Source organism: Dysidea avara, chromosome 6 (assembly GCF_963678975.1).
Source record: "Dysidea avara chromosome 6, odDysAvar1.4, whole genome shotgun sequence".
Taxonomy (NCBI): domain Eukaryota; kingdom Metazoa; phylum Porifera; class Demospongiae; order Dictyoceratida; family Dysideidae; genus Dysidea; species Dysidea avara.
In genome coordinates, this window is record NC_089277.1 from 17,266,619 (window position 1) to 17,391,556 (window position 124,938).

At 37.9% G+C, this 124,938-nt stretch overlaps 8 protein-coding genes and 3 long non-coding RNA genes across 18 annotated transcripts in view; 3 read left to right on the top strand and 8 right to left on the bottom strand.

The window, feature by feature from the left end:
* Nucleotides 1–5,653: 5,653 nt before the first annotated feature.
* LOC136257253 (interferon-induced very large GTPase 1-like) lies at nucleotides 5,654–10,748 on the bottom strand. The gene has a single exon (XM_066050338.1). It carries the CDS (start codon nucleotides 10,746–10,748, stop codon nucleotides 5,916–5,918), a length of 4,833 nt encoding a protein of 1,610 aa, XP_065906410.1. The 3' UTR covers nucleotides 5,654–5,915.
* A 5-nt stretch (nucleotides 10,749–10,753) lies between these two features.
* LOC136257254 (uncharacterized) lies at nucleotides 10,754–38,170 on the bottom strand. 4 transcript variants are annotated; one of them, XM_066050343.1, is made up of 5 exons: nucleotides 37,406–38,170; nucleotides 27,257–29,033; nucleotides 24,612–24,746; nucleotides 21,991–22,069; nucleotides 10,754–11,586 (listed from the first exon to the last, which is right to left on the bottom strand). In XM_066050343.1, exons 2-5 carry the CDS (start codon nucleotides 29,016–29,018, stop codon nucleotides 10,761–10,763), a joined length of 2,802 nt encoding a protein of 933 aa, XP_065906415.1. In that variant the 5' UTR covers nucleotides 29,019–29,033; nucleotides 37,406–38,170; the 3' UTR covers nucleotides 10,754–10,760. The 4 variants fall into 4 exon arrangements, with proteins under 4 accessions (XP_065906415.1, XP_065906411.1, XP_065906414.1 ...); XM_066050339.1 differs by having other exon boundaries at nucleotides 24,426–24,746; XM_066050342.1 differs by lacking the exon at nucleotides 37,406–38,170 and adding an exon at nucleotides 32,250–33,717 and having other exon boundaries at nucleotides 24,426–24,746.
* A 675-nt stretch (nucleotides 38,171–38,845) lies between these two features.
* LOC136257255 (uncharacterized) lies at nucleotides 38,846–56,586 on the bottom strand. 3 transcript variants are annotated; one of them, XM_066050346.1, is made up of 21 exons: nucleotides 56,083–56,586; nucleotides 49,388–50,143; nucleotides 49,226–49,334; nucleotides 48,946–49,097; nucleotides 48,428–48,548; nucleotides 48,219–48,367; nucleotides 46,498–46,594; nucleotides 46,342–46,449; nucleotides 46,128–46,286; nucleotides 45,895–46,068; nucleotides 45,680–45,848; nucleotides 44,679–44,780; nucleotides 44,543–44,631; nucleotides 44,436–44,492; nucleotides 44,237–44,385; nucleotides 41,751–41,895; nucleotides 40,519–40,653; nucleotides 40,334–40,465; nucleotides 39,633–39,779; nucleotides 39,409–39,581; nucleotides 38,846–39,351 (listed from the first exon to the last, which is right to left on the bottom strand). In XM_066050346.1, exons 1-21 carry the CDS (start codon nucleotides 56,553–56,555, stop codon nucleotides 39,201–39,203), a joined length of 3,747 nt encoding a protein of 1,248 aa, XP_065906418.1. In that variant the 5' UTR covers nucleotides 56,556–56,586; the 3' UTR covers nucleotides 38,846–39,200. The 3 variants fall into 3 exon arrangements, with proteins under 3 accessions (XP_065906418.1, XP_065906416.1, XP_065906417.1); XM_066050344.1 differs by having other exon boundaries at nucleotides 46,498–46,597; XM_066050345.1 differs by having other exon boundaries at nucleotides 44,436–44,488; nucleotides 44,539–44,631; nucleotides 46,498–46,597.
* On the top strand, nucleotides 51,243–54,912 carry LOC136257256 (uncharacterized). The gene is made up of 3 exons (XR_010701873.1): nucleotides 51,243–51,299; nucleotides 54,554–54,675; nucleotides 54,734–54,912. It is a non-coding gene; the product is annotated as an uncharacterized lncRNA (long non-coding RNA).
* A 12,271-nt stretch (nucleotides 56,587–68,857) lies between the features above and the next one.
* LOC136257715 (uncharacterized) lies at nucleotides 68,858–75,276 on the bottom strand. The gene is made up of 2 exons (XM_066051005.1): nucleotides 75,038–75,276; nucleotides 68,858–70,775 (listed from the first exon to the last, which is right to left on the bottom strand). The coding sequence occupies exons 1-2, from the start codon at nucleotides 75,046–75,048 to the stop codon at nucleotides 69,158–69,160; spliced, it is 1,629 nt and encodes a 542-aa protein (XP_065907077.1). The 5' UTR covers nucleotides 75,049–75,276; the 3' UTR covers nucleotides 68,858–69,157.
* LOC136257717 (uncharacterized) lies at nucleotides 75,169–79,367 on the top strand. Its single transcript, XR_010702132.1, has 3 exons — nucleotides 75,169–75,392; nucleotides 77,192–77,389; nucleotides 78,858–79,367. It is a non-coding gene; the product is annotated as an uncharacterized lncRNA (long non-coding RNA).
* Nucleotides 79,368–79,473: 106 nt separating this feature from the next.
* Nucleotides 79,474–84,072, bottom strand: LOC136257716 (uncharacterized). The gene is made up of 5 exons (XR_010702131.1): nucleotides 83,908–84,072; nucleotides 81,895–82,092; nucleotides 80,108–80,213; nucleotides 80,032–80,060; nucleotides 79,474–79,986 (listed from the first exon to the last, which is right to left on the bottom strand). It is a non-coding gene; the product is annotated as an uncharacterized lncRNA (long non-coding RNA).
* Nucleotides 84,073–86,302: 2,230 nt separating this feature from the next.
* LOC136259301 (uncharacterized) lies at nucleotides 86,303–87,459 on the bottom strand. Its single transcript, XM_066052791.1, has 4 exons — nucleotides 87,121–87,459; nucleotides 86,996–87,045; nucleotides 86,655–86,896; nucleotides 86,303–86,610 (listed from the first exon to the last, which is right to left on the bottom strand). Exons 1-4 carry the CDS (start codon nucleotides 87,457–87,459, stop codon nucleotides 86,303–86,305), a joined length of 939 nt encoding a protein of 312 aa, XP_065908863.1.
* A 4,239-nt stretch (nucleotides 87,460–91,698) lies between these two features.
* LOC136258181 (uncharacterized) lies at nucleotides 91,699–104,371 on the bottom strand. The gene is made up of 2 exons (XM_066051505.1): nucleotides 104,241–104,371; nucleotides 91,699–93,543 (listed from the first exon to the last, which is right to left on the bottom strand). Exons 1-2 carry the CDS (start codon nucleotides 104,249–104,251, stop codon nucleotides 91,932–91,934), a joined length of 1,623 nt encoding a protein of 540 aa, XP_065907577.1. The 5' UTR covers nucleotides 104,252–104,371; the 3' UTR covers nucleotides 91,699–91,931.
* A 2,869-nt stretch (nucleotides 104,372–107,240) lies between these two features.
* On the bottom strand, nucleotides 107,241–117,727 carry LOC136257658 (uncharacterized). 2 transcript variants are annotated; one of them, XM_066050915.1, is made up of 2 exons: nucleotides 117,580–117,727; nucleotides 107,241–108,920 (listed from the first exon to the last, which is right to left on the bottom strand). In XM_066050915.1, the coding sequence occupies exons 1-2, from the start codon at nucleotides 117,584–117,586 to the stop codon at nucleotides 107,545–107,547; spliced, it is 1,383 nt and encodes a 460-aa protein (XP_065906987.1). In that variant the 5' UTR covers nucleotides 117,587–117,727; the 3' UTR covers nucleotides 107,241–107,544. The 2 variants fall into 2 exon arrangements, with proteins under 2 accessions (XP_065906987.1, XP_065906986.1); XM_066050914.1 differs by having other exon boundaries at nucleotides 107,243–108,943.
* LOC136257657 (ubiquitin carboxyl-terminal hydrolase 45-like) overlaps nucleotides 117,726–124,938 on the top strand; it is a 19,529-nt gene continuing 12,316 nt past the window's right edge. For both annotated transcript variants that reach the window (XM_066050912.1, XM_066050913.1), the window contains exons 1-9: nucleotides 117,726–117,850; nucleotides 119,087–119,157; nucleotides 119,212–119,274; nucleotides 119,682–119,779; nucleotides 120,891–120,958; nucleotides 121,015–121,088; nucleotides 121,647–121,706; nucleotides 122,655–122,740; nucleotides 124,319–124,403. In XM_066050912.1, coding sequence (XP_065906984.1) covers nucleotides 117,826–117,850; nucleotides 119,087–119,157; nucleotides 119,212–119,274; nucleotides 119,682–119,779; nucleotides 120,891–120,958; nucleotides 121,015–121,088; nucleotides 121,647–121,706; nucleotides 122,655–122,740; nucleotides 124,319–124,403 — 630 coding nt within the window. In that variant the 5' untranslated portion in view covers nucleotides 117,726–117,825. The remainder of the gene's footprint in view (nucleotides 117,851–119,086; nucleotides 119,158–119,211; nucleotides 119,275–119,681; nucleotides 119,780–120,890; nucleotides 120,959–121,014; nucleotides 121,089–121,646; nucleotides 121,707–122,654; nucleotides 122,741–124,318; nucleotides 124,404–124,938) is intronic.

Below are 124,938 nucleotides of genomic sequence, written 5' to 3' on the forward strand. Positions count from 1 at the left end.
GCAGATGATGTCCTACTGTACTCCTACATACATTCCGAATCAGATTGTATAGCCCTACAACAGGATCTTGACAAACTCATTGAATGGGCTCATACTTGGCTGATGGAATTTAACATTAAGAAATGCGAACACTTGAGAATTACCAATAAAAGAAATCCCATTGTTCATAGCTATCATCTGGAGAATTCTATCATCTCTGAGGTTCCTCACACGAAATATCTCGGGGTCACCATTGACCAGAAAATATCATGGAATGAACACATTCAAAGAGTCACTAACAAAGCAAACCAGGTTAATGGATTCTTGTGCCGTAACCTTCACCAATGCCCTGTTTCTGTTAAGAGTAATTGTTATAAGATGATGGTCCGTCCCATTGTTGAATATGCATCCTCTGTCTGGGCCCCCCACACCCACACCAACATAAACCAACTTGAGTCCATCCAAAGGAGAGCAGCTAGGTTTTGCTACAATGATTTTTCTGGATTTAGTAGTGTAACAAGAATGATGTCATCATTAAATTTACCTACCCTCGAAGAAAGAAGAAACAAGTCTAAGATAACTACAATGTATAAGATAATTAATGGCAATCTAAGTATACCCACAAATGATCTAATACCTAATCATCGTCCATCAAGGGAAGGTTATTATAAACAGCTTGACACTATGATTGATTCTTATAAATTTTCCTTTTTCCCTTACTCTGGAACACACTCCCCCCCTTTGTAATTCACTCCCCTACCTTAGATGAGTTTTGTACTAACCTGAACATTCATTATGATCACACCTGTGCACAACAATCTTTTTGATTTCTGCACAGTAACAAATATAATATAATATAATAAAAGAAAAGACAAGGCGCACAGGGCATACACTCGTCGGAACCCCAAAAGGCACATCCCACGGGTGAGCCTGGGGTTTGTTGTTGTAGCGTAAAATGGTGACCGTGCGCTGCTTCGTTTGGGCTCTAGGCTTGCGACTGTGGTCAGTAAGTGAGGCAGTGATTTTGGCGATTTTTAAAAATTTTATATCTGGCCACCTGTAAGTGTTTTGTTGTATTTATTGCTGTTTTATGTATTATATGGACTAGTACTATTCCGTAAAGGTGGTTTTCGCCGCATACAATGTCTGTAGGACTTGTTGTAGAAACTTTTGGTTTTTGGTCACCATTTGCACTTCAGACCCTTCGTACCATCGTTGAACGCACCACAGCCAGAAGTGGTGCATCAACCAAACAGGCTCATAAACATTTGTTACAACAACTTTCAGTTTCTTTATGGACGAACAATGCCCGTATGATTTTACGGTACTGGGCTTTGCAGTGTGAGGACTCTGATTTTCCTTTCCCCAAACCCCCGTTGTAATTAATTGTGTTTGTAGTTTAGTTGTGGAGTAATTTGTATTGTAAATCAGAGAAAAAAATGTCTGTAGGATGATTTTTAAAGGCGGAATTTTGGGCGGCGCGCGAAACATTCAGCACGATCCCTACTTAAACGGTACGACCGTACCGTTTGATACACTGTTGTGATACATCATGCAACATATTTTTGATGTATATAGCCAAACATGTAATGATTGGGGCAATGACACAACTGAGTCTCAGGACACATATGCAGTGAGTAGTTTAGCAGTCACCACCGGCTCTAATTGCTAAAAAAAATGCAATCTTCAGTAGTTACTAACATGACTAAAAAGCAACAAACTCATAGTATATATAAAGCTCCCACTCTGTCTCAAGTGCATTTATACTGTTAGCTAGTATTGTTATAATGCCCAGTCTATAAATCTTTTCCCAGAACCTTGAAATTCAACACCCCACATCATGATCAAAAGTTCCTTCTCAAAGCTATTGATAATTCTGTTGGTGGTATATAAATGCTCTGTTATAGAGTATCTTGAACTTTCAGCAAGAGCCCTTTAGAGTTTATCTCTGGCCTGTAAATCCTTCCCTGAGATATGAATGAAGTTATACATTACTAAAAACTGTTGTACCGTACCAGTGGCGTAGCTACCATTGAGGCAACCGAGGCAGATGCCTCGGTAAAAAATGCTCAACAATTCAGGCTGAGCAGGCCTGAGTTTTGGCACCCCGAATATTCTACTCAAACGTTACTATGCAGCATTACTGTACCACACATAATAGAATCTATGGTTGTAGTACTAAGCAGGCCGGAGCCCATGGTGACACAGTCCTGCACCACTTTTCAGCTACTTAAATTTTGTATGCGGAAAAAGATCGAGATACTCTAATAGAGCAGTCATCGTAATATACTCTAATAGAGCATTCAGTGTAAATTATAGCCACTGTTCTTATTACTGCTTGGTCTAAATCATTTACATTGTTAATTGTCTTTAAATTACTTTTCGAAAGTGTTCCAATGAATCAACTGCATGGCATTGCATTGAGCCCATTGCTCATGTATATCATGAAAATAGCCTCCACATGCCATTTCAAAGCATATATTTTCAAAAATTTCCTAGAGTGAGCATGCCCCCAGACTCCCTAGCTTGACATACTTAGCACATGCAGTTGAGTATTTCATGAAAGAGATATCTCTGACTTAAATATCACATCAGATTAATAAAAGTATAGTGTGCCGGCATGACTATGACCTCCATTGCAGTCCATGGATGGCCTGACCACTCAAAATATCTCCAGAGTAAGTCAGGTTGAGTACAGTTAAACTAGTCTAATAATTGAAGCATGGTTACTGTTGCATTAACTAAGCTGGAGCATGACATGTAGAAAAATGCTCAGAGTCTTCTGAAACAGTTTCTTCCATCCAACCAAAGAATCAACCTGCAAATGCTGTACCACCCATGCTTGAAAGTGTTTGTGAATCAGTTAAGTCACAAGCAGACTCTCTCAATTATGTCAATGTATAAACTTTGCCTTGGTAAAAATTTTTTTCTGGCTACGCCACTGCCATACTGTATATATGTTGTTAATCCTGGGGGTGCTAAGCTAGGGGAATCTAGAGGCTAAAAATTGTGGTAACTAGTTGATACAACTAGTAACACAGTGTGAGAAGTGCACTCAGTGTGAGGAGCATGCTTTACCCTCTCTTTCTTGGCAGCCCTGTGCTCATGTAGCTTGCTAGCTATAGCTAGTGCCCAATTTTGTAAACATTAATATTTGTCATCACCATGCAGCCTACTGAGTGAACAATGTTAATGTGGATTTCATGCATGGGTTGGGGACTTTTTCCTAACTCACCCAGTACTTAGTCACATGCAGCAACTATAACCAAGAGTGTATAATAATAATACTCTATTATTATGTGCTCTTGCTATAACGTATACATAGAAATATTTACATGACTATAGTATGTTCAAGTTGAGCTGAATCCTCAAAAACATATAATAACTCATGGATGCAATTACACACGATCTTGAAATTTGACTCATTTGTACTACTGCTTGACCCGCTAAAAATGTTTCAAAATCTTTTTGTTCAAATGTTTGACATAATATTTACGGCCAATCAAAATTTTCACAATACATTTCCTATGATGAAGCCATATAAGTACATTGTCCATTACAGCCCTTTCCCGAACTTGTAATGGAGCCAAACCATATGTGTCTGTTGTTGACACCTTTGCTGTTACCAATAATCATCTGGTTGGCTGAAATGTTAATTCTGTTGAGAAAAAATCCACTTTTAATTTTTAGCTGTTTTTTCAGGATTCAGCTCAACGTGAACATACTATATACCTATGGCTTAGCACTATTTTTCCTTTAATGGGTAGTTTGATTGTGGGTTTAATGGTTATACAAAAATTCAAATTGTCAAAGGTTTATAATTTAACTTATTTATTTAGCAGTATTTCATTACATGACTTGTAGGTACACAGCATAATGATCATTACAGAGATTTAGAAAAAACAATCATGTTATTCCAATTCCATTTCACTTCTATAAGTCAGCAATATAAATATTATGTACAAACATCTACACATTATAGCTACATCAAGAGTTCATAATATGGTAAGGGTGCACAATTGTAGCCAGAAAGTTTGCAAACACTAACTGCTGCAGCTGGTTACCCATGCATGCATGGCTTTCAACAAGACACATCAAGCTTAAACATCAAAGAGCATGGCTAATTTTAATCTATTTTACCACTTTATGCTATCACTACCAGTGCTGCAAAGGGTTAAAAGAACAATCCGAGTCATGACTCATGGATGTAATTTTTTTGTTTAGACTTTAATGTATGTAAGTCATGAAAAAATATAATATTCATACAAAAATTATATTTAAAACAAATTAATAAAACAAGTTACGGTAAGTAAAACAAAAAGCACAATAAGCTGGTGATAATTATAACCAGTGTGTATATATATACGTGTGTGGGGGTTGGTTGTGCTTGTGATGGTATGACAGGACTGATTCCTAACCTAATGCAGCACTTATAAGTACACAGAAAAATTTGGAATTTTTAACTAGAGTAGGGACCATAGCACATTGATAAAAAGTACTGAAACAAGCTGGAGGAGTAGTGCACGATATTAAATCACAGTAAAACAATAAGAAGTATCACATCCTTACTGTGCATTTCCATTAATATCTTGAGCAAAGTAGGGATATAACACTTCTTATTGTTTTACTGTGATTTAATACCGTGCACTACTCCAGCTTGTTTCAGTACTTTTTATCAATGTGCTATATATGGTCCCTACTCTAGTTGAAAATTCCAAAGTTTTCTGTGTACTTATTGTTTGTTACCTTTTTTGTAAATAATTATTATGACTGGTGAACCCACATATACCACATCTGAAATGGTGCCACACGCCCCAATTATCGTCTGAAAAGTGAAGTATCCATTATGCTTCGTTGTCAGCTATGTTCAACACATTATGCAGCATTTCAAATCAAGAACTGTTTGAAAAGCACCTCTGCAATTCACGCATACCAAAAGAAAGAAATGGTGCTGTGCTCCCCAGTTATATCAATTATTGTCTGAAAAATGAAGTATCCATTATGCTTTTTTGTCAGCTATGTTCAACCAGTTACACAGCAGTATGAATCAAGAACTGTTTGAAAAGCACAAAATAGCCACTATGAAAAATATGGACGATTTCCATTACGAAGGGAAGCCATCATGTGCTTCCTCCAGATCGACACTTTTTGCTGTCAGCAAAGATGAATGGGATACAAAGGAGGACACTGGTAACTAAGTCCATGAAGAATGCATTGTACGTACTGCGGCATGCCAAAAGGCACCTGTCAGGCCGAAGCAACGTTGAACAGTGAAAAAATCAAGCCCATAGCCTTAGTCATTATCGAGTTACACTTGTCTGAAGGCATCAGTCAGTTACTCAGTCAGTAGAAAATTCCGTTAAATGTTTTTTTTTTTGAAATTCCATAGCAACTTGTGAAAGCATTTCAAGTTGATCTGAAAACTTGTTTGGGCTTAGTTTACCTATAACCAATACTGCCTCATCATTGTCAGGGAAAATATATTGAGGCTGGTTTTGGGTGATGTTATCCTGTGTGCCACGCCTACTTCTTTGTCGTCTCTACTATACAGTACTATAGTACTGCATGATAAATATCTCACACTTTTTATTGTACATAGTTGCTGGTATGTGCTGCCCCAGTTATTACCATGAAGGCACTTAGCTCTAAGTGTGCGTCTTATGTGTACCCCCAAAACTGTTAGAATTATATATTAGCAGCAACAAAATAAATGACAATACAGTATCAACAAGGCATGTAGCTATCGAAGTATAAAAGATAAAGTACAATTGTTTACTACACACTAATAAAATCAGGTTGTTAAATACATCTTACAAAATAGGGATGAAATATAAGGTAAAAAAACCTGAAAAAGTTCAGGAAAAAACCTTTAACAACACTAATATTATTGCATTTACATAATGCATTTAAAACATGTATGTGTGTATATATTAATACTAAACTATGTTATAGGCATCTTTAAGACTTTCAGTTGCTTGATGTTTAGTGATGTTTTTCCATATTTCAGGTATTTCAGTAGGTTTCGAGCCACTCCAAGTGATGAGATTGTCGTAAAAGCGTGATGTAAACCACATCCAATATACAGGAGCTGCAGTACCTTTAGCTCCTTCAATATTCCATTCCTTAACAAGAGTCTGGTAGTCTCTATATTTTACCTGCTCACACACTGTATTTTTGTTCTCCTTGATCAGATATGCATCACTTGCTACCAAGCTATTGCATACATCAAGTACAAGCTTGTTGGACTCATACCATGTAACCATACAAACACACTGAACACGATGAAGATTAGCTCTGTGCTGCGTCGGATGATTATCACTTAGATCACATGACTCATAGCACAAAGGACACTGGGCACCACAGGTGTTTTCTACAACGTTCTTCATTATAATACTACCAGCTTCCAAACAAATATACTCGTGGTTCATTTTAACTTGCTCTACTATAGCTTCATACTGTGCATTGAGGTTCATGGTTATACTTCTTTTAAAAGAATTCATACTGTCTAGATCAATATTAACACCCTTAATATCAATAATCAAATCTGCCTTTTTTATCTCAAGTTTTCCATTCAATGCACCACAAAATTCATCAAGCCATAGTGTACTAACACAATTTTTTGATATTTCAATTGCTTCTTTAATTTGCAACATTAAAGTGTCAATTTCTTTGTTTACTAGTGTTGTAAAACATGACGATGTGTCACTCAGTTCATATTGCTCGTCAATAAACCGTGGAATCCACCATTTAAAGAAGACAGAAGTGTTTGATAAATACATTTGATAACAATCAAAATTCTCATTTACTGCTAAGTTAATTAATGCCTGCACTTTAAGCCCAGTCTTAGTGTTGAAATAAGAGTTTTTACCTCTCAAATGATCTACAATTTTTACAGGCAATGCTTGCACAAGTGCATTAACAATTGAGCCAACTAATGAGGTTGCAAGTACATTTGCAGCTGCTAATTCTGCAGCAACTTTGTTACACTTGTTTTCAAAAATCGAATAAAATTTTGACTCCTGTTTTTGTAATGCTAAGATCGGATTAGTGCTGTCTTTGATATTTCTTGTCCACAATTTAAACTGCTTTGCTGCATAGCTGCATACTGTTAGACATATATCAACCTTAAATTCTGGAGTATACTTAAAAGAAATTTTTCGTGTATTGTTATGTTGATCAATCTGTTTAAGTAAATCTCTTATCAAGGATTCAATCAACATGTGATGAAAAACCTTAAAGCCTTTACGCTTATCCTCAATTTTTTGCATCATATCAATTAAGTAGCTTGAAGCTTGACTGCGTGCCATTTCAAATGAATTGACTTTAAACTGCTTAACATGTTTTTCTGCAGTCAGCTCCATACTCTGACTTAAAATATCATTTTCTCTAGCAATCAAAGAACGCTCTTGTATTCTTGCTTTGAATATAGCAGAGCAAAAGCTAAGCTGCTCTGACAGAGTGTGGTAGGTACTATAGTCAATTGACTCATCGTCATGGGAGTCTGCCCATTTTCCTTTTACACTTAAATCATTTAACCATTTTTCCCAGTTTGATTTAAACAGTTCCCTGATCTCATTAGTACTTTCCTGTTTTGGGGAATTAAGCGAAATTGATTCTGAAATTGCTTCACGGATTTGTCTTTCATAAGTTTCGAGGAGTTCCTCTTGCTCTTTGTAATATTCTTTTTGCATCTGAAGTACATTGCAATGCTTTTCAATATTTTGTATGCACTCTTTACACAGTTCACGAATCTTCCTTTGCATATTGAACTGCCATTTTGCAAGTGTATCTGAGAGGTCATGGGTTCTAATAAAATTGCTCATGTCCTTTAGAAGATTTTCTTCCTCTTTTAGTAACTGATCCCTTGAACATTCTATGCAAGTGCATACAATTTTTGGAACATCTTCAGATTTGACACTCTTAATCTTATTTTCATTTCCCAACTGCAGCTCTACTAAAAGCTTTTGCAAACGCCAACTCCACTCACCATACTGTGCATCAAATAAGCTATATGCATTTACTTCTAAAGTATTTCTGAAGTTGAAAACAAAGTCTTCTTTGAGGATAGCATTCCATATGCTGCTTACTCGGCTTGCAATACTGCCAAACCCATGATTCTTGTGTTTTGTTCGTATTAAGTTAATCAATGCTTTCTTTAAATCTTGAGAGCATTGGCTATATCCTAAGTTAATAGGAGCCATTGGGGGATCACCTTTCCACAAATTTGAAAAAAAGAAAATGTCTGCGGTTTCATTGAATTCAATAACATCATTAAACTTAGAATACTGAATTTCACTCTGCTCTAACTCTGCAGCAGCCTTAGTTAATGCATTTAGTCGACTATAAATGGTTTGTCTTCCCAGCTTTGTACTTTCATTTGCAAACTGCTCAGTAACATTATGGTGCACGAAAAAGCAACCAGGATGTTTATCCACATCTTTCATTCTGATTAAAGCATGTATGACTGTTTGCAATATGTCACTAAGATCTACTGGTGCTTCGCCATATACATTGATGATAGTGAAATCAGCAAAACCAACAACGAAGGTTGCTAGTTCATTGTCATGGTGGTCCGATGTATCTGATTGCAATTCAGAAGCACGTAGTCCTTCCGTGTCCACAATAAGTATGAAGTCACATTGTGTTTCATTCCTAAGCTTTTCATCAAGCGCTATCAACTGTGTGAAAACTCCTCTAGTACACCTTCCTGCTCCAACATCAAAGCTAACCCCAAATACTGTGTTGAGAAGAGTTGATTTGCCTGTACTCTGTATGCCAATTATAGAAAGTACAACTATTCTGCTGTCTCTAAAAATTTTGGCTAAATACTTTAATATTGCCTGCAGCCATGTTATAGGAATATGTGATGCATCACCATCCATCAACTCCAATGCATGCCCATCAATTAAAATTTCAGCAGCTATCTGTGGTAAACAACCTATAGCTATCTCTAGTTCTTTTGGAACAATAGTATGCTTTACCTCAAAGACAGCTTCATACAGCTGTCCAAGTTCTCTAAATAAATGCTCTAAACCAAAGAATGCTGAATCTAACTCTTTTAGGTTTTCAATGCATTTACTTTCTTCACTTTTGTTGTTACTTTCAAGTTTGGATAGTTCCGCTGTAGCATCATAATACTGTTTTTGCAATTGTGGTAATTTTCTTTTAAAATAATCTTCTAGATATATTTTTAGCCATTTTAGAAAGAAATTTCTAATTCTTCCATTATAGTTTAACAAGTTTAGCAAAAAGGTCTTAACAAGTGGGGTTAAGTTGTTATGAAGCTGAAAATCTCGAACTTCATTTTTCTTTTCTGTTACAAAACGACTATATTCACTGTCATTCAACTGATGCTGCTTCCTTTTGTAGTGCCTGTGGAATTCTTTGTCATGAGCAGCCCATGTGCACCACATTGTGGGACCTTGCAGTGGTAACATTTTGCTTTTCATTCCATCAACTGATAAATTTGAGAATGTATTCATTACATCGATTGCTAGTTCTCTACCTTTAATGCAATCTTCATCTTTTTCATCTACTTCAAACCCAATCTCATGAGCTATACTGCTGCACTCAGATAGGGATGAAAATGAATGTGCAGTTTGAAGTTTTTTATTTATGCGCAACCTTATTGTATCTTGAATAGCTGCTGAATTCTTCCCTTTTAATGGGAGTTTTGAAAAGAACTTGGTTTGCAAAATAGACTCCAGTTTTTCTTTACTATAACTTTCACAATCAACAATAACGACTACAATCCCTCCAGGAACCGTAGTAAGGCTTTGTAGCATTAATTTGACTTTGTCATTGTTCAGAGTATCTTTGCTTAGGAACACAAAATGCATAAAACATACTTTATTGATGAAATTTAACTGTTTGGGGAAGTCTTGTGCATCACCGCGTAAGTTAGTAAACATTATGGCATCAGAAAAGTAATTGTCACTTTTGTTCGGGTAATAACATGCTAACTCCACTACACCAAAGCATATTAATCTTTCAAAGTTTCCTCCATGGCAGTCACGGTGAAAAAATATTTCTTCCTTGCCTATAACTTCATTTAATATTTCGGATTTTGATTTTATTATATCGCCAAATCTTAAGAAGGATATAATTGGGCAAGCATTTTCAACAATAGAAACATCCCTTGAAAATGGCTTACTGTCATCGTAACTGCTTTTCCAGGATTTCTGAATTGATCGCAAAGCCCATAACAAAAGAGTTATTGAATCTTTTGAATGATCTGGAAGAAGCAATGGAACAGCTATTTGACATGCAAACAACTTCCGGAGTAATTCTTGACGTAGAAAATCATCAGAGCAATGTAACAGTGCTACTATCGCATCTATAGGATACACTCTGTCATGAACATCATGTTCAGTACTGGCATCATCATTGTCATCATCAGCATCTTCATCACTATTATCACCAAACAAACATGACCTACATCTGTGATCACAGGCCAAGATCTTTTGCAAAACGATGCATGGTAAAAGTTGCAGATCACTTGTATTATTTATCTGCCCTAAAGTTTCGTAACAAACCATTACAGCATCTGATAAATGAAGCTTTTTTGGGTACTTCTTAAACAGTCCTAATTTATCTAAGAAATTTAAAAATTTATCTTTGCTAGATGACACACTTATTGTATCATTAGGATCGCAATAAGAACTACTTTTAGCATTGCTATAGTTACTTGAGCGCAAAATCATGTTTACTCCTAGATAGTTGCACACAACACTTTGCCCTTTCCACAAGTTAGCAAAATAATCATACATTAATGCCCAACTTTAATCATGCTTGGAAATATGACAAACTTTCATCACTTTTGTAATTTGTTCATCCAATCCATCAGAAATCTTGTTTCTAAGAAACAACATATGGTGCTTTATTGTCTGCAAGTTAACAATATCAGAGGTATTTGTAATAGAAGCAGGCTCAATCGTTAAATAAAACAAAAAGGCTTGAAGATTGACTATAGTGTTATATTTCACAATTTCAAAAAATGTAGTGATATGCCTTTTTGCATGCTTGAAGAAATCTTTCAAATCACTTGATGATGGAAACAGCTTGAATGATTTCATTTCAGCATCATAGTTTAAAGGCACAAACAGTGTGTACAAGAACAGCATGTGATAAAACTGGTGATTGCACTGTAAGTAACTGCAGTATAGGTGGATATTTTGCTCAGTAAATACAATTAACTTCTTCATGTCACTTGAATCACAATCAGTAAAGGTGTTTTGCATGATAGCAAATAAACGGAAAAATTCAATATCTGCCTGTCCCTTTAATTGTTGATTGTAGAATTCAGCACTGCATGTTTTGGTAATTTCCGCACATTCTACAGGATCAATAACACGTTTTAATAGTGGCAATTTATCTTCTTGCTTTATCACATGTGCAAGACGTTGTTGAATAGTGTCATGAAGTAAAAGGCAATGTATCCATAGTTGAGGTGGAAACCTCTTGTTACGCATGTCTTGTTTAAGTTTTAAAAGAGACCACATCCAGTCATCAACTGTTTTACAGTCATTGTCATTTTGTGCCAAACACAATGTTGATTCATGTTCTTGAAAGACCTTTTGCACTTCACTCTCTCTATATTGTAACACTCTACAATGAAAAAAAAACAACATGTGTATCATATAGCAAGTATGATAGTACTACTAGGGATCATGAGGGTTTGGGTTTTTCTGGCCAAAATGTCTCCCTAAAACAATACCTTTATGGAATCTTGGCAGTATTGGTTAGGTACAACCAAACCCAAACGTGCCTTCAGTAAGACCTGGAACACTGCCAAAATAGGAATTTAAAATTTATATTTAGTGGATTTTTTTTACTGACTGACTTCCTGACTAACTGATTCCTTCAGACATACGTAACTTGATAACAGCTAAGGCTACAGGCTTGATTTTATCACTGCTCGACACCACTTCAGCCCGACAGGTGCCTTCGACATGCCGCAGTACATACAATGTATGCTTCATGGACTTACCTGTGTACGGCAAACATAGTGAAGCCATCATGCGGTGGTACCGCAAATCAACATCTTGTGCATTCAACAAAGATAAATGGGTTACAAAGGAGGACTGAATTTTCCATTGTGACTGATTGACTGCAGAGATAATTCTTCATTCTTCGTTTGTAACACTGCGTAACGGGCTGAACATACGTAGCTGAAAATGAAGTGTAATAGCCATTTTGCTATTTCAGTAATTGACATTTGGGACACATACTCAGACGAATACAAGTTGTTCTGTTCTAATGCATGGGTTCACCAGTCATATTGATGTTACAAAAAAGTAAACAAACGAGTATAAGGAAAAACTAAGAATTTTAAGTTTGATTAGGGATCATCGAAATAAAAAGTAGGGAAACGAAGGAGGGTGCCTTCACCTGAAGATATACCAGTGGACATTTAATCCCTAATTGAGTTGTGGGCATAAACTAAAGTAGGGATTTAATGTCCACTAGTACATCTTCAGGTGTAGGCGACCTCCCTTGTTTCACTACTGTTTATTTGTATGATCCTTAATCAAAGTTAAATTATTAATTATTCCCTATACTTGTGAATATATAAAGTTTCCCCAAGAAAACAATAGGTTTGAAACATATTTTTACACATAAAGAAACCATCACATTGAGTTTTAACCATGTACAAATGCGACACACATGAAGCATGCAGCTATCAACATGTTAACATGGTAACTGGTGTGGCAAAACCCTGGGCAGTGTGCACATGGCAGTTTTGAGCAGTGCGCACCCCCAGTGTGCAATGGACAAAACTATATAGATACAAAATATAGCATGACTGTGTAATAGTCTTAGTGTAGGTTAGATTCTTAGCACGAGGACCTTAGTGAATTTGAAGATCCAAGATTGTGTCTCTAACTGACTTAAATGATGTGAGTATTTTATAGGGCATAATGGGATTCAGTGGAATGGAATATACTATAATGGACTGGAATTGTGGACTGGAATGAAATGGTGTAGTGGAACGGTGAATTAAACAATCTAGTGGTAACCTCTTTATAAGGCTACCTCCTAACAAAAGTACAGTGGAACCTGTGTTACGGTCACCTGGATTAAGCGGTCACCTTTGCATAACGGCTATGGTCACGAGGTCCCAAATATTTTCCCATACAAATGTATGCATTGTGGTCTGTATTAAGCGGTCACCTGTCTAACGTGCATAACGGCCAACCAAGAATTCGCCTATGAATCACTGTATACATAACTTCATCCTTCGTATAATGGTCGCTACCTTTTATGGTGGCTTGTTAAGCCAATAGTCTGACACCACGGCACCGTTTCAATTAAGGTGGCTCGGAACAGTTTTCATAAGGTTTCAACAGTGTTATGCAAGCAATCACATTAGCTATGAGGCTTAAATATAATCATTACTGTGGTTGACCACCAGTTCCTGTCATTTGCAAATGAATATAATTATGTTGCGTAAGCACACATCATCACAGCATTTAACAAGATCGCTGCGCGCTATTATTACAAGCCTCCATACAAAAATGAACTAGTTGCCGGTTTTTCAAGATACGACTGTCGAATTTTGGATGGGCAAGCAGTAGTAAATAAGCTACAATTGTACGGAAGCCGATTTTTAATATTCACTTCGACCTGGCAGTGGCGAATTTAAAAAAAAAAACGTTTCAAATCTTTGTGTGACATGGGTAGAATTAACGCGTAAACTAAAGACCTGGTAGGAAAAGCAGCTCCGCACAATGATAGATAATCAGGCAAATAGTGTCTAACAGCGAATCCAGCCCCATAGCGCCAAGCGCGGAGGAAGAGTTCACTTTGAAGGGCTAAATTTGTAATTTGCGCTACACACATCCCAGAGAGCTCCTGTTTGTTGTAAATGGTAGAGAACAAACTGCTTCATAGATTTCTGTTAGTTCAATGCACTTCGTGAAGATAGCTTGCTTGTTTTAGGTCCTGTAAATTTCATGGTGAAGCCATACGGAAACTGTTCCCAGCCACCTTAATGCGCAATTATCACACTTCCTACCTTTCAATGAATGCTATATAAACTATCAGGCTTCATTGCTTAAACGTATTCAATAGCTATAACCAACATTCATAACAAGCTCACCTTGCCCTTTCTGTACTAAAAACTAGTAAATTTTTTACTGTATTGCAGTTGGTGGGAGCCTCTTAATAATAATTACTCATTTATAATGGTCAAAGCCACTAAAATGCTGCAGACTACCTTATGCAGGTTTTCTCTATAACAGCCACCTGTATATAAAGGCCAGGTATATCTGGTCCCAAGGTGACCACTATAGACAGGTTCCACTGTACTTTTATAAAGATCATTTTAATTTAATGTTAAATTACTGCTATCTTGTTTAGAATGTACGTATCTACCCCCATAGGATGATTTTATTGATCTAATTGCGTGTCACATGTCTATAAAAGTCAGAGTGATAACTGACATATGATATAGTACCATGCAAAAACAGCTTGGCTACACAAAAAGGGCACAATGCAAAAGTAAAAGTAACTGGTGATGAAACGAGCTGATAACTGGTACAGCAAAGAAATGGACATTAATACAACTAACTATATTTTATATTTTATATATTGACTTATGCAGCCTTGTCACATTCCTAATTAATTCCTTTTTAAATTATAACTCACAATCCACACAGAGGAGAGAAAAAATGCAACCAATTTACTAGCCAATTATAGTTTAAAAAAATTAATTAGACAATGGTATGCATAATATACTTTGATCTTTGGAGGATAATGAGGTCTTTAAAATCCACTAAGAGACCTGCTAGCAGGTTCTTAAAATGGTTAGTAACCTGCTAGCAGAAAAGACCTCAAGCATCACAAATCTCACTTTCGATCATTGATTTGCAATGCTCCCTCCAAGCATAATCAGGCTGATAGCCTGCAGTGGGTGACCAGTCACCCAGGCCAACATGTGGTCAACCACTCTATTCATTTTATAGGCGTACCTAAAAGAATTCGATTATGGGAGGTACAATCTAACGTTGTACGTACGTTTGTCGCGATAAACGGAGAAGTCCAAAAATACCACGCAAGATTCTGTTTAGCGCCCATCTGTTTCTAGAGTGTTTCATGGCTGTCTATTAAACTATGGATAGACTTTACCAAGACCTAACTAGGTAAGTTTCCTTGTAGAACGTTATTTTTCGCTACATGTAATGTGGATGTGGTCCATATTAGAAACAGTGCTTGTTCTTCGTGCTACTGTGGTGCCACTGAAGGCACAACCTGTGACAACTCGTTCCCATCGTATAAATCCACACAAGCTGCTTCTTCGACACACATGTTCTTTACACTGCTGTGACACCATAGGCACTGGCTACCGCTAACCCAGCTCGACATTATCGATCACTGCCATTTCCCAGCTGTGCCAGATCCAATTAGTCTAGCTTGCAAAAGGAAGCGGTGCGAGCTTTGATTTTTTTCAACAACAAAAACATGTTCAGTCTTCCGTGATTATTTTAGCATTGCACGACGTTTTCAGTATGACATATAACCCAAGTCCACAATGACTCCACCTATATGCCCATATATAATGCATACAGTTTCTAAGTCAGTTAGAGACCACGCCCTCGGATCTTCATGCTACGTAGGTCTCTAACCTACACTTAGGAATGCAGCAAGACAGCATGAGTCAATGATAAATTGCTTGAATCTTTGCAAAATAGGGCAGCACGCTGGATTTGTGGCAGTCGCTGGAGTCCACAGACCAATTCATGGACTGTATCTTCAAGTGATTGCTGCTCTCAGCTTAATCTCCCTACCCTTGAATCAAGACGTCAGTACATTTCTATTTCTTTCCTCCATAATATTTATCACCAACGTACATCCATCAAGTTTAATTGTCACTGTAAATTTAATTCAATTTCATCTACTAGAAGTCATCACTTGTCAATAAACCCACCACAGTCAACCATCAACTCTCGTCGTTATTCGTTCTTTGTTAACACTGTCTTTCTGTGGAATTCTGTACCATTAACCATCCTCAATGATCCAAATCCAAAATCCTTCCGGCATTCATTATACCATTATGTGTGTGTTAATTGATGTTTTTGTATTGTTGTGCAGTTTTGTAATTATTTGTTTGTTGTATATTTTTGTAGTTGTAGTGTTCTTTTTTGTGGCTGACACCTTGTACAGGCTTTGCCTTTTGTGTATGCCTTCCATTGTGGTAAATTTGATAATAATTATACAACCAAGTACTAAGAATAATACGAAACGCGGTTAAAATTACGTCATAAATAAATAAATAATTAATTAATTAATAATTAATGTTTGAGAAAACTACGAGGCCTAGAGACATGAACTAACCGGGGATAGATTCGCCTGTGAATGAAGGCACAAACGTATAATCGTCACTCCTGTTTGTGCTGATGACTTGACCATACGTGTAATTCTATATAACGCCCAGTACCACACCCTTGCTTAATTACTTACATATTGCGCGAAGAAGATTAGTGATGCCCGCGCAGGAGAGCCAGAAGCCACTTGTATAAACAAGAAGTTTACAAGTAAGTTTTTATGTTTGTAACATCTCAAGTCTCCATGCCAGCTGCCAGTGGATTCATTCACGTAAATAAACAATACAAGAAAACATTAAACTGACATATGCCACGCTTTTTACAATAAGCTTACAGTTACATATAAAATACAAGTAAACAATTTTGTCTTGTGCAGCTGGCATGGCGAACTTTCTTTGTGTTGGTGTCAGGCAATTCAATACGTGCTTAATCTATTGTAACTTAGCACTCACTGTAATTTAGTACTCATTGTAATTCTAGCACTTATTGTAACTTACCACTTATTGTAACTTAGTACTAATCATTATTGTAACTTAAATTATAGGCACTTATGTTATTGTAACTTAAACTAGGCACTTATGTGTACGTACCTTGTACATTAGCGTAAAAACCCTGTTGGGTGTTTGCTAATCAATAAATAAATAAAATTATAAAAAAATAAATCTTTTTTGCCTTCACCTGGCGTAGCTACTAGGCTCCAGTGGCTTGGCTGTCTTCCTTTATCTGGTTCATCTGGCTTGCATACGCCTACAGCATTGTGTAGCTATCTCCTGAAAGTTGTGTATGCATAACTATAGTGTGTCACCCATCACTGTGCCATTGCTACATCACTGATGAACCTTACTTAGCTCTAGTTGATGTTGATATGCATTGCTGTATATCGGCTAATAATTTTTATCTGCATGGTGATGTTGCCTATAATGTATTGCTGCATACAATACTGCAATAATGTATAGCTCTCTCCTGTATGTTTTGTATACATATACTTTGTACACATCACTGTGCCATGTATACCACACCAATGATGTACTGGCACTTAGCCACTGGTGGCCTTTAGTTACGATGCCACTATTGTGTTATATCTGTCACTACTGTGACATATTGAGTTGATTTGGGGATAATGCATTCACCACCTAATAGCCTCACCTGCTTTAGCATTGGTTTATGTACTTGGTTGTATGTGACGCAGTCCTAGTAATAATAATAATAATAATGATAAAGAACCAATGTGCAAAAAAATAAACATTCAATCCCTGGCCACACCAGATATCAGTTCCCTTAGTAGCCAGTTATTTTTACTTTTGTGGATATGCCCTTTTTGTACAGCCAAGACGTTTTTGCAAACGGTCTGATCATACATTAGGTATCTCTCTGGCATGTAACACACAATTAGACCAATAAGACCATCCTATTTCTAACTAGTGCAGTAAATTAAAAATGAAGTAACTTAAAGGTTTCAGCAATAAAATTTGTGAAGCAAGAGATGGTAGCCATGAGGGAAAATCCCTAGCTACTTGGCATTGTAGCAATGTGGGAAAATCCCTACTTTACTTCCACATTGCTACAATGCCAAGTAGCTAAGGTATTTCCCTCTTCCATAATGTATGATTATTTTGTTGCATGCATACCAAAGCAGGGGTTTTCCCACAGAGTTATGCTGTAATACCATCATATATCTCTTGTTTCACTACTTTTTATCGCTTGATCCCACCTTTTAGACCACTTCCAGTACTTGTAGCCGCTTGTACAGTTCCCACCAAATAAGATAGAAAATCTGAGCAGTTTGACAAGTGAAGTAGTATCATGAGTGCTACTTCATTTTAATTATTTTGGTTTTTGTTATATTATTATGTGACTGAATTTTGGAAAACAATCCAAATCACACATTAGAAGTTTAGAGATTAACAGTTTTTAAAGAATTCAAGCCAGTAAAACTTGCCAAGCATAACAAGCAATCTATTCTGTATTAAAGTATCTCAAGTCAGCCTTTAGCCTACCAAGACTGAGGCATGGTCATATTCCTTATTTTCACTGTGCTATATTACAGTGGATCCTCGCTTATCTGAACCTCAGTTATCTGAACACTTTGATTATCCGAAACACCAAATGTGACTGTTCTATTAGAGTATTTGTTATCTAATCCAAAACAGCCAAGCTGTAAAAAAAGTGTGCGGCCCTCAAAAAGGCTATGGTGAAAAAAGATGTGAAATCCAAGGTGGCGGCCAAGAAATGGCTGTGATGGTAGGTTAATGGTAAAAATTTTAATAATGACAATTCAGGTGAATTTTTGTGCCGCTTGGTCTTGGCACAAAATACACCTGAATTGTCATTATTAAAATTTTTACCATTAACCTACCATCACAGCCATTTCTTGGCCGCCACCTTGGATTTCACATCTTTTTTCACCATAGCCTTTTTGAGGGCTGCACACTTTTTTTCACAGCTTGGCTGTTTTGGATTAGATTTCATTTCTTTTTGTATTTATATACCCCAAAGCGGCCTAGGGCCGGCTTTGGGACTTTTTAAACCTATCTTTTTTTCTTTACCACAGGAAGAAGAAAAGATGAAGTAGATGTACTTTAAATATTTTATCAGTAAATGTACAAATTATTTATATAATACATACATTTATTACAGAAATCTCCACAGTGGTTTCTTTTTAACTGAACACTCTACAAGGTGACTTCTTCTAGAATGTTCTCTCTACAGGGTGAATTGTTTGTAGCTGAACAATCTACAAGGTAACTTCTTCTAGCTGATCTCTCTACAGGGTGATTTGTTGGTAGCTGAATTCTGTACAGGTGATTTGTTTGCAGCTGAACTCTTTACAGAATGGTTTCTTTGTAGCTGAACTCTCTAAAAGGTAACTTCTTCTAACTGATCTTCTACAGGGCAATTTGTTTGTGGCTGAATTTTCTACAGGGTGATTTCTTTGCAGCTAAACTCTCTACATGGTGGTTTCTTTGTAGCTGAACTCTCTACAAGGTAATTTCTTCTAGCTGATCTCTCTAGAGGGAGATTTGTTTGTAGCTGAACTATCTACTAGGTAATTTCTTCTAGCTGATCTCTCTACAGGGTGATTTGTTTGTAGCTGAATTCTGTACAGGTGATTTGTTTGCAGCTGAGCTCTTTATAGAATGGTTTCTTTGTAGCTGAACTCTCTACAACGTAACTTTTCTAGCTGATGTCTCTACAAGGTCACTAGTTTGTAGCTGAACGCTCTACATGGTAGTTTCTTTGTAACTGAACTTTCTACATGGTGACTTCTTCTAGCTGATCTTTCTACAGGGTGATTTGTTTGTAGCTGAACTCTCTACAAGGTAACTTCTTCTAGCTGATCTCTCTACATGGAGATTTATTTGTAGCTGAACTCTCTACATGTGATTTACTTGAAGCTGAACTCTCTAAATGATGGTTTCTTTGTAGCTGAACTCTCTACAAGTTAACGTTTTTTAGCTGATCTATCTACAGGGTGATTTGTTTGTAGCTGAACTATCTAAAGGTGATTTGCTTGAAGCTGAACTCTCTAAATGATGGTTTCTTTGTAGCTGAACTCTCTACAAGATAACTTCTTCTAGCTGATCTCTCCACAGGGAGATTTGTTTGTAGCTGAATTCTGTACAGGTGATTTGTTTGCAGCTAAACTCTTTACAGAATGGTTTCTTTGTAGCTGAACTCTCTACAAGGTAACTTCTTCTAGTTGATGTCTCTACAGGGTCACTAGTTTGTAGCTGAATTCTCTACATGGCGGTTTCTTTGTAACTGAACTATTTAAAAGGTGACTTCTTCTAGCTGATCTTTCTACAGGGTGATTTGTTTGAAGCTGAACTCTCTACAAGGAAACTTCTTCTAGCTGATCTCTCTACAGGGAGATTTGTTTGTAGCTGAACTCTCTACAGGTGATTTGTTTGCAGCTGAACTCTCTACATGATGGTTTCTTTGTAGCTGAACTCTCTACAAGGTAACTTCTTCTATTGATCTCTCTACAGGGCGATTTATTTGTAGCTGAACTCTCTACACGGTGGTTTCTTTGTAGCTGAACTCTACAAGGTGATTTCTTCTAGCTGAACTATCTCTTTCCATAGTTGCATGAACTCCCTACAAGGTAACTTCTTCTAGCTGATCTCTCTACAAGGTGAATTGTTTGTAGCTGATCTCTCTACAGGGTGACTTGTTTGTAGCTGATCTCTATACAGGTTACTTGTTTCCAGCTGATCTCTTGAATTCTCTTCAAAGTGACTGCTCTATTAGGATGACTGCTCTATTAGAGTATCTCGATCTCGCACTTGCTACACCAACTTGGATTTCATGTTATAACTCCGTGGCTTTAAGTCTGATTCTTCTACACCATTGATGAGCCTTTCTAAGACGATTACTCCATCTGTACAACGATTTTCAAAGCATTACCCCAAGCGGTTTATCTGGTAGGCGTGGCAAGCAGTCGTTTCTTTATTAGCTAATCTCGATTGCATAATTGTTACACACTGTTGGTTTTTTCGATGTATCTTCCTGGTTTTAAGCTCAATTTCTTTCAAACCACAAAAGGTTTGAGGTTCAATAGTTAACCTACTTACCCACCGATTTTCAGCTTCTTCCCATGCGCGGTTTACCCTGTAGGCGTGACAACATATTGGTGTTATTTTTCGTGAATAATCGCTCATAACTCTTTGCCTGTTTATCGTATTCCAGCCAAAGTTGGTACCGAGATGCGTCTTTATACCTCCCTTCAGTGTACCAAATTTCAAGGCAATCGGATAAGGCGTTCACATTTTATAGCAGTTTTTGTAAGTGTGCGAAAAGAGGAAGAAAAATAAGAGAAAAAAAAACGAAGAAACTAAGCCAATTTTTGAAGTCGCATATCTCGGGAACGCTTGAAGCGATTTCGCTCAAATTTGGAATGTGGAGTCCTGTAGGTGGAGGGAGTGTGCACAGCAAAAATCGTCTTGTTTAATCAAGGCAGCACAGAGCTATGAAGGTGCAAATATTGCGTTTTCTTTCTTCCTGTCAATATACTCACGGGTGTTATGCGCCGGCTTCTTGGGCCGCACGACACACTACCATGTGTCTTGATCAGTATGCATTTTCGTTGAGTAAATGCCTGTTCTATTAGAGTAGTTGAATGAAGTTCTGTATATAAATCAATGGGCTTCAGTTATCCAAACGATTTCAATTATCTGAACACTTTTGGGCCTTTGGCTAACTATAAGAACAAAGCTGTTCAGATAACTGAGGATCCACTGTATTATAAATAAAGTTAAACAAATAAGAGGAGCATGTTCGAGTAAATAGACTGTTAAGAGATGTGGTTTCTGTACTCAATTGTTATTAATCAACCTGGATTGTTACTGGGCGTGGTCTCGAACCTATCATTAAGTTACAGGCAACTAACTATCTGGTGTCCAGTATCTTTTACAGTTAGCGTAAGTACTTCGAATAATTCTGTGGCATCTCAATATGCTGCTCAAGGAAAGTGTTAATACGGAAAATTAACACCTTGATATGGTTTTGTTGCATGAAGAGAAGATGACAACCAGTCTGCATTGAAGGTAAAAGGAAAGACAGGGCACAGAGGGCACGCACCTTTCAGAACCACAAAAGGCACATCCCACTGGTGACACACAATCCTGTATGTATACATACATACATACCTACGTACATACATACATACCAGTCCTACATGACATACCTTTTATCAAACTTGCTTTTAAATGATATTTCTTCCCAGTATAACAAGGGATGGAATGTCATACGTGTTGTGTCAGTTGCTATTAAAAAGCATTAGATAAAAATTTTTGGCAATAAGTCCTGAAAATCAAATATATTGTAAGTATAAAGCAATATAATATACAATGTATACTGCACTATAATTATGTGCTGTTGATCGAGAGTTATTGGTCCAGTGGATTTAAAAAATAAGAAGTAATTCCACTTGTTTACTGCTATCATTTGAACAGTAGACTTGAGCCAATAATGCTTTGAAATAACCAACTATACTTTTGAGCAATGCTTTAAATCGAGCCTATCATGCTTACAATTATGCTTTTTCTAAATATCAGAAGTTGACTATTTGCTAAAAGTGTATATAAATATTTCCTGACTGCTACATTGGAGTGACTGCTCTATTAGAGTATTCCGATCTTACATTATCAGTGTACAGTAGTAATAATCAGCCAAGAACAGCAAATACAAATCTTAATTTTTGATATGAAATGTAGTAACAACATTACGGATTTTTTATATTAAAATATTGAAAAAGTCCTATTATGCTGGCATAATATTTGATGTTTTATGCTCCAAATTATACCAGCATAGTTTGTACTATTAAAGATCTTTAACACAAGTATAAGGAAAAATTAGAATTTTAAGTTTGAGTAGGGAAACAAGGGAGGTCGCCTACACCTGCAGATATACTAGTGAACATCTGATCCCTAATTCAGTCTATACCCATGACTGAATTAGGGATTAAACATGTTCACTAGTATATCTGCAGGTGTAGGCGACCCCCCTTCCCTACTTTTTTTTCTATGATCCCTAATCGAACTTAAAATTCCTAATTTTTTGTTTGTTTACTTTTTTGCAACATTACTATGACTGGTGAACCCACACATACAACATAGAAAGAAAGGATGTTTTGTCTGAATGCGCGCCCCAGTATCAAATATTGTTTTGAAACTACAGCAGTCATTACGCTTCGCTTTCAGCTATGTTCAGCCCATTACACAGCGCTACAAACATAAAGCAGTAGAAGAAGCGCCTCTGCAATCAATCCACTGAGTCACCACAAAAATACGACAATTCGCACACCCCAACTATCAAAAACTGTCAATTACTGTCTCAAAAATGCAGTGGTCATTATGTTTCACTTTCAACTATGTTCAGCCCCGTTACACAGTGTTACAAATGAAGAACAGTATTAGAATCGCCTCTACAATCAATCCAGTCACCACGGAAAATACGAACGATTCCCGTTTACAAATGTACTGCAGGGAAGCCATGCATCACGCTACCATGAATCAACACCTTGGAGTGTCAGCAAAAAGAAATGGGACACAAAGGAGGACAAAAGTAAGTCCATGATGCGTACATTGTACATACTGCGGTGTGCCAAAAGGCACGTCTCAGGATGAAGCGATGCCGAACAGTGAAAAAATCCGGCCATATACCTTAGCCGTTATCGAGTTACGTTTGCCTGGAGGCATCAGGCAGACAGGTAGTTAGTCAGTAGACAATTCCACTGAATAATTTTTTTTTTAAATTTTGTAGCAATTTATTGGGAAAGCACTTTTGGGCTTGGTTATATACATACCCAACCAATACTGCCAAGGTGCCAGGATGGTATTGTGAAGCTGGTTTTTTGGTGATTTTTTTGGCTACAAAAACCCAAATCTCCATGATCCGAAAGGTAGTACTGTATGATAATAATAAAAATTTGAGGAATAGAAAAACCCATGAAATAAGGAGTGCTGGAATAAATTGACAAGGATCACGTTTTACATCAAGTAAAGTCATAAGTCCATTTTGACTCCGCTTACTTTGACACTAAAATGTAATGAGTCAAATTAGGGACTGTGAATTCTATGGGCATAAAACAATGAAAGTAATCATAGCTTTTCTCCTAGGTTAGCAAGAATAGTCAGTTTTCTCAGCATAATTTTGAGCATAATACATAAGTTAGCAAAGCATCAAGGATTATGCCAGAGATAATAGGGTGATTTTCAAGATTTGTACAATGCGCATGCCAAAACATAATGGCAAAACACAAACACACTACACATTATTACTACACTTAGGAGCATACAGTCAGGAGCTCACACTTCATATCAAGAAACGTGTAATTCTATTAATCATTCACACTTGTATAAACTTCCTTTGCAGTGCAATGAGTGCATGAAATGAATTTAAAAAACAAATTACTAAATTACTAAAACCAAAATTACTTGATAATGTCATGTGTACGATAGAAAACAATTAATTAGCTAAAATTAAAAGGCTGTGATTTTCAAAAACCAGTGGGTGGGAAAAATTGTGAAATGGCTGCAATAAAATTAATTGGCATTAACATTATTGCAGCTGGCATGACACTCTACTGTGCATCTCAGCAATTGAAATGCAATTATATACCTTCTTGAAATTCCCAGAACATCAATTCAACATTGGAATGTGCATTTGGACACTTTCTTCCTTTAATGCAGTTTTTTATACCACATCTTTTAACAAAATGCAACCGAGATGTAGGTAGTGGTCGGACCCTCCACAGAGTACAGTTCTCATTGCCATGAGGAGCATAGTACACTGCAGCCACCTTACCACTGTTTGTATGCTCATTTGGTTTACAACACTGTATCCACAGTAATCGATAAGACCAATTGTAATCTTGATAGCAGGATGCACAAACAATTCCAACTTGACTCAAATATTGGCTGTTAACATCACAAATATTATCTGTAACAGTTAAAATAAATATCCATATTATCTGATAGTAACAGTGTATGCATTTTTCTGAATGATGCGATAATGATGAATGATCACTTTGGGCATCTTTATAATTTAAGATGACTTGATACCATTTTTGAAAGGCCTAATTCAGATTAGATAACTTGCTCTATGCTTACAAAAAATCATACAGTACGATAGTAACTGTATAGTAGGAACCACAAAAGAGTAGGCGTGGCCCACGAAATAATATCACCCAAAAACCAGCCTCAATTTTCCCTGATGACAATGAGACAGTGTTGGTTAGGTAAAACTAAGCCCAAACAAGGTTTCAGATCGACCCAAAACGCTTTCAACAAGTTGCTACGGAATTTTTTAAACATATTATTCGATGGAATTTTCTACTGACTGAGTAAGTAACTGACTGATGCCTTCAGACAAGCGTAACTCAATAACGGCTAAGGCTACGGGCTTGATTTTTTCACTGTTCAACGTCGCTTCGGCCTGACAGGTGCCTTTTGGCATACCGCAGTACGTACAATGCATTCTTCATGGACTTACCAGTGTCCTCCTTTGTGTCTCATTCATCTTTGCTGACAGCGAAAGGTGTCAATTTGGCGGTAGCACGTGATGGCTTCCCTTCGTAATGGAAATCGTCCGTATTTTTCATAGTGGCTATTTTGATTGCAGAGGTGCTTTTCAAACAGTTCTTGATTCGCACTGCCGTGTACCGGGTTGAACATAGTCGACAGTGAAGCGTAATGGATACTTCACTTTTCAGACGAAAATTAATATAATTGGGGCGCGCGGCACTATTTCTTTTGGTATGCGTGGATTGTAGAGGTGCTTTTCGAACAGTTAATGCTGTGTAACGGGTTGAACATAGCTGACAATGAAGCATAATGGATACTTCACTTTTCAGACAATAATTGTTATAGCTGGGGCGTGCGGTGCCATTTCAGATGCGGTATGCGTGGGTTCACCAGTCATAATAAAATTATTTACAAAAAAAAGTTAACAAACAAGTATTTCAAAAAATTTGGAATTTTCAACTAGAGTAGGGACCATAGCACATCGATAAAAAGTACTGAAACAAGTTGGAGTAGTCCATGATATTAAATCACAGTAAAACAATAAGAAGTGTTATATCCCTACTGTAAATGCACATACATTTTAATTTATAAAACTATTTGAGTAGGGATCATAGAAATAAAAAGTAAGGAAATAAGGGAGGTTATTTACACCCGCAGCTATACTAGTGGACATTAAATTCCTACTTTATCATACTATACAGAGTATAGCCATAACTGAACTAGGGATTAAATGTCCACTAGTATAGCTGTGGGTGTAGATGACCTCCCTTGTTTCCCTATACTATTAATTTCTGTAACAATGACTGGTGAACCAACACGTATACCACATAAAAAGGAAAATAAATGGCTTGGCCAGACTATATTCAGCTTCCTTCCATCCATTAAACAGCATTGCAAACAAAAAACTCTGCAAGAAGCATCTCTGAAATTAATCCAGTCACTACAGAAATTGCTATTAAATGGACGTCCTGACTATCAATTACTGGAAAGCAAACAGCTCATTTTCTGGTATGTACCCGTTACACACCGTTACACAGCATTACAAACAAACAACAGCATGAGAATCATTCTGCAATCGATTCACTCACTATAGAAATTATGGACGATTCTTGTAACATCCAGTTTGCACTGAAGCCACCGCGTGTTACTGTGAATCAAGGCAGTGGAGAAAAAATGGGACACGACAAAGATAATTCTATGCTGCATGCACTGTAGCTGCTGCGGTTGGTGAAAATATATGTCTCAGGCTGAAGTGATGTTGAACAGTGAAGAAATCAAGCCCATAGCATTGTGCATGGTCAAGTTATTGAAGGCATCAGTTAGTCAGTAGAAAATTCAGAAAATTTTAAGTTCCTTGGAACAGATTTGGGTTTGAAAGCATTTTTGACTTGGCTATGATAGTTGAGAAGTCTTAAAAGCTGTTTAAAAGTTTGTGAATGTCTTTAAAAGTAGCAACATGATAATTATTTTTAGTATGCCCGAAGGTACTGGGTGACAATTTCACAGCTAGGGTTCGCTTTGGTTTTAGGTGAATTTGTAATAATAAATGCTAGTAAAAAGTGCATATTTTCATGAGTTATAAATTGATCTTGGCTTGACAAAGTTTAGTATTTTAATCAAAAGAAATAGGTATGGCTACTCCACAAGGTGAAGGGGGAGGCATTTACCCCAAATGCCCCATCCTGGATCCGCCATTGATATAGAAGGACAAACCTCCATGATCCCTGCAGTACAATAATACTAAGTATATAATATCTATTATATACCGATTATCCAACCCCATGCCCATTCATTTACATACAGAGTCCTCATATAGAATTCACACCTTGGACAAAATAGTTTAATAGAACATAACTGAGTATTCAGACAATGGAAGGTCGGATAATTAAGGGAGCAATATAGCATGCATTATCATGCAATAGTTACCTTTCAGATCTGGAATCAAAAGAGGAGTGCCATCCAGCAGTAATTGTGAATCTTGAATACAACAAGTCAGTTTAATAGAAGTCTTGGTAGGACAAGAAAATTCCTGTATTTCTAAACTGCCACATGATTTACTATATTGAACGACTGCATCAATACGACTCAGAAATTGTGATGGTACTTGCCAATCTATATTGAGGCCACTTTGTGTGATCTCCCATTTAATGCACTGAAACTCTAATATTGACAAGCATAAAAGTCTAGACAGTCCATATTTTAACGTCATGATTACCTCAAAGCTTACAGAATTAATTCCCAAAAACACTGTAGTCATTGTAGCACAGTTTATCGAGCAGTTCAAATTCAATGGAGGAAGATCTTCAGACTCTAAGCAGGCTGGCTCATAATCTTGTATTGTAACCAACAAACGCCTCAATAAATCAGTATAAACACTATTCTCTACATAAATGCTCCATTCATACACGTCATAGATGAAATGCTGTATACTAGAAATATCACACCAATGCAATTTTTGTTCAGCAATGTAGTCTTCTATCATCTTAGTAAGAGACATATCTTCTAAAGGTTTTGATTGGAATAAAAATTTATATGCAGCACTGCTACCATTATTAATAATACTCAACAAGAGAATCACAAAATTATCATGTTCAGGTGATAGTATTTCAACGATAGAAGGTGACTTCTTAGCAAACCGTAAAAGAAGAGGATCTACTATCTCCATTGCTATGTTTATTTGGTTTTTGTTACTCTCTCTACTCACATTTGTGATCAAAAGTTTACCTAAGACAATTTTACTACTGCAAGCATGCTTGAAACTTTTTTGTATCAACGTAAAGTATTCTTCTTGAAATTCCCAGTATAAAATTACAGAACCATCATCTTTACCTAGGAACTTAAATGTGATTTCATCCAAAGCTTTCAACAAGGAATCTTTAACACTGGATTTGAGCTGAGGGCTCCCGCATCGTGCGTTTGTAACTGTAACCTTTACAACACTTTTTCCTGTTTCTGGAGAAGTTACTGTGTTCTTGATAGCAGCTTTCACTTCATAATCATCCACAAGATGTCTTAGAGTGGAAATGATGTTGTGGAATCTTTTTTCCATACCAAGCACATTGGTAATTTTGTGTAATAATGAAACATCATGTGGTAAAATCAATGGTGGCTTACATTCAACTAAGCAGTCAAACAGTTTTAAAAATGTTAGGTTGCTTTTAAGCTGCAAAGTATCTTTCACCTCCCGGCTTAGTAATGAACTACCATTATCCTTACGCTTTGAATGGCAGAGACAAAATACAGTATGTTCTACCGCAATCTGAATGTCATTAGCGTCAACATTATCATTGATGATTGAATCAAAATTTATTAGAACATTATTCAAATCTTCATATTCTGAGTTGATTGTTTTAGCAATAGAACCAGTTTGCATATGGAACACATTTTCAAGAATATACCTATGGCCTGCGCTTCCAGGTTCTTTAATACTCTTTTTCAATATTGTTATGAAATACTCAAGACCTTTATCTCCTTTACTAGGTAAAATGTCTGTAATCAGAAAGCTAACATGGTTTTTGGGATCAATGTTAGATAATCTTAACTGATGTTTTTCATCAGATGTCAGTGCTTCTTGTTCAAGCAAAGGAGGCAGCAATAAACTAATGTTAATATGTTTCCGGAGCAAAGTGATGTATTTTACAAGATCATCTGCTGTCTTAGGAGGTAAATTTTTTTCATCACCTTCCATGTTTTCTGCGTTGCCCTATTAAAAATAATAAAGCAATGTTATCAATGCTACATTGCATTAGCATCAATTTTGTTAATTTTACTGTGTGATTTTATTTTTATTTACGTATGTTCTACAGTAAGTCTGGGATTAACTGAGAAGTGATGTGTTAGTGGTGTGCTGTATAACAAATGTGACCCAATCTGGGAAAACCAGACTTATCGACTATTTTAAAGTATCGAGAAATCGTGGTTTATACCAATTCAAAATTGAAGAGGAAGGCATAGGAATGAATTAGGCTAAGTTATGGGCCATTCAGGTTTCAAAACTGGCTTAAATGCAAGGAAATTTACAGCACAGGTCTTTATTCAACGCCACGGAGCTTTACAGTCACATACAGCCATCCCAAGGCTGACAAGAGTTCCATTAATGCCCACACCACATGTACTGAACACCACTGGGCTTGAGAAAAGCAACTAGCAAAAGCAGACCACTCAAGCATGGCTGATTTTGATAGTGAAATTTGATAGTCTATTCATGTAGCTTTGTGTTTCTGATGAAAAATCAAATCTGCTGACATGGGCGATAAGACCAGTTTTCCCAGACCCAGCAACAAATACACTTTCGTACAATTATTGTGCATTAGTTAAGAAACTGTTCCATGGACAGCATACATTTTAGGTGTATATATTAAAAATGCTGTGGATTAAATTCATTGTTTGCTGATTCTAGTTGTCACCAATCCATTGGAAACAAGTAGGCAACTGCAAAAACAAGATTTAATAGTTGCTACAAGACCTTGTTTGTACTGTAGCACACAACTCTTTGTAATGTGATAATTCTGTCAGGTCTTCAGCAATATTAACCCTTAAAGCCACAAAGAACTTTTGCGGAATGCGTGTTTACACAATATGGGCACACATGGTGACATCGGGTATACTAATAAAGCACGAGGCGAAGCCAAGTACTTTATTAGCATCGAGGCCAAGTGCTTTATTTTTCACATAGCACAAGCAAGGCAATGCTTTAAATGATTAATGGAACTTTCTAGTCATGTAGCTTCACCATACACTAGGACTTGTAATTAGCACATGTTGCACGAACTATTAGCAGCCTGAATGCACACAAACTAGTTTAACAAAGTAACTCACGCATAGTTCACCATATTTTGGCATAGTAGACATTCATCACGTATTTCGTCAGGTTTTAGTCAAAACCCACAATCGATTCTACTGTGACACATGGTGAAGTATTTCCGTGATATCTCCAGGACTTGTCCGTTTACATTAACAAATGTAACAGCAACGTTACCTTCTTTCCACCCATCATCAAAGCATTTAGGTATGTCTATAAAAGCAATCCAGTGATAAAACTCGTATTGGCTAGGGTGATTGAACACTCAGCGTGGCTAGGCTATCAGCCTTCATTGGCTTGGGTGATTAGTCATACTGGTGTGAGTGCCGCAGGCTATTGTATTAGCCTGCACTAAGGCACGTGGGCAACTGTGCTTTATTGCCCACAAAGAGTGCTTTATTGCAGCACTCTTTGCGGTGCAATAAAGCACTTGTGGGCAATAAAGCACTGTTTGCCCTTAATTGTACTTTATGAAATTTAAAGTACACATTTTTTCTTTGATCTCGCCCACGCAAAGTTCTATAAGTATAAGATAGCTTAATTCTTATGGCCTAAAACAACACATTGTTCAAAAGTCTGTTCACTGGGCTATTTGCATGGAGAAGGTTAATGAACACTGTAACTACAGTGGCTTACTTGTTATGAAACAATGAACAACAGAGCCATGTCTCTGTGTTTCAAAATTCTTGCACTGCTTTAATTTCAATTGCGAGTTTACGTGTGTGAGTGATATATGACCTGATAGAAAATTTTATGACAAAATGAATGAAACTTGTTGCAAGTTGATAGGAGCAGCCACTATTGAGTTGGGTATGTAAAGGGTTTGCGTGTTTCCTTGCCAAAAATTTTTTACATGCCTAGTTTTGGCCTCACTGTTTAGCGTTAAGGGGAAACCCTTGGCATCATTTTAATACTTGTTACATCACAAGTAAAATGACGTAAATTGTAGGATGGATGCTTCAAAAGTTACAGCACTTTGTGTAAGGCATGTTGTGTATTTGGGAAAGTTTTCTGGCCTATGCAGGTTTAGGTTAACAACACTTCCTTGCCATTGGAAGAAGCTAAGGCCATACATATACGTAGCATCACTGGGATATAAGCAGTGCTACTGTATGTACATAATTTATTATTCTCTTGTATACCCAATGTGCTGGCTACACACTGTATATGCCTTGTCCTTCTGTTAGGATATCTAACTGCATATATGTGGCCAGATTTTACAAAACCGATCCAAATCGCACATTAGGCAAAATCAAACTAACACCTCCAGTGGATGGCTACACTATTGTACTAGTAGTTTTGACACTCAGTACCACTCAAACTACTCAAGGCTGGTTTCAACAGACGTCTTTTCTGGGTGGTGTATAGAGTTCGAGTGGCGGTTTTAGGCCTTGTGAAGGACCTGGCTTGGCAAGAACCAGTGGTTTACTGGTGGACAACCTGATAATGTTGGCCAGACATTTTTTTGTGGATTTTGCTACGTATCAGCCACTAAGGAGCCAGCACAGCCCTGTAATCTCATCTCTGGACTCCAATGGTGGTCTGCCTCCATTTTGAGGTCTAACCCTTTACAAGTACTGGAAGTGGCCTGAAAGGTAATAGATTGATGCATCTTTTGTGTAAATTTCATATGCGTGCTTGCTATCCTTGGAGAGTTATGCTGGCTTGAATTCTTTAAAACCGTTTATCTCGAAACTTCTAATGTACGATTTGGATCATTTTCCAAAATCCAGTCACATATATTCGTTAGCTATTTGAGAAGTTAATTGTAGCTCATTCCCAATTCACTACTATATATGTAATATATAAACCATGACTAGGTGTATTGTGCTTATATATGTGACCGGATTTGTGAAAAGGGGTCTTCCACACACATCCAATTTGCCAACTTTGATGATTAATAACTTAAGATTGGAAAACATATTGGTCAGTAGTGAGTATACTGACACAGCTTAATGAATGGAGAAGACTTCAGGTGCTACCTGAACACTAAGTTATGGTCTAACAAGTTCAGAGAATTGGATGTGTGGAAGACCCCTTTTCGCAAATCCAGTCACATATACCACTTTAGCATGGGCATTCAAAGGTGCCACTATTATAAATAGGGGTATAACTCACGTGTTCCCTGGGAAATATCACGAGATTTACAGGTTAGGCTCAGTGTAGTTGCTAAACTTTAGCAGTTACTAAACGACAAATGATGAGCAAAATAATCATTTGGGTAATGCGTGGATGTGTATTTCAAGAAGAGGACAACTAGATTTAAATAGGTAAGTAACTTATAGTCCTAACTACTTAACTTAATATAGTAAAATTACATACTGTCCCAATAGCATGAAGTTAGTAGGCTTAATGTAGTACACAATTTAAAAAACAAAAAACTGGATCCCACAATTGAAATTTTCTGGCGATGTGTGTAAAGCATAATGATGTATGAATAATGTTCTAATGGCTATACTAGCCCATGCTACTAAAACCAGTATCAATCATCTGATATTGATGTATAAAAGGAACAGGGTGAGTGCTCTGTAGTTTTTTACCTATCAGGTGAGTGTGCCTAGAGTGATATATATCACATGTAACATTTTCACACCTCAGATCAAAGGCCTACCCGTGACAAGGATTGTCTGTAGTGACGTCATCGTTGCGAATCCCTACTTATACTACATTATCTATGAGCATATGTCAACAAAATCCCTCGCAGCCATGGTATAGCTGTTAAATACACCCTGACTCTTAAGTCAGAGAAATTTACCGTTGATTAACCCTGAAATGAAAGTGCAATACACCAAAGTAGCCACAGTTCATATGACAAATAGAAAGAAAGATCAGGAATTTAAAGATCAAAGAAAAAAAGTATGAAAAGTAGTGAAACAAGGGAATAGCAAAAATGGAGTGAAACAAGCGAGGTCATCTATACCTGCAGATATACTAATAGACATTTAATCCCTATACTTCAGTCTATAACCACGGGGATTAAATGTCCATTAATATATCTGCAGGTATAAACGACCTTCACTTTTTAGCTATTCCCTTGTTTCACTACTTTTTTCTTCAATCCCAGATCCAACTTAAAATTCCCAATTTTTCCTTCTACTTGTTTTTATTACATAATTATGACTACTGCTGAACTGGCACATAGCGCATCAAAAGAAAGAGTTGCACCAAGTATGCCATAAAGTTAATTTTGCATCTGAACGTGTGCCCCAACAATCAATTACTGAAAGTATTATGCTTTGCTATGTTCTACCCGTTACACAAAATTAAAAATGAAAAACAGTACAAGAAACATCTCTGCAGTCAATTCAGTTGCTGGGTGATAAATCTAAGTTAAGCTAACCACAGGAAACCATATAGTGTTACATAGTCACCAAAATTTTCAAATAGCACTTGTCTAGTGCTGCCACAATATATCTTGGCATAACAAGGTGGTGATATAGCCAATCAGTTAAATCAATGTTTTCATGATAATGTAGGGGAGGCTGGACATATGGTATTTGGCATTTATTAAGTTATGTTTTGATGGTTTAGTGGTGGATACATGCCAGCCCCAAGTAAACTGTGAGGTTTTAAGGTTTCCACTTGTGTTAACTGTACATGTATATATAGAGGTAGTAAAATGGACCCCTTCAAGGCTTTAGTCAGTGGCCTCCACATCTAGACACTTAAACCCTATAGCTACCACCCTGTCACTGCATGCGGTCAATTGCTCATCTACTTTAAAACAGAATCAAGATACTCTAATAGAGCAGTCGGCCTTGCTGCCATTCGTTGTCATGTCTATCAGCTAAACTGCTTCTGTAAACTAGTCGAATATTTTCTGGCGAGTGCATATTTCGAAGTCCGAATGGATTTCAAATAAATGGAAATTCGTGTCAAAAATTATGAAGACAGTGCATGAATGTTTGTCAAAAACTGACTTACTGATGGAATAATCCCCATCCCTGTGCACTGGAGAGAAGACTGAGGGAGTCTCAAGTGGAGTAAATTCACTGGTTTGATCACGCGCGATAATAGCTAGCTATTTACCATAGATTCTACGGCATCAATTCCCATTCTGGATCACCTGTTTTCTGGTTATTGGCACAGTAATGATACAGTTTACCCATTATCATCAGCAATACTGAGCTAAAACTCGAGGAAGCAAATCGCCAAAAGTTGGATTATTGCTTTCACTTGTGGGAATTTATTTTCAAAGAACAACTGGATGTGGGAATTTATTTTCGAACAGAAATGCTTTGAAATATCCAAAAATAAAAACCTTTCAAAAATTACCAGCTATACAGTATCATTGCAGCCATTTTGGCCACCACTTTTGATATCACATCTTTTTTTGCATTGGAAGGCCACACTCTTTTTTCACAGCTTGGTTGTTTTGGATTAGATTTTGTCCCTTTGTTCACTAGCAATCGAATTTCAATTTAATGTGTGTTCATAGCTTTTGTTAATTATTCAATTACGTATTTATGATGTAATCTTTACTGCTGGCTATATAATTACTAGCACTTACAAACCAAACAATGCCCCAACAGGTCAACCTAGCAATGCAGACAGCACAGTGTGCATTGGTGGAAATGATACACGTACGTACATGTGCAATTATGGATGGTTTAATAAAGCTCTAGTGGTATTAGTTGATATGTGCCTAACTTAGTCAGCAAGTGAGCTTAGCATGACAAGGTGGTGTCAGAGTTCATTTGATTAATCGTTTCACAACATGTGATGAACCCTGTCGTCCCACTGGCATATGCCAGTTTATGTAGAGTGACATTAGCACAGCAATCTCACTATCATATACATACACACAACATACAGCACATACACACAGTCATGCAGCAATGAAATGCAATGCAATGAATTAAGTGACAATGGAGCCACATGTGATCCAGCTAGACAGTCTCACACCATTTTTCCATTTAATGCATAACATCATAACTATGATCAATAGTTATGGTAGAGATGAAAACAGTTTTGAGAACCTTTGAAAATTTATTGTTCCACAAAACTACACTGAGCAGTTATGGAGTCTTCATTTGGTAGTTGAGCAGATAAAAGTGATGGATAAATAAAACATCATCCGTTGGTGGTATGAATATCGAGTTGCGGAACTGAATTAAACCATATCAGACTGGAGTATATAAAGAGTTGTGTACAAACACAGACGAGTTGAAAATGGCTGATAAGAAAGCATAAGTCAGTTTTCGTACGATGTTTATTTCTACTACATTATATCATTCATACACAAGAGGGGTTATTGTAGAAACAGCAGCGTATGTAGTATAATCTAACTTAGTTAAGAATACATCTATGCACTTTAAAACATGTTTATGCTAATAAACTGTACGTTCTTATTTTTCTCTCACCACGCATTCTATCGGCATCTGGTGCCACTGCCTATGTAAGGGCCTAGTGAAATAGCTACATATACTGTGATCAATTCTGAACAAGTTAATTGGCTAGTACAGAATTTCTGCACTAGATATGGGATCTATAGTGTTGTTTTTTTTAACAAGGCCAGCCTTCTGTAATCTACGCCAGACCCTAAGCAAAGGGGGCATGCAACTGTTGCTGCATTATTGTGCAAATGTTTAATGTTCGATTCATGATAAGCGGGTGGCACTCCAACATATCTGATCTTCATCCTCAGTCAAAGCGAAAGTCAAGCTAGAATTATTTGCAGTTGGTCAAAGCACCCATACCATAATCAATATTTTAGATTAACAATGCGAATGTAAATTTGATGAGTTACCGTAGATTCCCTAAAAATTCGGCAGAAATAAATTAATTCCATTTGTGTCTGGCCGAACAATTAGGAAAAAAATGTACTAACCTGGTGTTATTGTCGAATTTTTAGGGGATCTATCAACTATCCCTAATACAGTCTGCACGCTTCGTGGCTATGTTATTTGCTATCTACTTACTGGTTGCTTTCTGGATTTCTTTCTATAGGGACCAACAGGAACGCCTTGTGGGGGAACTGACGATACTGGCCGCAACACTCACTTCGCTACAGCACTAACTTATATACCGTGATTGTCTACATTATCCAGGAGAGATGATCAATGTCATTACTACATCGCTTTTGTATACAGCTAGTCACTCGACACTAATAATAATAGAAACCACAATCAATACTATTAAACTAACTATCTCGTGAAATCTCGCTAGCTCCCAGTTGCTGCATGAAGTGTTCCATGACTTAACAGAGCATTATATCTGAGGATGTATCATGTTTGTGGGCTCCAGGAGAGATGTTATTCTGTGAACAGAAACGAAGATCATTTCGTGGTAGCCGTGATGTCACACGATGATATCGTTGGGCACGCTTGTTCCGTGAACAAATTCACACTTGGTGCTTCATCCAGCATCGAGGTAGCATATTATGTGAGGTCACTGGGAATCCTCAGTACTAAAGAAACCTTCGTCAACTAGTACTCCAAGTGCCAAAAAATTAGTGCGCTTATAATTAGAAACTTTCCTACGCTTGCCGAAATTTAGGGCACATTGCGTTGAAAGCACGGGGAGTGCCGAATATTTAGAGATGACGAAATTTTAGGGAATCTACGGTAAGTGCAATTTTAGGGAAGTTCAACGCTTATTTTTGAGTTTGACCAGGACCAAGGGGTCCGCAACTCCGAAAAATCCTGTACGAGATTTCAAATCTTTTGTGATTTTTTCAAGATTTCAAGCAATTATGGCAAGATTTCAAGATTTTAGAACATTTTGAAATCTTAGATATCCGGAATAATATCATCACGTGATACGTAGTATATGGAAATACGTGGAGTTCTTTCTAAAGTTCTCTGAAAACTTGTGGGGATGCTGAACATAGCATACGTGACACTGCAAATACGGAAGCATTCAGGAAATATACGGAACTTTACAACAATTTTCAGAGATTTCAGATTTCAAAAGGAGAGATTTCAACACAATTTTAAAGAGAGCTGTACGAGATTTTAAGGGAGTTGCGGACCCCTTGACCAGGACAGAGACTTGTGCAGCTGGAATGCAAATGTCTTGCAATTCACAGTTAAGGTTGAACCCCGGAATCCTTAACAATGCCAACAATTTTTCATGAATATTATTGAAGAATTTTGCTCACGTGAGGCCTTGGAGGTAATGAACATTATTGTGGTGATGGATCCCTCTTAAAACACACATGCATGCATGCCCGCTCGTACATGCACCCTACCGGTACCCTTATTATGGCCTTATAACTGAACGAATACATGAAACCGGCCAGCGGCTGGATATAAGCAAATTACAATTATTACCTTCAGTTCCAAGCTCAAGGTCTTTGTCACAGCCGATTGATCGCGAGGAGCGGCGAGGTCACAGCAGAATCCTGAGCTCTAGTATTGGGTGCTCCATGAGTTGGTACAAAGGGATTACACTCACAGTCCAAACCTAATATGGCCTCACACTGACGCGGTCACGTCAGCATGGCGCACAAACAGAACTATCAAAACAGTCATGCATGTGACCAACTCAGTAGGTATTCTTAATTGCATTCTGCAGTGCATAGCTAGTGATCATGAGCTGGTGCTAATTAAGCCTCTTGCAATTGAACGGTGGACTCGGCAGCTAAAAATGTATAACCATTATGGCATAGCTAATGCAATGACTCCGGTAGCAAAAGAGAAGGAAAGTGTGAAGGGACTAGACTATGCAAGTTACCGTACGTCCAGAACTATTGAACCATTGCTTGATTAAGCTGCACTGAGCTGCCTGATGAATTGCAATATCCTGCTCATACAGGATCTTCAATGTTCGCTCCTCAGAACTGTGGGATCTACGTAACTCAGTAATAAAAATAATTATTATTGAATGTCTGTGTGTTTGCCATGCAGGGCTCCAGCTGCTTTAAAGTTCCTTGGTACCCCTGCATCTATAGGCACCTTATTTATTTCTTGTACATTGTCTTCAACCATATACGTATAAATCAATCATCATCCAGGAATAAACTTTCTGGGAGAAAAAGTAGTCTGGCCATTCTGGGGTATCAGTAACTGGAACTAGTGAGTAACCATTGTGTTTCATTCAAGGTCAGTTGTAGAGTAATCCACTGTTGGTGAATGATATCAGAAGTTCAGTCTTAAATAGCATTACAAAGACATAATTAGAATGTGATTATATAACAAATCGCTGATCAGCAGCAAATGTTATATAGGATGACTTCCCTATATGGACTTGATAGTTAATGGGAATTCGGTAATGGTTGGAACTATAAAATAAAGAATATCATGCCTTTGGGCAATTATTAAGCTCCTGGTCATATACACAGTACAGAGATATTGTTATGGGACAGAGAGATTTTAAAAGATGCCATTGCAAGAAAGTTTTCTATCCAGTCACACATTCAAGCGTTTGAAGTTATTTACTACTGTATAAGTGACTATAACCAATTAGCAATTGTTCCCAAAGAGTTAGCACATATATAATACCTTAAATATAATCTCATTGGATGTTGAAAACCTAACTGGGTACTCGCTTCAATGGCGGATCCAGGATGGGGCATTTGGGGCAAATCCCCCCCCCCCCCCCCCCCTTCAAGAAATTGCATACAAGATCGAGATATTCTAATAGAGCAGTCAATTACTCTAATAAAGCAGTCACAATGTTCATGAGGCAGTATAGCTTACCTATGAAGCTATAAATAGGATTTTATTTTACATAACAGACGTGATATAGTTGGTAAAGATAACTAGCTATTATTGTCTTTTTTTTTTTTTTTTGTCTTCAACTGGTTTTCAGCAAGTTTTTTTTGGTCTTCAACTGTTTTTCAAAAAGGTGCCCCCCTCTTTCCAAACTCTGGATCCGCCCCTGCGCTTCCTTAATGGAATTCAGTTATATGGCATGTCGTCATTAGCTATATATAATATTAAAAATAGGATTATTGTAGCTACCTTTTAGTTGCCACAATTGATCTCACAAATTTCTTAATCCTGGAATTTTTTGTGTCATTGACACACCTTTTTGCATAGTTGGGTTGTTTTTTTCTTTAGACATGTATAAATGTAAAATGTAAACAATATATATTATATGGATGGTGGCATGCACACATAGTGGCTATGACACCAACTGTAGAGTTTCACTCTCCTTATCAAACTCCACATAATATGATTTGACTGGTGCACTGAACAGTTCAGTAGATGAATTATTGTCATCAGCAAATTGATCATTATTATTACTGAGATTCCATTCTCTCCTATACAAAGATCTATAAAAGAATAAAACAATATAGAGTAAATGTCACTCTTAATACTGCATGGCTAACCTGAAGGGACATGATAACTTAGTATGAGCTACAAGTAGTATAGTGACCAGTACTATCAACATTATTAATGGAATATAATAGAATGGTATCAAAATAGCTGCATGTTCACTCAGTGATTTCACTTCTCCACATTCGTCAATTTCAAATGAGTGACTGACATCAAAAACTGAATTCTGTTAACAAAGTACATATGTACTACATACACTTACGGAATAGTGGTTAACCTGGAATTGTTCAGTAGACGCAATGGTTAATAGTAACAGCAAATCTGTTAATACAACAGTCTCTAGTATATTGACATAGAAGTTCTGGTATGGCTGAATGTAAGCATATAATGCTGTACACACCATTGTTGCCAGTAGCACCGGAATCTACATCAAGACAAAATTATTTCATCTTTGTTATAAGTTCTTAATAGGGTAACATTTACAGAAACTGAGTCATCAACATGTGTAGATGAAACCTTATAAAATGACCTAGAATCTACAAAAGTGATGTCATATGACAGGTCAACAGATAGAATAAAAGGACCTTTTGGACAGGAATTCAGTCTGTCTATAGCCAGTTGTAAGAGTGTTGTTTGAATAGTTCTTTAAGTAAAAGGCTTTTGTGTTGTTGCAGAATAGAGATTAGAGAAGGATAGGACTCAGTACAGCCAGGCTGAAGATACAGCAGCTAGCAGAAGATTGGACAAAATTGACTAATTTTTGTTACTTCTAAATTACTGATATTGCTGTCAATAAATATCAATATTCTTTATTCATTGAACAGGTCTTTAGAACAATCCCACCTAATCCCACCTAATCCCACCTGTTGTCGGTTTATTGGTAACTCGGTGATTATAAATTATAGCATTACTGAGCCAGTATTTTATAACATGTTTTTATGCAGATGCAGCAACTTTATGTGGATGACCTTAACTTACCAAGTTTCTAGGAACAGTAACAATCAATATGATGATTACATATCTTCTGAGTAACTCAACTGATGCCCACCAGTATTTACTATCTTTAAATGGTTCTTTTAGAGTTCTGGCCATGGAGTGTACCCAGTGTCGCTGTATGTACATTTACCAATGGAAAAGTTTACCATATAGCTTTTATAATGTACCTGAATTTTCTTCAGTGCAACTGCTATCACAAATAACGCTAACAATATACAAAATACTACCACAAGGATGGCCACAATAGCTAGAGGAATATGACCTCCAGTAAAACACTCCACTCTTCCATCTGCATACCATCTCTGTGTGAATGAAGAAAAATAACTACAATCATAAGTATATACGTACTTTTCTATTGTTAGTAAAACTGCTTATCAGTTACTGCATTGTTACTAACACTCCAAAAAAGCTATTAGGCCATCATTACTACTGTATTGGCACCTTCCACATCAACTTTTTGGTAAATAAACACAGTAAATATTAACTATGCATGAGCACAGCAGAAAAGTACATAAACTAAGGACTGGATTCATAGGGTGCATTTTAGTTGGGATCTCCTGCTAAAATGGCTTCTGCAAAAAATGCTGCCATTTAATTGAAACCATGCATCATAGAAATATCATACGCAACAAAAGCACCTTAAGGAAAAGTCTTACTGCATTTATAGCATCAACTCCAGCATTAAAAACAAGAAAACACTTATACAGAGGGCCAAATATTGAATTTTAAAAATCACCAAAACTTGATTTTGGTCTACTAAATTGCTGCTATAGCCATGCCACTATGTCTATAAATCACTTTTTGGGATGTGTTTTTGGGGTTCCAACGAGTGTCTGCATGCCCTCTAATCCTTGGCTTTCCTTTTATCTTCCATTACACTGCTCGGTTGTAATCTCTTTCATGCAACGAAACCATATCAGCATTAGAAGAGCGTATTAGATGCCACAAAAGATTCTTGGCATTGAACATACGTATGCATGGTAATAACATGCCAATGTAGGGATTTCCCCACATAGCTACATTATAATATAGCTACCATCATTCACATCTTATTTCACTACTTTTATCACTGGAACCCAACTTCAGTTTTTAAATTAATACTCTAATAGAACAATCATACTTTATCACAACACGGTGTATAATTATAATCACCTGTCACTTGCATCAAGTATTGTTGCACCAACAGATGGGAAACAAGCAATACAATAACAGTGGATTTAGATCTACAAAATTAATGCAACTTCACAATGCCTTACCATCTTTCCTCAATAGTTAACACATAAAAGAAAAATTTTGATTAAGCAAGTCTAAGTGCAAGTTAATGTTCAAAATTATAAATACAGAACTCTAGAAGAATGTGTGCATGCATTGCAGTGCAAATGGATGTGTGTACACGAACCAGTTTCTTTGTTCCATCAGAGTCTTCTAGTACAGGACAATGCAGCACAGATACTGAAGTGTTTACAGCATCAGTGTACAGTAACATGATCAGTAGCCACAATCCATTCCATGTTATCCGAAACTTCGATGATATCTTGTATTTCCTATATGTATGTATACATTCATTCATCAGCAATCCATAGTTAAAGGCTGTCAAACCCCTGCACATGCATGTGTGGTGTGTGTGTGTGTGCACGAGTGTGTGTGAGTGTGTCTGTCTGTCTGTCCTTGTCTCAATTAGTGGTTTAGGAGTCATTGTGGAACCTTGGGTTCCATGACCTCTCTCTGTGAGACCTGGACAGTCCTCTTGCGGGTTACTATCCCTGCCCCAGGATTTGCCTGAAGTGCCTGAATGGTGCATAGGCATCCCAGTGCTTGTTTGCTAGCTGTGTTTCACACAGCTACCATACGCTTTGCTTTTTGCTTTGCATTTGAAATTGGTCAAGTTTTTAAGGGTGAGAAGTAAACTAAGGGACTAGCAATTATGTTTCTTCAGTGGGAATGGAAAATGGAGTGAAGGATTTCACTTATTTGGGTTCAAATTTGTCAGCTTGTGGTAATTGTCAGATCGCCAAGGCATCTAAGGCTTTTGGCTCACTGTGGTTACCAATCGCACTCTTTCTGTCTGTATTAAGAGAACCATTTACAATGCAGTAGTAGTTTCCAGTTTGTTGTATGGTGCTGAGACTGGACACTAAAGCCCCTTATCTATGTAGATTAACTGTTTTCCATAATCATTGTGTTTCCACCATCCTAGAAGTATCTAGATTCCAACAATGGAATGAGTGTCACACTTCTCAACAATTGTCAGTTCAGTTTGGTACGTATGTCCCGGTTAATTGTCTTTTGGAATGGGGGTCATGATGGTTAGGCCACTTGGGCTGCATGGACGAGGGTCATGCCCTTAAACAACTTTTATTTGGTGAAGTGATGAGAAGGCAGCTGTTCCATTGGCCTAGGAAGAGATGGCATGATTAGGTGATGGGTGATTTGTGTGCCACTGGTGTTGAGGATGAGAATACCAGTTATGCCAGGATCTTATCAGTGGTCAGAGCTGTGCTCCAGTGCTGTTGATGTTCTGGTACAAAACAGAGGGATAATCACCTGTTTTGCTAACATTTTTTCCAACTTAGGGGCATTTTACTGTGCTTTTGGTCGTTGTTTCCGGAGACTGGGTGATTTAACTAGACATCGCCAATTTAGTGGAGCTACCAACATGTCAGCAATCCTAGAGCTCTGCTATCACAGTACACCATACAGTGGGTAGCTACCAAAATCCAAAGTGTGCGTGTGTACAGAGTTTGTGTGTGTATGTGCGCACGTGTGTAGAGTTTGTGTGCATGAGTTTGCATGTGCATGTGTTCGTGTGTGCATACAGTACATGTGTGAGTATGTGAGTGAATGTGTGTGTGTGTGCATTATGTTGTGTGGTGTGCATTGGTGTGTTGTATGTATAGTATACATGTGCATATACAAAATACAAGCAACAGTGAACACAGAACTCTTATCACCATCACTGTACACATGTCAAAGTGTTAATGAGTTTATCTAAGCGCAATAAATTATGCATGCAAAATGTATAGTACATTGATTTTACATGTACAGCAGGTCAAAGAGTCATTGCTTTATATGAGTTTGGGTAACACTAGAGAAGTTTTTTGAAATACGTTGTAATGCAATACAGTGTAACCTCACTTTTCTGAACTCCAGTTATCCAAACTTTCAGCTAACTGAACTCTGAAGTTTGATATATTAGAGTAGTTAATTTTTCATTTTATATTTGAAATATATTCTATAATCTCAACTATAGTCCAACCTCTGGTGTCAACTTTTATTTGGTGAAGTGATGAGAAGGCAGCTGTTCCAGAATGAGACTATATTTCATTTTATATTTGAAATACATTCTCATTCTATAATGAGAATGTATTTCAAATATAAAATGAAAAATTAACTACTCTAATATATCAAACTTCAGAGTTCAATTAGCTGAAAGTTTGGATAACTGGAGTTCAGAAAAGTGAGGTTACACTGTATTGCATTACAAACTACTGTATTTCAAAAAACTTCTCTAGTGTTACCCAACCTCATATAAAGCAATGAATCTTTGACCTGCTGTACATGTAAAATCAATGTATTATACATTTTGCATGCATAATTTATTGCGCTTAGATAAACTCATTAACACTTTGACATGTGTACAGGGATGGTGATAGAGTTTGTGTGATTATAGTCTCAACTATAATCTCAAATATAGTCTCAATATATAGTCCAACCTCTGGTGTTTAGAATGAAATATATTTTCATTCTAAACACCAGGGGTTGGACTATAGTTGATACATGGTTGAAGCTGACCATATTCTCATGTGTATATGCACTTTTCAAATAAGGTACTACACATTTCTGTAACCTAGAGTATAAGCATGTACATAATTATTATGTTCTCACGTTGCAGCAATGTAGACAATGGCAGAAATGACAACTGTTAACAACAGTGGTATATATCTGATAGTATAGGAGACTACCGCACTCATTCCAGAGTACAGACAAAAGTCATAGGGAAAGTAAAGGCTGATGGCACTGCTGATGTAGTACAACTAAAATTATACACAAAGTATTTTACATACTAATACACAATGTTACTTACATATGGCTGAACAGCACTAAATGTTGCTGGGAAATACTGTGCTACATAAGGAGCTACCTGTGTTAGTATACAAGTGACCAATTGTTACATGTCATGTGTACACATACTTGTAGATAAAACAGAAAGGGATAAAGCCATTGAGGTAGTGTCAGGGAACTCAGAAGAACTCCAGTGATAACAAGTATGTCCACTATGACTATTAAATAACACAATAACAAGTGCTATAATCCTGACATCACTTACTTAACGCCAATAGCAAAAGTACATTAACACTTCCACAGGAGACACAATTGTTGAGAAGAACACTTAACCCTTTATCACCATGACAACCACCACACAAATAACCTGTGTGAATAAAATACTATGGTACACACAGCCTTCAGTCATTTGGATGCCTAATGTTTTATGAACAACCAATCTTGTAGGGTAACTTGTTGACACTGAAACTCTCACAACAAATGTGGACACTGAAACTCTCACAACAAATGTGTGTGGCCATGCAGATTTTGAAACCATCTTGAATTACATTTAAGCTAGACAAAAGCTAGCTCTGTAGTAGCATCACCATCAATTTGCTGATTTTCAGGCCTTAAAGTATACAAAACTGGTTTTAGAAAAGTGTCTTCTGGTACATGTCAGATGGTGGTTAAAGAATCAGAAATGTCATGCATGATTAAGCAGATGCACAAGTTACATATCCATGCATGGATGCCTTTGTATAGTTAGTCAAGTAAATTCTACACAGCTTTGCTAGAACACAGACCTCTAGGAAATAAAACATGTTTCAACAGTGTATTCTGGAAGACTGTTTCAATCATTCTCACTGACAAAAAGTAAATATGACAAAAAGTAAATATGACAGTGTTGAGTGACTGAAAAGTGTTTGACAATGTTCACTGCAAAAGGTTTATTTATTGACATGATCCCTCATTGTACTTTATGATGAAGGCAAGACGAGACAGGGTATCACTGTCAAGCAAGTTATTCAGGAGTTGATAACTCCTCTCTTTTCTGTCTGATAAATATAATACTGGAAAATTTTTCATACATATAGCTACACCAAGAGTGAATATCATTATTCACTCTTGGCTACATGTTATGGTAAGATTAAACAGAAAAAGCAAGTGTCTCTGCACACAAAATCAGTGTCACAGTGCACACTTGGATGTACACTTTTCAGTTTTCAAAGTGAAGCCATTAAAATTGTCAATTACAAATTGCCAGCAGAAATACACACACCATACCTTGTCTATCACAGACACACTGAAGATCATCATCATCATAAACATATACACTGTTACACAAATTATCACCACTATATTTACTACAACGACAGTAACCAGGTGGACATTTATAGTATTCAAAATAACCATTCAGTGATCCGGTATTAATGTACTGTGCCCAGTATCCTTCCTGTAATAAAACAATTACAATAATACAATAACTGATAACTGACTACCTCTAATATTATTCTTCTCTGGTTTGGCAGACAGTCCACAATATTTTGATCATTATTATTATTACACTGACACTTGTACTCATCTTCTACATCAGTGGCAAGTAAAACAAGACCAGGAGGACATGAAGTCACCGTCAAATTGAAATACTCCACTTGATGTCGATTAGCATGTAACTATGAATACAAAGCCGAATGCAATGAAATGATCCATTATATGTACAAAAACTTCTTACAAATGATTGTGTCCTGAAAGCCGCAACTGTAATGATGTAGTTTGATTTCATACTTTTGTCTGTGAGTGACTCTGATGCTTTAATGTGATATAGTATATCAAAGTTCGGCAGTGAAGGTCTTACTGTTGTAGCAGTTGGGTTGAATGCGAATGAGATGCCCTGCATTGTTTTAAGAGTTAAACCACTCTCCTATGCACATGTAGTCTATACTTACATTTTCTGGCTGATTACCAATTATCTCTACAATGTCTGTTGTTAAAAAATCCTCTTCATCATAAGATAGTATTGTAAACTGTTCTGTTTTCCCAGGATAAGTTGTTAACTACATATCATGGGGTGTAATCTACATACAGTGTACATGGAGACTAACAGTTGAATTCTGTATCACAAAATTCACAGCAGGAGTCTGTACAGCAAGCGTATTGTTAAGGGCATCCACTTCACTGTGACCAGTATTGACATTTGTACTGCTAAATGGTGAAATGGGACAAGACACAATATAGTCTATTAGAACACACACATGTAAATTAGCACAATGGAAGCTACATGCATATACACTCGTATTTGTTGTTTATAGAGATGTACCAAAATTAGGCCAAATGGTACACATGCCAGTATACATATGTCTTTAAGCTGAAAGAGAATTGTTTGCAACAATGCCCACACCTTTACCTGGTATAGCCTCCAGTGGGTTAGTAGTCCTGTCCCATAATGAATGATACTTGAAAATATGTTGGAAGTCCCACCTGGACACCAATATGTCTCAATTAGACAGCTTTTGATACTAGATTTTTCATATTCAGTAACCGTGGAAGATTCTCAATAGCACTATATGTGATGGCTGTTCTATTAGACTATTTGACTGACTGCTCTTTAGAGTATCTCAATCATGTATGTGTTGTTATTGTTGTTGTTTTTCGTTTTTTTGGGGGAGGGGGGGAAGGGGTTACCAGTCCTGCCCCATGAGTAGCACACAGGTGTCCACTGGGTAGGTGTGGCCGTGGTAGCAAGGCAGCTGAAGGCTTTGCTTTTTTGCTTGTGTCTGTGCATGTGTGTGTGTGTGTGTGTGTATGTGTGTGTGCGTTGTGAGGCAACATAGCCAAGTGGTCAGGGCATCGGCCTGGTAATCAAAAGGTTCCAGATTCGATTCCCGGTTGAGCCACTTTGGTATTGTTGTTGTTGTTTCCTTGAGCAAGAAACTTTACTCACATTGCTCCAGTCTACCCAGCTGTTTAAATGGGGACCTGGTGGCCTGGTGTCAAATGGGGAAGCAGCCCATCCAGCTGTAACATCAATGGGTACCTGGTGTAAACTGGGGAAGCAAATGCCCAACTGTCCTTGTCTCACTTAGTGGTGTTGAAGTCATTGTGGAACTTTAGGTTCCATGACCTCTCTTCATGAGACCTGGACAGTCCTCCTGCAGGTTACTAGCCCTGTCCCAGGAGGATTTGCTTGCACAAGGCTCAAGTGCCTGAGTGGTGCACAGGCATCCCAGTGCTGGTTCACTGGGCGGCAATAGCTATGTTTCGCATGGCTGCCGAAGGCTTTGCTTTGCTTGCTTTTGGCTTTGCTTGCTTTTGGCTTTGCTTGCTTTTGCTTTGTTTGCTTTTGCTTTGTGTGTGTGTGTGTGTGTGTGTGTGTGTGTGTGTGTGTGTGTGTGTGTGTGTGTGTGTGTGTGTGTGCGTATGTGTGTGTGCGTGCGTGCATATGTGTGTGTGTGTGCATAGTGGCAGATCAAGGAGACTGTGGCAATGTCTCACAGGTGAAGGTGTGGGCACCTGAAGTCCCTTTCACCCACCATGCAAGACATGGACAGTTCCTCAGTTTACACCAGGTACCCATTGATATTACAGTAAACAGCTGGATAAACTGGAGCAACACACACACACACACACACACACACACACACACACACACACACACACACACACACACACACACACACACACACACACACACACACACACACACACACACACACACACACAAACAATTCAGGGATATGCAAGTACATGTACTTTATTTTTATTCTTTCGTTTTCTTGCACTTCACATTTGAATATACATCTACATTTTTGTAGTCCCATCTCACCTGTAAGACACAAATGGCCACCGTAGAACACTGCTGATGTTTGAATAAAAATACGGACTAGAATATGAGTACCAAGAACAATAATTCAACCCATTTGCATAGATGGCTGATCCAATAAGTGCTCTATTGTCTGTAAACTCCAATGAAATCTAGACCAATACAAACACAAAAGGTACATTAAGTGTGCATGTTGTAATTTTAGTACTCACATCATCCCAGAAATTAGGAGATATTTTGCTGTCATACTGTATAAAACACAAGGGATTGTTGAACGTCTTCTCATACACAGGAAGAGTAAATCCACTATTGACAACAATAGAAGCTCCTAACCTAAACAATACACACATCTAAAAACTTTTTTTACATTTATCACTTACAGAGCACACATACGTGAAGTATTAAAGCCTCATTTCATTACAGTAGTCATGTCAAGTATAGTACCACCAAAATAGCTAGGGTAAGCATGAATCTTGTTAACTGTATAAGACTGCCTTATTATAGTGACCATATCAAGTAGGTCCCAAATATGTACTTCAGGACCTCATTAATAAGATCACCTCATTTAAAGTGACCATTCAAATAGGTCCCAAACATAGCTAAGGTATACTTCAAGACCTCTTTTCTCATCAGTGAAGCAAAATAATTTATGGTACCAGACTCTGGAGTTGAACAATTGTCAAAAACAATGTTGCATTCTGACATTATGTCTCCCCTATATCAAAAATACCTTCCAGTATTGTTAGCAAATGTGAGGTGTGTATCAGGTGTCATGTTCATTTGACTGAAAGTAAACAAATACAGACTACCGCCATCAAAATCTTCAGCATTGTTCCCAATAAAATTAACATATCCATGTAGGTCAATCCTGCTAGCAACAGCCTAGAACATAGATCAATACTGTATTTCATACTTTGGAGATATCTATCATTTATATGTCACAAAGGACATTTATTTATCACATTGTTGGCATGTACATGCAGTATGTATGTATTACATATATCACTAACTCTAATTACAGCTCCTCTGTGGTTTTGGAAAGTAACATTTTCAAATCTTCCATTAGAAAACCCAAGGTTTAAAGTAGCCCCATTTCCACCAAAATTTCCATCAAATGTGCTGAAATGGCAACATGCATCAGTGCTTTATGACTTATGTAAGAGAAAAATTACCAATTGATGAAATCAACAGGATTTTGATGTTGTCTACTACCAAAAAAGTTGTAAGATACAATGTCAATGGCTCCAGCATATTCTGTAGCAGTGTTGTTGCTGAATGTGCACTTTTCAAATTTCATAAATACATTATGAAACCCAGGATATGATGGTAAAAGATTTGAACAACCAGCACTATTTGCACTGTTTGCTGTAAACGAGCTCTTGTAAACTGTGCAATTGAGAATGGAAAAGTTATCAAGACCTCCAAAATTTCCAAAACTAAATGCCCCTGCAATGTTCCCAGCCACATTCTGGGTAAACACATTGTTTTCAATCAAGTAATTCTGGTTTACAACAAATCCACTGATAAAAATGTAATATCCACCACCAAAACTTTCAGCATAATTGTTGACAAACATACTGTTGTTGACCACACAATTTAGTGAGCTTGTTGCTAAGCTAACTGGTATAGACAAGCCTCCACCTCGTCCACTAAAAATTCTTCTAGCCAGCAACTCTGTTGGTGATAGGTTTAGTCCAGTGGGTGGGGCTGCACGATTGGCAGTGAAAGTACAGTTATCTACAAGAACATTTGCATCATTCAATGTCATGGCAACAAGCTGACTATTGTAGCCAATGGAAAGACCACCAGCACTTCCTTGATATGGCTTCCTGGTGAAGTAGCTACTTGACGTGTTATTGTAAAACGTACAATTAGTGATGAAAACATTCTGTGAATTGTAAACGTTAACTGCACCGTGTTCATGATCACTACAATAAAAGTTAACATGTGATTCATATACAGTAAGTATTGCGTACTTCATACTACAGAGCCTGTGTTGATTTATCACACACACACAACACACACACACTACACGCACGCACACACACACACACACACACACACACACACACACACACACACACACACACACACACACCAAAAAAATCACATGATTGTTGTGGCTAGGATCTCATTTTGTTCTTTAACAGACCCAAGTATCATGATTTTACCACTTAGTTTTGCTTTTTGGATTGTTCTTGGCCTGGTTTTGCCTTATCCTTCGAGTATTTATTACTCATCTACTATATACACAACAGGTAGACCTGTTACAGACCCGCTACAGACTGCATGTCATGCACCTGTAACAGATCTGTCCCCCTCCTCCTCAAATATTCCAAACCTTTGATATTACTCACAGATAGCGTTGCATTGATAATCAGATCGGTTATCAGAAAAACCATATATCAGCTGTATTTTTGTATATCGGTATCGGATTGGTATCGTGATGGAAAAGGCAGCATATACAGATATGTGTAGAAATACATGCTCTTGTGTACCAAATGATGCATCAAGTTACATTTCCTGCACTACAGTGTTGTTATTACTGATTAAATGTACGGTCAGCCATATTTGTAGCACTTTAAAAACAAGCTAAACTGGTCCTTTATAATCAAATTTCTAGTAAAATTTGCAGGTAGATACCCTTGTAGTACTATATCGGATCAGCTATGTTTATCAGCTTGAAAATACTATCCACTATTGGTTATCGGAATATCGGCAAAATCTCATATCGGTGCAACACTACTCACAGAGTTGTCTCCAATTTACATACCTACTGAAACTATGTCAAACTACTTAACTCTATAGAATATAGCTAGTAGTTTACCACATGTTATGAATTTAAAATTTAAAACAACTTCACATGCATGGAATCAAGAACAAAGAAAATAGTTTCTGGTATGACCAGTACTGAGCAGCTGAAGTGATACTCAACTGATTTTTAGGTGTATATTATTGAATATCTGAAAAGGAAACTAGTTATGAAGAGGAATAAAAAAAAATCTGAAGAAGCAGGAAGTATCATGTTGAAGATAGAATCTTTGACAGAAGTTTTCTTCATGCATTAGAAGAACACTTGGTCTAGTAAGTTATTGCTGCAGTGCTTTTATACTAGTAACTATGCCTGTTAGTCAAATAACCCCTTATATTTTATTAAACAAGCTTCAAGGTTGTTTCCAAATAATGCACACTATAAAATTAGTGTTAGTTACAGTGTTTTGCGTATTGGCTGTCAGCCATACAAAAATTTTAAATGGGAACTAACCGATGATAGGTAGCCAGACTATTCAAATTCTTATGAAGCAGCTATCTGATTGGCTTTTTTTCACATACATGATATCACCAGTGAAAGGATTTGTAACTGATCTACAATCTACTGTACCAAAGTTAAAATCACATGAGCTGTTTGCTGTCAGTTTACATGCTATTTGAAGTAACATCGGAGGCTAATGTAGAGTTCCTTTCACCAGTATAATGCCCGTTAGAACACATATCATTCATGGAGTACAAATAAATTGTGCATATCATAAAATGTGACACAACTAGCTAACATTCACTTACAGTGGAACCTCTCTTAAAGGACAGTGGTCCCTATAGACCTCAATTTTACCTCTGAGAAAGGACATCTCTGTACAACATTCATCAAAATTATTTGGTTCCAAAGTGTCCACTAAATAGAGGCTCCACTAAATAGAGGCTCCACTATGTATGTACATATGTAATGTATTGACCATCTGGCCTGGCAATAACCTGCACCATATTATTTTTATACTGAAACACATTGAAAAACAATGGATGAAATATGGAAAAACGTGCAATCTCCAACACAAAACCTAACTGCAGAAGTACATGCATCAATGTGCTGAGGAGTTACAAGTGTTCATTAAAATAATTACCGTATAGCTGGTAATTTTCGAAAGGTTTTTATTTTCGGATATTTCGAAGAGGCCCTTCTCTTCGAAAATAAATTCCCACGTCCGGCTGTTTTTCGAAAATAAATTCCCACAAGTGAAAGCAACTGTCCAACTTTCGGCGATTCGTTCATGTATTCCTCGAGTTTTAGCTCAGTATTGCTGATGATAATGGGTAAACTGTATCATTACTGTACCAATAACCAAAAAACAGGTGATCCAGAATGAGAATTGATGCCGTCTGCTCTAGAATCTATGGTGATATGAGCTAGCTATGATCGAGCATGATCGTGTCAGTGAGTTCACTCCACCCAAGACTCCCTCAGTCTTCTCTCCAGTGCACAAGAATGGGGATTATTCCATCAGTAGGTCAGTTTTTGGCAAACATTCATGCATTTTCATAATTTGTGACACGAATTTCCGTTTATTTGAAATCCATCCGGACTTCGAAATATGCACTCTTCGAAATTAAAATCTTTCGAAATTCAGATTTTGCTTCTTGTACGAAAATTTCTGCTTCGAAAATAACCCGCTATATGGTATGGTTGTGTTTGATTCATACCACAGCACATAGAGCTTGTGGTTTATCAGTAGAAACTAGCCCACAACTATTGTAAACTTGTATTGTTGGCTATTACGGTACATGCAGTAGATCATTTCAGCCTTTACTGTTGTGAAGCCCATTCATGACCCAGTCTGGGAAAACCAGTATTATCGCCTATTTAAAAGTATCGAGAAATGCCTCTTTAAAGTATTCAGTGTGTTGTAACTCGCCAATGGTAGAAGCTACGTATGTGTACCAAATTTTCACACGTTGTACACCAATTTTTTACCTTTAAAAGCATCCACAGTAGAAGTAGCCAACACTTGAGTTTCCTGCAATTTTAGATAGTTTTTAACTCGATGTTGACTCTATCAGGCAAACTCCAAAAATAGTAGGAGATGGGGGCCAGAGGTGGGCAAGGGACTGTTTTAAAATATTAAAATTAAAGAGGAAGGTGTAGGGATGAATTACCGTATAGCCCGAAATTTTCAAGGGACGAAACTTTCACAAATTTCACGAGTCGTGATAGCTTGGTAAAAATATAATCATGAAGTGTTTCAGGTTTTTATGCATAGCTATTACCTTACTAAAAGACTTTCGTGAACTTAAAAAATGCAAAAATTGTGTTTTACACAGTTTTGTGAAAGTTTCATCCCTCAAAAATATCCCACTATATGGTAGACCAAGTTATGTGACATTCAGATCTCAAACTGGCTAAAATGAAAGGCCATTAACAGCACAGGTCTTAATTCACACCATGGAGCTGTACAGCCATGCACAGCCACTGGCCAGAACTCCATTGGGGCCCCAACCACCTGTATGGATCGACACTGTGCTTGGGATAAGCAGACAGCAAAAGTAGACCACTCAAGTCTAGCTGAACAGATTTTGATTGTGAAATTTGATCGTTTATTAATGTAGCTTTGTGTTCTTGGTGAAAAATCCAATCTGCTGTCATGGGCAATATATAAGACCGCTTTTCCCAGATCCAGCCAAATTCAGTGAGTTAAGTTTGATAATGGGTGACTTACACTTAAACATGCAAATATTCTATCGGTAGAATTCCAAAAGTTGATATTAAGCTTTGGGTATTAAAACCAAACTTATATTGAGTACACACACAATGACACAGATAAGCTGCACCCTTCTGTTATTCTTAGTAATTGCAAAAGAGAACTTTTGAGACAAAACGATGGACTTTAGACTTACCTATAAATAAGCAATGCTTTCAATCTTATACTCCACCATTGAGTCATCATGTGATGTACTGTATATATTGTCTACTAGTATATAAAGCCAGTGAGAATAAAAACAAGTGAAAAGATATGTATGGGACACAGACTGAGGTGGTGTAAAATAATGGCAGATGATTGTTGGGCATCTTGTTTCTAAGTGGCTCTATGGAGGACATTTTGCCAGATGCGATGATGCTTGACACCATTTTATTGGGAATAGTGGGGCAATGTGGTGAAATCTAGCTTTCTAGATGTACGTTTGAAAGCCTAAATATTTAGAGGGAGAAAAATTTTGCTGATTTCAAGGTTTTGGGGGTACTTACCAGCAAATATTTTATCCTTTTCTTACTATTGATATGCATGGGTATATATACATAGGGTTAAACCGCCTGTACTTTGGTGCATTTATTGATTCATGAAGAACATATTGATCCGAGTCCTAACACTGTAGACCAATACACACAAGTTATGCTGTTTCCTTGAAATCTAGCACATTAAATGCAATTATGTCAGAGCTCATAAGCACCACAAGGCAAGTCTTCAGTGCTTATAAGCTCCTGGTTTTACATAACAGGCTGAAATGCTGGTAACCATGGAAATGGTATCATAAAGTACACATGTTATTATGGAATTGAAAATATTACCTAGATGACAGAAAGTTGATTGATATACCCTAAACTACTGTACTATATGTGAATGTAACTCCATTATCCTGGCTGGATGGTATGCTGGTACTATCATCATGGAAGACTCCCAACTTATTGCTATCTGTAAGTATGTAATATTCTTTTCTGTGCTACGTACCTTACGATATGCTGTCCTCTACAGATAGTAAAGAATCAAGCACAGGAGCTCCTTGCATAGGACTGACACGAAAACTGACTATTATTTCAATGACCGTGTAGTTGCAGAAGCCACAATTTGTGCATTGTGGTAAAAAAAACAAAAAACTGTGTGTCAACTTTGTATAGGTTAGTGTCAATTATTTAAGTGCAAGATCTGTGACTGCAGCAGATATGTGGCAGCTAGGTAACAGTTTCAAATGCAGACCTGTCATCAGCTTGAAGTAGTGTCCACTTTAACAGGCTCATAACATATCTGCCCATTCCATACATACATATGTATGTACACACTACAAACACACACACACACACACTAACACACACACACTAACACACACACACTAACACACACACACACTAACACACACACACTAACACACACACACACACACACTAACACACACACACACACTAACACACACACACACACACACACACAAACACACACACACACTAACACACACACACACACAAACACACACACACAAACCACAAAAACACACAGCTTCTGGCAGCCATGCGAAACACAGCTACTGCCGCCCAGCGAGGTACTGAGATGCCAGTGCACCACAACTTAGGCACTCAAGTCTTGTGCAGGCAATTGTCCTGGGACAGGGCTAGTGATCCACGGGGGGACTGTTCAGGTGTCACAGAGTGGGGCCACAGGGCTTAAGGTTCTGCATCACCACTAAGCGAGGCAATGACAGAGTTGCATTTGCTTCCCCAGTAAACATCAGATATCCATTGGTGCTACCAGGCATCTAACCTGAAACCTCTCAATTACCATGGCGATGCTCTAGCAGTTGGCTACGCTGCCTCACACACACTACACACACATGCAAGCAACACACACACACTGCATATAAACACCACACACACACACACACGTATGCACACACGCACGCACGCACGCACACACCACAAAACAATACTGTTATATCAACTGGGATTGCAGCCCATTTACACATTGGTATAAAAATTGCTTCTTACTATCTACACACACGTGAGAAATTTCACAACTAGTAAATGTATGTCCAAAGGTGTGGATCCCTCCTACTATGCTTTTTGGGATATTGGAATTTGGAATCCAGTGCCAACCACATTCTAATTGCAGCAAGAAGCTGTCACTAGACCTTGAAACATTTAGTCTAATACATTAATTGGGATTGTTTGCAAACAATTAGCTACATTGTTCAGCATAAAAAATATTGCCCCTTGAAATATTTGGCTATATGGTATAGCCACTAATCATTATATATTCATTTGATAAGTTTCTTTGGCCGTACATAAAACAGCTGCATCTAATAAGTACTGTGTGACCATTTACATACGTACCGGAAAACACAGTTCTGTATTACAACTGTGGATGCTTCCTCAATCAGTAGAGGTACTGGACACCTTGTGAATGTCAGTCCATCAATTTGAACTAGTGAAGCACTTGATAATGGTAGCAGATTATTTCTCAATACTTCTAAATCAGATTGATCACCCACACAATCAATATTGACTTGACCTCCACTACCAATCATTGACAAACTGGTGAAGTGTACACGCATCAACTCTACTATATCTATTTTAAACCTGTCTCCAGAAAATACAATTCTAATACACAATGGAACATTGATAGATGACGTATCGTTCAGTAACTGATCCAGTTCTCGCTGATCACTAACTATCACATCCTGGGTCTCTACGGTACAGTTTTGGCTAGGTACAATACTCCAACAGGAAACAAAAACAACTAAGAAATATACCAGTATCACATTCATTCTCTTCGTTTTCAACTGGATTTTTGACGATAGCGCCATGCACGTTTATAAGTCTGGCGCTGTCGCCACATCAGAGCGTATTCACGTGACGTCACAAATGCGGCGTTTATTTGAGACGTGTGGATAAAGCCCCAATAATTGCGTCTTCGTTCTTTCTAACAGACCTTGTACAGGAGCAGCTAATTCGTGATTTATGTGGTAACCACCTATGAATGGGTAACAACATACTGGAAGCATAAACTTGTAACTGGTCTACTTCCTGATGTAGCAGTGGAACGCTTCATCTTGTGTAGCGACTTGGCGGGCTCCAAGGTCATTTTTTCAGAAACTATGCTCATTACACTCATATCCCTGTAGTACTTTATTCTCCATTGATAGGCGACTACCAAACTGCCATTAAGTGACTGTTCAGTGCATTTGTGATGGTGAAAAGACGCGGGGAAAAATTGTTTCGTTTTGGCCCGTAGTTTGTTGACACCAGAGGTAGAGAGAAAACCAATTCGTGGCAGTATGGCAACGGTCTGTTAATGGATAATGACATGCTAGAAGCGCAATGGAGTAGCTGGTCTGCTTTTTGAAATATTCACCACAGTACCCGCCATATCGTAACGTGCGTGGGCGAGCAGATGGGGGTTCTATTGCGATATCAGAAAGTAGACCAGCTACGAGGTTGTACTTCTAGTATGCTATTACCCATCTATTGGTGATTACCACATAGCCACGAATTGGCTGCTGCTGTACCGGGTCTGGTGGAAAGAGCGAAAATGTGATATTTTTGTATTCAGTGTAGCTTCGGGTTATTGCATAAAGTGGCCTATAGCCCAATGGCTTTGTGGCCTTAGATCTTGGTGAGAACGTTAGTAGAGTGTGATAAAGCTACTGTGCATTATTGTCTCGATTATTGTTGCCCCACGTAGGCATAGAACCATAAACAGATCGATAATCTCTAATACAACAGTCACCTACATGTTTTAAAATAAAATACTCTAATAGAGCATTCACAAGTTAAGCTAGCTGAATGGCTGCATTTATATATGGCAAGACATAGCAGTTTGGCTTGTTTACTTAAACTTTAAATACAGCTATTGTGACTACCTTCAGTGACAGTACTGAACTTCAAAAAAAAACCTACAATTGACGAGTCGAGTGTGATACGGTTCGCTCCTAGAGGTTACTAACTCGGATTCCCCAACCACGCACGGATACAAGAATCATTACTCTAATTAAAGCCATCATGCGCATTACATCATACATTACATCATTACAATAAGAGTTAGTTAATTCTCTACAACAATCTACATACCATGCTCTCTAGCTAGCTACCAGATGATCCATGAAACAGGCAGGCTACAATAGCGGCAGCAGCAGGCCAACCGATATTAACGGTACTTTCACAATTCTGCAGCATGTTCTACATTAGAAATATTAGGCTACTACAATGAGATAACTTGTTTCTCATCAACCGCCCGCATCAAATTTTCTTGTGTACATGTGAACTCATTATTGCAGATTCAGACATTACTCGTGAGTTTTTTTTCACTACTGTGCTGGTTTCAATGCTTTCTAGAGCATCAACAACCACTGAGGCACCATCAATGAGTGCTATATGAGAATATTAGCATTAGTACCGTGACCTACCCTATGTCTACGAATGGGTTATCATCTCTAAGAGTCATAGTAGCTCTAGTGTTTCTTTTGTTACAAGCCTGCAGCAGCCCCTCCCCTAATAGACTAATCAGCCTGCAGATGCTAGCTAACACAGCATCGGCAGCTTCTGCTTGCTGCTGCTGCTGAAGATATGCCACCCCAAGACTGCATGGTGAAGGTACTAACTACTGTGGAGTTCTCTTAAAGGACTCTCTGATTTAGAAAGCCTTGTTATTACTGTGGTGAAGAAGCTGAAGTATATTTGAATTCTGAACTGCACGCCAAACACCTAAAATTCTAAAATAAAAAGGTAGATCATTATTATTGGTTTTGTCATAGATTCTCTAGTGTAGCTATAGTAGTAGCTACATTAAACTTCTGCAATTTATATGACTTAAAAAATAAGGTCCTACATATATTTACTTAAAAACCTAATGAATTCCTTGATATATACGGGGAAACTTTAAGTAAGGTACTCCATATCTATTACGGGATAACTTTAAGTAAGCAACGCCACTTATATTACGGGGAAATTTTAAGTAAGCAACTCCATACCTTATACGGGGAACTTTTAAGTACTATTCAAAAGATCACGTGATCCACTAACCTTAGTGTAGACGTGCAAGACAAAATGGCGAATAGTCAGCTGTAGCATGGTGCCTTTGCGGCATCCGGAATAGCTGAGAATTGGTATCACACTAATTCCTGACATCCAGTTGTGGTAAGCTAGTAATTATACACCTATAATTTATTTGTATCACCTAGTACCCAGGGGTGATTTTTTGAAAGGGGGGCTAAGCTGGACAGGGACATAGGTAATTAGCCAGACATCAGAAGATACCAAACCTTCTCACAAGGCCCTAGTTGTAAGATTCATGTAGTATCCACGGTAAAATTAGCTATTTGGAATCAAGGACGGATACAGGGGGGGTCAAAGGGGGCTCTTGACCCCCCTCCAAAAATTATTGGTATACCAAGATCGAGATACTCTAATAGAGCAGTCACTCTAATAAAGCAGTCACAGTATTAGAACAGTGTGTAGTGAGCTATTTAAGGATTTTTATGTACTTTACCAGCTATAAATGCGTGGTTGGTGAGGTGGGCAGCTATTGTCAGCTAGTTGTGACTTTTTTTGGTCTCACCTTATCAAACCAGAAACAATGTAGTGCCTCAGTTAAATTTTGACCCCCACTTTCCATAAGTCTGGATCTGCCCCTGTTTGGAATAATGACTAAATTAGTGTGCAAACCAACCTAGGGGGTCTGGGGGCATTCCCCCCAGGAATTCTTTGAAAATTAGGCCCTCTAAAGGTGAATCTGAGAGTATTTTAGCAGTTTTTCAGTGGAAAATAATGGAAGTTTATTATTTTATCATTCAAATTTTACCTTTCCGTTAAATCAAGACTGATTGCAATATGCATTGAGTATAGCTATCATGCATTCCTTTTTACTTGTAGCTACCAAGCTTTTAGATGTAGCTAGCTATATGCCATAATGCATCAGCTCCTCTTAGCCATGCCTAAATCTGTGAAGCAGAAACATGTATAGCTAAGTAGTAGTGGTGTTGAACTTCACAACTATGATGCATGCTCCTTAGCCTATTTGTTAGCCATAAAACCAATGAAGTGTACTGAAAATGGAATGCAATGAAGGGTACTAGTAGCTATTAGTTAGTCCACTGGCAATCCTTAGCAAAGTGCAACTATATTTGCATTTATGGACTTTCTGAATTTATTGTTGTGATAGTCAATTTATTAGATCTGCCAGGTTATGAAGACTGAACTATAGGCTAGTTACAAATGCCAGCACCATAACCCACAGCATGGGGTCACATCAGAAGGTAACTGATACATATTTTACATTTAAAGCAAAGTGGGTGAATATGCTATAGCTGCCTTATGAGACTGCAAATTACCAAAGACTACAGTTTGCTAAATGGCTGAGTTGGTAGTTACATATTATACTGAAGCTGATAAATCTAACCAATTAAACCAACTAACACTTTTTGAATCATATAATTTATTTTAAATATAAAAACCACACTAATCACCTCTTATAGCCACACTGCTAATCATTTGAATAAAACAAAACCCACAATTACAACTTTTGTAACTGGAGATGCAACCTATAATCGAAACTTGTTTTTGAAGAACTTATAGGAAAAGGAAGCTATATTCTACTGGAACAGAGTTGAACAATAGGTATAGTTACATAGACATTATTTGTGTTGGTAATGATGTATGTAGTTCCTGAAATAATGATACACACAGAAGATATAGGGTTTTATTAGCTAAGTACTAAGGAAGGGGGGCTACAGCCACCTTAGCCCACCCACTCCCTAAATCCGCCCCTGGTACCCACAGTACAGAGGGAATTAGCTATATGGAGATTCACTATTTATAATGGCCTTTGGCATTAGTTTTCTTGGCTTCGTGTTGGTTCTTTGGAATTACTTCAAAGTTGGGAAGGGAAATGGTGGGGCATTTTCCACTTCGATTTGTGAATCCCCACTCATTCTTCACCCTGCCCATACTGTGTTAGGGGGATAGGCATTATGGGAATAAAATTAATGTAGTTGTACATTTGATAATCATAATGGCCAATTCAAACCACGAGAAACCAATTAGTTGTAGCAAGGTATCTCTCTGCTTGTTTAGTCCTGTATACCCTTAAATGCACCTATCAATGTAATGTCCGAATACCACAAGTATGGGCTGAGGGTATGAACCTTATACACAATGATATTACAACATAAAAATGGTGGCAATAGTGGGGAACTTGCAATTGTACAGAGGGGTATTGGGAGATGTGGTGATAATGCATGCACTGCAGCAAGTGGGAAGGTGAGGCATATACATCTACTTACAAGACAAATTCTGATAGTTTGTATCCACATCACAACTTTGGTCTGGTTTTGCTTAGTCACATCACTTGATCATACATGCTACCTTATCTAATGGTTCCATGTCGTAAAAGCCACAAGTGAAATTCCTTTTGGCTACTACAGTTGAAAACGTAGTGAAGACCCCACTAACATGGCTATTTTGTCAATTATGATGTCATTGTGGATAGAGGTTTACCGATATGGGTTTTTGCCATTTTCCGATATCCGATACTGATGTCACCTAAAGAAATTAAACCAATAACAGATGGTCGATCTGATATTTGCAAGGCACAGTTTTCAACAAATGTATATAGCCAGCCATAGATAATACTACACCTATCTATGATCTACTGTAGCTCTTTTATGCTAAATGCAATCTATGGTCTATGTTTGTGGTGTCGCTTCCATTGTGCAACCCAGAAGCACCACAAATAATTATTTTATGCATGCTCCCATCAAGGCTTAAACGGATTACTTTGCATTACTTCACATTTTAATGGCTGGTAGAGAAGACAGATTCTGCCTTCCTTAGTTCTCCTGTGGCTTTTTCATCATCTCTAAAGTACTGGCTTTTACTATTTCATTTTAAACAATGGATAAGCGCTTCAGCAAGGAAACAATCACCTGTGTTTGTATGGCTTCTAGCTTTGTTCAGCACAGCCTCAATAAACAAGGAGCAGTGACACTAAAAGTGCCACTGATTAAGTAAGAAACCAATGTAATCCCACTATGTGAATATTGCTAGCAATATCGATTCTTGTAGCACCTTTACCAATTACTGATATGGGCTAAAATTCCCATATTGGTGGCCAATCTGATTATCGGTACACCTCTAATTGTGGATATGGTCCATTAAGGGAAGGTGGAGGTTGTATTGTTAAAATTTAAGGGTGCCCAAGAGCAATACCAATGCAAGATTTGAAACATTCTTTGGATGCCAGCCACTACACTTGTATTACTAAAGCCTGGCTCAAAGTCAGAATATAGATCACATATACATGCAACTGTGTATATCCCCTCCTAGCCATGAACCTCAAGTTTTGCTACATGGGGGTTTATATTGTCGATATGTCTCAGTACATGTAGGCATGAAATTGTAATTTTATGTCAATATCACAATTAAATAATAAAAATTTCCTGCTTAAAGCTTGTCATATTCCATTTTAACGTCTGTCTGGATAAAATCACATAATTGGTATAATCATTATCTTTAAAGTAAATTGTCCACTGATCAATGTCTTTATTGTAGGAAACCAGTTCTCCTGTAAACCACTCTCAGTCATATTTTGCCTTTACTTTTCCTCCTATCTTGGGTTTATTGTTAGGACTGGCGCCCTTCTTTTTCTTGCCTGCTTTAAGTCATCTTCATCATTCAAAAAGTGTTGCTGCTTGTCTGGAGGACCATAGATAGCTGCAGTATCTCTTGGCTTTTTTTGCTTTGTAATCGTTTCTTTTTAGCATCCTCTGATCTACCAATAGCATATAACATTAATCATTAAGCCATTAACTAATATATATTAACAGTATTGTAATGTTGCACACACAGAACAGTCAGTAGGGGTCCACATTTGCTGGCAATCTCCCTTGTTTCCTGACCTTTCTCTATGAATCCAAAGCTTATTAATATTTTTCTTTCTACCTGTTTTTGTTATAACAGAATTTAATAACTTGTTTATCAGCACATGTTACATACAAGACTCTAATTACAGTGATAATTGTGTTGCAAATAAGTAAACAAATGTAATCGTATTTCTTGCACTTGTATGGTGTGCTTAAATAAGAATCAGTGTGCTGGTAATCCTATGCATAGCTCATTTGGCATAGCTAACACAGACATTATTGTCCGAATGTGTGTCCCTCCTATTAATTTGTAAAAGTTTGTTAGCCGTATCATTATCATTACAGCTATGTCCCCGTTACACCGCATTTAAACAACACTTAGTAGATAAGCCATTCTGTATTCAATCCAGTCATTATGGAGAAATGGACAATTCACTGGGAAACCATAAATACCACTGTGTTGCCAGAGTTACAGAATCAACACCTTGCACTGTAAGAAATTGGACAAAAAGGAGGACAAATGAAAGCATGTGAATGGCATGATGTGTGTGTGCATTGTATATACTACAGTATGCCAAAAGGCAACGGTCAGCATCTAAGTATCCTTAGCCGTTCTGACTGAAGGCAGTCCGTCATTCCAAAATTCTGTTTTTAAAAATTCTGTATCAATCTATCCGAAACATTTATTGGCTGTTCTGAAGATACTGTTAGGTTTGTTACTACCATAAACAACGAAAGTTTAGTGTGGCTTAAGCAAATTTGACAAACAAAGGAAATTTGCCAAACTTTATTTGCCTATTAGTTATTTTTATACTGTTCAATACTGGCCATATACAGTATGTTTGCCAAACATTTCCTGCTTTGCATGCTGATTCGCCAAAATTAAGTCACCATCATTTATGGTACCTAACTAGTGCTGCCCATAGTTGCTACATACCTACAATATTTTGCTAGGGTATATTAACACTTGCAAATATTTTACTGACCCTGTTGATAGTGCATTAATAAGCATAGAGGCTATTCTTCCAGCCAACTTAACCAGTCTATTTATTTAATTCTTCATATGTTACCACTAATATTTATCAACAGACTTCAGTATTATCAAACACACTAGTATAAATTTTGGTTAGGGTCTGCTCAGTTATTCACTTCTACCCATGCTCGCCTTGAGCTCAGAAAAAATTACCCTCGTACGGACAGTGAAAGTCATCATTTTGCTAAACAGGCAATACTAAAGTTATGGTTAAGGTTGACACAGATTAACATATTGCTATATAAAGACTTTTCATATTTCCAGTAGATTGGATAATGATTGTGTTCTTCATATCCAGTACAGCATCAATGATGGACTTCTGATACGGATAAAAGGAGAGAAGCGAAAAAGATTCAACTAAAGTTAAAACTTTACTGGCCTCGGCACCATCCAAAGAGTCATTACTGTGATGGGAGCTCTGAGAACTAAGTGTTGGTGCTGGGCAGTCAGGTGCTGGGACTCTCTTCTACAGGCACCTATACACACAACACAGTATTATTTAATTTTGTATGAAGATTCATGAGGTATAAGACTCACCAGTGAACGTCCAGTTCTTTTGGGGTTACATTGTAATAATTCTGAGCAACTGCTGTAAAGAGGCCTTCCTTCAGGACTGCAGTCATAGCATAGAAAATCTGCAGCCTCATTACAGCACACTTCATAATCCATGTGGTTGAACCGCCAAAGTCACGTGATCAAAATCAAGTGGTTAAGGGCCGCTAAAATCACGTGATACTGGCTAAGGCAGCGAGTGATCATAGAGGGTGTGCGCGATGGTACCACAATTGATTTGGAGTAGCCCAGTAATAAGGCAGACACGTCACAACTACAGATAACTAAGATCACGTGACGCAATGACTTAAAATTCTCCCGTAAAGATGACGGAGATGATTACTTAAAGTTTCCCCGTAATGAAGACGGAACACATAACTTAAAGTTACTCCGTAAGTATGATGGCGCTGGTTACTTAAAATTTTCCCGTAAAGGGTATGGTAATTTTTGCGTTTTAAGTAAATTTCTGCAAGACCAAAAAATAATGAGATAACCCTCCCGCCCGCATGTGTGATTCTATGAGAAGCTGATGAGAAACAAGTAATCTCATTGTAGTGGCCTTACATAGTCTGTATGTCACGAATGCTCTATTAGAGTATTTTATTTAGGTGCTCGTTGTTGTATTAGAGAGTATCGATCTGTTTATGGTTCTATGCTGTAACACAAGCCTACGTGGGGCAACAGTAGCTGTATCACACTCAACTAACGTTCTCGTGATCACCAAGATCTAAGGCCATAGGCCGCCACAAGGCCGCTTTGTGTAATCACCCTTGGGCTTCTTATTCTAAGCGCTTCGTCTGTAATTTCTTCGTGAATACGCTCTAATTAGATATTATTAAGGCTAAGTGTGCCTATAACCCCGGACAGTTTTTGTTTTCGGTGCTGTATCTCCGGCCATGCAAGCAATTAGGTTACGCGCAAAACTGCAGCACTGTCTATATATGGTTCAATATCGAAAATAGCTATCCTCGAAACATTTTGGTACGCGTATATAACATGTGTAGCTAGCTATGGCGCTCTCGTGACCCTCACCCTGGCCTTCTGATCATGTCACATGTGACCGGATTTAGCGGCTTTGAATATTTATGATTAAAATGAGGCATTCCAAACCACTAATCATCTTTACAATGATTAGAATCGTTAATGTAACTGTTTGTGTCTCATAATAATGATGGTCTTCTCTCTATTAGTCCGGCAGTACCTTTCAGTTCTAAACATTAATCAATGATTAGAACTGCGGTGTACAAGAGAATAGCCACGTTGCACTCTGCAATCTTACAGCAAGACCCTGTACTGGCTAAGATGTAAACTGAGTTTTTCCCAACTCCGAGCAGCCATCACTTGTTTGAGAGGTTCTAGTTCCTATCACCACTTTGGTCTCAAAGAGCCGAGTCTGCAGCTATTGACTTTGTGTGCGCACAGAGGGTAGGATCAGTTCATTTGATTGAATCTTTATCTTTAAGTGTTGTGTGTTGTTATTTGTAATTTTGCTTGTTTGTTCGATTGAAAAATAAATAAATAAACTTTCCATGTTCAAAAGTCAGTACCTTGAATTACAATTCGTAATTGAAATTTCTGTGAAATATTTTAACAAGTGCTTTATTGCAAACTAAATTTCTATATGTGTATTTGACAAACAATATTATGACTGATAATCCAACAAGTGATGTGTTAGCTACAATATGTGATACTCTTAATAGCAGCTTGACATAATATTTTGAAATACGTTAAGTGGTTAGCCAATATATAGTTCTATTTATTTATTTTCCATAAATGCGCAGCCTCAGTCAGAGTTTGAGGATTAATGCACATATGAAACAAGCATACAATATGTATTACAATATGATTGATACACTTGTTTGTCAAGGTCCCTTGACAAAAATCTGTAATACTAATTTGATTGGCTAAAATAGTGTAGTGTGTTTCTATTAGAAGTAAATGTCTAACTTGACAACTATTGTTACTATATAGATAGATTCCCCATGGCATAGCAACAATGTGGTTGCTTAGCAACAGTTGTAACCATTGCTAAGGTCATTTTATACCACAACAATGGTTGCTAAGTGTGACCAGTCTTTTGCAGTGGTTATTTTTTGAATCTCTGTTGCTTAGTAACAGTTGCTATGGTTGTCAGATTAATTTGTAATAGGACAGAAGGCTGTGGTATTCGGGATTAATAATTCTCGCATTGTAAACAGGAAGGGGCTTTGCCTTGCACTATATTTTACTCCTTCCTATCCTCACACTATTATTCCCGAATACCACAGCCATCCATCCTATTACATATACAAATCCAGTCATAGCTATTTCTCTGTTTATATTAAATGTACATGACTATTATTATTGCAGCAAGTTCAGAGACCTTACAAACTGTATAATGACGTCAAGATTAATATGGTGCATAGCTATAGCTAGAGCCATCAATCCACAATATGATTATAGCTACCTAAATAACCAAGACCATCTTATTAGCTATAATAGCAAGTAGGTAATTATATTATGAGTACGTAGCTTATAGGTCTCAGTGTCAAGAGATTTTGTGTTAGTGGACTACTACTACTGAGAAGTGCTCCTATACATGTATGTGTAACAATAGAATCATCATAATAGTGTAAATGCTTTCAGTATTGTCATGATAATGGAATAGAGGTCATGGCACAGAATTGAAATACTAGCCAGCTTCAGTAACTAAGTAACAGAATGGGGAATAAAGATATATAGTGACATGGTTCTCAACGTTGTGAGTCATGTTATAACAACCACATCAAAGACTACTGCTGTGTTGTGCCATAGAGAATTCACTCATCTATACATGTAACATGACGAAGTGACAGTTAATGGTAGCAACAATAACATCACATATATGTGACTGAATTTTGGAAAATCACCCATATGGGCGCATTTGACACCTAAAATATTTAATGATCAAATCACAAACTTTTTACTGCAAATGTACTTGTTGATGGTTTTATGCCATTCTCAATACCTTAAATTACAAGAAAATTCTTGAAATATTTTCAGAACTGTGCCCTGCGCTTATTAGCAACCCACTAAAAGTGAAAACTCTAATTATTTTACGCACGCCCATATAGGTGATTTTCCAAATTTCAGTCACATATACAAGGCACAACTGTAATTGTTATAGGAAGTAGGGCTGAGCGATATATCGCAATATTTTGAAAGTATCAATATTGTGAGATTTTGTTATTAACTATTGACATGATATCATGCCTGTACATTACTGTCATTAAAAATCCATTTGTTATGTGGTACTTGACTGTTGAATCCTTGTAAGTGATAACCTTGTTACCCCTGCAGAGAGGTGTGAACACCATAACAGAACTACAAAACATGTGTACAATAACTGTTGCTGTAAACAAGGATGATAGTGGCTAGTTTGGTACTACCATTAAAGACTTCCTGTAGGATAGCTGAACACTGAAGTACACTATGTAGTGCCAGCTATGACTGAAAGTATCGTGAACTATACGGCTTTAGTATCGATCATGATACTAAAATGACAGCCGGTATTGCTCAACCCTAATGGGAAGGATGATTGCCTAGAGTCACTGTGGCACTTCTGTGTTGTTTATGATTCCTTTGATACTCTCTGTAATCTGTGGAGGACTTAGACTGACTGTTATGTAATTATATGATTGTGTGTGCACATGCTTGTACTTTGATTAGAACTGTAACATGCAAGTGATTGACCGGAATAGATTAATATGATTGACTATTTATAATGCCACATAGCTATATCTATAGTCTTTGCATAGCCAGACTACTATTTCAGCACATGGACTTATTGATGAGAGATCATAATCTTGGTAAGAAATAAGTAGTAAAATCCGTGGCAAGCTAAGATAGTAAACAATAACTAAACATGTGACCATCACCATGACAATCACTACTATATAGCTATCTTGCCACAGATCTCACAACTTATTTTTTTACAGTGCATATCAGATCAGATTTGTTTTAACCAATGAGCATGCATTATAATGTTGTCAATACATCATAGTCTCAAACCATCAACATCATCTTCCATGCAAAAACAGTGCACCTGTAGCTGTACAAAAAGGGTATGTCCAAGTAAAATTAAAAATATTAATGTAGTAATACCAGCTAGCTGGAGTGTGGCTGCTGGCCATGTGAGGCATGGCACACACATACAGCACGTATGCAATTGGTATATGTAGCTGAGTGATGCTGTATAAGCTTTTATATTCTATTGTGCATGTTTATAGTGTTCATTTAAATACCATTCAGTAGTATTTCTCAATTTTAATAATAGTGCTGAAATGATTATTTGGATGCTCATCTATTCCATTGCCATGACACTATGAATTCATTAATACACTAGTCAAATATTCATAGTAAGCTGTGATTGACAGATGAAGCCACCTTAGAAGCTGTGAACAAAGTAACGTACTCATAGTGCATTCGATTTCATGTTGATGTTGAAGAGATTTGTCACCAATAAAGTATTCCATGCAGATCTAACAATACCAGTTCATAGTGCAAAATAAATAGTAGAACTGTTGTATTGAAGTCTCTTAGAGTATTGAAGTATTCCTATAGCAAACAACCTTTTCTCACTTTAAACTCCGAATAGCCCAATTTCAAAATAGTTCAGAGCCTCTGTGTTTCTGGTACATATCCAGGGTTATTCTTAATATCATCACCCATGAAAATCTATTATACATTAATATTACAAAAACAATATTCCTCCTGGCATGTACAACAAAATCACCCCAACTTACTATTAGAGGTGTGTAGGTGTCATCACTGTCATGAATTATAATCATAATGCATGCATGTTTGACTGAGTAACAATATACACAATTTTTAATATACTTAATTCCACCAGCTTAGCTGACAATACGCAGAGAAAACAGTCAATCCATAAAAACATATGGTGCAAGTATCTTGCCGAAAATGTATATCGAATTCAACATGCTGTGTACTATTTTGGTGGAGGTAGTTTTTTAGGTGGGAGAGGTTTTCCATAACAAAGCTTTGTGATACAGTCACCATGTACTTTAAACTCCACAATAAGGCTATCCTGAAAAGTTGAAAACCCACCTATCATTATAATACACTTGGCCTTTAGAGCAATAGCTTTCTGCATTGCTCCAATGTATCCTGTATCAGATATACCATTTGCTGCTGATATGAAGTCCTCCTCATACTCACTAACAGTTTTGTTGCCATAAAACATGTCTATAAGATGTTGAAACATTTTCATAAATTCAGGATTGCGAACATTTTTGTTGGTCTGGTCACCAAATCTTCCTAAATCAGTGGCCAAGAAAGGCTTCAACCCAAACTGTTCCAAGATGTTCGGTAGCTGATTTATACAATCATTATAGTAATGCTCTATTACTTCTGAACGATTAAACCCACGTGCCCTCATTTCTTGGAGCCGCCTTACTGTTCTAAATACAATTGCTGTGTACCCTTGGAAGTCAACATTTAAAATATGTTTCACATAACTTCTGCTGTCAGCTAATATTCTTGCACTAGGCAGCATCATCGTAAGCACATCAGGTTCATGTAGACGAAGAAGAGAGCTGTCACCTATTCCAATTCTACCAATACCAGTCCATAGTGTAAAATAAATAGTAGAATTGCTGTTAGGATCAAAGGGAGAATTAAAATCTTTAAGGGTATAGTGTTTTAGTAATGCGTAGCAAACAACTTTTTCTATTTTAAACCCCAAAAATCCCAGTAGATTTTTCAAAATAGTTCGGAACCTTTGTGCTTCTGATACACATCCAGGGTTTTCCTTAATATCATCACCCTCGAAAATCCCTCCAGGCTTACTGGACACAATTACAGCAAGAACAACATTTCTACTAGCATGCTCAGCAAAATTGCCCCAATTTACTAGAGAAGGAATCTTATGTTTCTCTGTTCCTTTAGTCCAGTGATCAAAATCAAAGTAGTCTCTGAAACGTAAGGACGTATTAAAGTTATGTTGATTTACATTCTTTCCTGAAAATCCCAGTACAGAGTCATGAGCAAATGGTTCAAGCACACCAAAGTTTCCTGACTTCTTGGCCCATTTTTGAAATGACCACATGTTCAACACTGCATTTGTCTGCTGCTCCCAATAACTGTGACAAACAGCAAACTTCTTGTAAGTTGTCTTAAAACTTTTTGTGACTGTTGTTGTTGTAACTGTTGCATCTGTAATAGGTTTTGTAATTGTTGTTGCTTTTATAACTTCTGTATTGTTTTCCGTCATTGTAGGATGTTCAGTTTTCATGCTAGCTTCCGTTATTACGGCAATATTTTTTGTTTCTGAAGCTTCTGTAATCTTCTTTGGTCTTGTTTGTCCTTCAGTCGTGCTGTCAGTATTTGTGACATGTTCTATCACAGTCTGAGTAGCTGCTGTAGCATTTTCTGGTGTTTCAGCATCATTTTCTTTCATGAAAATTTCTGTCTTAGTAAAAGTGTTTTGATTGTGAAATTCAAAATTGACAAAAATTGTGCTATCACTTGAAACAACTTCATAATAGACAACCACAGAAACTAACATGAAAGGTATAACACCACCAAACAGTACAAGAAATGTTGTCCTGTAAGTAAAGAATTCCATTATAATTAAAGGACATTCATGCAGTTGCATTATAGCTGTATTTGAAGTAGTGGAACCTAGCTTAGTCATCCGAACACTTGGGGACTACCTCTTGTTTAGTAACTATAAGAGTCCATTTTTCTGAAATTTGCGTGCACTTTATGCAGAAAAGCTTATAGCTTATATCTACAAGCACTTCAATAGCCATCATTTATTATTACAGAACATAATATTAGAATTATTTGTTGTTAAGTTAAGCGGAATTCAATAATAACTGAGGTTTCACTGCAGCAAGGACAACACAAGTTTTACACAGTGGATATATAATAGAAATCATTTATTGTTGCAATAATTATTACGTTTGATAAAGATACAATCCAAACTAACAACAGTTAACTGCACTTCTCACAGTATAGGGCAGAAAATGATTAATATAATCTTATTCATGTAATTGATCCTCTCCAGCCAGCCTGTATTTTTAAACCAGGCACGGGCCCACAGCCGGCCTAAGGCCAACTGTGGGCACACGCTTGGTTTCCTGGAATTGGTTTGGCTAAAACTGTGTGTCCTTAACTTTCTGTTTTTGTCATGTTTACTTGAAGGGGGTGTGGCCAGTAACTGAAACTAGGTGAAACAGTTTAGTAGGGGCTAGTCTATGTGCTGTAACAGACACAAAATGACTGGAAAACAACTTAACAGGCCTTGTAAGCTGCCAGGAATGACATATCTTCTGTTTGTATGTAACGAAAATTGAGAGCAGCCATAACCCTTTAAGGACCAAGAATTGTGTGCATAGTCTACCCTGAAAGCCCACACGTTTTATGATTATTGCGCATTTAGTGTTTTTAAAACATATAATAAGTTTATAGCATTGACAAAGCCCCTACAAGTGCTCAATTGTATAACAAATTATACTAAAAGACTCGCCTGACAATAATAAACAACATTATCTAACTTACCAAAGTGTAGAACCAATGTCTTAAAAGCACTAAGGTGAGTTTCAAACACATACACGCGATCGATTTCTTCGTGACACAATCAATAAAACAGTCTGCCATTTTAGTTTTTTTAAAACCGCATGTGATTTTGTATATCAAATTATTCGCCTCTAAATAGTGAGCACTCTGAGCTTTATTTGAAATTAATACGATGAACACAGCCAAAGTTATGGAGCGATTTCTACAAGGTTAGTTTTATTGTTGTGTAAATATTAAATGTTTGTACTTTGTTAGGAATTTTACACAGGCTTAGTTTTGCGTGATAAGTTGGGCTTATATATCAAAAGAATCGCCTATGAATGGCGAATAGAATGGCCCCTGTTTCAATCTAATAGCTTCATTTGTTGCGGAGTTATGGCTCTTTGTTTACTGCCAATAATCTTGGACGTAATATTACGGCACTGGTCTTTCGAGCAATACCTACTTTGGACGTAATATTACGGCAGCGGCCCTTAAAGGGAGCCATAAAGCTTCGTGCAGAGAATTTGCACATGATAACACTACAAACAGATGCTTCTCTGTGTAATTTGTGGTTCACAGTGGTTTGTTCAAGTTTCACTTCCTTAGCAATGCATAGCAACATAATTGATGAATTACAAAATAATTGGTGAATTATGAAATACATTTAATGTTAATGTACGGTATGTATCGTTACAAACAACGTGAGAGGCAAATTAAATAGCATGCTGTGTGTTAACATATAAAGAATTAGGGATAGTATTTAGGTACTGGGCACCTGGTTTTTAGAAGTAGCATAGCATCAACTTGTTTCTTTTGTCATTTGGTTGCCTGACCAAATGACAAAAGAAAAAAGCAGGGTAGCTGGTAAGACTAGCCCAAGTCTTGACTATTGATACTACAAAGTTCATGCATACAAATATTCAGTACCTCGTGCCACAAAACACTTCTTTGTACCTCAAGAAGTTGATTAATATCAATTAGCATCAAGTTGACAATTATTGGCATCATTAAATTGGTTAGCGATTGTAATTCTTCACTGGGATGACATATGAACTTCCTGTTTGAACTATTCAATAGAACAGTCTTTAGTCTCTTAGCACACCAAATTTTAATTATCTCACGTGAGTGATCATCGTGTTATAAATAAAATCGCTAAGCATATTGTGTGCCAATTGTCGGCATGAGGTATGTATTATTGGCACTCTGTACTTCAGTGATTGACCAATTATCAGCAGACTTTACGAATTCATAAGTAACTCACTGGTGTCTTGTTGGTTCACTGGTGTCTTGTTGGTTCAATGTGAAATTTTTGTGGGGATATATAGTCCTGGGTCCAGATAATTCCGTTTCAGAGAAGTTTTACAAAGATGAGGCCAGCCGTTCGAGAGATATTCACAGTTAGATGCAATAGCATACTAGTTTCCAATACAAAATTATTACATATGTTCATATATTCTGTAGTCTGTACTGACTGTGTATACTTTACAAGTGCTGATAATTGGTACCTGCTGACATAGGCAGTGGAAAGGGGGGGGACTGAAGCTAGAGCAAAATTTATGTGTGTGGAAGTTTAATTCAAACTTTCAATTCTTACACTCTGGCTGCTTTTTATCATTTAACAATTTTGCTCACACAGGTGCGTACGGACAAACACACACACACACTTTTACGAAAACAATTTCAGTAAACCAGGCGAGCACCTGGTTTAAAAAGTTGTTAACTTTTCTCAGAACATGCTTTGACTGCATGTTGTGGGGGATCAAGTCACCACTGGGTCTGGGATTTTTTCGACATTTCAGTTACATGTTTCTGACTCCCTGTATTCACAGGCTTTAGCCTTCTCACAGGTCCCTAGTGGGATAGCATTTAACAATTTCATGTTATGCTACTTCCAAAAACCAGGTGGCCATAGAGTTACTTTCCCATTCTAACTAAATAGGCAATTAATCAACCATGTACATTTTATTCATGCTATTGCTATTATTAATTCAGCTAGATAACTGGATTTGTAAATGGTATAATTTAGCATATTTCGTAATTCATGAATTATTTTGTAATTCTGTAATTATGTTGCTATGTGCTACTAATGAAGTGCAACTATAACAAACCACTTTAAACAACAAATTCAGCACAGAAGTATGTTCTCATTTGTTTTATAGTGTGGCTATCATGTTTTCTCATGCAAATTGTTTCGAGAAAGCCTTGAGACTGACCTTCGTTTTCATTCGGTAACGCCCCCCCCCCCCCCTTTCAACTCGAAGGATACACTATCTCTGGTAGCCTAAGAGGCCTTCAACATTGTTTTGAAGTTGTTAAATGTCTATAAACCAAAAAGGAAGGCAGTTCACAAAGAGCGCCATACCCATATTTCAGACCACCGAGAAGAAACCACCAAAGTTTATGTGTGTGGAAGTGTAATACAAACTTAATTAGCTTTCAATTCTTACATCCTGGCTGCTTTTTACCATTTAACAATTTTGCTCACATGGGTGAGTACGGACAAACATAGATAGATGGGTTCACACACACACACGCACACTTTAATGAAAACAATTTCAGCAAACCAGGTGCGTGCCCACAGCTGGCCTTCGGCAGGCTGTGGGCGTGCGCCTGGTTTAAAATATGGTATGTACAGAATTTCGAGAGGAGGGAGTGCTAATAGATAAGCGCCACACCCGAGGTAATAGGGTCTCAGCACGATACTACACACGCATGCACACACACACACACACAGTCTCGTACCCAGACCCTACCATATAGCCTAAATATTTCAAGGAGGGAAAATTTTTGCTGGTTTTTGGGGTTACTAGCAAAAAATTATCCTTGAAACAATGTCATTTTTCTCAGTTTAACATTATTATTTTCATTATTTTTTAGGTGTGAATACAATTAACCTCTCCAAATGAGATAAGACATTTTGAAATTTGTGGTTTTCCCATACTTTGTCCATGTGATTGCCCAGAAGGGGTAACTGTTATATACTCCCTCCCATAGACAATGTATGGGAAAACTGCAAACTTTAAATATCATATCTCATGACCTAAAATAATGTTAAATTCAGGTTGCTAGGGGCAGCGGTTTAAAATTCCTTATTATGAAATTCATCTAGGGGGTGGCGCTTATCAATTAGAGATTTTAAGCGCCCCACCGGTTCGAGACTAATCTCGCGTAGCCAAACCGCTTTCTGTTACGGGGGCGAGGATGTTGTTGGGGCAGAAAAAAATTACCGCCCCCACACAAAAAGCGGTTCGCTACGAGAGACTACATACACACACCGGCACAGCCGGCCATGCGCCTGAAATACCTTTTATTCATAACGACGTCAAATACATGTTCCTGTTGTCACGAGATCAGACACAAATTTCTTGATAGATCATTTACTCCCTGTGATCCAATGCTCTGCGTCACGCCCTTTTCAATTATGCCTCACGTGATTTTGGACTATTTCATCAACAGTACAGACGATTGCGCGATCTTTGCAACAAAAAGGGTAACGCTATATTCACCCAACTTGATGTGGCGCCTCAAAATAATAACGCACTTTGTAAGCGCTTAGTCATTAGAGTGCTCCTTTAATACACTACGCTGCAGCGCTGGATGTCAGGGGGGTGTATTATCTATGATGCCAGCATAGACTACTTCGGACTTCGCTAGAGATGGTAAGCAAGGTATACCAACATATATGACAGTAGTTTCGTGAGTTGCTAGATACACTACACTGTAAACCAGAAAGTAAAATACGAGTGGGAGGGGGGGAGAAGGAATGCAAGGTGCTGACCCGTAGTAATATGGTAGATCTGTAGCTGCAGTCAAAGGTTAAGGCTGCTAAGTTTGTGCTACAGTCAAGGATGAAGTCTGAAACCCACAATTGAAGTGCTTACTTGAAGTTCCACATTGGGGAAAATTTTGACTGGACAATAGTCTGATGGCAGTTGCAGATATTCCTGTGTCTATGTGACACCCCTGTTAGGAAATGTTCATAGCTTTATAAAGTGTGTGCTAGAATGCAACCTTGCTTATACAATGGAGCGTAACTACTAACTCACTATTACAATGTGGTCTTTGTATGGGAAGCAGTGACCAAACTGAGGCATATACTTCATGACCTCATTAATAAGACCATCACATTGTAGTGATTGCACTGTAGGTCCAGAAGGTAGCTAAGATGCACATTAGCAAGACCACATAATTGTATCCTGGTGGTTCCCGATACAAGGAACTAGGGCTGAAACGATCATGGATTTTTAGTATTCGAGTACTCTCTAGCATTAATGATCGAGTAATCACGAATACTTACCATACCTATATTGAAGCATATCATATGCAGTTTAAAGCTTTTAAGTAACAGCGATGATAAATACGCTGTATTAAAGTACCCAGTAAATGTTCCTGACAACCAAAATGCTTCAATCAAACTCCACACCGTCACTGCCAGATAACAAATGCATCATGTGAGCTCATTAATATTGGATCACATGATCTCAACGAGTACTCCAATACCAATTTTACTATCCGAATTCTAATATCCTTAATTAGTACCCATTTATTTATTTTAGCCATACAATGAACTGTGCAACTACCTTCTTCATACAACATGCATTATATGTGGAACATTGCAAATGCAAGTAAAGTGTACGTATATAGTACACTACAATTTCCTTACATCAAATTAAGCGAGAGTTTGTAATATAATTATACTGAGGAGAGTATTCTACTCTCATATACACCTGTAGAAAGACATATCACGATGGTACTGTGTCTTTTTGTAATTAATATTGATTGTACGCATGCCAGCAATGTCACTAGCAACTAAACTAACTCAAGCTCCTCGGCGTTTCTCACCAAACTACAAGTGTACCTTCTTGTCATGGGCTTAGACAATTGCTTATATATAGGCATTTGTTGCTTGACCATTCACAGCTGTCTTGAGCGACACAGTACTTTATGGGTTCTTGTATGTCACAAACCACACTTACTGTAGTCGTTACATCATCACTTTAAAATATGCTCTTCTACAGGGGTATATGAGAGTAGGACACTACTCCTCAATTATGTTATAAACTCTTGCATTACGCATTACGTAAGTCACTTACCGTATATTAAAAGAAGCAAAGTATGACTATGTGAGGTGGTCTTATTGTGGTCATGAAGTACACCTTAGCTACAGTATGTTTGGAACCAGCATGGTCACTATAATTTGTGTGTGTGTGCTTAGCGGTTTTGAGGTCGTTGTGGAACTTTGGATTCCACGACCTCTCATTGTGAGACCTGGACAGTCCTCCTGTGGGTTACTAGCCCTGTCCCAGGAGGATCTGCCTGCACAAGGCTCAAGTGTCTGAGGTGCACAGGCATCCCAGTGCTGGCTCACTGGGCGGCAATAGCTGTGTTAGTACGGCTGCCAAAGACTTTGCTTTTTGTGTGTGCATCTATGTATATGTACAAATTTATTTTCTTATAGAATAATTTCTTTGGTGACCAAGTTGTCACAGATGGTAATGTACTCAATATGGAGTCCCCACAATTCATCACACTACAATGGACCAGAGATGGGACAGTACTCAGTAAGACTAGAACACTCTAAGGGTCTGTGCTACTGGATCATACTGCTGTGCTGTGAATGGCATCAACGTCCATTATGCTTATATTGATGTGCAAGGTGGGTAGTGTAACTTCACAAGTACCTCAGTAGCAGTGTACATATAAGAGTCTAAAATGCAAATATTTTTCCTGCTCCTAGCTGCCATGCCCATAAAAGTATGCACACAGATGTTTACAGTATCCCCCCCCCCCCCCTCCCCAGGGGCAGAGACAGCTATCAAAAAGTAGGGGGGGGGGGGGGGGGGGGGGGGCTCCAGAGGCGGATCTATAGGATTTTGCTAGGGGGGGCACACTGGTAGAAATGACTTCACAGTGTGCAGAGCACACTTGGCGAAGTGCAAAGCACGAGCTATCTAGGGGGGTCTGGGGGCATGCCCTCCCAGGAAATTTTGAGAAATTAGTACTCTGAGATTGAATTTGGTGGCAAGTTTTCACTTACTCTAGCTGTCTTTGATATTCCATCTTTTACCCATCCATACTCTGTGAAAGACGTTTGCCTTTTCGCCATGCCATCTGTGGAGCAGGTACTAAACTATGACGTCACATGATGCGAAGGGCACTTGATTATAGAAGTTTTGGTCGAGCAAGTCAATGTGTCTTGGATTAGGCATAGTTTAAACATAAGTTCAGCTATAATTTTATTCGTTGTAATGTCGCTTTTGCTGTTCATAATGCATCTGTATTGTGAGATATGGGGGAGCTTAGCCCTCCTATATTTCCACCCACCCACCCTTATTCTGACAAAACTGTATTTTTCCCTCCCTTAAGTCATTTTCTAAATGAAGGCCTGACTACTCATATCAGGGGTGAAGAACAGCACTCTGGGAGAGGGGATACAGTCATGGTATCTTTGTACACAAATGACACATATTTGTCAATAACGATTAAACAGGTTTCATTGTAATTTATTTAACCCCATACAATTTTGTATGAAATGTGTAGTGTGGTTGTGTATACCTGCATGTATGGTTTATCTGGACACTGGTGATTACCCAATTCATGCCTCAAACTGCACACATGATTGTCTTCACAGCATGCAGGGATGAAAGCATAGGCTATTTCATTACAATAATATCTCACGTGCATATATACACGACCACAGTTCATACAAAATCACAAGAAGTATTGAACCTAGGCCTGATAATCTTTTGTGCTTATTTGCATTCAGCAAATACTTCAATAACCCTATGAGGGTATAAATACTTCATGTTTTTGTACTCCATACTGAGGCATTTTTATTTCCAGTGTCATATCTAAATTCATTATGCAATCTGCCCTATAGTGTGAAAGTTTAACATCCGAAATTTTGACTACTTTGATTATTTTTGTTCAACATGCTCAATCATCCAATATGTCAAACTTTCCATTGTCAATATTAGCGCTACATATATGGTATGTCAATGTCATCATGTATTGAATGTCACAACTGTAACAACATAACCATTTTATTTTTACTCTGTTTACATCGCTACGTACGTCAAACTGTGGGTGAATTTTTACTGTAATTCTTTACCTTTTTATCACAGCAAAGATGTTATGAGCTTGATGGAGTTGAATCAATAGCTGATAATTAAGGAGAACTGGTGTTACGTACACTGCTACTTTGTACTCCATCCATTAAGAGACAACATAAGAAGTCATGCTACAGGGACTGCTACGTACGTCAGTAAATCTGTACTCTACTAGCCACTGCATACCGCTACCTCAAGACTGTAAAGTCCTATATATATGCGTACGTACAATGAACTGAAATTTAAGTTGCTATATTTTTTAACAGTCTGAATGTATAAATGCACCAACATGACCAAATTTTGATCACATACATAGCTGTTGGTTTGTCCAAAAATCTCAATAAGGAGCTTATTTTGTGTCCTACAGATTACACTACTAATGAGGTTTCTCTGTATTGGGTATACAACCCAACCCGATGTGTAGCAATTGGTTATTATTCAGTTTTAGTTGCCACAAAGACTATTTAGTGATGAACTCAGGCACTTAGAAGTAAAGGTTCCAGTACTTACATGCCATACCTCGATCTGGTAAATAAGGATTTTAGAAAATACCATATAGTGTTTTTCTGAGGGGGGAAATTTTTACGAATTTGTGGATCAGCAGCTATCCTGCCTATCCACGAAAATTTCCCCCCTCGAACTTCACAAAATAGCATTACTGCATCCTGCAGAAGCAAAAATTTCCCCCCTCAAAATTTTTGAGGGTGACGATTTGCAAAATATTTCAGCTATGATATCAATATGTAGTTATATTTTAAAGTACATGGTGAAACTTGTCAACCAGTGAATTCCTTGCTCTAATCAGTTGAGTCAATCAATTCACTCTGATCATCTTACAATACAGTTGTGTTGTTGCCACTTTTGAATGATATGATGACATCAAAACGACTATTGACAGTTTTCATAGTACAAATTCAAAGTCATTGGGTTTTAGCAAGGAATAAATTGATGTAGTTCTGGAAACACTGGGTATTGTAGATCCGATTTTGACTCACTTAGTGGATGGATCATGTTGTGTCGGGTGTCCTCAAATAGTTGGTAAGGAGTGAACAGTCCTATAACAACAATTACCATCAGGCTTCATAGCTACAACTCTCCTGTCAGCTTCACTTAAGAATTTGTGAAGAATAGTCACTAGTAATTGCTGTTGGAAAAATCTAACAGCTAAACCAATGTATTCTAGGCTAACCTTAGGTAGCTGATCCACAGGCTTGTCACCTATAAACAGATTTAAAGTAAACTATACATAGAGAATTCAACTGTACTTTTACTGCATGACTTTTTCACATTGGCGATGAATGCATCACCAGAGTGTTACTCAGTATTGTACTTCATGTCTGATACAATATTGCTCTTTCATCAAGGAGAATACTAAAATTGGTTCAAATGTCACTAATACACTAATATTTCACTCGTACAATACTGAACACACACACACACATGTGCAACGTATGTGAAGTACGTATTTACATATCAAAAGAATACAATAAAACAGATAGGTTGAATAAACAGCTGTCTATTTTTGGTGACAGCAAGTAACATTCAGCAATTCACAAACCATATCATGTGGTAACCATTTAACCATACAATATAGTGGGTTATTATTAGTGTTGTGCGAATATTTTGTATATCACCTATCATGATTATTGCAAACTTTTTTATCATGATACGATAAATTATCATGATATAAAAATCTGCATGAAGGCATGGTGATAAATTACTACAATGAGATTTTAGCACTTGAACCTATGTGAAAAGTAACAATAGAATTCTACAAAATCCCACCTAACCTCCTGGAAGTCTCTATAAACTCTGCTTTACTGTCTTAAATATCATTATCAGTAAACTTTGTGTAAAAAGTGGTGCATCGTTATGCATCACGATATAATTTTATCATAATTCACGATATAGAAATTTATCGTGATATGCAATATTATCGATATATTGCACATCACTAGTTATTTTCAAGGGGAAAATTTTGTGGATTGGCAGCTATCCATGAAAAATTTCCTAGTTAAGGGGCACCCAGGTGGTTTTTGAATAACTGAGGCCACTGTACAGTATTGTCCAGATAAGATTGAAATGCTGTACATAATTTGTGTTACTGTATTGAAGGTTTTTTTCTAGGGGGAGATTGCACCATCCAAAATTTCAAGGGGGAAGATTTTCACTGCTGCAGGATATATTAAGTAATATAGACTTTTCACACAACAAAATGTGGACTATTGTAGTCATCTGAATACAAAGTGGTCCCTATTCCTGGGAGTTTGGGGTCCTACTGTACGTATATTCAATAGAGCAAATACATTAACCCAATAGTTGATCTATGCACACACCACTGAAGTTCAATTTTCACCTTGCAATACACTATGTACACCACAGAAATGCTGCCACTGATTTGCTCAGGCTGCTTTTTATGAGCTAGAAATGATCTGACACCTTGAACTGCTACTGGCCAGCTGGAACACGAGGCTAGAAACGTAGACACCATTGCACAGTTGCCCAGTTGTTTTATACATACTTTTCTTTCACTTTCAGTGGCACCACTTTCAGTGGCACAGTTGGGCTTGAGACCAGTCTATATGACATACTTGGCCATATATTCTATTCATATACCAATTGCCACCCCATAGTGATATGCTTGTATTAAAGATAATACCATTGTGAATACTTCAGCTCAAAATCACAAAATTATGGCTATGTCAGTAGCTAACTGGCTGTGAACTAAACACTATGATTGGCTGCATCCATGGTTAAAATTTCAAATTCAGAGCTTTTGGCCATCACAAGTTGAAACTTTTGAAATTGTGTATCTCACAATCTATTCATGTGCGTAGATCAATGGTTTTCCCACAAATACAATAAAGTTAAAGGGGCTAAACTTTTTCACACCAAAGAGTATTACAGTAGGATAGATTACAAGGAGGCATAGGTGTTATACTAAACTGTCACTTTTCTTAACTATATCTGTATTGCTGTATGATAACTGTCGTTCTCCAGACAAGACCACATAACTTTAAGACCCTTGGAATGATTTCGTTACACTACTCACCTTGCACATCAATATGAGCACAATGGACAATGATACCATTCACAGCACAGCAGTATGATCCAGTAGCACAGACCCTTAGAGTGTTCCAGTCTTACTGAGTACTGTCCCATCTCTGGTCCATTGTAGTGTGATGAATTGTGAGGACTCCATATTGAGCACGTTATCATCTGTGACAACTTGGTCACCAAAGAAATTATTCTATAAGAAAATAAATTTGTACATATACATAGATGCACAACAAAAAGCAAAAAAAGCAAAGTCTTCGGCAGCTGTACTAACACAGCTATTGCCGCCCAGTGAGCCAGCACTGGGATGCCTGTGCACCTCAGACACTTGAGCCTTGTGCAGGCAAATCCTCCTGGGACAGGGCTAGTAACCCACAGGAGGACTGTCCAGGTCTCACAATGAGAGGTCGTGGAATCCAAAGTTCCACAACGACCTCAAAACCGCTAAGCACACACAAACATACACACACACAAATTATACTGACCATGCTGGTTCCAAACATACTGTAGCTAAGGTGTACTTCATGACCACAATAAGACCACCTCACATAGTCATACTTTGCTTCTTTTAATATACAGTAAGTGACTTACGTAATGCAAGAGTTTATAACATAATTATTGAGGAGTAGTGTCCTACTCTCATATACCCCTGTAGAAGAGCATATTTTAAAGTGATGATGTAACGACTACAGTAAGTGTGGTTTGTGACATACAAGAACCCATAAAGTACTGTGTCGCTCAAGACAGCTGTGAATGGTCAAGCAACAAATGCCTATATATAAGCAATTGTCTAAACCCATGACAAGAAGGTACACTTGTAGTTTGGTGAGAAACACCGAGGAGCTTGAGTTAGTTTAGTTGCTAGTGACATTGCTGGCATGCGTACAATCAATATTAATTACAAAAAGACACAGTACCATCGTGATATGTCTTTCTACAGGTGTATACGAGAGTAGAATACTCTCCTCAGTATAATTATATTACGAACTCTTGCTTAATTTGATGTAACGAAATTGTAGTGTACTATATACGTACACTTTACTTGCATTTGCAATGTTCCACATATAATGCATGTTGTATGAAGAAGGTAGTTGCACAGTTCATTGTATGGCTAAAATAAATAAATGGGTACTAATTAAGGATATTAGAATTCGGATAGTAAAATTGGTATTGGAGTACTCGTTGAGATCATGTGATCCAATATTAATGAGCTCACATGATGCATTTGTTATCTGGCAGTGACGGTGTGGAGTTTGATTGAAGCATTTTGGTTGTCAGGAACATTTACTGGGTACTTTAATACAGCGTATTTATCATCGCTGTTACTTAAAAGCTTTAAACTGCATATGATATGCTTCAATATAGGTATGGTAAGTATTCGTGATTACTCGATCATTAATGCTAGAGAGTACTCGAATACTAAAAATCCATGATCGTTTCAGCCCTAGTTCCTTGTATCGGGAACCACCAGGATACAATTATGTGGTCTTGCTAATGTGCATCTTAGCTACCTTCTGGACCTACAGTGCAATCACTACAATGTGATGGTCTTATTAATGAGGTCATGAAGTATATGCCTCAGTTTGGTCACTGCTTCCCATACAAAGACCACATTGTAATAGTGAGTTAGTAGTTACGCTCCATTGTATAAGCAAGGTTGCATTCTAGCACACACTTTATAAAGCTATGAACATTTCCTAACAGGGGTGTCACATAGACACAGGAATATCTGCAACTGCCATCAGACTATTGTCCAGTCAAAATTTTCCCCAATGTGGAACTTCAAGTAAGCACTTCAATTGTGGGTTTCAGACTTCATCCTTGACTGTAGCACAAACTTAGCAGCCTTAGCCTTTGACTGCAGCTACAGATCTACCATATTACTACGGGTCAGCACCTTGCATTCCTTCTCCCCCCCTCCCACTCGTATTTTACTTTCTGGTTTACAGTGTAGTGTATCTAGCAACTCACGAAACTACTGTCATATATGTTGGTATACCCTGCTTACCATCTCTAGCGAAGTCCGAAGTAGTCTATGCTGGCATCATAGATAATACACCCCCCTGACATCCAGCGCTGCAGCGTAGTGTATTAAAGGAGCACTCTAATGACTAAGCGCTTACAAAGTGCGTTATTATTTTGAGGCGCCACATCAAGTTGGGTGAATATAGCGTTACCCGCAACAAAAACCGTCAAGCGAAAACCGAAAACGTGATCCATCTGCTTTGAAAAGGTGCCGAAATACGTAACAAGCTCACGTTTCCATTGACTTCCTGTGTTGCATAGATTCCGAAATCGTCTGTAACTACTGAGGATTTCCAAATCTTTGCAACACGTCTGAAACGCAAAGCGGAAAAACGTGATCCAGTACGTCACTTCCTGCCTTTTACCCAATCGACGGTTTAGACGACCGAACCAACGGTTGTGATTCAACCATCTCGCTTGTTGATAGATTTTATACTCGTGTGTCGGTGTTTCACTGGTCGCATGGCGTGTTATAGGAATTTTAAATTACATGTGATAGGCGTGCACGTGAACGCATTGCGCTTTGGTGTTGCAGAGATTTGGAAATCCTCAGTATCTAGTAAATTCGTGGCTACAAAGCGGAAATCCAAGCAATGTTCAAACTAGCTACGTAAGGCCCCTATTTGGTGATTATTAGTTTCTCATCCACCGCCCGCATCCTTCTTAAGCTACCGCATGGTAAGCTATTATTTACTCTGCGCATGCTCAGAAGAACACGTGATACCAAACTGTTATAATTTTTGTTGATGAACGCTACAATGCGCTATATATCACCAGGAGAACTGTTGTTTTCCTTAGCAAATTGCTGCAGTGCCAGTTGCAATCGTGCTCTATCGACTTCATCAAAGCAGGCTTTCAGTTGACTGTCGAAAAACAGTTGGCGATCACGAAAAGTAGAATCAGCTGGTGAAGGAAATGTTTGTAGTAAGAAAGAAAGACAATCTGGACAAGGTCTGTACATCAGTGTGTTAAGATTATAAAATAATGGCATAATGGTAATACCCTCCCGCCCGCATCATAATAATTAGAAAGGCTGGATGAGAAACTAATGATCACCGAATAGGGGCCTAACTGAAATCAAATGTATATGTTCAAAATATTCTCTAAGTGGAAGTTGACTCCAACTCTCATTTGTTCCCTTCTGAAACACCGACTAGAGTGGGCCATCAATTAAAGTCTAGACAACTGCAAAAAAGAATTTCAACATTCATTTTTGCCAGCCACAATCCAATCCTCTGCCAGCTGATGTAGTTACCTAGCTTTTCTAGTTTATGCTGAATAATTTGTACATGCACACACACTCAATATTATCTATGATATAATGCATGAGGTTCCGTGCATGAAATATTATTCAAATTCGCCATCTGTCGGCTGGTCAGTAATCTCCCCCTCCCAAGCAAAGCGGCAGGTGGTCTGTGCAAGAGACAAAAAAATTCATAATAATATTAATAACTTTAACTCTTGCCCTGGCAACACATTACTACTAGGCGCGGTCAATGTCTAAAGTATAAAGTAACTTCTAAAAGCTGGGTCAGCATTCCTACTGATCATGACTCCGTTGAGTATGACGTGTAGCTAGTTTATAAATTTCCTTCTGGGCAATCACATAGATAATGTATGGGAAAAGTAAAAAAATTGTCATAGCTAACTCATGATAATTGGTAGCTGTGAATGATGTCAAAAATAATCTCTCCAAGTTTTAAATGGATAAAATGAATGATATGATGACATTTTGAATCCATAGTGATACATTAGCTATATGTATGTGATTGCCCAGAGGGGGAAACTGAATTATTGCCCTCTCACATATGGGCCCGGGGAAAACTATAAACTTTAAAATGTACATCTTGTGACCTACATAACAGCTATAGCTATATGCTATCCTTTTAATGCTTTAGACGTTGACATATGTAGCAGCACCAACAGCTAGAAGCTAGCAACTACCAGCTGCAGCCAACAGAACTCCACTGTTTGACCAACACTCATGCACACACCCCACTTACAGTAGGTCATTTTCATACTGTGTATTGCTTAGTAATCGTTTGGGTATAAATGTCTTGTAATCTTGTACATTTATCAGTTGTGCTCAAATCATACTTAAGTAGTGGTCCAACCAACTAACACGCTCCTTCAACGACGAGCAACCATTCACCCACATGGTTCCTTGCCACACACCTTGGAACCTTGCCATCCAGTGGATGATGCTCTGGTTGAAGAATCCACATTAAATCAGCGGCGACCATGTCGAGGACAAGTAGTTATACATTTCTGTCGAGCTTTTTCCTGGCTTCTTCTAAAAGACCTTTGGTAGGTCTGACAGTGAAAAGTGTTAGGTTCAGAATGTAGTGCAGCTAACAAATTCTCCACTCCTCCATTAATTAATTGCTTCCATAAATCCCAACCTTGAGCTTGCAGGTAACATAACAGTCGTTGATTGAAAAGTTCTTTAAGTCCTGTCTAACTTTATCTCGCCACCGTAGTTTCACACCATGAGCTGGTCGTGCCATTGGGAGCCATCCATACAGAATCCTCTTTGGTATGTCAGGCATGCGCACCACATGTCCCAACCATCTAAGTCTACTCAAACTTAACAGAATACTAATTGACTCTCGCATACCAAAACGTTCAGCCAATTTAGCAGTGGTGCTCTGCCCACTGTACAGCACACTCAGTACCCATGTTGCATCTAATACAGCAACGATGAATGATACACAGAATTGCAAAGCTCACTAAAATTTTTCGAAGCCTGCGCAATTTGGCGATTAACCTCCCCTATCATTCTACCATATTCCTCTACAAGTGACCCTAAATACTTAAATTCCTTCACTACCTCTACACTACCACCACCTAATACCAGTGGAGCTGCATCCTCAGCTGTAAGATTCACACCAGCAACAAGTAACTTGGCCTTTGTCAAACCAAAGTCTGCAGTGGCTTCCTCAAATATCCTAGTTGCTATATCCATATCTGCCCTAGAAGAACAAATCAGGGCTGCATCATCAGCAAATAATTATAAGCACTCAGTTATGACATGGTCTTCTGGTATGCTCTCCAACAAGTTTCCCACCTACCTTGTATATAGTACCTCAATTCCTGCTGCATCACAACAACTTAGCCAACCCTGAATAACTAATTCAAAATACAAGATGAACAAAGTTAGAGCAATTGTGCAACCCTGATGGAGTCCATTTCACACCTGGAAAGGTGGTGCTTCCTCTCCACCTACTGCAAGAGTAGCAACCATCCCATCATGAAAAGAACACACCAAATCTATCAAACAGTCAGGTACATCATATTTCCGCAAAGCACACCACAGTGCCTGTCTTGGCACAGAATCATAAGCTTTTCGAAGATCAACAAACAAGAGGAAAATTTTGTTATGATGGTCAATGGTCTTCTCCACAAGTTGGCGCACACAGGAAACCATATCCACACAACCCCTACAAGCTCTGAAACCACACTGAGAGTCAGCAACAGAGCCTTCTACCACAGCTTGGAGTCGGTGATTGATTATTCTCGCATACAGCTTGCCCATCACATCCAGTAAACGGATACCCCTCCAGTTGTCACACACAGATAAATCACCCTTCATAGCAGTCTTGAGTCCACCATCTGCCTCATACACACATGTGACCAAATTTTGGAAAATCACCTTTATGGGCACATTCAACACATTAGTTCTGAAACACAATATAAGTCAAATTCCTACCCATTTATGGGTAGAATAAACCATAGATACCTTGAATTACAAGAAAATTTTTAGAAATATTTGAAAAGTGTTTCTGCTACAGCATCATGCTAGTTTAAAAAATTACAAGTGAAATTACAGTTGTTTCAGGCGCAACCATAAGAGTGATTTTCCAAAATTTGGTCACATTTATTATACATATACAAATTATGTAAAATTAAAGGGCAATGGTTAACTTTTCCTTTTATCTATTGGAGGAAGGAAACCCTTTATGATTTATTATACAGCTAGCTTTCCCACCACTCATGCAAATTTGAAGTGGTATCTAGTTGATAACCTGATCTCACTGCACAGCTACTTTATATTAAAATTATCATTATATATGCACACTGAATTGGAAGTCAAATTTACATCCTTTCTGCATGAGCTCCTGGGTTTACTGATATAACTCAAGATATAATATCTAGCAAGCCCTTTTGGTGCAAAAGTGCACATCAGAGAATTATGATCTCAATGAACATGAAGGGACATTGGTCTTGACAACAGGGTGGCTTTGTTGATGTGAAGATAACAAATACATCAGCAATTGAGCCACTCCCCTCAGGCTTGCCTACTGTTTATTGAGAGCATGAAGCTAGCTTTGTAAGTAGCTGGAGTATGCAATACATATGCTTAGTGTATTCAAGAAATAGAGCATAATTATATTGTTTTCAATGGTTTGTGAAGTCACTATATAGTTTAAGTTGGAGCTGGGAACATAATTCGGAGGGAGGAGATAATGTTGCTTGTCATTTGTGTTGCATTTGGTGCATAAAGGATGGAGGGAAAATACATACATTTAATTCCATTGCCACTTTTAGATGCCGTGTTATCATCTGGTCAATGTTCTGCTTGCTTAAATAGTTAGTACAGCAGATACATCTAGTTATACAGAGTAGGAGGAATGAAATGGCACAACATGTACATGTGACCATATTGCATGATGTGTACTAGGGCTCTATAGGAAGTACCAACTAATAATGCATTGGCAGAACTATGTGGGTTTTTGTGGTTTTGACAGAGCCCTTTCAAATTTAGCTCAGTGGCATGCAGTCTAGCTGTTGGTTGGTATTTTTTGTATTAACCTGAATGATAATAATTTTGTGACCCTTTGTTGTACTGTTCAAATGATTCAATGTCTTAGTATTATAGTCTCCATGCACAGTTTTTGAACAGTATTCTGAACAGTATTTTTGTGACGTAAATAAAGTTATGTACATGGAGATTTTCTGGCCTGCATTGGCACATTGAGAGTCCTTGAAGACCCTATGCAATAAGGCATTATAGAGTTGGCCATTTGACACATTCTTGCCATGTTATAGTAATCGTGAGCAGAGTTAGCTAATGCCTAGTGGAGGATTCATCAAATATGTGACTGTTGATATTGTGTGGAATTGATTCGCGATGAAAGTTCATAAAACTTTGACTGGTTCTTGAAAGAACTACAGACCAGTATATATAAATAATAAGATGAGGTCTTCTTGAGCTCATAGTCACAACTTATGTGTAGCTTTAGCTACTACAGTTAGTGTTTATTCGCAGTTTAAAGCATTAATAGATTTACTGTGATTGGAAGATGCACGTATCTCTCAGTATACATGCTATTAAACAAATACATACAGTACTTTCTCAATCATCCAACCCCCTTGCATGGGACCAAGACATATTCAGATAATCAAATAGTTTGGATAAAAAGTTCTGATACTCTAATAGAACATACATCTTAGGAAAAATATTCTAATAGAGCAGTCATTTCTACTGTGTTTGGATAATAGAGGTTAGGATAATCAAGGGAACAAGTATATCTCAGTGGAGAGCTAAAAATATAGCTGCTTGTGCTTCTAAGAGAGAGAAGGCAAAGAAGCGCAGATTTCCATTTAATGTCAACTGAACCACACAAAGTTAGGCCAGGACACAATTTCAATAATACCAGCAGCATGTTTTCACCATAATAGTGTAGGATTGTATACTTTTGGATGTGCTGTATATAGTGTATGTAAGACTTAAATATTCAGTAATTGGTTGATCATTAAAGCAGGAGCTCAAAGTATATAATATTATGTATTTATAACAATGGCTTCCCCATCACCCCACACATTTACGTATGTATGTTTAAAAAGATGCAGTTTGTCAGTCAGTTGCTGAAATGTATAATTTGCATAGCTAATCTTCATGAGTGAAACTAATGAGTGAAACTCAAAATATTATTGGTCAAGCATCTAAGTCTAAAAGCTTGATCAAGGGCAAGGATGTAGTGCATTTGGTTAAGTGACGTGCCTCACAGTAGTAACAGTAACTGATAACAGTACCTTGTGGTTTGGGAGTATGCCACACCCAATTCCATGACTGCCAATCATATATATTGCATCCATCAAGAAATTCCAAGTTTACTGCATTATAGTGCAGCTGCTGTTTCAAATTAGTGTAGTAAAATCTTTCTTTACTATATAGCTACAACCTGCCAGCTCTTATAGCAACACCAGCGGTCTTAAAAATTACAAATTTGGTGAAATTGCAAATCTTGTATTATGAACAAGTTGAGCTGATCCCTGAGAAAAGAAAAGTAGATATTCAGTAAAATAAAGTGTGAAGAGCAGACGTATGCGTGTGCATGTGGTTTGGCTCAATTGCTATTTTGGGAAAGAATCGAACCATAACTGACATATACACTTTATGGCTTTCACATGGTGAAAATTTGATTAATTGCAATTGTAGTGACAGACATTAATTTTGAATATAAAAGATTTTAAAATATTGTAAGTGAATCAAGCTGCACTATAGTACTACATATGAGCCAATTAAGAATTTGAGTAATAGCAGACATGGGGCAAAGTTAGGCACCGGCCTATTATGCCCAAAAATTTACCTATTATGCTTTTGAGCATTGCTCAAAAAATAAGCCTATTATGCTCAAAATTATGCTTTCGAAATCAAGATTATGCTCTAGAACTGACTGTTTTATTAGAGTATATCAGCCTTTCTTGACTGCTGTATTGGAGTAAGTGACTGCTCTATTAGAGTATCTCGATCTTATTTCTGCAAAGTGTGAATAACCAACAAAAAAACGGTTTAATAAGTTATATTACGTGTTTTTAAATATGAAATGCACTAATAATACTATTAGCAGTGAATATTTGCTTTCTTTCAGGCGCGCGTATTGCGCATTTTAATTAAATTTTCAAACATCGTCCCTATTATGCTGGCATTATGCTTGATGCTTTTGGTCACCTATTATGCTTTAAATTATGCTGGCATAATCGGCCGGTGCCTAGGCAAAGTACATTTAAAAGTATTTAAGTAAAGTACAATGGATTTACTTAAGTACTAGTACAAGTACGTATGATTTTCAAGGTTAAGTACAGTACTTAAGTACAATGCAGGCACTTTTGATAGTTATGCGGTTGGTTGTTCAAGTCTAAATACGTACACGAAACACGTACTACATGCACGATAATAATTTTTGTCAGACTGATTAGTTAGCTCTTTGAATCAAATGGTACCAATTGTAATAGGCTACTTTTAATTTTTGCACGTATTGCTTATGTAATTTGATTTTCTTAGTCAGCCAACCTAAAATTGATCAACTGTAAGTATAGTCTTTCAGGAGTACAGGGACTCAGATTACGATTACCTTATTGCACTTTGACTATAATGCATTTACAATGTTAGCTTCTCATTTCACATACATGCTCTGTGCACTTGATCGTACTTCAGTCTTAAACTAGTACTTTTAAGTACGTACTTCAAGTACCTTAAATATACATTGCTTGCTTAGGACTTAAGTATAAGTACAAGTACTCTATGAGGTGTACTTAAGTACAAGTACCAAATTGCCCCAAGCCTGACATTAACTATATTATCTTTTACAGTGTATGGAACTTCTATTAGCTAACCCCTGAGGGCATATTTGAAAAAATCTCGAAGATTTTGGTCCCAAAGAGTCTGACATCATACTCTGAAAAACCTTTAAATAACAGCTATATATAGCTGGGTCTCAATTTAAAGTGTTCATTGCATATTGAGAGTTTCCACTGTATAGTCTATACCTAATTGGCTTTAAATCAATGTCAGTTAATTTTCAAATTGACATTTAAGTTTCTTTATTGTACATGTTTAACATGTTTGACTGAGTAATTTGTACTGCAATACACAATTTTACAGCCAGCTCAGCTGATAATGTACAGAGAAAAAGTCAATTACAAAAAAATACAAGTATCTTGCTAAGTACAGTGAAACATATCTCTGCTGAACATGTATACTGAATTAAGTAAATAGAAAAACTATTTAGGTGGAGGTGTTTTTTTCGGTGGGAAAGGTTTTCCATAACAAAGCTTAGTGATACAGTCACCATTTTCTTTAAACTCCTCAATAAGGCTATCCTGAAAAGTTGAAAACCCACCTATCATTATAATACACTTGGCCTTTAGAGCAATAGCTTTCTGCATTGCTCCAATGTATCCTGTATCAGATATACCATTTGCTGCTGATATGAAGTCCTCCTCATACTCACTAACAGTTTTGTTGCCATAAAACATGTCTATAAGGTGTTGAAACATTTTCATAAATTCAGGACTCCGAGCATTGGCATTAGTCTGGTCACCAAATCTTCCTATATCAGTGGCCAAGAAAGGCTTCAACCCAAACTGTTCCAAGATGTCCGGTAGCTGTCCAATGCAGTCATAGTAATGCTCTATTACTTCTGAATGATTGAACCCACCTGCCTTCATTTCTTGGAGCCGCCTTACTGTTCTAAATACAATTGCTGTGTACCCTTGGAAGTCAACATTTAAAACATGTTTCACATAATTTCTACTATCAGCTAATATTCTTGCACTAGGCAGCATCATTGTAAGCACATCAGGTTCATGTAGACGCTGAAGAGTCTTGTCACCTATTCCAATTCTACCAATACCAGTCCATAGTGTAAAATAAATAGTAGAATTGCTATTAGGATCAAAGGGAGAATTAAAGATTTCCAGGGTATTGAAGTATTTTACAAAAGAGTAGCAAACAACCTTTTCAATTGTAAACCTCAAAAAGCCCAATAGATTTTTCAAAATAGTTCGGAACCTTTGTGCTTCTGATACACATCCAGGGTGACTCTTAATATCATCACCCTTGAAAATCCCTCCAGGCTTACCATACACTGATACTGCAAGAACAATATTTCTACTAGCATGCTCAACAAAATCACTCCAATTTACTAGAGAAGGAATTTCATACTTCTCTGTTCCTTCAGTCCAGTGATCAAGATCAAAGTAGTCTCTGAAACGTAAGGACGTATTAAAGTTATGTTGATTTACATTCTTTCCTGAAAATCCCAGTACAGAGTCATGAGCAAATGGTTCAAGCACGCTAAAGTTTCCTGACTTCTTGGCCCATTTTTGAAATGACCACATGTTCAACACTGCATTTGTCTGCTGCTCCCAATAACTGTGACAAACAGCAAACTTCTTGTAAGTTGTCTTTAAACTTTTTGTGACAGTTGTTGTCGTAACTGTTGCATCTGTAATAGGTTTTGTAATTGTTGTTGCTTTTATAGCTTCTGTATTGTTTTCCGTCATTGTAGGATGTTCAGTTTTCATGCTAGCTTTCGTTGTTACGGCAATATTTTTTGTTTCTGAAGCTTCTGTAATCTTCTTTGGTCTTGTTTGTCCTTCAGTTGTGCTGTCAGTATTTGTGACATGTTCTACCATACTAGTCTGAGTGGCTGCAGCAGTAATTTCTGGTGTTTCAGCATCATTTTCTTTTGTGGAAATTTTTGTTTTAATAAAAGCGTTTAGACTATGAATATCAAAATTGACAAAAATTGTGCTATCACTTGAAACAACTTCATAATAGACTACTAGCAGGAATAGTATAACACCACCAAACAGTACTAGAAACGTTTTCCTGTAAATAAACAATTCAATTGTAATTAAAGGACATTCAGTTACACTATTTAAAACAACAATGGAACCTTAGTCATTCGAACACTTGGTTCTTGTTTAGATAACTAAGAGTCCATTTTCTGAACCATGTGTGCACTTTATACAGAAAAACTAATAGCAGTATTAGAACATTCAATTTCTCAAATGTCTTGGTTATTCATTAAAATGGAATTGAGATTCCACTGCTGTAACAGTAAGACAAAGCAAGTTTCCACAGCAGCTACCATAGAAATCATTCATTGTTGCAACTAAGTTTGCTAAAATCACAATCCTAACAGCTACATTTAATGTCAGTAATGTGGCAAAGTAATGATCAATTTATGCTAATAGAATATTCACAACCCACTAAAAGTAGTCTCACTGCCCTTAGCAGGGACAGGAGCTTATCGAGTGCAGAGACATCCTCTGAACTTGAAGAGCTCCTGGCAGGATCAAGCAATGTATCAAAATTCCTTTTCATAAATACTTTATCAAACAGAACGGTAGTACTGTTTAAGTAGGGTTTGCATCAAAAGTGACGCACGCCGCCAAAAAACATCCTAAAAATAACAGCTTAGAAACTTCTTACATGACAAAAATCACCTTTACGGAATAATATTAGTCCATCTAATGTCAAATGTAGCGTTAAAAACAAGAAAACGCTTACTAGCAGCCGGATATAGAATTTTAAAAAAATTGTCAAATGTGAAATTTCGTCTCACTCACTGCCTGACCACAGTCACAAGCCTAGAGCCCAAACGAAGCTGCACACGGTCACCATTTTACGCCACAACAACAAATTCACCGGTGGGGTGTGCCTTTTTGGGTTCTGACGAGTGTACGCCCTGTGCGCCTTGTCTTTTCTTTTATCTTCAATCAGGCTGCCTGTCTTCTTCATCCAACGAAACCATATCGAGGCGTTAATTTTCCATATCAACACTTTCTTTATTAAGCAGCATAATAGACGCCACAAAATTATTTAAGGCACTTAGACTACACTACTGTACGGAGGTACCAGTACTCCACGATAGGTCACAAGATCACGCTCATTCTTCGTTCTACGTATTATCGATCAAGACCATGATGACCATGCCCCTTTTACGCTAGCTGTATTTGTGACCACACACCTTCAAGTTGGTAGGCTGATTCGAGATACTCTAATCTAATAATCGGTCGAAACCATGATGACCACACCCCTTTTTGGGCAAGCACACATGACTCGAGATACTCTAATACAGCAGTCATCTTAATAGAACAGTCACATGTTTATAGTTAGCTGTATGCTTTAACAAAAAAACTAAACAAACTAGTATATTAAAAATTATGAGTTTAAAAATGAAGTAGGGATCCAAGCGATAAAAGTGGTGAAACAAGAGATGAACAATGGTAGCTATTACAGCATAGCTCAGTGGGAAATCCCTACTTTGGCATGGTATAACAATCATTTGTGTTCAATGCCAAAGTAGGGATTTAATGTCAAAGTAGGGATTTCCACTGAGCTATGCTGTAATAGCTACCATTGTTCATCTCTTGTTTCACTACTTTTATCGCTTGGATCCCTACTTCATTTTTAAATTCATAATTTTTAATATACTAGTAGTTAACAGCCCTATCATAGCAAGGTAACAAAAGAGTGTTGTGGATGAAGCAACAGATACACTGTAAGTGCGAAGTATGCCATTAGGCTCTCCTTCCCAAGGAAAATTTAGCCCTTTGAGGTTGAATCTTGGAAGCAATTCTCACTGAAATTACAAACAAAAGTTGAAAGATGGTTACTTTTCCTACAGCTGCACACTGACTGCTCTATTAGAGTATCTCAATCTTTCACAAAATTGAAGTATATAGCTCTGGCCTAAGCAAATCAACTTTAGACAGGCTGTAGTACCAGGTGTCCTACAGACCCTCAGCACCTGTGCTGTAAACTCTTAATAAATAAATAAAATAAAAAACCAGCCAAACTGCTTGCTACAGTAACACTAAAACTTTAGCAAAAACTGTGATTAGCTATACTTCAATTAATAAAGAACAGTAATTTGAGATATCATGAATGCTTAATGACAACAGTTTTACACCCCCTAATGCTAGAGATCCATGCTTGGGTCATTGTCAGCCAATAACATTAACAATGTCCTCCATCACTGGTTATTTCTCACAGAACAAGTCAACATGTGTGCAATAAGTTTATCATTTTTCGTAACCAAGTACTTGCATGGTGTTGCTAGTCCATCTCAAGCACTACAGTAGTAACTGTGGGCATGGTACTTTTTGATTAGAGGCTTGGAAAAGTTTTGCACAGTGGTTTAGTACAGACTCAATTGGAGGCAGGGTTTCAGGCCTGATATATAGCAAAAGATTTTAGTATGCTTTTGATGAGTACCCTATTAGAGCAGTTAGCTACCTATTCTACTATAGCACAAAGTCAGCTTTTGATAATTAACCAGTTCAGATCTGGTCATCCTTGGCTGCTAAAGATCTCCCTTGTTTAAGCACCAGATTCATCTCTATAATACCACAAGCGATAGGAAAACTTATAAGCTACATAATAAGGGTCATTACAACAAAAAGTGCTTAAGGTTACGGAATAGCACACAAAACCTGCTTTAACCCAAGCAGGGATAAATAATTTCAACAACTGTGTTGTGTTAGCAACACAACTAATTGTGCTTGTTTGTTTTTACTACAGAACAACGACTGCTCTTGGGTGTGTGGTCCACAATAGAGCGATGGTTTATAGAGTGAAACAAGCTCTTTTAAGGCTTGTATCTGAGTCACTGGGAAGAAACACGCCAAAAACGCTTCCACAGGACCTAATAAATTTAATATACAGTATCACTATGCCCCAGAAAAGCCAATAGAGCCTACAGCTTTTGCTGTATTTGGCGGTGGAAAAACATAGTAGTGACAGCTGGAGCTGAGCTATATACGGGCTGGCTTACTTGTGTTACTACAACAAATTGTAGTGTTCCACCTGCCTCAAACTACACTGTAGCTACATAAAAACATTAAATATGAAGGGCTTCACCTTCATTTAAAACTTTTCACGCTGCTAGACTGGTTTTATGGGCTTCTCAAAAAGTATTGATAGGCATTCAAAATTTTGAATGATTGCCCATGACTATACCGTAACCTTAAGGAAGGGAAATAATCACCTGAAGTACAAATTTAATATTAAACAAAACTCTAAAGATGAAATGTGCATTCCTAAAATTTTTTTGTCCAGTATCATAGGTGAACTAGCTACAACACTGCATCAAAAAAGAATGCACTCTGCAAGAGACAACCAGGGGGGGTAGGACACGATGTCATAACGCATACAATATTGCATAATTTAATTGAATTCCAATGATAATTACGAGATGAAAAACTTAATGTATCGGCTAGTTGCATCATTGTAGACGCCGAAGGCAATTGCATTTACTACTAACAACTAAGAATACAGCGAACAAATACACAGGTACCTGAAACTAAGATCAGAATTTATTCTAAATAATGCCCTATTACAAAATTCACTGTAATATCGCTGGGGCTTAGTGGGGCTTAGTAGATAAAACGATTTCTTCACTATTGAATTACTATTTCTGACTATAAATACAATGCTAATTTTCACGGTTTACTAGAACTCAACCCTATGGCAAAATGTACAGTACGCATACGTCACGCAATTATTGTGATGTCATGTCCTACCTCCTCTGAGAGACAACAACAAAACACAAGCCCCATACTATAATAATGAACAAGATATTATAGTCATTGTATTATTATTATTATGCTTATGCGCCCTACACACAGAGAACAAATACGTGAAGTTAGCCTAGAATTAATCTTTTTACAGAGTGTTTGAGGTTAACATGCAACCATGGGTGGGCTAACATGAATCGACACATTAAATTGTGCTTCAGTGAAAAGTATTGGGACACAAGGTAAGTTGTGTGCATTGTACGTACTGTGGTATGCCAAAAGGCACTTATTGAGTGGAAGCAACATCAACAGTGAAGCAATCAAGCCAGTGGAGTAGCCTTAGTCGTTATTGAGTTACACTTGTCTGAAGGCATATTAGGCAGTTACGTAGTTAGCTAGTCAAAAGAAAATTCCATTAAATAATAGTTTTGTAGGCAAGTTAAATAGTGCCAGCAGTCACGTGCATTAAAAAAAAAAAACCGAGAAAGCAAAAAAATTGTTGGGGTTAGACCCCAGGCCTCTGTACTTATAATTTATACTCGTAACCACTGTGCTGCAGCCACTCACCTCCCTAGTTTCTACCTTATAAACGTCTAACTGCAGTGACTTTTATATAACAAGAGTGAAGAAGAAACCAAAGTTGAACTCGACCATAACCTAACAATATTTGTCACATGCCCTAAAGTACAAGACCCAAGGCAAACTACTGGTTGTGTGTCCCAAAGTTGAATACTCGGGGCATACTACTAGATGCGTGCCCTAAAGTTGAATAGTCGGGGTAGCTATTATACTGGACACGTGCCAACCCTAGCTCGCCTCAACACAACTAGTATGTTTGATAGTCCAATTAAATGATGGACTTGTGCTAGTAAAATAGCCGTTCACATCCATAACTAGTGCTGGCACTATATCCACTTCCAATTTTGAAGCATTTTTTGCTCAGTTATAAGCACTTTTAGGCTTAATTACACCTAACCAATAGCTACTGCCAAGGCGCTGTGAAGGTATTGAGGTACTGTGAAGCTGGTTCTGGTAAATATATATATATATATATATATATATATATATTTGTCAGAAGGCACAAATCTTTATGATCCCACTACTCCGCTATTTTAATACTTTTTACAATTTGTACGGAAATGTCAACTGATGCATTCACTGACTTTAGCTACAACAAGGGGATGACATACAGACATTCATTGTAGGTAGATCTATGACCGCGGTCTAAATCAGGTGACTGATTTTGGGGGACCGGTTGTAGCATGACAGGTGCCAAGTCAATGGTCAAGGGTAAAAATTGAAAAATACTGAAATATCGTCACTAAGTCACAGGTCAAAGAGGCTCTTAGTCACAGGTCAAAGTAAAATTTTGGCCGGTCTGAGTTTTAGCTGCGGTCGCAGATCTTGCTATAGCATGACACTCCCTTGCTACAACCAGCCAGTCCCTTTTTACCCCCTAAGTCACAGGTAGCTTTACAAGACACTATGATTAAAATACCATATTGCCTCGAATTTTGGCCGGTCCTGTATACACGCCTCAACAACGTGACCATCATGGAATGCCAGTTTGTAGTATTCATAGCTTTAATAGACATCATTTAACGTAACACTTTCACACCTCAGATCAAAGAAATTCTTTATGCTATAAGTGTGCTGACAACTCATTATTACATCCACAAACTGTACAGTTTTAATGCTTCTTAAACCCCAGTGAGTGGGAGTATCAAAGCGCCGTGCTGGGTTATAACTACCATACAGCTAGACAGAGCGGCGCTGCTACTGTACGATATATTAGTTATCACCCAGTGATAACTAACTTATCACCCTGTTGCGGAGCCACTCAGTCTCTTTCGTGACATCATAATGACCGCGAATGGCATTGTTTACCAATGGAACAAAGAGCCAAATAAGGAAATATTGATACAAAACACACCAATACAGCACTTAAAACTAGCTAAACCTTACAAGAAAACTGTTAATCCTTTACACAATAACACTACAAGTTACCAATACCGTGATAGTTTAACAAATGTCAAGAATAGTCCGTGATGATTTTCGCTCCAGCAATCACTCCCAACGGCCACTATGGTGAAGAACTAACTTCCTCTAGCTTCATCGTTCTATCTCGGACTGTGGTAGCCACTTGTTGGTCTTTATTTTTCTCTTGCACACCACGCGACACCACCATACCAATTTCTGACGAAGGCGAATCGTACCTGGAACCGCTGCTTCATAACACCGCCCTTCGCTACAGTTTGTAGGCAGTATGTAAGGTCTCTCTTGTAGCTACGAAGTAGAATCTCTACACAATTCGGACGAAATCTTGAGCACAGTGACAGGAACTCAAACCGGAACTTAATTTACTATCCGTAAACTTCTGCGCACTCCCACGCACTGGGATATAAAACAGTTATATCCCGTATACTAGGATGATATCATTGTTATTACACTCGTACCGGGATATAACAATAACTTATATTACTGTGTCCTCCTTTGTGTCCCATTCATCTTTGCTGACAATGAAAAGTGTCGATTTGGCGATAGCACGTGATGGCTCCCCTTCGTGACGGAAATCGTCCGTTTTTGTCATAGTGGCTATTTTGATATCAGAAGTACTTTTCAAACAGTTCTTGATTCATACTGCTGTGTAACGGGTTGAACATAGCCGACAATGAAGCGTAATGGATACTTCACCTTTCAGACGATAATTAATATAACTGGGGCGTGCGGCACCATTTCTTTCTTTCGGTATGCGTGGATTGCAGAGGTGTTTTTTGAACAGTTCTTGATTTGAAATGCTACATAACGGGTTGAACATAGCTGACAAAGAAGCGTAACGGATACTTCATTTTTATAATTGAGGCGCACAGCGCCATTTCAGATGCGGTATGCGAGGGTTCACCAGTCATAATTATTTACAAAAAAAAAGTTAATAAACAAGTACATAGAAAAATTTGGAAATTTCAACTAGAGTAGGGACCATAACACATCGATAAAACAAGCTGGAGTAGTGCACGATATTAATTCACAGTAAAACTATAAGAAGCGTTATATTCCTACTGTGGTCAAGATACCATAATGGAAATGCACAGTAGGGATATAACACTTCTTATAGTTTTACTGTGAATTAGTATCATGCACTACTCCAGCTTGTTTCAGTATTTTTTATCGATGTGTTATGGTCCCTACTCTAGTTGAAATTTTCAAATTTTTCTGTGTACTTGTACAGTAAGTAAGTACTAGTGTTGTAGTAAGAGCTAATATGAAACTTTGATATAGTAACCACAAGTACACAGAAAAATTTGGAATTTTCAACTAGAGTAGGGACCATAGCACATCGTTAAAAAGTACTGAACAAGTACGTTTTAACGATGTGCTATGGTCCCTACTCTAGTGGAAAATTCCAAATTTTTCGGTGCACTTGCTTGTTAACTTTTTTTGTAAACAATTATTATGACTGGTGAACCCATGCATACCGCATCTGAAATGGTGCCACACGCCCCAATTATCGTCTGAAAAGTGAAGTATCCATTATGCTTTTTTGTCAGCTATGTTCAACCCGTTACACAGCATTTCGGATCAAGAACTGTTCGAGAAGCACCTCTACAATAAATGCACACCGAAAAAAAATGGTGCCATACGCCCCAGCTATATTAATCATCATCTGAAAAGTGAAGTATCCATTATGCTTCGTTGCCTGCTATGTTCAGCCCGTTACACAGCAGTATGATCCAAGAACTGTTCGAAAAGCACCTCTGAAATCAAAATAGCCACTACGAAAAATATGAACGATTTCCGTTACGAAGGAAAGCCAGCACGTGCCACCACCAAATTGACACTTTTTGCTGTCAGCAAAGATGAATGGGACACAAGGAGGACACTGGTAAGTCCATGAAGAATGCATTGTACGTACTGCAGCATGCCAAAAGGCACCAGTCGGGCCAAAGCAACGTCAAACAGTGAAAAAATCAAGCCCGTAGCCTTAGCCGTTATCGAGTTATGCTTGTCTGAAGGCATCAGTCAGTCAGTTACTCAGTCAGTAAAAAATTCCGTAAAATAATTTTTTTTAAATGCTGTAGCAACTTGTTGAAAGCGTTTCGGGTCCTTTTTTGGGCTTACGTTTTACCTAACCAATACTGTCTCATCGTTGTCAGGGAACATTTTTTGGGTGATATTATTCCATACTCCTTTGTGATCCCTACTATACAGTTACTATCATACTGTATGATAATGATATATTGAACCACCTCAAAGGATCCTGGACAAATACCAGGCCACAATAAAGGCACCCTCAACCATATCAAAGGCATTTAATTTTAAAAAGTGAATTTAGCAGCTTTAAAAGTACCTTCAAAGGCTTAAAAAGCTACTTTGAAGTGTAACATATTAGTTGCAACACTGGAAGTCGTGCATTGTCCTGATATGTACGCATTCACCCTTGGGCATTGTGCACACATATTAGGCAATGCACTCCTACCAGCATCACGACCATTACATATCAACTGAAACCTGTGTGTCAACAGAAAGCTTTTACACCAATTAACCTCAGATTTAGTGCTACTTTGGACAAGCAATAGGTGCTTTAAATAAATAAACGCCCGGGCCATAATTCGAAGCAATACGGTAGAAGTCTCAGTGATACATAAAAACACAACCTATCCCGAGGGGTCCACAACACAGCTGAATCTTGTACGGCTTTTTACCATTGAATCTTTGCGAATCTTCTGAATCACAGTCAAAATCTAGTAAATTCTTCAGGATACTATACATTAGTTTGGTGGCGCCTGCTGAATCTTTATAAATGAATCCTTTGTGAATCTGTAAAGATTCCGAATCTCATGAAATTTTGACTATGTTGCAGACCCCTCGACCTATCCATGCAGGCTGGAAGCCAATGTCATAGATTTTCGAACCCCTCTATAACCTATGCCAATGAAACCATGGAAGGCAAGTGATTACTTGAGGATCAGATGTAGTCTCGCGTGCCCATGAGTCGGGTGCGTGAGACTAGAAGGATCTTGGCTCAGATGAGCTGATCCAATGGCAGAATTCAGAATTCATTGAGATAACCATTTTCAGAATTCGTCCATCTCCCCTAGTCTGGCGCGGCCGCCCCTTCGCAAACAGGAAGGGTCTGGGGACTCTAGCATTGTGTACTTGTGCGAACTTAGCGAAAACTGGTGCGTCCAATCAAATCGCTTGCCTGCTCATTTAGCGACGTCGATATCCATTTTGGCTAACTTGTTATGTGGCAAACTATGGCTTCTGTTTTGCTTGTCTTGAGTCTTGTCTAATTTGAACTTATTGTGAAGGAATAAGGACATATTTTAAAAAGTACAAAGAGTGTGTTAAGTAGCAAGGGGGTGTTATGTAGGTACGCACTGTAGGTAGATCTGCGACCGCAGTCAAAGTCTTGACCGGCCAAAATTTGCTTTGACCTGTGACTAAGAGCCTTTTCGACCTTTAACCGGTAACTTAGCAACGATATTTCAGCACTTTTCGATTGTGGGTTGGAAGCTTTTACCCTTGACCGTTGAATTGGCACAACTTTGGTGGCTTGACCTTTGACTTTGACCACGGTCACAGATCTACCTACAGTGAGTGCCTGTATGTCACCCCCTTCAGTAGTCTTGTAAGTTAGAAGTGGTGAGTTTTTTTAGCGTTCCACTGGATATGAATATCGCAATGCCTAACGATAATTGTGAAATCTAATTACGGAAAATCACGTCTCTCCCACTAATAGGAGTTTAGCATAAGCGGAAATATTTTAATTGGTCTGTTAATTGCTGTTGCGCAACCACTGGATGCTGTGGTTAGCCATAAAAATGTACAGAAACCATTGGGAAACGGATGACCACGGACACTAAAACCTTTGTTATCCGGAAACAAAAGGAGATACGCTAGTCTTGTAAACAGCTCCTGAAACTACATTGATTTCTACGCGTTTTGGTGGTTGTCTGCTCGTCATAGGGTATGTGGTTAGCTAGTTACAAGCTTCTGAAGTTGAAAACGCCTGGCGAAAGTGTTCTGATTTCGAGGAAAGCAAGCAGACGCTTGTTTCTATGTTTTGATTGAAGAACAACCATTAGGATCACCTGGATAGTGTTTACAAGCGCGCTAAACTTCATGTTTGCTTGTCGGCCCGTCTGGTCGATTGTAGCGTTCATAATCCATGGAATCAATGAAATTATCTATTACCAAGCTTTGCCAATCAGTTCTGAGTGGTTTTCCAGTAGAAACTCAGAAGTATCAGCCTTGTATTGTAAAATCTTTAACCTTACGGCTCGATAACCCTTTATCCTATTAACAGCAGGCAACCACGAAACGAAAGGGAAATCAACGTAGTTCCTATCTATGTACAGAAAATTGGAACATACCGTATACTTTGTAAGCAACGGAGGTTTTATTGTCAGTTATCATCGTTTTCCCAATGGCTTCAATACATTTTTATGGGCATCCAGAGCATCCAGTGGTTGCACAATATGCAATTAACGCTAATTGCATTCCTAGACGCTTATACTAAACTCCCCTATTACTGCGGTTTTCCAAGTTCTTGCAATGCAAAGCGTCATGCGCTAATATTGTGTCAGTATGCGCAGTTCTTTAACTACACCTGTAATGTTCTGAGGCTGTCGATTTGTATGCGTATAGGCATGCTTGAAGTCCTGTGAGTCAGTAGTCGTCACTGAAAATCCACTTATGAACAACTGCGCACGTACATGCTTGTATAGCGCATGACGCTTTGCATTGCAAGAACTTGGAAAACCGCAGTACATTCCATTCGCACAAGTACACAATGGCCAATGCAGAGCCTTCCTGTTTGCGAAGGGGCGACCGCGCCAGACTACATCTCCTCCTTCACCGGGTAGTCTACATCTGAAACCGGCCTCGTAAGGCCGGGCCATTGGCATTTCATGCATCTGAATGATCTGACACCGCGGGCCTGAAGGGGCACAAGAGTATGCTACACACACAGGCACAATCACACCCGACCCTAAATACCTTTTATTCATAATGACAAACACATCACAGTTTTGTTCCTGTCTCGATTCCCGTTATCAAGGCTATGGTCATGGCTCAACCACAAAAATTACACAACTATACATCACGTGACCCACTTGCACCATCGTGATTATTTGCTTCTAATGCTAGCGCTGTGCAGTGTTATTTAACTATTATTATAATTATATGTAGCTATTTGGGGAAGCTACTCATCTAGAAGACCTAGACAACCAGATTATGATGCCTCAGCCTGCAGCTGGGCTTGTTTTTCATATTTTTGTTACGTGCAATCATGGGCGGCAGGAGTTTGGGTAGTCTCGCGTGGCCAGACCGCTTTTTTCCGTATATTGGGTGGGGAAAAAGGGTCTGGTGCAACTGCCAACTCCAATAGCTGTTTACTACTGAGCCGTCCCCACATTCCGGGGACGCTAATTGAATAACATTGGTCACAAAGGAGGTGCCATGACGTCAGTAAGTTAACTAGAGATCTGTTTATCCTTTAAACGAATCTTAATTTGCTCCGATGTCTCTTTTATAGCGTCTTGAAAGTTAATCCTCATCGTGTAACAAGACTCACAACCGGAGCAGGAGTGTAGGAATACTTCGTAGTTTACTGACGTCATGGCACCTCCTTTGTGACCAATGTTATTCAATTAGCGTCCCCGGAATGTGGGTACGGCTCAGAAGTAAACAGCTATTGGAGTTGCACCAGACCCTTTTTTCCCCACCCAGTATACGGAAAAAAGCGGTCTGGCCACGCGAGACTAGGGTTTGGGGGCTGAGGGGGGGCTTAGCCCCCCCTCAGAATGATGAAGCCGAAATTATCCTTCTTGGAGTGGGGCTGAAAACCGTGATAGCTAAAGATCGATATAATCAATCACCGAGATGAACTCATTAAAATAGCTTTAAGCTAGCTTATTTAAGTCATATTTAGTTAATTATATATGTGTATAGTCTATGTACCTATATTGTTTTGTCTGCTTGTTCAGGGCACAGCTGAAAAACAGCTTTTGCTGATGCTGTCTCCCTGTTTAAATAACAAAAAATAAAATAATAAATAAATAAATAAATACTCTAATAGAACGCTAAAATACCCTAATACTGAGAGCAGTCATTTAAGCCTTCATAAAAACGTGTTTCTAAAAGTAGCTTTAAAAAAAAAGAAAAGAAAGACAGCGGGAATCGAACCAGGTACTTCTTACTTTAAAAGTTGGTGTATCCCCACTGTATCAAGTGTTTCCAGGTGGCTAGGCTGTATTGTACTGCTTCTGATGCTATAATATGTTCATTAACCCTATAGTCAACAGCTAAAAGCTTTGCCAAAAGTTTTTAACTGGCCTACTTTAAATAGTTTTGACTAAAAGTTGGTGTTTTAATTAAAACGCTTTAAATTGTGCCTATAAAATTGCTATAAATTAATTTTAGTGAACTTTGAGACATTGCATGTGAAAGCTAAAATGGCTACAGCTTCTGGAGGCTATGCCCCCCCCATACCCCCTGCTGCCAGAGACTCTATACTCCGGTCAGCCCTCCTCATATCAACTACTTCCTCTGCGACTGCTTGCAATTGGGTGATCTTCTTTCAGGTTCTTTACTGCAAAGTGGGTAGTTGAGCCATTGAAGCATATACTAGTAACACTAGAGTGTCACCAATTGTTAAGACAAAACCTGGCTGCAGATTGATTTTATCTGCACTGCTTAAATTTTTCAATAATGATCTATAAACATACTTTTGTAGCAATTAAATTTTGCAGTAGCTACTTGGACAGGTTTTTATGTGGGCGCACAATTATTTCAACTATGAGGTTTCCATCCACGTATATAAGTTACCAACAGATTGTATCTTCCCTTTTTCACCAACAGAACTTGTGAAATATAATTATTCCAGCATGGCGATTGTGCCATACTATGATTCTAGTAGCTATATATATAATTTTATATATTCTAAGCTTATCACTTTGGTGGTTTGGATAAGCATGCAGAAAGCTAGTCAAGCTATAATACAGGCACTCTTATATGCATGCTAAGTGAGCAGCATGCACACAATGATGCATGTATGCATGGCTGTGATTGTTGCAACAGCAAAGTCTTGTGAAATTAAAGCTGCAAGGGAAAAGCTGAGCTTGCATGCTGATAAGCACAGTCCACTGTAAGAGCTGTATGCTGTAATACTTTTGGATTTACTGTAGTGCAAGAAATAATACTGGGTGGTTGACCATTCCTTTTGTATTATAACAATGGCTCTGATCCTATGCACGCACATGCATTAGTTTAATGTTTGTCAGTCAATTGCTGAAACTTATGTTATGGATTGGTAAACGGACACTGGTGAAGTCTGATAAAATGTTTATTATTCCTGCATGGCAGTACTCCATGAGTAAAATGTTTGGTATTGCATGGCTTGTCAAGTATTCTTTCTACACTTAACACTTTCTAAAATCAAGGGCTCTAAAAGGATGCTGCATGCATTAAAATGTTACTGCATGGCCAACTAACAGTTCAGTGACAAATTCAATTGAGACTTTGCAAACTAAATCAATGGCATGCATACCTTGTAGTTTGTGAGATCATGTCACCTTTGGAGTATGTTGTAGCCAGTTCCACATTACTGTATAAAGTGCTAATAATAATATAATGCTGAATATTAATTACTATACAAAAGTGTTTAGCACTATGTAGTTGTGCTTATTGTATCAAGTAAAATCTATAGCTAATTCCTTTCTGGAATTTTCAATTTAAGCTTTGTATATAACTATATTCCATCTATAAAGATATATATATATACCATACATAATTAGCGTTACACTTGGCACAGTGAGATCAAAGGAACAAACAGAGGTCTTAACACAGAAAATTGTAAAGTTAGCTTATTTGCCTTAAAAATTCACCAATCAATCCATGTACATATATGGTATCACTGATTTGGCATCTCAATTATTAGTAAAATATTTGCATACACTTTTTTTTGTTTGTAATTGAGTAGTCCCCTGTGCATTATCGGCTTAATAAAATTGTGTATAGGTCGAAGACAGTTCGTTGTATAGGTATCGTGTATTATAAAAGTGCGTATTTTAGCACAAAGACTTAACCAGCATAGCAACTACATGTACAAACAATTACTGTACACAAGTACTAATTCATGTACTATCACCAACCTTAATGGTAAATTTACTGACAATAGTGTCATTGCAAAAAAGCAAAAAAAAAACAATGTTATACAATTTTGAATTGAGGATATAAAATAAATTTGGTAATTTCTGTTCATTAACAAACATGCTAGCTGCATGTGTCCGTATGGAGAAAATCATTTTGGTGGAGGCGTTTTTTTAGGTGGGAAAGGTTTTCCATAACAAAGCTTAGTGATACAGTTACCATTTTCTTTAAACTCCTCAATAAGGCTATCCTGAAAAGTTGAAAACCCACCTATCATTATAATACACTTGGCCTTTAGAGCAATAGCTTTCTGCATTGTTCCAATGTATCCTGTATCAGATACACCATTTGCTGCTGATATGAAGTCCTGCTCATACTCACTAACAGTTTTGTTGCCATAAAACATGTCTATAAGGTGTTGAAACATTTTCATAAATTCAGGACTCCGAGCATTGGCATTAGTCTGGTCACCAAATATTCCTATATCAGTGGCCAAGAAAGGCTTCAACCCAAACTGTTCCAAGATGTTCGGTAGCTGTCCAATGCAGTCATAGTAATGCTCTATTACTTCTGCATGATTAAACCCACCTGCCTCCATCTCTTGGAGCCGCCTTACTGTTCTAAATACAATTGCTGTGTACCCTTGGAAGTCAACATTTAAAACACGCTTTACATAATTTCTACTATCAGCTAATATTCTTGCACTAGGCAGCATCATTGTAAGCACATCATGTTCGTGTTCACGCTGAAGAGACTCGTCACCTATTCCAATTCTACCAATACCAGTCCATAGTGTAAAATAAATAGTAGAATTGCTATTAGGATCAAAGGGAGAATTAAAGATTTCCAGGGTATTGAAGTATTTTACAAAAGAGTAGCAAACAACCTTTTCAATTTTAAATCCCAAAAAGCCCAATAGATTTTTCAAAATAGTTCGGAACCTTTGTGCTTCTGATACACATCCAGGGTTATTCTTAATATCATCACCCTCGAAAATCCCTCCAGGCTCATTGTACACTGATACTGCAAGAACAATATTTCTACTAGCATGCTCAACAAAATCATACCAATTTACCAGAGGAGGAACTTTAAAATTCTCTGTTCCTTCAGTCCAGTGATCAAGATCAAAATAGTCTCGGAAACGTAAGGAAGTATTAAAATTATGTTGATCTATGTTTTGATCTGAAAATCCCAGTACAGAGTCATGAGCAAATGGCTCAAGCACACCAAAGTTTCCTGACTTCTTGGCCCATTTTTGAAATGACCACATGTTCAACACTGCATTTGTCTGCTGCTCCCAATAACTGTGACAAACAGCAAACTTCTTGTGAGTTGTCTTTAATTGTTTTGTGACAGTTGTTATTTCTTCTGCTACCACAGTTTTATTATCAGTTGCAGCATCTGTTACATTTGTACTAGCTTCAACAGTGCTTAGATAGCTGTGAAAATGAACTATATAATTTCCAACAATACTGCTTTTACTTGAAGTAACACTGTAGTACCCAAACACGCTGACTAGCAGGGCACCTAACAGTATGAGTAGAGTTGTCCTATAAACAAAATTTAAAATACAACATACAACACTACGTATGGTCAAGAGTTACTCTTGGTATGGTCATGGACAGCTTATAAGACAACAGAAACTTTAGTGATAGGCTGAACGCCACTGTCTGTATTCATGGCATCATCAAAGTGGTTTCCATTTACACAGATAGCCTAGAAGTGCTATGAATAACAGCAGTCACATAGTATGTACAAGAAGCCATGGAAGGAAGACACATAATAAATGCTAGAAAGATTGTTTCAGTAAAAAAAAATGCTGTTGTAAAATGGGGGGGGGGGGGGGGGGGGGGGTTCAGTTGAACTTCCTCAAATACCCTTGGGTACAGGCCAGCAGTTAGCATTATTACTTAGCACTATTACCCAGTACAAACTTCTTCAAAAGTACTCAACGACCATATGCACAAAACACACGTACACATATGCACGGGCACACACCAACGCTAGTCTGGCGCAGCCGCCCCTTCACAAACAGGAAGGGTCTGGGGACTCTAGCATTGTGTACTTGTGCGAACTTACCGAAAACTGGTGCGTCCAATCAAATCGCTTGCCTGCCCATTTAGTGACGTAGATATCCGTTTTGGCTAACTTGATAGGCGACAAATTATGGTTTCTGTTTTGCTTGCCTCGAGTCTTGTCCAATTAGAACAACTTATCGTGAAGGAATAAGGATGGCATATTAAAAAAGTACGTTAAGTAGTCTTGTAAGTTAGAAGCAGTAAGTGTTTTTGAGCGCTCCCTGGACATGACTCGACTGAATATCGCAATGACTAACGATAATGATGCAATCTAATTATGGAAAACCACATCTCTCCCACTAATTACATTCCATTTGCACAAGTACACAATGCTAGAGTCACCAGACCCTTCCTGTTTGCAAAGGGGCGGCCGCGCCAGACTACACCAACGCATGCATACACATATTTAATGCATTGAGTTAGAGGCTATAAGCAACTGATTGCTAATATAAGCATAGGATGTAGAACATGTATTGCATGGTACTTACTTTGATCTATTCGGAATTCCAATAGTTGTAATACAAAACTATCAAACAGTGGGGCTCAGCACTTCACATAAGCTTTAGAAAATATACTATGTTTTGCAAGAGCCCTTTTTAAGCAAGCATGCAAGCTAGTGATTTTTACTATTTTGCCAAGATGTCTATGCAGGGGCTCAAGTACATACATACATAGCATTGAAGTTTATGTGAAGCATATCTAACTATACAGTGAAACCTCATCGTTCACTGTTGTTAGTACTGCAGATTCACGTGATAGTAATATACAAGTGGTGCACAACACATGTCCTACATCCTCTGTGATGAAATAGTGTGTATATGTTGTGTGTATGCAGTTTGCAAACCCACACAAGGGCATTACATCATTGTGTATACTGAGGATTCAGTGTGACATGATGGTCAGGTGAGGTGGAAACACTACTGATTTTCCCATCATAATCTTAAACACAATCACATCTGGACTGGTTTAGGACCTGTACTATTGTAGCCAGTGTTGGGAGTAACGCGTTACTTATGTAATGTGTTACATAATATCATTACTTTTGTGGTACCCAAGTAATATAACGAAATACGCTATAAAAACAGGTAATATAACTCATTGACAAGTTACTTTACTTACTAATGTAACATGTTACCTAAGTAATATAGTTACTATAACGAGTCTAATATTACATAATATTTTTACTACAAGTAATGAAGTTACTAATCTCGTTAGTAATCCACTGAGTAACGCCTAGCCACTACAAAGTAATGAAGCCTACTGAATGAAGCTTATTCACCAGCTTCTTGCTTATAACCAAGGTTTACACATTGTCCAACAACAAAATCATGTCACGTGATAAGGTGGTAGTTTCACACGTGACAGCTTAAGGCTGTGGATACAAAGTAATATCAAGAGTTAACTCTTGGTAATATAATATGTAATATTATTATAGTTACCTTATTTTATGGGTAATATGTAACTGTAACTAAAAAGTTCAGTTGCAAGTAATATGTAATATGTAACTAGTTACTTTTACAAAGTAACTTGCCAACACTGATTGTAACTACATGCCCTAGAGATTTGTTTCCACCCACCTGACATAAAATTTTTAAAGGCTTGTAAATGGGTTATACAGTGTCCCATCTTGGAGCAAAAGAAAACTCACTTAGATATTTACAAGATTTAAGAATTATAATAAAGAATTTATTTTGCACACTTGTTATTCTTTTTCAAAAGAAATCAGTATAAAATCTGATATTACTACATAATGTTCTAATCTCAACATCCAGCAAAGAAAACCAGGTATAAGCACTGTCACGGTGACTGAATCCTTGTCATATAGACAATCAGTAGACTTTATCACCTGCTCAAAAGTATAAAAATGCATAGCTTGATTGTACCACACCCTTCCCTACTGATTCCATTGTCTCCTTCCCTCATTTCAATAATCCTCCAATAGCCATCCGTGACTGTAGTCTGTTACAGGAAGTTGTTCAAGACAGCTCTGCTTCTAATGACCCTGATCCTTGTGTAGATTGGCTTCTAAGATTTCTGAGAAGGAGGAGTATCTGTTACTTTAGAGGTGCTTGGCAAGGCTGCTGAGCAAATAGCAAGACAAACCTTGGTTACTTTAATACCTCTTGGGGTTACTTTAATACCTCTTGGGGTTACTTTAATACCTCTTATGGTTACACCATCATTGTCAAAAATTTTGCTTTAGAGATTAGTGGAACACTATCTAGTAAGTCTGGCACAGTCATCACCACCAACACCCAATGAAAGTCACTCATCATCACAAACGTCATCATTTCATCATGTTTACTAAGTTAATCCTCTCCTTAATCAGAGTAATCCTACCAGTCATCAGGGTTGGCGGAGAAGGGGGGCTGTAGTCTCTGTCAATAAGATTATGGAGGGGCTTAGCCCCCCTAAAATTATCTATAGCTGTCATCAGTGTTGGGAAAGTTACTTTTAAAAAGTAATTAGTTACATATTACATACAACTAAACTATTTAGTTACAGTTACATATTACCCATAAAATAAAGTAACTATAAAAATATTACATATTATATTACTTTGTGTCCACAGCCTTAAGCTGTCACGTGTGAAACTACCACCTTATCACGTGACACGATTGTGTTGTTGGACAATGTGCAAATCTTGGTTATAAGTAAGATGCTGGTGAATAAGCTTCATTCAGTAGGTTTCATTACTTCGTTGTGGCTAGGCATTAGTTAGTGGATTACTAACGAGATTAGTAACTTCATTACTTGTAGTAATAATATCGCAATATTAGATTCATTACAGTAACTATATTACTTAGATAACGCGTTACATTAGTAAGTAAAGTGACTTGAGTTATATTACCTGTTTTTATAGCGTATTTCGTTATATTACTTAGTTACCACAAAAGTAATAATATTATGTAATGCGTTACATAAGTAACGCGTTACTCCCAACACTGGCTGTCATATATTGAGAGCCTAGCTCAATAGCATCAATAATTCAAGATACTCTAATAGAGCAGTCAAGATCAAGATACTCTAATAGAGCAGGTACTTACCATTTTTTTTTGGTCTTCAACTTAAAGCTAGGCTATGGCATCACCAAGCTAGACCCCCAGCCCCCCTACATGAAGGTGTCTCATCTGTCATGCTCAACCTACTAACTCAGCTTTCTTAATAGCCCAACTCAGTTTGGACCATTACAAACTAGTCAGACGCAGTTTACTACAGTTTCCTACCAGACTTCTATGCAAAACCACCTCTCCCTTTCCCACTGCCACTGGAATGATTTCATCACTACTCAGCACTATGCATTTCTGGCTTCCTCAATGTCAAATACGTATTACGCAGTTACCACTCCACTTCCTGTCCTGCATAAACTTCTTATCAGTCCGACACAAAGATTGCTAGATCCCATATTGGTATGAAGTTATCATGAAGCAAATCTGTCAAGTGACGATTTTCCTACCAATCATCCTACAAGTGTGGGTGAAGAGCCCAAAACTGCAAAATCATTTTGGCATTGTGTCAATACAATAAAATGCTTAGTTGTTCACGAAAGTGAAGAAAGAAACATTGGAAGAGAAACATCAGAAGAGAGCATTTCAAACAGTAAAAGTTTGGGCAACAGATCAGAGTATCTCTATACTCAAGTGTCCCAACACTAAAATTGTTCACCATAAAAAATTAATCACCTGCAGCTTCCATTGTTGCAAGCATCCAGAAGTAATGGTTGAATGTGTCAACACTGCAGAATGGAGTGCACTCCAAACTGAAATATCACAATATGTTGGGCATTGCTAAATTCTTGGTGAAACACATCACCAGGTCCAGCAGCAGATTCTCCAGACATTATCTGTTCCTTCCGCACATCTGAATTGTCCTCAAAAGTGCACAATAAATAAGATCACAAAGTGTATTGCCTATTGCAAAATGGTCAATGATCCTCAAAGTGATCTGCCATCTGACCACAAGTACACAAAGGTAAAACGCAGTCAAAGTTGGAGGTGGAATGGCTAGTTTGAGTTGTCAGAGTTCCACCTGAGGATCTTTCAATCCAGGTAAGAGTCAGCAAAATGATAGAATTGTTTAGAACTTCGAAAACTAATTATAAATGACACTGGCAGATCTGAAAACTATTGGCATACCAGTGGAGGAACACTGTAGTCACAACTAGACCAAAAGACATCACACTTCTTCAAGGTAAGGGTGAGTTCCAAAAGATGGGCCGTGTGTTGATAATAGTTCTGCCATAGTAAGACTACTCAGAGCAAAGGGTCAGCAATGAAACATAAAAGTCTAGTAGACCACTGAAGAAGGCTATAAAGGGGATCGATGATAAAACATCATGTTAGGATTAGAGGCTAAAAGGGTACAAGGGATGGTACTACCAATAATCCTGTAGAACCATCTGTGACTGGGGTCAAGGTTTTTGATCAACCAAAATACACCTTGATCACTTGATTTCGCCTTAAAAACAGCTTTGATTGTTGATAGTTTAGCACATATTTTCGTAAATTCTCGTTTTGTTTGCGAGCTAGCTTAATCACCACCTTCTAGGACGCCTTGATTGCTTGATTCAGTGCTAATTTACCCCTTGATCACTTGATTTGGTTTTTATCCCGGTCGAAGATGGTCCTACAGGACTATTGGTAGTGACTACTTTAGGGTAAGTGTGTGTAGTCTCGCGTAGCCAGGCCCTTTTCTTTCTTTTGTGTGGGGGTGGGGAAAGAAAAGGGTCTGGTGAACATAGCATAGCATCGTCGTTGGACTATCCCGAGATTGTGGGGATTCTACTGCGCAGCTTCCGGATTGTTGTTTGGTGTAAACATAGATACTAGACTTATAATAGGGATTGGCAACGCACTATAAAATTATTATTTTCATAAATCAATGCGCGTTTCGCTGTTTCGCTGGTGAAGTAGAAAATAGTGGAACCTTTGAGTGACTGGCACTCGAGCAGGCGTGCAGTGCACGTATTCTTCGTGCATTAAAGCTGAAGTTATGGCTATATGAAGTACATTGGATGGGTAAGTTTCTTATTTGTGTGTTTTAGCGCGCTGTCATTTTGTTGTCTTTACTGTGGAGTTCAACGCTATTTACCGTTGTGTAGTTTTTTTGAAGTGACACAACGTTCCTAAACGATGTTAACATTTCCCATGCTCGAATTTTGACCTTGAAAGTGTTAATGTATCAAAATTTCTAACAATAGGGGCGTTGTTTGAGGGGGAATGCTTATTTACAGGGCATTTCAGAGCGATATTTGTACAAGTTTGTGTAGTTTTACTGAGCTTTGTGAAGTACTGGCTGAAGAATTTCCATGGTTCAGTACTAACGTTTACTTTGGAGAATGTGACTCCATATCTAGTTTGCAAATCCTTCCTGTTACTTTCGTGTAGGCAGAGTTTAAAATGAGCAACAGAAAATTTCACATGTATAGTCTTGGCATCAGAACTATGATGAAAGGAGAGAAATTCAAGGTTGGAAGACCACCTAAGAACCAGAGGGAAGAATATAACAGATAATGATTTAGCAAAGGTCTCAAACTGAGTTTTTGGAACTACGATGATGCTATTGCTGAAAGCTTTGCTTTAATGTGCATGTACGTGGCTGCTATACTGTTACCAAAAGCTTTGCTTTTGTGTGCGTGTGACTTTGTAGTACAAAAGTGTGTTTTTGTGTGTGTGTGCTGCATTACCAACACATAGGGGTGCAATGAATGACATGCTTTTCGAACTTGTTTCAAACAAATTATTCTCTTCACGAATATAAATTATGCACATAATAATATGACTTTTACCAACTACCTCAGTAAATAATTTAATGAAATTGCATATTGCACAAAGATATGCATCTAATTTCTTTTGGTATTAGGCTTACATGCCAGACATTTTGTTTGGGGACTGCAAGTAAATCACCTGGTCACTGTTCTCCATATTCCATGATCACAGCTGGAGTGTTGACAGGGCTAACTGTACACATTGTATTCCTGTAAATCAGGAAAAATTTGACGCTATATATTTTTGTCTATTAAAATTTCGACGCTATATATTTTCGTCACTTGCATGATCAACAAATTTTTTTTGACGGAATCACTAGGTATATGTTAATATTTGTATGAGCAAATTGTCCGTACAATAGTTTAAAATAATTCGTCATTTTAATTTCCTCGATACAGCCAGCGACAAAAATATTTAGACGATGAATTTTTCCAGATTTACGGTAGTTCACATTCTTTGCACAGCAAATGATTGAATGTGGATTACAGCCTCTTTTTTTTGCTGAACTTTGAAAGTACTGTGGGCTTAGGTTCTTGACTTTTCCAATACAGAGTTGAATTACGCATATGTAAATTTATCACTTTTAGTGCAAAAAAATATGATGACATAATTTATTGTATTGGGAAAACAACAGTGACTAGAAGTCTTTCCTGCTGCCCACATAAAATGTCTGGCAGGAGAAATTACTCTGGTGTAATGATTCACAGGGTTCTGCCCATAATGGTTGGCAGTGGTTCAAAGCGACCAGTACCCTCTTAAATCCGACCAGTACAATTCTTACACACATCACTGATACACATGCAATATACCCTAACATATCAGTTCATGTTAACTTTAGGCCACCACTCAGGAATTTCTGGGCAGAACCCTGAATTATGATTTATTTGTGGTGTGTTTATGTAGTCTTAATTTGATTTTTGATTGATTGTAATGCTAGGTAAGCTGTTAACATCTGAGTGAGCAGTTGCAGAACCTACAGACCTGCTTGCAGACTAGATTGAGTCAGAAGTATAACACAAAACAAGCTGCAACAGGCCCATGCAAAAGTAGAGCAAGAACCAACCTCCTAGTTGGATTTGCAATGTTTACATCATGTAGTTTCAAATGACATGTACATAATAGCCTGGCAAGGTGTTATTTGTAACTGAATTGTGTGGCACATGAATCAATGTTGTATAGGGTGTATAAACTGTGCTAAAGTTTGATCCTGTGTAACAGTACTGCCTCATGGAACGGATGATGCTTCACTGACTTCAAATTCAGTTTACAATCTGGTATACATAATAGGTCTTACTCCTACTCAAGTCCAGAAGCTGTAAAAGGAGGGGCACGCACAGTCCGCTACAGTATCTCATTTGAACTTGAATGGTCTAAGCTGATGGAGTGTAATCATCAATGCCGACTTTAAAGGTTCAGATATACTCTAATAAAGCAGTAAATAACTCTAATAGAACAGTCAGTGCGGCCTTGAAGTAAGGTTCTGTACAGGTAAGCCAGAGAGAGATGTGAGGGTGTCCTATAGTTAAATTCATGCTTTAGCAGATTAGCTACAGCTCGGCATACTTTTGTCCAGATACAATGTGGGAGAGGGAAAATTGTTCCATCCCTGATCCGCCATTAGAAAGATGGAAAGAAAAAGTTATTAATCTCAGCTACTTAACTCTCATCTATTAGTCTAGTCTTCTCACTGTCGCAATGTGAGAGATAAATACGCAACTGAGCCTTCACTGCACAAAGACGCAAGGCAGGTTTCACTTCCGTACTGAAATTCCATTACGCATGCTAGCAAGAATCCTTAACGGAGCTACGTACCTTTACAGATTAAATCTTCGTGGAAACACATGAAACATTCTCGGGTCAGCTGGTAGTGACTTGAAATTTCCTAACAGTATTACGGAAAAGCGAAACGCGGATTATTTCCGTTTATGCCTCCGTTGCCAATCCCTATTATAAGTTCTATGGTGTAAATGACGTGATCTGCTGCATTTGCGTCCTGTTACCATAGATTTTTCAGTAGTAGCTATGGTAACAGGATGCAAATGACACAAATATTAGCAAATCACGTCATTCGTGCCAATCAACAATCCGGAAGCTGCGCAGTAGAATCCCCAAAATCTCGGGATAGCCCAACGACGATGCTATACTATGTTCACCAGACCCTTTTCTTTCCCGCCCCCACACAAAAGAAAGAAAAGGGAAAGGGTCTGGCTACGCGAGACTAAAGTGTGTGTGTGTGTGTGCAGGACATAACACACGATAGTTCATGCCCAAACCGCTTTTCTCTTTGTATTTAGGTGGGGGACCGTCCTCTGGGCAAGACATATGGTAGGACGAACATACCTTGCATTCATGGCGGCAAACACATTTCATCTAGAGTTAAGTCACTGCAACAGATTTGATGATCGTAGGTCGACCCTCCAGGGTATGTAGCTCACGCTGTAGCGCTTGAAGTTTGACTAGTACGTCCTCACGTGATTGCACAAAAACATTAGAGATTACGGGTTTTTCCCTTGCATTTTCCCAGCATTCCTCAAGCGCAGCTGTAGTGCAGTACACACTACCCTTGATCTGCTGACACTTGTTGCCATGGACAAAGATCAGAGAAGTCAAGGTGTGTCATACGTGTGACGCTGATTCAACGCAAGGAATTTTATTGCTGCTAGAAACCAGGCCATGGTCTCGTGGTTTTTTTCACTCCCTGCACTTACAGGCCTTCTTAATGGTGCTTGTGATGAGGCTTCCAGTGCAATTGATACTAAAAAAAACTGAAAGGGTGTACGCAAAAGGCAGTAGGGATCACAAGGGTATAAAACTCATGCTACAATGCGAGCCGCTACAATCAGTATGAATGTGTAGTGGTTACTTGCATGGCTGAAAGGCAAGCTGTGTGGCCAAGTGTGTGGCTCCCGGGTGGCTCCTCAGGTACTTGCCTACACTGCAAGCTGTATGTGGATCAAGTCACTGCCTGGGTGTCTGGGATTTTGACTGAGAGTTTTCCCTGCTATGCAGGCTATTTCTAGCCTCCCTACAGAGATAGTTACTTGATAAATAAACAGGTGTGTGTATACTAGTTGAGTAGATGGAAACCATGGGGTGTGGAAACACATCTTGAGACGTCTGCTACACAGCACTTTCAAGATTTTAGTGAGAGAGAGAAGTGAAATGATATCAAATAAGTTCCCTAAGTATCAAAGTACACAATATATACATCTTTACTGGGTGTATGTCTGTGTATGTATGTATGTCTGTGTATGTATGTATGTCTGTGTACGTATGTATGTCTGTGTACGTATGTATGTCTGTGTATGTATGTATGTCTGTGTATGTATGTCTGTGTATGTATGTATGTATGTCTGTGTATGTATGTATGTCTGTGTACGTATGTATGTCTGTGTACGTATGTATGTCTGTGTACGTATGTATGTCTGTGTACGTATGTATGTCTGTGTACGTATGTATGTCTGTGTACGTATGTATGTCTGTGTACGTATGTATGTCTGTGTACGTATGTATGTCTGTGTACGTATGTATGTCTGTGTACGTATGTATGTCTGTGTACGTATGTATGTCTGTGTACGTATGTATGTCTGTGTACGTATGTATGTCTGTGTACGTATGTATGTCTGTGTACGTATGTATGTCTGTGTACGTATGTATGTCTGTGTACGTATGTATGTCTGTGTACGTATGTATGTCTGTGTATGTATGTATGTCTGTGTATGTATGTATGTCTGTGTATGTATGTATGTCTGTGTATGTATGTATGTCTGTGTATGTATGTGTGTATATGTATATTGTACAATGTTGTTGTTGTTGTTGTCGTCATATTGTATTCTAATATGTTTAGCTTGTCGGCACATTGCTGAAGTGAAGGCAGAGAATGTGTGTAAAGAAGCAAGTAGCTACCTCTGTCCTAAGGTGCTGATTGTTCCTATGATGAGATTACGTGATATTTCAGATTTGATTCTCTAGTGTATACCATTGTTATGGAGAAGAAGTGATGTTGTCTATGTCTGTCTGCGTTGTGGTTTTCTGGTAAGTGACTAGTACTCTATAGTTTTGTTTTTAATTAAATTCCTGTAAAATAAACAGAATGTCTCTGATAGAACCTTTTAATCACAGCAATAAATTGTGCTTTGTGTAGGTCACTTCAGTACGTAACCTGCCAACCCTGTATGTATGCTAGTAGCCACCTGCTTAAAATAAAAATCTTTATCCAAAGGCTGAACAGATTTTATGGACACAATAGTTCTGTAGAGAGCATTATAGCACTTAATGTACTATGGCAGCCCCTCTCCTCTTCACATAGGTTTGAACCAAGAACCTACTTGACATGGTCACTGTAATGAGGTGGTCTTATTAATGAGGTCATGAAGTATACCTTAGCTATGTTAGGGACCTACGTATTATACAGTATAACAGTTATGCATTCATACATATAGGGTTGTAACAAACACTACAGCAATGAGAATGGGACACACATTGGCCAGAAAAACTGCCAGTGTACAGTGTCAGCCAGGATAAACACCGGCCGTCTGAGGTATGTACACCTGTACATATGTTAGTGTTATCGGTATAATGGACCTTGTTGTGAATGCGTAACTTGTATTTTAAGCAGATTATAGCAGTGTGTAATCCCCTAGACCATACAATATACTGTGGTACCAGATGTGTTCGCACACTTTAGGTAGTTGAAATGGCACCTCACCATGGTAAACACAGAAGCTTGTGTGACTTTGTATGATGTCAAAGGGTATTAAATGAATAATGTCGATATGGTAGAAAATATTGTGGTGTAATATGTGTTGTTGTTGTTGTTGTTGTTGTTGTTGTTGTTATTGTTGTTGTTATTGTTGCTGCTGCGGTGTGTGTGTTTGTGTGTGTGTGTGTGAGTTTGTGTGTGTGTGTGTGTGAGTTTGTGTGTGTGTGTGTGAGAGCGTGTATGTGTGTGTGTGTGTGTGTGAGAGCGTGTGTGTGTGAGAGAGCGTGTGTGTGTGTGTGTGTGAGAGCGTGTGTGTGTGTGAGAGCGTGTGTGTGTGTGTGTGTGTGTGTGCGTATGCGTGTGTGTGCATGTATGTGTGTGTGTGTGTGTGTGTTACACCTGGGTGAACATTACCATTAATTTTGAACCATTATTTGTTTACAGTTTTGTAGCTTATGTATAAAACATATTTTAGCATGTAGGCCACAGTAGTCATGAAGTCATGAAGTACACCTTAGTTCTATTTGACATGGTCATTATAGTGAGGTGGTCTTATCAACTAAGTTGTCTGTAATTACTTGCATTCAAGCAATTAATTATTCAAATGTCAAATTGGCTGTTCTAGTAGCTAGTGTATGTCTAAAGCAACTGACTGTTCTATTAAACAGAGTGCTAGCCGAAAATGTATTTGTACTTGGTGTTTTTTGATCAATTGTCTGGTTTTGTTTTAACAACTGGACCACAGGCTAATAACCCCACCTAGGTTTCTAGCATAGTTAGTAATCTCCTTAAGCCTCCAGACATTACAACAAGTTATACATAAATTTTCTAACTTTTACATGTACTTAGATACGTACTCTAGTAACTATGTACTTGATTTTGTCCCCCAATTTGTTATGTCATTCAAGTTTTCAAGATCATACCATAAACCGTGTTTGTCTTTACACAGGTGTTGGGAATGTAGCCGAGAAAGTCAACCTTCTCCCGATCTGGTATTACCAACAGTTCACAAAATAAGTACATACTTGAATATTGTTGTGTATGTCTGTACGTGTGTATTATTTTACTGATAGAATGTTTTCATTTGCGAATGCAAAGAGTTTATGAAAGAAAGCCCTTGAGATTTAAAAGAAAACCCTTGAGTAAGGTATGTACTGTATGTATCGCACTATTGAAACCTCCGCCTCATTACAGTGAGCCATCTTAAGGAGGTCTCAAGCATAGCTAAGGTGTACTTCATGATCTCGTTAATAAGACCACCTCATTATAGTGACCATGTCAAGTAGGTCCCAAACATAGCTAAGGTGTACTTCATGACCTCATGAATAAGACCACCTCATTATAGTGACCATGTCAAGTAGGTCCCAAACATAGCTAAGGTGTACTTCATGACCTCATGAATAAGACCATAGTGACCATGTCAAGTAGGTCCTAAACATAGTACTTCATGACCTCATGAATAAGACCACCTCATTATAGTGACCATATCAAGTAGGTCCCAAACATAGCTAAGGTGTACTTCATGACCTCATGAATAAGACCACCTCATTATAGTGACCATGTCAAGTGGGTCCCAAACATAGCTAAGGTGTACTTCATGACCTCATGAATAAGACCACCTCGATAGAATGCCAGTAGCAAGTCTCAAACAAAGTTGAGGAGAACTTCATGACCTAGACTATTATTATGTGTGTTCTTCCATTAGAAATGTGACACTGAAGATTGTAAGACTTACATGCACGTCTGTTTAGAATGTGGACTAGAGGTATGTACATTTGCAAATTTGAATGTTGTAAAATTTTGTGACTAATAAAAAAGGTTTGTCTCGTATAATGAACTCCACACAGACAAACAGACACATATACACATGCACATATGCGTGCGTGTGCACGTACACACACACACACACCAAAGCCTTTTGCTACTTGCTAGCACAGTCATGCCTACCCACTTGGACACTTGTGTGTGACACAGGTTCCATGAGTCAGCAAAAATCCATCTAGGACAGGACTGCTAACCTGCAGGGCATGTTTCACAGGCAAATATGTAGTCACTTGAAGTCCTACCTGGACCATCTATTCACCAAGACTGGTCAGTTGGCCCTGGTTAACACTGGGTTACAGCTGGGTCACGGTGGGCTTGCTTCCCCAGTTAACACCAGGCTACCAGGTCCCCTTTTAAACAGCTGGGTAGAGTGGAGCAATGTGGGTACAGTTTCTTTCTCAAGGAAACATTAATAACAGCAACTGGGAATAACCGGGTGTCTAACCAGAGCCTTTCAATTACCTCTATAGCCACTTGGCTAAGCTACTTCTCTCTCACACACACGCACGCACACGAACACACACACAAAGCAAAGCCTACAGCAATTGCCATCCAGCAAAGATATCTGTGCACCACTCAGGCACTTGAGCCTTGTGCAGGAAAATCCTCCTGGGGCAGGACTAGTAACCCGCAGGAGGACTGTACAGGTCTCACAGAGAGAGGTTGCAGAACCCAAAGTTCCACAACAACCCCAACACCGCTAAGCAAGACAAGGGCAGTTGGGCCTTTGCTTCCCCAGGAAACACCAGGTAACCATAGATGTTACTGCTGGCTAGACTGGAGCAATGTGAGAACACACATACGCATACACAAACACAAACACATGCACATGCATCCATCCATATTTAACACTGAAATTAATTTTTATGTCTTATTGTTGCATTATCAGAATTGCTGCATGAAGAGTGCCAGTTTACACAATGTGCTCGACTTCTACCATTACTTGTCTGTAAATGTTATCACTAAAATGATATGGTGAGCAGTAGTGTTCTAGTATAATGTGTATTGATATATGTAAAGATGCAAATCCTCTGGGGTGGAAGGCTTTTGTTTGACTGTTTCTAATTCTCTAATTTAATGACAATAAGCTTCAGCATTATAAAACTTCCAAATTGCACACTATGGAAGGTTTGCATTGTTTGGTATTTGTAAGTATTGTAAGAAGTGTTATACTGTATAGCCTTGAATTATGACCGAGAAGTTTATTTCTTGTCAGTATCTTTAACCCTGGCCTCTAAACAAGACCAGCGACTATACAAGGCTGACATTTGTATACAAGACCCACAACCATGAAATCAACTTCACACTTCCGTGTAATACTCTCTTTGAAGTTTTCTTCACATTTTTCAAGTTTAAAGCAGGCCATAAAATGCTTGTATTTAATTTTGTCATTTATAGCACTGCACACAAAACGGCATTCATTTAATACTCAGAATTATTCAACTCCAGCATTTATTTCTGCTATTATGCTCTATATCTCCAGCAGGCGAGTTGTTTACAGGACTGACTGTTTAATAGCAGCGCAGTATGTAGCTGAAAGTGTTTTTCATGAGGCCTTTTCTTTACTGACTACGTAGTAGCAATAGTTGAAGAAATTTTATTCTATCAATGTTCTGGTGTAAGAGTTTGATCATATCAACAAAAGCCCTTGTAACAAGTTGATGTTGTGCTACTTCTAAAAACCAGGTGCCCATGCAATTAATGCTATCCCATTCTAACTAAATTAATCAGCCATGTATATAATTTAGTATAGTCGTATTATAGGTATTATTATGCAAATTACGCACAGAAGTTTCTTCTCAACTGTTTTATAGTGTGTCTATCGTGTTTTCTCGTGCGAATTGTATAGAGAAAGCCTCGAGGCTGCCCTTCATTTTCGTTCGCGTAAGTACGGGTAATGCCCCCCTTCCAACGCAAAGGATACGCTACCTCTGGTAGCCTAAGAGACCTTCAGTGTTGTTTTAAACATCTATAAAACAGAAAGGGAAGACTGTTCTAGAAGTATATGAAGAGTCACCACACCCGTATTTTAGACTACCAAGAAGAAACCACCTCAAAGCAAAGTTTATGTGTGTGGAAGTTTAATATAGACTTAATTTAGCTTTCAATTCTTACATGCTGGCTGCTTTTTAACCTTTTTAAATGTTTTTGCTCACGTGGGTGCGTACGGACAGACAAACATAGGTAGGTAGGAAGGTAGGTAGGTACACACACACACGTTTTTACGGGAAAAATATTCAGTAAACCAGGCACGTGCCCACAGCCTGCCTTTGGCCAGCTGTGGGCACACACCTGGTTTAAAACTATCTGTAAACATCACTCATTTATTCAGTTAAGTTATTTTGAGGGACTTTAACTAACAAACCAATACTACAGTACATATGTAACACATTCTTGCAATAAAATCCAATTCTGTTTTTAGTGTTAAAAGAGCGTGATCCCTACCGGCCTATTCCCATAGATAAATTGTCTTACTTTGAAATACTAAAGGAGTTGGTTGCACAACGCAGTACATGCATCATAGCCAATACCTCTATGTGCATATGTTCACAGGTGCCATGCCTGTGAAGAGGAGGTCAACTTGGATGACTGTGATGATTCTATGAAAGAACGATGCAATTTAATCTTGGAACTTCCCGTAAGTGGTGGAGATTCCATTGTATCATTTGTATGTAGTACTACATGTACATTATCCAAACACCTGGGTACATGCAAGTGTGAATTTGTTCAAAATCCCATTCATTTAGATACGGGCTATGTACAGTTACTCTAATACACCATATGTGTGACTGGATCTGCAAAAACCCGACATAATGATACATTCTTCAAATTCTATAAATTAAGTATTTATAATCTGCTTTGCCAATCGTATGCTCTGGTGAAGTTTCAACCTCATATGCCAAGAAGTTAAAGCCCTACAAAGAAACAACAACAGAAGGATCAATACAGCAAGTATAGGAAAATAAATAAATTTATTACAGGTGCTTCCTTTAATGGTTGTAACTAATGAGTGCAGTATGACATATATTGTTAAGACTCATACGATTGTGTTTGCCACGAATAAGGAATCCATTGCTGCGTAAGGTTTTTCGTGTGTCTCCCTTTCTTTGCCATAGGCAAAGACGAAATCTGTGAAGATAGATTGATACCATACTACCACTTCAACATTATGT

Coding starts and splice junctions, on each gene's coding strand:
- LOC136257253 (XM_066050338.1), bottom strand. CDS start 10,748: ATGTATGATTATTTTGCTAACTTGTGGAAAGGGCAAAGTGTTGTGTGC.
- LOC136257254 (XM_066050339.1), bottom strand. CDS start 29,018: ATGGAAGGTGATGAAAAAAATTTACCTCCTAAGACAGCAGATGATCTT. Junction 24,747..27,256: donor TTTGATTCCAGATCTGAAAG/GTAACTATTGCA, acceptor TAACTGTTACAG/ATAATATTTGTGATGTTAAC. Junction 11,587..21,990: donor AAAAGCAAGTTTGATAAAAG/GTATGTCATGTA, acceptor TTTTCATTGTAG/AGTGTTACAATATAGAGAGA.
- LOC136257255 (XM_066050344.1), bottom strand. CDS start 56,555: ATGGCGCTATCGTCAAAAATCCAGTTGAAAACGAAGAGAATGAATGTG. Junction 40,654..41,750: donor CTGATGGAACAAAGAAACTG/GTTCGTGTACAC, acceptor TCATTCACACAG/AGATGGTATGCAGATGGAAG. Junction 39,352..39,408: donor AAGTTATCATGTCCCTTCAG/GTTAGCCATGCA, acceptor ATTCTTTTATAG/ATCTTTGTATAGGAGAGAAT.
- LOC136259301 (XM_066052791.1), bottom strand. CDS start 87,459: ATGGGCAAGCTGTATGCGAGAATAATCAATCACCGACTCCAAGCTGTG. Junction 86,897..86,995: donor ATTGAGGTACTATATACAAG/GTAGGTGGGAAA, acceptor TTGTTCTTCTAG/GGCAGATATGGATATAGCAA. Junction 86,611..86,654: donor GCAGGCTTCGAAAAATTTTA/GTGAGCTTTGCA, acceptor TTGCTGTATTAG/ATGCAACATGGGTACTGAGT.